This window comes from Homo sapiens, chromosome 20 (genome assembly GCF_000001405.40).
Source record: "Homo sapiens chromosome 20, GRCh38.p14 Primary Assembly".
NCBI lineage: Eukaryota > Metazoa > Chordata > Mammalia > Primates > Hominidae > Homo > Homo sapiens.
This window is the reverse complement of record NC_000020.11, coordinates 55,639,284-55,783,462: the sequence shown is the minus strand read 5'-3', so window position 1 is coordinate 55,783,462 and position 144,179 is coordinate 55,639,284. Positions and strand designations below refer to the sequence as shown.

Sequence of the window (144,179 nt, the reverse complement as noted above, 5' to 3'; positions counted from 1 at the left end):
TCATTTTTGCACCCCTAGCAAAAGAAAAAAAGAGAGCAGTTGCTGATTTCACTTTATGTACCAATATTTGCAGGTTTCACCTTCATGACGTTAAAAGAGAGTTTCCACAGGTCTACCCAGTGTAACTGCAAGTCCAGCTTGTTTTCCAAAGAGCTCTGAGAGTTTTTTGCTATCTAAATTCCAAATCTTGCCATACTGTGAGCTCCAACTTAAATCCTTATGCAAAATAATTGCCGAGTAAAAGTGGTATTTGCACCAATTCCTCCCTAAGTGCAAGCAAAGTACAGTCTATAGAAATACGAACGAAGCGCTGATTAAGAAGTGACAGCAGAGATTTTTCAATAATGAAGGGAAGAACGGCAGTTGTTTGGAGACCTGCCAGGTTCTTGCAATTAATTTTGCTGGAAAGTCAGCAGGATGTCGTGCTGTGGCTTTGCAGACTGAGTGGGCATTTTGCTTCGCAGACTGGCTGGGACTTGGTTTGATTTTTGAATATGAGAGCTTTTCCCCACCTGTTTTGTTCATCCTTTCTAAAAAGCAGCCATCGTTTTCATAGGGAAAGGTCTTCATATCCACGGGGTGAAATGGGAAAAGAGGTAATGTTGCAAAATAGTAGTGGCCTCCTCCTATGTCACCATGACTCAGTAGTAAAGGGTGAGGGTGGGTTGTTCTCTAAACCCTCACATTAAAATATCAAGTAAGTTTCAAAATGAGTGGAAAGGTTCATTGTGTGCAATAAACTGAGAGGAGTTACCAGATCAGGGCTGGCACAGGCTGCAGTTAAACTCCAGAACTATGGAGATAAACAATTTGCCCATCAATACAAATAAAAATTAAGGAGTTTGTGTTAAAACCACTGGATGAATTTGTTGGGGGAACAGAACATTTATATAGTTCAATGAATCTTCCCACAGATCATTTTTATACAGAGAAAAGAAGATCCCTTTAAAGCAGAGAAGCCTCCCAGAAACTACCTCACTCATGTGATCAGCATTAACATCAACAATAGAACAAATTAATATTGTGTGTCTCCTGGGACACTGAGACAGACACAATATCACTCGAATAGCCTTCATGTGTAACTCCGATCTGATCGTAAGGAAACTACCAGACAGACCTAAATTTAAGACTATTCTACAAAACAACTCTCTTGTGCCTTTCAGAAAATGTTAATGTCATGAGAGCCTGTTCCAGATTGAGGGCACGAAAGAGACAAGACAATTAAATGCAGAGCAGAACCCTGAATTGGACCCTGGGTCAAAGAAAAAATGGTACAAAGTATGTTATTGGGACAATTAGTGAAACTTAAATATGGAATATGTATTAGATAACAGTATTATGTCCATATTAATGTCTTGAATTTAATCAATGAATTGGGATTATGTAAAAAAATTATTTTCCGGAAATATGTACTGATGTATTTAGGATGAAAGACCAAATTGTTCAGCAAAATAATTGCATGTATACATGTATGTATGTATACATGTATTATGTATGTGTACACGCATAATGCACGGAGAAAGCACATGTGACAAAATTAGTGATTCAGATGAGCAGTATATTGAACTAATGAATCCATCTTAGTCAATAGGTTACTAGTTTTGCAAGTTTTCTTTAAGTTTGAATGTTTTCAAGATGAAAAGTTGAAAAAGAAGCAAGGGAGAAGTGGGTGGGAGGAAAAAAGGATGGGATGGGGAGGAGAGGCTTGGAGACACCTGAGGCTCATTTGTAAACTACAGGGGGTGCTGCAGGCACAAACTGTCCTAGAGCCCTTACCCTGGCCTGCAGGACCCCGATGGCCATTTGTAAGTTAATGTCACCTGTCCTTTCCTTCATATCTGGACTAGTGGGCAGAGCAAAGGGCATGCTCCCCTCTACTTGGGATTTTGGGAGCCTGAGAAGAATACACCAAGCTGCTTCTCCATTTGGACAGTTCCCCTCTCAGTTTGGACTCCATTCACTATGGCTTTGCAGGCCCTTCTGAGGAATTTAGATTCTTTTGGAAGTATCCCATTCATTCTCCTGAGACATTTCTCTGTTTAATGTTGCTGGGATCCAGCTGGCTAGCTAACTAACCAATCAATACAGGGGTCTTTTCTTTTTATCATGGCCATAGCCCACCTTTTCATCCCCCCAACTAGCCTTTGATTGGTGATTTGGTTGATTCTCCCCACCCCTGACCCCTCAATTAAAAAAAAAAAAGAAAAAAGAAAATAAAGAAGCACAAAATACCTGTCTTTAAAAATCTTGAAATAAAATAAACTTTATTTATCTAATGGTAGTTCTGCAGGAAAGTTAGGGGTGGTTGCAGAAGAGGAAGCAGGTGCATGAATCGTAATGGAGAGAGAAACCTCCAAGCCTTTTCCAGCCATAGGGATTTTTGAAAGTCTGTGAAGGAAGAAAAGGAAGTTAATAAGCAAATGTTATAAATGTAGACTCTGTTTAGCCATTTTTAAATTTATGTTTATGTTGCTTTGAAGATTTTCATCCCTAAGGCTGTTTTTAAAATGTTTCAGCTTTATCATCACGCTCAGAGGACCCGCTCAGCCTTCTCTATTTAGTGGTCCTTCATTTGTATATCTATGTATAGTAGGCACCAGACTGTTTCCTACTGCTGAAGTTCTAATAGCTGGAATTTGATTTTTTAGGAGTTGAGGGTAGAGTTTGAGTGTTGACCTCTGGAATAAGGCAAGTTGATTTTCTGGGAGTGAAGAACAGCTCAGATAACTTGGGGTTGTGCTTCTCAAAGTATGGTCCTCAAACCTGTGTCAATTCCCTAACTAATCTCCACCTATTCCATCACTAATTTCTACCCATTCACAAGAGAAGGGGAGATATTAAAGGTGTTTAGAGACTTTTATAGCTATTTTCTAGAATAATTTTATTCTAATAATTAAAATGGAATCCTTGTGTTTTCAGCTATTTTAAAATTTTGTTTATTAGTATTTTATTTTTATCATATTTTGCAAAAAAGTATTGGTTTGAGCTGAATTGGAGTTGGGAGTAATCTGTCTCTTCATTATAGACAGTTTGAGTGGCACAGTCTTTGGGAAACCAAGGTTTGACCCCTCGTTAAATGAAGACTCACATCTTCATCTCTCAACTCTGCTTCTTTTCTAGAGTATCTACTTCATTCTCCCCTCCCTGAAGACTTCCCATCTCAGCTTCCCAAAGCAGAAAATGGCTTTGGACTGACCCTAACATTGAATCATAACCTTTGCTAGCTGGATGAACTTGGGGGAGATACTTAATATCTCTAACTTTTTTCTATTTCTTTACAGCATGGAGATAACACTAATACCTACTGCAGTGAGTTGTTTTAAGCATTAAGTGAGATGCCGTGCATCCAATATTTAGCACACAATGTGCACTCAAAAATCAATTTTTTTCCATTCAGAATTGAGTTTACTTATTTTTTAAAGGGTCTACACTTTAGAATAAGACAAGTTTCCATGGCTGTAATCAACCACTTATTTCCATCCACTGCCATGTACAGTCTTACAGGTTGTACACTGCCTAAATTCTAAGACTGTTTACGTACTTGATGAAATAAATAGTCAAGGTAGAGGTAATGCACAAGACCTAGGTCCTCATTTTTTGCTAATTTATTTATAATAAAAACCCTTTAAATAAAAGGTTTTAAATAAAAGGATTTTATTTAAAGGTTATTATCAGAAATAAATTGAGTTAGAAATAAATCATTTAATTATTAAATTTAATTATTACATTTAAAATATAGTATGATTAAGGAAAATAATGTAATGATTTTTAGACTCATCTTCTTTATTAAAATGCAATGGCAGTCAATGGCTTAAACATTTTTATATTATTTGAAATATTAGGTAGGTGACATTATGATTACTTTATTAGAACAGTTATTCAATTTAAGTGGCTTAATAGATTTCAGAATCAAATTTTAAGGTATGTTGCAAGTATAAGGTCCTTACTGTACAATTTGGATGGTCAAATGCTGGACAAATGAATAAATGGTTTCTTGATCCAAACTTCTGTCTCATTATTCTCTCTCAGACTTCTAGGGTAATCTATAAGAACTATCGAAGAGGAAAATTTATCCTGACAAAGCTAGATGGGAAAGAGGTAAAATGATAACATGTCAGAGAAAGTGAGTATCTACTTATTTATCAGAAAACAGGGAGTACCATTTAATCTCCTGTGCATGATCATGGATAGATCAAAGTGTGGTTGCAAGTGAAATGGGATAAATGACAAAATGACAGTTTTATAAAGTTAAGCCTGAATCACATTAATTCTGTATCTTCTAGACATGCACTAAATGTTTTGCAACCAAATTACTGTTTTAGTCCCACTTCAGGGGTGATGATTAGCATATTTATTGGGTAATGATGAGCTATCAAATTATCATCCACTGGTCAGAAACGTGTTACTTGCCAGGTCCATGGTGAATAGCCTACAGCCAAACAGATGGCTCTCGGCTCTGTAATGCCAAAAAGCTTGTTGGAAGGCTTTGCCTTTACCCCTGGCCCAGAACAGCTGGAAAGGAGGATTTCAGGAGGAAAAACAACCTCAGAACGGAAAAATCAATTTGCGTAAACAAGATGGACTTTTTGTTGTAGAGGATTGGGGGAAGAAAGCAAAATCATGAAAAATGCAGTATCCGTCTATCTGCCATAGAAACTCTCATAATTCTAAGGTACAGGATTCTGTTTCAATATTTGACATGACAAAAAATAGCAATTCAGTGCATAGTATCTGGAGTCATATAATCTTGGGTTTCAATTTCATAACAAACCTTCCCCAAATTTATTGTCTTAAGGAACATTTATTATTGCTTACAAGTCTACGGAATGGCTGGATGGTAATTCTGGCCTGGGTCGGGGCTTGGCAGGGCTCAGCTGATCTCTGCTAGGCTCTTTTATGCTTCTGTAGTTAGTTGGCCTATCACTTAGTATTGTCTAGTCTAAGATGACCTCACCTGGTAAGCTCTTCCCCATGTGGTCTCTCATTCTCTAGTAGGCTGGCTGGGCTGGGTTCATATGGCAATCTCAGGAGTCTAAGAGACAGAACAGAAGCAAGTTCTGATTCCTTGAGGTTCTTGGGACTGAGGCTTGAACTGGGACACTGTCACTTACGCTGCATTCGTTTGGCCAAGGTAAGCCACAAGGCCAACAAGATTCAGAGAGTGAAGAAATAGATTTCACCTCTTGATTGGAGAAGCCGCAAGGTTACATTGCAAAGAGCATGGCTTTAGGGAGAATTGTGACCATATTTGCAAATAATTTACCATGTACTTTCATCAGCTGTGGGGTTTTGGATAACTACTCTTTAGCCTCTTCACATGTAAAATAGAAATAATAATTACTCTCAAAGTGTTGTTGTGATGATTAAGTGATATAAGGATTGTAAAGAGCTTAGCTCATTGTCCGGACACAATAAACCCTCAGGAAGGGTTGTTATTAATATTGTCTGTGATTACTACTACCAGAACACCAAATTATTTAGGAAAGCAAATAGCTCCTTCTGCTAGGTTTGCTCTTTTCCCTGTACTGGCTGAAGCTACACAACCACTTAGTTCCAGAATCATCTCGAATGATTTGAAATTCAGCTTTCTACTGCTCACTCTGTTCCTGCCACACTGGTGTTCTATTTCTCGGAACAGTGTGGTTGCTCAGGAGGTGCTCAGTGAATGTTTGTTGAATTAACAAGCATTCTTGTTGAAAGGGACATGAATGTTTAATTTGTACTGGCCTCTGACATCTGTTTTATGATGTCTGTTGCTTGTATATCTCATGCCCACAAAGGTGGCACATATATTAATTGCTCAATTTATATTTGCCAAATTAAATATTTTTTTCCAATGGAATTTGACTTTTCCTGCCCCACCTTCCCAAAACAATGCCCCCCCCTCCTACCCCTAGGACTGATTTTCAGCATTTATATCCAGTTTTCCCTCAAGGGAGATTATTGATCTTTAGGATTTCTTAAGAAGATTAGTGAGGACACTTAACATTTTGCCAAAACTTTTGTTTTTAAACTGGGTGCACCTTCCGGGAAAAATGGAGAGGACCATTGTCTCTCTCTCTCTGTATATATGCACACTTGTATACACAAATACTCTTCACACACACGCATATGTGTAATTTGGCCTATTTATATATTATTATGTGTTACATTATCTGTATCTTACTACATCTAACTGACTAGATTTGTCAGGCATTTATCTTTAAATCCTAAATTAAATTTCATTTGTAAAAAACTTGTGTCCTGTATTTTCTATCAAGCTGCTCTTTAAGCATTAGGTTTTATATTTGGGGATCCTCATTAAGAAAACTCTGAAGCAATGTTAAGAGAACTTCAGCCTTGCCATTTACAATTATGTGAATTTGAAAAAAGAAATAAAGCAAGTTGCGCTATTCACAATAGCAAAGACAGGGAATCAACCCAAATGCCCATCAGGATAGACTGGATAAAGAAAATGTGGTATATATACACCATGGAATACTATGCAGCCATAAAAAAGAACAAGCTCATGTCCTTTGCAGGAACATGGATGGAGTTGGAAGCCATTATCCTCAGAAAACGAATGCAGGGACAGAAAACCGAATACCACATGTTCTCACTTATAAGTGGTAGCTGAACAATGGGAACACATGAACACAGGGAGGGGAACAACACACACTGGGGCCTGTCAGGGGAGTAGGGCTGGGGGAGGGAGAGCATCAGGAAAAATAGCTACTGCATGCTGGGCTCAATACCTAGGTGATGGGTTGATGAGTGCAACAAACCACCATGGCACATGTTTACCTATGCAACAAACCTGCACATCCTGCACATGTACTCCAGCACTTAAAAACTTAAAAAGAGGAACCGGGGATGTTTATCTTGGTTTAGCAGATAAACTTGGAGGATGCACACAGAGGAGCTCTCTCATCTGAAGTGTTGTCCTCATGAAGTCAGAAAAGAATCCTGGGGCCATTCGGAAAGAACTGTAGAAAGGCCAATTTGAACTCCAGCTGAGGAATTCTCCCTCTCTGTTTCCTTCAGAGTGATGTGAAATGCAGTTCGATTGCTTTGGAGAAGTAAGGGATGCTCATGAATAGAGACATTTAAGCAAAGACTGGAAAGTCCATAAATAATGCATTGTTTAGAGTTAGAGTTCACGGCTCCTGAAATTTTGGGATCCTAAGATACATCAGATGCTGCTTTTGGATTCTCTTGTCATTGTAAAATAATTTATTGTTGAATAACCTTTGATGTTTTTTTCAGTTTTATTTCAAACCCTTGGTAGTATTCAAATCATTTTAACAATTTCCCAACAATGCTTTATAATTTTTGTAAACAATTAGAATTAAAAGCTGTATTGCTTGTCTTCATACGTAGTTTTCATATACTCAATTCCTGCCAATTTTTCAGTTATCATGAAGTATATACTGTTAACTCCCAGTGCCAGACAAGAGCAACACTTAGCCCTTGTTAATCTGCTATGTGTTTATTTACGGCTGCAATGTATTATTGCTATTTTGTTTTTGGTCCAAATAGACTTTGCGGCAGATATATTTCTTAATATGAACTAATTTACTGTGAAGTGAGTTTGATCGGAGTCCTAGCACCACTGGCCCAGAAGGTAACATGTAAGATAAAGTTAACTAGATAATGTGATAATCTGCCAAATTAATGCATCGTATATCCGACTTCAAATATTTTTAATGATACGGTAGCAGGGCACAGATATATAAATACAGATCAAACAAATTATATTTTAATGAAGAAAGTTTATCTTTTTAAAAAGATTTTTGTTGATGTCTGTCTGTAATTGTCATAGCTAAATTTTGTATTTACTTGTTTTCTCAGTGCCCAGGAATCTTTGAAGAATCCTTGGCTCTTCTGTTCTTTTTATAGGGAAAATATTGTTCTCATTCGGCCACTGGTTATAACTTCCCAACTGAAAGCAGGTCACCCTGTAATTTAAAGGAAACAAAAAAAAAAGTTAATACAATACAGTGCCAGAGGAAAATGTCTCGGACCTGTAATTGCTGTCAGCTGAGGGTCCTGGTGGCTGTCTCCTGAACTGGTACTCAGTGCCGAGCTGGGCCTGCTTGACCCATTTCAGAATTTTTATCTAAGATAAGCATCAGGAGGATGGGTGGTAGGGCAGAGGGGAAACTGGGAGTGTGTAGTGGGTAGGTGCTAGGATTTGAAGTTCTTGTATGTTCTCCCTTTTAATTAGAATGCCTCGCTTATGGTCAATGACCCCTCTTCCCTCCACCACCCTCCTCTTTGCTTCTTTTCTTTTCTCTTTTCCCTCTACACTCTTATCCATGCCCATGGCTTTAGTTGTCAGTTACATGCTGAAGACAACCAGAATCCAATAAAAGAAAGTATTTCAATGACAGGGTGGTTAACCCTGGCTTAAAAGTGACGAAGAAGAGAGGCAGTGCCATCTTCCCAGATGTCCAGCACTGTGCCCATCACGGAGTACGTGAGCAATAAAATAGTCAGAAATAAATGAATTTGAGATAGCTAAAGGTAGAATGCTTTGGGGTATTCTGAGAATGACTAGAAATTTAAAGTTGAGTGGATCTGAACCATGGCAACAACCAAAACGCAGTTGCCACTTTACTGCAGCTCTTAAATGAATGACTTCTATTTGGCTTCACTCTCCAGCGCACTTAAAACTTGAGTGTGCAGCTTTGGCGGGTTGGTTTATTCCTTCTCTTGGCTGAGAGAAATATTCAGGCAATGATGAGAAAGCGTGTAATGGAGTTAGCTTATGAGAGACTGATTTTTAAGCTCTACAAATAAGAATTATTTTTATTTTGTCATTGTTTTCCTATTATTTCCCTGTTGGACAACTTTTCTTATCAAACTAGCAAAGAAAAGGGACGATAGGACAAACACAATGTGGATCCATGCTCTGCAAGTTAACTTAAATGAGAGTCAGATATCTGCTATTCTGCCAGCCCTCTATGGGCTCCTTTGAGGGATAGCAAAGGATGTTATTGATTTTCTATGGGAAATCATGAAAGGAAGACTTAAGCTTCCCTCCTGGGTTTAGATTGTAGTAGACATTTGTATGTTTATGTGTTTGTTTTGGTTTTATTTTCTTTAATTAATTGACTTATTTATTATTTTATTTGCTGCCTAACTTCCATCTATTCTTCTTCTAGTTACAGACCAAATTTTATCTGAGAGAACCAGTCTTTTAAGTCAAAGCAGTTGAAATGGGACTTGTTCTACTCCCAGCTCTAGGGATGCTCACATGACCTGGGGCTAGTATTTCTTCCTCCTTGTATATTTGGGTTTGGTTTGGGTTTGGGCACAAAAAGTTCAGGACATCTCTTCAAGTGTGGAGTGAGAGGAACTTCATTTTCTTGCAGTCTTGAACCTAGGAGTCCATTAATCTGGCTCTGTTGACAGCCATCTTCTACCAGAAGGGGTCTAAAATTGAGGCCAACATAGAGGACAACAGAGAAGACAGACAGTCTAGGTCTTGGTGACATCATTTGACCCAGTAGATCGAGCCATGTGGACAGCCAATTCTAATTCTGCACTTTTTAGCTATGTAAATAAAGAAATCCCCCTTTAGCTTAAGTAAATTTGAGATGTGCTTCTGTCCTGTGCAACCAAAAAAAGTTTAACTAGATCTGCTGCATCCAGCATAGAATTATAAAATAAGAAATGTGTTCTAGCTTTATTCTCTAGAATCTAAATAATCTAGTATCAAGAAAAAATCTAAAACCAAGACTCTAGATGTTTGCAAGGTAAGAATCACAAAAGACTAGCAGAGGGTTTGGAATTGGCCTATAAATCCAACTAGAGCATACAGCAATACTACAGTTGAAAAATAAGGCCCAGGCTTACCTTCTTTAGTATTAGCTAGACAATTTAGAGAAAAGGTTTTCCATAATATTTGCCTACTTTTTATATAGTCCTCCTTCACCTGGCAATTAGAAACCCTCCTCTCCTGTTGAGCTGGTTATATAAGTTATCAAAAAAAGACCTTCAATAAGCCTAAACACCTACCTCAATTAGATAAAGTTCTTGAGAATTGAAACTCATGATAAATAAGAGTACTATTAATCAATAAGATTCACAGTGATGGAATGACCATAAAAATGTAAGCTATTTAGGGAAAGATGTACTGTTAGTAGAATGAGATTTGAAAAGCATTAAACACTGGATCATTTTCTTTACAAAAACATCCTGTCTCTTTCTCTGTCTGCTTGGAACATTAAACACAAATGAGTCCAGGCAAAATATTAAGTCTTTTGATGATTTATGGTTAATAGTAAATTCAGAGAAAAACACACCAATTTGAGGCATTATTGTTATTAAGGGACAGTCAGTGCTTTTATCTTTTGCAATCAGCATGTTAACTCATATTCTTTCTTTTGCATATTCATAGTCATGGTCATTTTAGAGGCAATATACATAACTTGATTTTTTTTTTTTATTTCTTCACCATGGTGACTTCTGGTTGGAAAGATTCCATAATTTAATATGTTCCCCAGCAGAAAAGTTTTAAGACTTTATTTTACTTTCAGAGAAAAGACATGAAATGATGTACATGCAAATGAGAAATAAGTCCATGATGCTGTGTTACTGAGATCCGGCCCCTGGAGGAGTTTTCTTTTACAATTTCCCCTATGCCATTTCACACAGACATTTGTATTCCGCAGCTATTTTGTCGTGGGTTCCTTTGTTCGTCACTTCTCTCATCAGATTGGAGACCATTTCTTTTCTTTTCCCATTCTGTTCCAGCAAAAATGCACTATTTGTTCCAAGTCAACAAAACCTTATTTATAAACTATGATAGGACTGAAAATAAATAAAACTGAAAAAATGGTTGGTGGTATTTTTTTGACAAATTGAACCATTTGAAGAAGACAGAAAACTTATCAGATCCCCATTACAGATGCATGAGCTGAAATCATCCTGTAGTCCATCCAGACTCTTCCACTGTGCTTCAGGCCATGGCTAAGAATGGAAAACAGTGACCCTGAACAATCTTTTCTTTTTCCAAATGTCCAAAGCAGAGTAGAATATTTTAAAATTATCTGAATGGGCAGTCCCAAGACAGTCACTATGAGTAACATAAGGAAAAGTTAACACTGACCTGTATGAGGTGCAGTTTGCTTGCCAAAGGGTAATTAATCTAATTCAAATAATTCTAATTCTCAATAAGCCTGTTAGAACAGTCAGAGTGTTTACGTGGTAAGCATACACCCTGAGATTTGGAATAGTTTGAAGAATTCACAATCATATGAAGTCTTACTTAACATTAAAATATAAATGGAATAAGCTCAGAGAAGCAGAAAACTTTCTTTCTCCTCAGAATTATTTATTCCCACTTTGCCTCCCCCAAAAGAATATCTTATTTCATATTCCTATACCACAGTCTACCTTCATCTGAAGCACTTTCAAGGTTGAAATTTTAAATGCTTTGGTATAAGTTCTCAAGGGCAAAGACCGCATAATTATTTGCTCACCATTGAATTCCTAGAACCTAATGCTAGGGTGGACACATAATAGACACATAGATATTTGTGGGTGAATAAAAAGTTTATATGAAAGAATGTCCATTGAATATTGTTTATTGTTGTGGTTGGAAGAGGAACCTGAGTATCAAACAATAGGGAAATTTAAAAAAATACATTATAGTATATCTGTAATGATGAGATGGCATGAGGGTTTTCCAAAGTTAATGTTTTAAAAAAACTTTTAATAGCAAAGGCAGCTTGAGCAACATAGTGAGACCCTGTCTGTACAAACAGCAACAACACAACAAACCCTGGCACGGTGGTGCATGCCTGTAGTCCCAGCTACTCAAGAGACTGAGGTAAGAGGATTCCTTGAGCCTGGGAGGTTGAGGCTGCAGTGAGCTGAGATTGCACCACTGCACTCCAGCCTGGGTGACAGAGCAAGACCTTATCTCAAAAAAGGAAATGGTATTTAGTGAAGAAAGGCAGAACAAAATCTTGGACGATCTTGAGTAATTATTCTAAAAAAAATTGCAGAATTATTTTTCTTTTATCTCTTTTTTTTTCTATTGCTTCAAGTAATTGCTGTAAAATAATGTTATGTCCACACTCCTCAAGTAGGAAGTCAGTCCCATGAACATGTAAAAGTGGGGCTTACAAAACTTTGTGAGATCTTTTCCCTTCTATATCAGGGTTGACCCTGAGCCTTATTTGACTCCCAAAGTGTGATATACATCATGTAGGCAAAGAATTCCCCTGAGATTTTTCCTGGCAGTTAATTTCCACGTAAGACATCTCAGAAACCCAACTTGCTAAAAAGGGGGTTCTATTCTGTGTGAACAAAACAGAGTGAAGAATACATATGTTTTACTGATAGGCAAATTCAACATACCTATAGACCACATAACTGGAACTAAATGCAGGAATAGCTTTTAAAGTTATATTGTAGGCTGGTGTTTCTCAAACCATGTAGTAGAAAAGCAAATTCCTTGGGAACGTTATCTGGTGGTCCAAGGAGAATCAACCAAACTTGAAAAATTCCATAAACTAAGACTGTCTCCTTTACATTCACAAATTATATTTGCGTATTAAAGGCTCAGAGAAATCTCCCAGCCAATAAAAAAAGATCAGTATCATTTATAATGAAAGAAGTAAACTTATTTGCACCAGATGATATTGTTTTCTAGGTATAGCTATTAAGTTAATAAGTAGCCACTCCCAAACATTTTTATCAATAGCAAGTTAATAACATCATTACACCTCTGTTTTAATGGAGTATAAAGCCCCAAGAACTTCCTGAAGATTTCATAGTTTTGATTGTTGCAATAACTTATTATTTTGTTCATAAAAATCTAGTACGATATAATTTTGCAAGTATTATTACATACACATTGCACAGAGAATATCAAAGCCTTGTTGACCTAGAACTGACTCGTATAAGTCTGGCTTACTCATTTTCTTTTTTTCTTTTTTTTTTTTGAGACGGAGTCTCGCTCTGTCGCCCAGGCTGGAGTGCAGTGGCGCCATCTCGGCTCACTGCAAGCTCCGCCTCCCGGGTTCACGCCATTCTCCTGCCTCAGCCTCCAGAGTAGCTGGGACTACAGGCGCCCACCACCACGCCCGGCTAATTTTTTTGTATTTTCAGTAGAGACGGGGTTTCACCATGTTGGCCAAGATGGTCTCAAACTCCTGACCTCATGATCCGCCCACCTCGGCCGCCCAAAGTGCTAGGATTACAGGCTTGAGCCACCGCGCCCGGCTGGGCTTATTCATTTTCTAAGGAACTTTTCTTCTCCATATAGTAGTGCAGAGATAACATAATTCAAATTAATGACTGAACAAAATGATAACTTACTATATATGGTGAATATTTGGTACATATTTTTGATCACTATTGAAGGAGTGGTGTAATACTGTGAATTCTGTAGTATCTATATACAAGGTAGGTTTAGGTAATATATTGCTTAATTTTTCTAAATTGTTTTTATCACCTGAAACCAACTTGTGTACTGGTATCACACTCATGTTAACACTGCATATTTTAATAAGTATCAGGAAAAAAAAATGCAACCAGCACACCACATTTGTGATTTTTCCAGTTACTACTGTTTAGAATGAAGCTAAAATCAGCCTAAGGTTTTAGAAAATGAGCTGATTTAAATAAAAATGTTATAAACATTAGTAATGTAAGTGATACAGGGCAAAAATCTCTAAATAGTTACGTGAATGATTGATGTTAGGGAAGCTCCAAGTTTACTGTTTGATGAGACTAGTAGCAATTACCAGTCTCTCATACCAAATGCAGTGGTTAAGCTAGTGGTTCCCAAAGCTGACCCTGCACTGGAATAACTTGGGAAGCTTTTACAACTACCATCAATCTTCACCCTAGAGCAATTAAATCCAAATCTCCAGGCATGGAATCTGGGCATTAGTAATACTTTAAAGCTCTCTGGTGACTTCACTGTGCAGCCAGGGTTCAGAAATGTGGGGCTAAGGTGTCATCCTAGTCCAGCGATTGTGTCTGATTTATTTCTTTCTTCCACCTACTTCTGGATCTTTCTCTAATCTGACTTGTCTAAATTCACATTCCATGCCAATCCACTAAGCCCACACTGGTCAACGATTTTCTTGAATGAAAACTGAAATATTACAGGCAGGGAGTTCTTGATCTTTCTATTGTCATGGTTTGAGTTCCAGCATTTACACTAGTTTCCTGTCTCCATTACACAGATTTTATAATTGAATTTTTGTCATTCTAGCTATTTGTGACCTACATAACACTGTGAAAATTCCATGCGAAAGTTGGAAATAATAACTTTTCTACAGTGCAAATGAACCTGCAACAAAATTTTGTAAAATAATTGAGACTGCTTTCTACAAGATGTTGTCTCTCCACATTTCCTGTAACTGCAGTGGTTAATTTGTTGATAGATCTCCTTAGTTTTCAGGGTATAAAAACACTCTTCTGGCCTGAGTTGGAGGGTGATTTCTGCATTATTTAAAATACTAAATTCTGCTCCCTTTTCTCTCCTCCATGCATCTGACTCCCACTCTGGATTGTGCCCGGACTCCCACTCTCAAATGTCTCTCAACCAGAGCGGGTGAGGTTAAAGATTATCTGCACTCATAATAATTGATTTTTGTTTTATTTTGATTCTATAAGTAATTACCAGATAACTATTGAATGCATACACATTTGGAGGTTAAACATGCAAAAAATATATTTTGTCCAGTATATTCAGACTGGGTGCTCAAATACTTTATGATTTGAGGACTGAAATATAAAATATCAACCATTCAACATCCAGAAAACCAGAGGTAGGAAGTAATTTCCCTGCCTCAACATTGGCCTGTTTATTTTATTTTATTTATATATATATATATTTATTTATTTTTTGATGGAGTTTCGCTGTTATTGCCCAGGCTGGAGTGCAGTGGTGCAATCTCGGCTCACCGCAACGTCCGCCTCCCAGGTTCAAGTGATTCTCCTGCCTCAGCCTCCCAAGTAGCTGGGATTACAGGCATGCTCAACCATGCCAGGCTAATTATGTATTTTTAGTACAGACAGGGTTTCTCCATATTGGTCAGGCTGGCCTCAAACTCCCGGCCTTAGGTCATCTGCCCGCCTCGACCTCCCAAAGTGCTGGGATTACAGGTGTGAACCACTGTGTCCGGCCGACCTGTTTATTCTTTTACAACTGCAACTAATGTGTTCTTTTCTAAAAGCAGACAATTGTAAAAAGTGATTTGGGTTGTCTTTTTTGGTTCATGCAAATGTTTAACCAGCATTAAAGCTGCAGTTCTCTCCCTATGAATCTTTCTTTGTCTACCTTCTATTCTCCCATCCCACCTCTTTCTCTTGTGAACCTCCAAGTTAACAATCAATTCTTGGTTTTCATAAGGGATTCAATATGAGATTTTGTGAACTTCTAAATTTGAGAGCATCTTTATAGCAGGTGTTGAGAACCCTTTTCTGTGAAGAACCAAATAGTAAATAGTTTGTTTTTGGACTATACCGTGTCTGTTGCAACTACTCAACTCTGCCATTATAGCATTCAATTGGCCATGGACAATACGTAAATGAATGAGCATGGCTGTGTTCCGATACAACTTTAGTTACTGGTGGTGGGCCAGATTTAGTTTATTCACTGTTGCTCTGAAGCATACAGTTTTCCCCACAAAGCTGAGTAAAGAAAAACTAAGAAGTCTTAGTGACTTCCTCACACCCTTACCACTCTATAAATATAAAACTAAAGTTGCCTATAAAACCATTAAAGTTAATTCTGCCCTTAAAATGAACTCTGTACAATGGTACATTATATCAGTATTATTTTACTATTGACCATGAACTTAACCTGAATCTGCAATATCTTATCCCTTTGCTACAATTATTGCACATAGAAAGACAGGCAGAGGATGATGAAGCTGTGCTGATGTGTAGAGGCCAGATGACAGGTCAGGCACTAGCTCAAGGGATTCACTCCCACAGTCCAACCCTTTAAATGGACCACACAGTGACCTTCAGCATCCCGGATGAAGAATGGAAACTGAAAAATTTTAAATTTGTGCATGCTAAGACTCCTGCATATCAGGCAATTTATCACTCAGTTATTTATATATAGACCACCTTAAATCTTTCATTCTCCTGTTCTGTGTGTGCTGGCTATGTCCACCCAACCATGCTACTAACTCGTGGTTGTCCACATCAGCCACAACATTTAGCAGAAGGCCAGACACTCAGTTAACAAATGAATATATTTTTGCTACGAAATGACTGGGTTACGGGATTGTCCTAGTTCAGATATTGCTCCTTCTTCTCAATACATTTATTAAAAAATACATTTTGGTTACATGAGAGAGCCATATAGGCTAGTTCTGCACAAAGTAAACTCAAGTGATGAGCTCATTATAAGGCCTAGGTCCTCCCATTTACTTGACAGAAATGGACATTGCTAATCTCATCCTGTTTTTTTTTTTTTTTTTTTTTTTTAATTCTTCACATAGCTGTTACCCTCTGGGGCAGAGGAGCAGAGGGATGAATTTGTATTTATTTCAATTAACAAATTGTATATATTGTGTACAACCTGTTGTTTTGAAATACGCATATACTGTGGAATGGCTAACTTGAGCTAATGAACATATACATTACCTCCTATATTCTTATATGTTTTTTTATAGTGAGAGCACTTCAAATCTATTATCTTAGTAGTTTTCAAGTATACAATACACTGTAATTAACTAAAGTCACCATGTTGTAAAACAGTTCTCTTGAACTTATTCCTTCTATCTAACTGAAATTTTGTATCATTTGACCAACATCTCCCTAACCCTCCCCACCACCACCCCCACTCCCTGGCAACCATCACTCTACTCTCTGCTTTTATGAGTTCATTGTTTTTAGATTCTACATGTAAGTGATATCATGCAGTATTTGACTTTCTGGGCCTGGCTTATTTCACTTAGCATAATATCCTCCAGGTTCATCCATGTTGTCACAAATGACGGGATTTCCTTCCTTTTTAATGCTGAATAGTATTCTGTTATATAGATATACTACATTTTCTCTGTCAATTCATCTATTGGTGGACATTACCCTGATCCTTAAATAGCATCACCAATCTTTGGATGATTGGGAAGTTTTGATCATTCTCTTATTTATTTGTATATATAGCAATTCTTTACTAACTTACTGGCATCTGGTATACACTGTGCTGGTTACCAAGTGTTGGAAAAAAAAAAAAGGGAAAAAGTGTAGTCTCTGTCCTGGAGGAGCTCTAGGCCAGTGGGAAAGATGGACACTCTCACAGGCAATGGTAACTCAGTTCCTCTGTAAGGAAAAACAGAAGGTATCAGGAGAGAGAGAGAAGGGTCCTAAACACGATAGCAAGGTCCAGGACAGCTTTCTGCAGGGAGTGACATACAAGCTGGGACCAAAGAATGGGTATTTATGGGTTAACCAGGTGAAGGGTGATATCGTTTGGCTCTGTGTCCCCACCCAAATCTCATCTTGAATTGTAATCCCCATGTGTCAAAGGAGGGATTTGGTGGGAGGGGATTGGATCATGGAGGTGGTTTCCCCCATGTTGTTCTTGTGATAGTGAGGGAGTTCTCACGAGATCTGGTTGTTGATAAGTGTCTGGTGTTTCCTCCTTCATGCTCTCTCTCCTGCTGCCATGTAAGACGTGCCTTGCTTCCCCTTCACCTTCTGCCATAACTTTAAGTTTCTGGAGGCCTCCCCAGCCATGTAGAACTGTGAGTCAATTAAACCTCCTTTTTTTTTTTTAATAAATTACCCAGTCTCAGGTAGTATCCTTATAGCAGTATGAGAATGGAATAATATAAAGAATTGGTACCGAGGTTGTGGGGCACTGCTATAAAGATAACCTGAAAATGTGTAAACAATGTTGGAACTAGGTAATGGGCAGAAGTTGAAAGAGTTTGAAGGGCTCAGAAAAAGACAGGAGGATGTTGAAAAGTTTGGAACTTCCTAGAGACTTGTTGAATTGTTTTGACCAAAATGCTGATAGTGATATGGACAATGAAGTCCAAGCTGAGGTGGTCTCAGATGGAGTTAAGGAACTTATTGGGAACTAGAGTGAAGGTCACTCATGCTATGCTTTAGCAAAGAGACTGGTGGCATTTTGCCCCACCCTAGAGATCTGTGGAACTTTGAACTTGAGAGAGATGATTTAGGGTATCTGGCGGAAGAAATTTCTAAGCAGCAAAGCATTCAAGAGGTGACCTGAATTATTCTGAAAGTGTTCAGTTAACAACATTCACAAAGAGATGCTTTGAAATCAGAACCTCTGTTTAAATGGGAAGCAGAGAATAAAGGTTTGGAAAATTTGCAGCCTGGACATGTGGTAGAAAAGAAAAATTGATTTTCTGTGGAGGAATTCAAGCTGGCTGCAGAAATTTGCATTAGTAACAAGGAGCTTATGAGCCAAGACAATGAGGAAAATGTCTCCAGGGCTTGTTAGAGACCTTCACAGCAGCCCCTCCCATCACAAACCCAGAGGCCTAAGAGGGAAAAATAACTTCACTGCTCTTTGCAGTTTTGGGACTTGGTGTCCTGCATCTCAGCTGCTCCAGCTCCAGCTATGGCTAAAAGTGACCAAGGTACAGCTCAGGCTATTGCTTCAGAGGGTGTAAGCCCCAAGCCTTGATGGCTTTCATGTGGTGTTAGGCCTGCAGGTATGCACAAGACAAGAGTTGAGCTTTGGGAACCTCCACCTGGATTTCAGAGGATATATGGAAATGCCTGGATGTCCAGACAGAAGTCTGCTGCAAGGGTGCAGGCCTCATGGAAGACCTGTGCTAGGACAGTGTGGAAGGGAAATGTGGGGTCGGAGCCTACACACACAGTCCCCACTGGGGCACCACTGCCTAGTGGAGCTATGAGTAGAGGGCTACCATCCTCCAGCTCCCAGAATGGTCGATCCACTGACAGCTTGCACCACGCACTTAGAAAAGCCACAGGCACTCAACGCCAGCTTGTGAAGGCAGCCACAGGGGCTATACCCTCCAGAGCCACAGGGGTGAGCTGCCCAAGGCCGTGAGAACCCACCCCTTGCATCAGCAAGCACTGGATGTGAGACATGGAGTCAAAGGAGATCATTTCAGAGCTTTAAGGTTTAATGACTGCCCTGACAAGATTCGGACTTGCTAGGGTCCTATGGCCCCATTGTTTTGGCCAATTTCCCCTATTTGGAATGGGAACATTTACCCAATACATGTACCCCCATTGTATCTTGAAAGTAACTAACTTGCTTTTTATTTTACAGGCTCATAGGTGGAAGGCACTTGCCTTGTGTCAGATGAGACTTTGGACTTGGACTTTCGAGTTAGTGCTGGAATGAGTTAAAGACTTTTTGGGGGACTACTGGGAAGGCATGATTGGTTTTGAAATGTGAAAAGAACATGAGATTTGGGAGAGTCTAGGGGTGGAATGATATGGTTTGGCTCTGTGTCCCTATCCAAGTCTCTTCTTGAATTTTAATCCCCATATGTTGAAGGAGGGACCTGGTGGGAGGTGACTGGATCATGGGGGTGGTTTCCTCCCTGTTGCTCTCATGATAGTGAGGGAGTTCTCATGAGATCTGGTTGTTGATAGATGTCTGATGCTTCCCACTTCACTCACTCTCTCTCCTGCTGCCATGTAAGATGTGCCTTGCTTCCCTTTTGCCTTCTGTCATGACTGTAGGTTTTTTGAGGCCTCCCCAGGCATGCAGAACTGTGAGTCAATTAAACCTCTTTTCTTTATAAATTACCTGGTCTCAGCTAGCATCTTTATAGCAGTGTGAAAATAGACTAATACAAAGGGCATAGCTGAAAGTGAAAGGCAAGATGCTCCAAGAAGGAAAAATGGCCCTACAAAGGCCTAGAGCAGAGTCACATAATCCAAATAGCTGTAGAACTGTGCTGGCCCCAGGATAGGTGACTTTCGTGTGATGTATCCTGAACATGGAGCAGCCTGAGAAAGGTGAGGATTCTGGGTCACTGTGCTGATTGATTTAACAAATGCCAGTAGACACTGGGAGAATTGTAGTAAAGGTATTAGGAATAATCTTCCCAGTGAAGTTAAAACTGGGAGTTGATTGCAAGGGGAATTTGTGGCGTCTCCTTCCTTTGATGCCTGTTAGAACATGATGGATTGTAATGGACCTTGGAGTGTTTGTAACTACATTATTCTCACTTTGTCAACAATGAGTGACCTCATTGAATCACTGAAATAAGGTGACTGTCAAAAGGCAGTCTGCTTGTGCCTTGTACTTCACCTCCAGCACATATCAAAGATTTGCTGATTAGCCCACCGTCTTCTCCAGCCCACACCTCGACCCACGCTCTGACACGCCCCTTCTATGCACATCGATTATGGTGAAACCCCACTGTAGCAAAGCTGCCTGTTATAAAGGGCCCTCCCTATTGACTTTCTAAATTTTCACAGTGAAATGCTTGTTCTTTTTGCTTTGGTAGCATATGTAGTACTGAGTACAAACATAACACACATATGCACACACACTCCACACATGTATTCATGTTCATATGTTTTAGTTAAAAAGCAGATTGCTCAGATGAGTATAAAGGAAATGGTAGTTTAGGTGGTACACAGATACTTTGATAACTTAGAATGACATTTGGGGAATATTATTTTCATAAACAATATGCATTTCTGGAGATATGAATCCTGCTTTGAATCTCAGGTTTACTACATCCCATCTTGGGAAAGTTACTCAATTTCTCTGAACTCTAGTTTTTAAATCTGTGAAATGGGTTAATGAAATCTACAGCATTGATTTTTGGTTTTTGGAGAACTAATGTAGACACTTATTAGGAAACGCTGAGCGGAGAGTTTAGCACATGGCAGCAGTGTAAACGTTAGTTCCTGCCTTACTGCCTCCAATCTCTCTTACTATATTTTGATGATGTTCTCCTTCTGGCAGATCTGTATTTACTCTTTGCCTTGTATCCACCATTACTCAGCACATTGCTTTTTGCTTGAATTTATATAAGGCTTTAAAAAAATCAGGTTCCTAGTTCTGTGATAATTTTTCACAATTATCAAGCAAAAGGCAAATTCTTTTTAGGCCTGTTTCTGACATGCAGTCAGCATTCCAACAAAGGAGAAAACCATTCTGTGTTTTTATTTTCCAATTGACATGTTCACTCTGATGGTGTGAAGATCTTTTTATTGTAGGCTCAGTGTAAAAATAAAGTGTGCACGGTAAGACTTGGGAGTGGAGTGTGTCTCATGCCTCACATCTCTCAGAAGTTAAAAAGGTTTTATTTAATAGAAAAGGTATAATTTCCTATTTATAAGTCCATCTTAAACAAAATTCTAAATTCCAGGCTTCAGTTAGATTTCACTTAAAAAAAAATTAACATCCTATTTCTGTTCCAGGATTCAATCCAGGCTATCACATTGCATTTAGATGTCATATTCTCCTCTGTCCTTTCTGTTCTGTGAATTTCTCAGAATTTATTTTTCATGACCTCAAGGGCCTTGAGGAGTACTGGCCTCATAACCAGCAGAATGTTCCCAATCTGGGCCTGTGTGATCTTTTGCTTATGATTGGGCTGGGGTTATAGATTTTGGGGAAGAAAGCCACAGGGGTGAAGTGCCCTTCTCATCCCATCACATCAGGTGGCACATTATATCCAGATGACATCTCTGGTGAGGTTGATCTTCATCACTTGGTAAAACTGGTGCCTGCTAGGCTTCTCCACTGTTATGTTATTCTTTCTACCTTTCCATACTCTATTCTTTGGAAGCGAGTCTGTAAGTATGGCCCCCTTTCAAGATAGGAGGGGTGAAGAGTAAACCTCGGGAGCTTTCCTGGAGGTAGAAGTACCTACAGATAATAAATAGACTATTTTTGTAAGAAAGATTTGTCTCTATAAGCCCATTTATAAAAATCAAATTTGTGTTGGGGGGTGCATTTTCCCCATAAATCAAGCCCCACACAATATAATAAAACCTACATGTAGAGTGATATCGATAGTCCCTCTGGTCTTTGTGATTTGAAGTATTTATATAACAAAGTGTCCCTGAAACGTATTCTTGATTTTCATCTGTAAAACAGAAGGGCTAGCTCAAATACTAATCTTTGTTTTCTTTTGAAAATAAAAACGAAAATTCCTTTATTACAATGCTGGAAGATACATGGTCCCACAGGGATTTAGCAAAAAGAACAAAAGATGAATTGCTGGCAAGTCTAGAAGGTATTTCTGCCAACTTTCATGGAGCATTTTTCTAATGCAAATTTCACTTATCTAGAGTAGGATAATTCATTCAGTGAAGATAAACTATGGCAGCTTGCATCTCAGACTAAGAGTTCAAGAGGGTTGGCGGGTATTCCAGAGACAACTTCTACATTGACAAAACACTTCTACCTTCCAATTGGTTTGAAAACATTGGTATCAGAAAATGCAAAAAACAAAAAAATTTGCTGAATACTTACAACGTGATAGGCCTAAGGATACACCGAGAAAGTTACCTACCCTTATGAACAGATGCCAGAAGTTGATTTCTCTGAAAATACTTCTTTGGAAATAACAAGCTGAAAAGTCTTTATATATGACTTTTCAATGTAGTTACTGGCTCTTCCACCTTTCTTTAGGGAAATGCAGTGGCAAAAACGCTGTGGCTGAGTTTCACTTGGTGCTTCATTTTAACAAGTCAGAGGACCTGACGTTGCTCTGGGAGCTTCTGTGGAAACTGCAGCCTAAAGATAGTTAGCTCACACTGGCCAGGGACTGAGAACTATGTAACTCTGTGGCCTCAGGGCCTGATGCAGTTTCTGCTGCATGTAAGGAGAGCTGCAGTTAGCTAAGGACGTTAGCCTTCATAGAAAAAGGGGAAAAATGCCAATACATTCCCATTATACTGAAAGCAGAGACACACATATTAAAAACAAAAAACAAACTCATAAAACATGAACAGTGCAAAATAATAAAAACTGATACACTGTGGCCAGGCACCGTGGCTCATGCCTGTAATCCTAGCACTTTGGGAGGCCGAGGCGGGTGGATCACAAGGTCAGGAGTTCGAGACCACCCTGGCCAACATGGTGAAACCCTGTCTCTACTAAAAATACATAATTAGTGGGGCGTGGTGGCACACGCCTGTAGTCCCAGCTACTTGGGAGGCTGAGGCAGGAGAATCACTTGAACCCCAGAGGCAGAGATTGCGGTGAGCCGAGATCGTGCCATTGCACTCCAGCCTGGGCAACAAGAGCCAAACTCTGTCTTAAAAACAAACAAACAAAAAACAAACAAAAAACTGAAACATTGTATTTCATCAAAATTAAAACTTTTTGAAAGATACCCAGAAGAAAGTCAAAGGCAGGCTTTGGACTGGGAGGAAACCTTTGCAAATCATATATTCAACAAATGACTTATATCTACAACATGGAAGTATTTCAACACAATAGCTCAAAAAATTGGGCACAAAATTTGAACAGACACCTGACAAAAGGATGTGTATGAATGGTCAATGCTGCTAATCAATAGTCAGTAGGGAAATGTTAACTAAAACCACAGCGAGATACCCCACATTATATTAGATTGGAAGCAAACAAACATACAAAAAAACATTAATTTCAAGTGGAGAAAATCTGGAGCTACTGGGAGTCTTGTACACTGCCAATGAGAATATAAAATGGTACATTCACTTTGGGAGTCAGTTTGGAAATGTTTTAAGAAGTTAAACATATTTACCATAAAACTCAGCAATCCCATTTCTAGGTATTTACCCCCCCCCCACCAAAAAAAATGAAAATGTATGTTCACATCAAAACTTGCATGCTAATATTCATAGCTGTATTTATAATAGCCAAAAACTGGAACCAAACCCAAATGTCTGTCAACAGGAGAATGAAAAACAGTCACAGTATATCCATGCAATGGATACTATTAAGTAATAAAAAGAAATGTGCTATAGATATCTTCTACAACATGACTGGACCTCAAAATAATTATACTGAATTGAAAGAATCTCAGACCCAAAAAGAAGGTACATTGTAGTATTCTATTTATATAAAGTTCTAAAACATATAAACTAATCCATAGAGAAGAAAGCAGGTCTGTCGTTACTGGATATGGGGTGGAGGAAAGGATTTCTGATCATAGAGTGTGAAGAAATTTGGGGGAGTGTATTGGTCCATTTTCACACTGCTATAAAGAACTTCCCTGAGACTGGATAGTTTATAAAGGAAAGAGGGTTTACCTGACTCACAATTCCACATGGCTGGGGAGGCCTCAGGAAACTTACAATCATGATGGAAGGGAAAGCAAACACATCCTTCTTCACAAGGTGGCAGGAAGGACGAGAGCAGGCGAAACTGCCACTTACAAAACCATCAAATCTTGTGAGAACTCACTCATTATAAGAACAGCACGGGGAAACCACCCCCATGATCTAATCACCTTCCATCAAGTCCCTCCCTTGACATGTGAAGATTACAATTAAGATGAGATTTGTGTGGGGATGCAGAGCCAAACAATATTAGGGAGTGATAAAAAGATTTGTTGTTTTGACTATTGTAATGGCTTTATACATACATGCATATGTCAAAACTGATCACATTTTACAACTTAAATTTATGCAATTTATTTACTTCAATTATACTTGATAAAGTTGTTTTAAAAAAACTTAACATTGCATGATGTTTTGTTCAAATGATCTGATTATTTGTCCTCTAATTCAGTGGATATTACTAAAATGTAAACTCTTTCTAGAGGAGAGAAATGACATCCTAAATAACATTAGAGATTTCAAATGAGAATGATATGGAAACCCAGTTATACCAGAGTAATAATTATTTGTCTCATAAACTAACCTAGATAATTGCACAATCATTCTGCCTGTCATAGATCTCGTGGTTTAAAATATTCTGAAATTACAGTTGATCCTTGGCATTCATAGCTTTGACATTCACAGTTTCAACAGCTCGCAGACACCTCAAAGACCCAGGATGGGGAGCAGTTGGTATTTTGTTGAGGCAGAAACATGAGGAGCACACACTGCTGGCCAGGCATGAGAAGCTAGTCATGTGAATCACGAGTAACATCAGCCCACAGCCCATATGCACTTCGACCACAGTTTTGCTCGTTAATCCTTGCTGGGTTTGCAGTGGCTCTAATGAAGTGATCATGTGTGTGCAAGCATGCATACATGTCTGTCTACAGCAGGTAACTCATCAGAGAAAGAAAAAAAGGTGGTTAACTTGTGGTGGGAGGACATACCTTACGTGCCAATCTTAACAGAAGTGTGCCTTAGTCATTGTATTGATTCGAGAAATAGTCATTGAGCTCAGATCAAGTGCCTTGCAATGCAGATGTGCCAACCTTTTTCCTTTTGGGTTCAGAGCCCACCAGGGGAGACAGACACTGATCACCAAAGTCAGCAATTATAAGCATTATCAGTGTCAGTGAGGGCATCAAGGGGGCTGTGGAAGTATCTGATGTCTAGGGTGGGAGAGGATGTCAAGGCAGGCTTGCCTGAGAGAGGGAGGGCTGAACTGAGATTAGAAAAGTGAAACAGAGGCTGGGCATGGTGGCTCACACCTGTAATCCCAGCACTTTGGGAGGCTGAGGTGGGTGGATCACGAGGTCAGGAGTTCAAGACCAGCCTGGCCAAGATGATGAAACTCCATCTCTACTAAAAATGCAAAAAAAAAGAAAAAAAAAATAGCCCAGTGGGTGCCTGTAATCTCAGCCACTCGGGAGGCTGAGGCAGAGAATTGCTTGAACCCGGGAGGCGGAGGTTGCTGTGAGCCGAGATCGCGCCACTGCACTCCTGCCTGGGCGACAAGAGCGAGACTTGTCTCAAAAAAGAATAAGTGAAACAGAGCCTAAAGGAAGGAACAGGAGGCTGAATGGCATGGACTGTTGAGGAGGAACATTCTAGGCAGGGGAAACAGCATGTCCTAAGCTAAGGGGTGCTTGGAAAAAGGAAATTAGCCAAGGTAGTCTTTTAAGTTATGGATACTTCAAAAACTATCACTCATAAATGCCCAGTCTGCTGTTTATATGAAAAAAAGATCGATCATCTTGTCTCTGGAATCCATGTTACTTATATGTTTTAACTTTTATGGACTAATTTGCTATAGATTTTGTGTTCTGCTTTTGGGGCATTTTGTTTCTGGGAACATACAGTTTGAAGCATGAACAATACATAGTATTTTTCTGGATTTTTTTCATTGTGATTGGTTTTATAAGGTAATTGTATTAGCTGGGTTCAAATTCCCTGAAGGGAAGGTCAAATCATTTTGCACAAAGATAACAAATAATAAAACCATTCACAAATTTGATCACCAATTATGAATGTAGAAGTCACTGCTGAGGTTTAGTCTCTCCAAAAGATACAATAAAATGATCCAACACAGTTGATAAAAGACATCATTGAAGAAAAACAGACTTTAAATATTTTTTAACTCCCAACTTGTCATTATAAAACAAATACCAAATTTTCTTGATTTTAATAAATCATTAATTGTAAAATACACTTTAAATTTAAAGAGCTGTTTATTTTACAAGAGAAAGAAGAACACCACCACCACGTTAAATATAGCACATTGATTGTCACATGTAATTTAATTTGGAAATGCTTTAAAACTTAAATATTGGGAAAAAAAGTTTTAAAAAGAAAATAGCCACTCTGAAAATAAAATCTTTTGAAAAGCCTGACTGTGTGCTAAGTCCTTTACTCGGCTCTTGTCATTTTATCCTCAGGAAAACCCTAGGTGGCTAAGTCCTTTTTTTTTTTTTTTTTCTGGGGACAGAGTCTTACTCTGTCACCCAGGCTGGAGTGCAGTGGCACAATCTCGGCTCACTGCAACCTCCGCCTCCTAGGTTCAAGCGATTCCCCTGCCTCAGCCTCCTGAATAACTGGGATTACAGGCATGCACCACCACCCCCAGCTAATTTTTGTATTTTTAGTAGAGATGGGGTTTCACCATGTTGGTCAGGCTGGTCTGGAACTCCTGACCTCGTGATCTGCCTGCCTTAGCCTCCCAAAGTGCTGGGATTACAAGCGTGAGCCGCCGTGCCTGGCCTTAAGTCCTATTTCTATCTTTGCTGTACAAATGTGCAAGCCAAGGTTTGATGCAGCTGAGCAGCTGAATCAAGGCTAGAAAAGCTTACATAAATGAAATTTCCTTTACCAGGTCACAGAGGAAGTTAGCAGGAGAGAGGAGAATCATTGCAGTTCCCCTAGTCTCCTGGCAGAATTTTGCAACAGGATTACCTCCTAACAGGTCACAATGCCATGCCGTCTCCCAAAGAGATGAACGTAAAAAGAAGGAAGAAAATTATGAACTAGCCATCCATTGTTCCCCAACAAACTTCAGTTCAAACTGAAGTTCCCAATGTTCTGTTTTTGGTCTGCCAAATTGAGTGTCTTGGTGATATGTTAATCAGGACCACTAATCTCTCTAAAGCCGACTGCAAAGTTTCTAGATCACTTAATAAGAACCCTCTGATGGGAATGGGAAGTAAATGAAGATGATTGCTTTCAGTGTTTTAAAACACTGGTAGCTTTATTCAATTTAGGTGGAGGGAAAAAGAGTGGCTATTCAATGTGAAAAAAAAATTATGGTAGAATTCTGTATAGGCAGAGAGAGGGGCAGTAAACAAAAATAAGATGAACAGGAAATGTTTTTGTTTATTGTTTGGTTTGGTTTTATGTATGCTTATTTCGAATATGAAAAAGATAAAATTCAAATAATAATTGCATTTAAATAGATTCAGATCATACAGAATGGGCATCGTGAGGCTTGCTTTGCCTATGGTGAAGTTCAAATGAAACACTGGGAGAAAGCATTTTTTCAACTGTGAAGAGCCATCTAAAAGTAATAGGTTGCTATCACAATGGTTATCTGCCAGACAAGTTTGGCATGCAATTTAATGAAGTGTTATGTATCATGAGTTCATGTATATTCTTGCAGCACACAAAACAGCCGATGGTGTGACTTTTTGTTCTCGATCATTCAACTCTTGTTTTATGCGTCTAAATCTTCTTGCTAGAGAAGTTCTTATTAAGAAGTTCTTATTAAGTGATCTAGAAGCTTCTGCTAGATATTGCCTCCCAGGTCCCTCATTGTGATTCTGATTGTCAGAGAAGAATCCAATGAATATGTGGGTTACTAGGAGATGTTCTTTGGATGTTTTAAGCACTTTGCCCTTTTTGATATACAAAGGCAATGTAGGAGACAACCAAATAAACATTCCAAAGCCAGGTCCTGGAGACTCTTACACTGTGAGCACCAGGCTTACCTGTGTAGCCTGGGATGTACTAGAAATTCAGTAAATATTCATGCAGCAAATGAATAAATATGTATCTGAAGAAACATAATATAAATCCTTCATTAAAGGCAACATTTAAAAGAAAGCAGCTTGGCTCTTCATTAAGAAAATGCTTAATGGGTTAATGTGTTCAAATTCTGACAGAGAGCTGGTCTCAAATTCCAGCAGTCACTGACCAGTTGAATACCTAGGAAAAGTGTGGTGTGTCTTTCTCTCTCATCTCTTTTCTTTCATCTCTCTCCTCCTCCTCCTTCTCCTCTTTTTCTTCTTCTCTTTTACTTTCTCTCTCCTCATATTTAAAAACTTGGATTTAGTCATATTTCTTAGTTGATGTCACATTACTTTATCATTTGTCCTGTGGTGTTATGATATATGTAGGTTTTCATCCAGGGCTCCTGGCTCCTAACTCCTTTAGCCCTGTTACAGTCTTCTGTTGCAATGTTGGGGTGTTGTAGGCTTCAGGGGCAGCCTCTGACCTTCCCCCACTCTTCTTTCACCTGTCTCAAGGCAGGACTTGACTCTCCCCCCACCTTTCTGATTGTGGGTCTTAACATCCTCCCCAGAGAGGGTCCCACCCTATACTATGAGGGGAAGGAATGCTAATGTCATCAAACTTCCATAAAAACCCAAGAGGACTGGGTTTGGAGAGTTCCCAATGGTTGATCAGGTGGGGTTTTCTGGAGGGTGGCGCCCGGTAAGGGGGACATGGAAGCTCTCTGCTCCCTGTTCCCCACACCTCACCCTAGGCATCTCTTCATCTGTATCCTTTGTAATATCCTTTGTAAGGAACTTGTAAATCTAAGTATTGTGTTTCCCTGAGCTCTGTGAACCACTGTAGCATATTAAACTCCAAGAGGTAGTTGTGCAAACCCCAACTTGAAGGAGGTTGGTCAGAAGTTCTGGAGGCCTAGACTTGCTACTTGTGGCTGTGGAGTGGGGCAGTCTCAGGGACTGAGCCTTCAACCTGTGGAATCTTGACACTATCTCTGGGTAGGGTCATAATTGAATTGGAGGTCACCCAGCTGGCGTCTGCTGCTTGATGGTGGGGAGAAAACCCACACAGTTGATCACAGAAGTCTTCTTCTGTGTTGATGATTGTTGTTGCAGTGTGAGAGCAGAGGAAAAACATAGTTTGGGAGTTTTAGAGAGTTTTTTCCCTACACAGTTTCTTACAGGGCTCCTCTTTCATTTTAATTTGTCATTCATTTGTCATTTTGACCCCATAATTCCCTCCAGCTCACCTACTCAATCCATAGGCACCCGTTCAAATGTATTTAATTTCAATTTCTTTGTTTGCATTTGTTCTTGCAAAACTAATGCAAGTATTGTTTATCATGTGCACATTTGTATATGATGTAAATACACTGTGAAGTGTGTGTGCGTGTGCACACGTGCATGTATGTGTGTGTAATTTTAACATAGGTGGATAAATATGGTTCTTTCTTCTGAATGAGCCTTTGTCCTTTTCAGCACTAAGGATTTAAGATCCTTCTATGTTTCTTTCTTACCTCACATTTTGTTTTTCATCTCTCTCAGTGATGGACACACAGATTGATTCCTAACCTCCTGCAGTGAAAATTATTACACAGATTTCCTGTGGACCTGTGTGATAATTTCTTTGGATTATACACCCAGGAGCCAAACTCTTGGTACATGGGTGTATACTTTATTTGGCTAAGTGCTGGCAGATTATATTTCAGGTTCTCTAATTCTTTGTGATTTTATGTATCAAAAGAGGATAATAGCATATGCTATGGTTTGAATGTGTCCTCCAGAATTCGTGTATTGGAAACTTCATTCCCAGTGTGACAGTGTTGGGAGACTGCATCTAATGGAAGGTGTTTAGATAATGAGGGCTCCTCCCTAATAAATAGATCAATGCCATTATGAAAAGGGTTTATGGGAGTAGGTTCTCTCTTCTGCACTCTTTCCCTTCCATATTTTGCCATGTGATGATGCAGGAAGAAGGCTTTGGCCAGATTCTAGCACTTTGATATTGGACTTTCCAACGTCCAGAACTGAGTCATTAAATTTCTGCTCATTATAAGTTACCCAGTCTCAGGTATTCTGTTACAGCAGCACAAAATGGACTAAGATAGCTTCTAATACACAAGTTTATGGTGTGCTTTAGGTGAGAGGCAGCCTGTGAATCACTAAGTCCATGGCACATGATCTGGCAGCCACGTGTCAGCATATGACATGTCTCCTCCACCTTGTGCTTCTGGAATCCAGGTAGCAACCTATGGATGACGGTGCCCTGTGGCCACTCTCAGCCTGACAGAGTTTCCTGAATCTGGGTGATTTAGGGGAGTGATTCTCAAACTTTTCTGAGCATCAAGATCACCTGGGGCAGGAGGGGGAGATGGCACTTGTTAAAAGAAACTATAGGACTCTATCCATTTCTGTATCAGTAAGTGCAAGATGGAGACTAAAAATGTGCATTTCTGACACGTTCTCAGGTGCTGCTGCTGCTGGTGCTGGTGGTGGTCCTGGGTTTACAGTTTGAGAATCTTTGTTCAGGGCAAGGATCGGGGTGGAGAGGTAAGCTTTAGGCACCAGGGTGACTCAGTGGAAGAAGCAATACATCTTTATAATATCAGCAAAATAATCATTCCAAACTGGTGAGCATTTCAGAATTGGATACTGGAATTTACAGAAACTGCATCTAACTGGTAATCCAGGAAAAATCAATATTTTGTTTTCTTTGCTTACTTTTCTCTTACTAGTCTTCCTTCCCCCACTTCCTCCTTTCTCTTGCTCTCTCTCTCTTCTCCCACCTCCTTTCTAGCTTCCTTTTATTTGCTTATTTATTTTATTTTAAGGCACCCTATTCTTTCTTTGTGCAAATAATTTAAGAAAACAAAATGATCCTCTCCACAATCTATGACCTAATTTGACTGGAATCATATTTTAGCTTGAGCCTTTATAGATCAAACCTGTACTTTTTTTCTGTCATGAATTGTTATTTTATTTTATATATTTAATATATAATATATTATAAAATAATATGAAATAATATAGAAATATATAACATCTATATCATCTGATATAATTAACGTATATTAATATATAGTTATATATGATATATTAATATATAACATATACTATTATAATACATTATTATAATACATATATTATGTCATTATATAATATATAATATGACATATATTATATATTGTAAAATAATATAAAATATGACATATATTATATATTGTAAAATAATATAAAATATGACATATATTATATATTGTAAAATAATATATAACATATAATATATCATCTGATATAATTAATGTTATATTAATTTGTAGTATAATATATAGATATTACATATTAATATATGTAATATATAAATATATAACATATATCTGATATATACTTAATATCTGATATATACAGTTATATATTTTATATATTTGTATTCTATATTATATAATATATATTATATATTACCAATTATATATGAATATAACCTTATATATTAGTATATTATCTGATATGATATATTACATATTAATCATATATAATATAATCATATATATCATATCTTACATATATAATACCATAATACATGCAATTATATAAGTATATATTATGAATATGTAGCATTCATATAATGACTCTATCATGTGATGATATAATGACTATATCATACGGTGTTATGAATGATATATATTATATATCATTTTTTAATATAATAAAAAAGAATGAGGATAAGTACCTGGAAGAATAATATATATATAAAAATTACATATAATAATTATAGGCATTTTTATATTACATAATTATATAATAATATAATTCTATTGTATAATTATGATAGTATACATTATATTAATGTATCATATATTAATAAAATTGAATATATAGTAATATACATTACATATTTATACATTATATTAGTATAGAATAGTATACTATATAATTATAGGCGATAATTACTATATGTAGTAGGTTATATATATTAAACTTTGTATATAATATATATATAGTTAACTTTTTGTTCACTTGCTCTAGTGCTTACTAATCAACCAGGGCATGAATTTTCATATCAATCCCAGTTCTTAGTTGTAAATGCGACATTCGGCCATGTCTATTGGGTATTATTTCTGATGACTTATTTTAATAACGGGGAGGTGATAATTTGATCTGTTTTAAATCAGGGCTTCCTGGTAATATGACAGTGCATTCCACTTGACTGAGAGTTTCTTCATTATTGTTCCTCATTCAACTTCTGAAAAATATTCCATGTATTTTTTTTCTTCAGGAATTCTATAGCTGTGTCCCAACTACCTGCTTTACTTAATACATTTATTATCTCATAAAACAACTGGTAGCAGGTGAGGACAGGTACATTTTCTTCATCTTCTGTGTACCTCGTAAGATCTTGCCCAGTAGTATTAGCACACAGTTCCTTGGGATCTGGGTCATGGTGTTCCCAAGGTACACTGCCTGCACATGGAGACTCCACAAATGTTTGTTGAATGAATGAGGATAAGTGCATGGAAGAACACTGATTAATTATTTTTGAATAGTTGACAAGTTTTGAATTAGGTTAATACTCTTTTTTATTATTTGTTAATAGAAATGGTGACCTGTTGATTTCTAGTATAGGAATCTAGGTACTGATAGATATGCTGTAGGCAACTTGTGTGCCTAAGAGTATTTTCACTTAAGAGTTTAGTTAAAATTAAGGGACAGTGCCTAGAAATAAAGCCCAACTTCAGTGGATTCCCAATTAAATGCCTGAAATCTCTATGGTAAGTAGGTGGCATATAAACAAATGCACATAAAAAGAATTCCAATGATGTACAATGGTTAAAAATGACATATTGTATTTTAAGTCAGTTTTCTCATTATTACAATATTATTAAGTTAGTTTTCTCATTAATAGAGAGTTATATATTGCATATAGTATTTTCCAGTGTTCCTTTGATAATTTTTATTTTGTGCTCTCTGATTATAGAAAATGTTGAAAAAAAAGAACCATCCAAAAAATAATCTATACCATTCAGATAATACTACTACTTCCTTGATAAACTTTCTATAGTTATTTATAAGAAGTACATTTTTAGTTCTTTCTGTATGTATATATTATTGCGATTACATGGTATTTTCAGGCCTGCTTTTATTTTATTCAGCATTATATTAGAATTATTTCCCCATGTCACTAAATATTCTTTGAAAATATTTTTCTCCCAATGGTTGTATAATATGACATTACACGGATACATCAACATTATTTAAGCAGTATTCTGTTCTCTGGCATTTAGGTTGAATATCCTTGTATATATGTGTGCTTTTACTTTTTCCTCCCACAGTTTAATAAGAATTGACTCCTACATATGAAGTAATTGGTTAAAGGTTTAAGACCATCTTAAGGCATTTGATGCACATCAACACATTTTTCAGAAAGTGCTGCCAACTTCACTAACACTCACAGTGAAAGGGAATTCGTATGGTATTATGCCATTGCCTTTGCTAAATATTGCTATTTTATTTAAGAAGATGACCAGTTTGATGGATTCATATTACAAGCTCCCAGTGATTTAAAATAGAGTGCTCTCTAAAATAATATGGACCACAAGGCACGTTCAATTTTCAGAAGCCTGAAAGTTGTAGATTGTATTGTATAGGATAGTAGGTAGAGATGTTATGAGAGCCTAGAACGAATAGCTGCTTATTGAGTGATAACATTTTGACTTTTTTTTTTTATCAGAGCAAACATCCCTGTTGCTGTATTATTAATTTCTCAGAAAAGCATGGCGTTGAATACTTTTCTATTTATATGGTCCTCCCACCACCCGCATCCAATCCCTAATTAGCTACCCTCTATGGGAATACGTATAGAAATGTGTTGGAGATATTTTTTTCCTTCAACTTTTAAGTTCAGGGGTACACGTGCAAATATGCAGGTTTGTTACATAGGTTAAGCACGTGCCATTGTGGTTTGCTGCACCTATCAATCCATCACCTAGGTATTGGGCCCAGCATCCATCAGCTATTCTTCTTGATGCTCTCCCTCCCCCCTGCCCCACCCCTGACAGGCCCCAGTGTGTGTTGTTCCCCCCAGTGTTTCCATGTATGTCATCATTCCACTCCCAGTTATAAGAGAGAACATGTGGTGTTTGGTTTTCTTTCTTTTTTTCTTTGCTTTTCTTTTTGAGATGGAGTCTCGCTCTGTCACCCAGGCTGGAGTGCAGTGGCACGATCTCGGCTCACTGTAATCTCTGCCTCCTGGGTTCAAGCAATTCTCTGCTTCAGCCTCTCGAGTAGCTAGGATTACAGGCACCCACCACCACGTCCTGTTATTTTTGTATTTTTAGTAGAGACAGGGTTTTACCACCTTGTCCAGACTGCTCTCGAGTGCCTGACCTTGTGATCCATCCGCCTTGGCCTCCCAAAGTGTTGGGATTACAGGCTTGAGCCACCGCGCCTGGCCAGTGTTTGGTTTTCTGTTCCGGTGTTAGTTTGCTGACGATAATGGCTTCCAACTCACATGATCTCTTTCCTTTTTATGGCTGCATAGTATTCCATGGTGTATATGTACCACATTTTTTTATCCAGTCTATCAATTATGGGCATTTAGATTGAATCCATGTCTTTGCTATTGTGAATAGTGCTGCAATGAAGCTACGCATGCATGTGTCTTGATAATAGAATGATTTATATTCCTTTGGATGGAAATATTCTTTTCCTCTTATAATTTGCATAGCAAATTTGCCTGCTTTAAAACATAGAAATTTGTTTTAAATATATAATTTTCCTGCTTTAAAACATAGAAACCAGGTCATTTGGAATGTATTACAGCTTTGTGGCATCTAGCAAAAATTGAATACATGTATTTCAGAGTTATCTTTACCTTATTCATCAAAGAATAAGGGGCTTATTTCCCAAATTAATTTATATGTGATTCCCTCAAGGTGAAGATCCAGAGTCATTTTGTTCACCATTATAAAACCTTACTCATAGAGGGTGATCAAAATATACCTGATGCACAGAGAGAAACCCATATTCTTTAGTTATAAATGACAGAATACTGTAAGAGGTTTAGGCTCATAGGAAAATTATCTGAATTTAGAGGACATATTGCACACAAGAGGTAATAAAAAAAGAAATGGCAGAGGTTAGAATTTCAGTTTTGATTAAAGGAAATACTTTCCAATAAGAGAATTAATATGTTTTCTCTTTTCTTACTCCTGAGCCCACTTTAGTTTCCTTCCAAGCTAGAAAAACAAGAAAAATAAGTGAAATCCAGCTCTCCATTGATGACTATCTAACCATTGGTGGTTTGCAGGCTTGCGTTCTGTTCTGTCTGATGAGGACATCATATTCAGACATGGGCTGTTGAGAATCCCATTGGCTATCACAGACTCCCTGCTGCATAAATTGTGTCACAACAAAGGCTTTGACTTTGGTTCTTTCTTCTCCTCTCTGAGGAGCCCAGTGTGAGGGATCCAGTGTGGCACAGCTCTTTGTAGTCTCTCCATTCATCTTTGAACTTTCTCAAACACCCATGAAAAAGATACTTTATGAGCACTATCATTTTCTCAATTTTTTTATTTGTGTATATCTTTAACATCCCTTTACACATAAATTACTTAGCAAAAATTGGTTGGATGTTCTTGAGTAATTTTATTTATTCCATTCCTTGGCATGTAAGTATTTTGTTCACCTTTTAGGAGCAAAGCACTGGAGCCAAATCATACCAGGTCTCTGCTGGGAATCATATATTAATAAAATCCTCAACCAAATCTATATGTAATTGCTACCAATAAAAATACCTTAATGGTAATGAACATAGTGCTATGAGATTGTTTAATAGGATTGTTTCACTCAGTAAGAAAAAGTAGGTGGAGAGGAGGATTTCTGGCAAGAGAAAGGGCCTACAAAGACGCTGAACCTTGGGAAGAATGAGAGACCTTTGCAGATGAAACTCAGAGAGAAGGAAGATGAGATCTATTGAGGCTGGGGTAGGAAGCGAAGGCTGGATTATTCAGAACCTTGCAGGATTTTGGTCTTTGATCCCAAGAGCAATAAAAAGTCACTGAAATATTTTAAGTAGAGGGTGACATGATTGTTTTTGCTTTTTGTATATAAACTTTCTACTATAGAGAATTTTAAGTATATTTTTAAAATGGAAAAATATTAAACCTCCATGCACCAGTCTACTAGCTAACATTGTTCAACTCATGGCCAATTATGTTTCACCTGTGACCCAACCCACATACCCCTGCATCTTGTCACATTTATTTGAAGTAAATCTCACATACCTTATCATTACGTCACTAAGCATATCTTTAAAAGTCAAGAACTCTCATTCCAAAAAATAAGCAGGAATATCTTTTAAAAGCTCCAGTGATTTTTAATATGTAATATCATCAAATATCCAGTGTTCAAATTTTCCCAGTTGTAGTGTGTGTGTGTGTGTGTGTATATATACTTTCTTTGAATCAGGGTTCAAATAAGATTCATAAGTTGCAGTTATTGATATATCTCTTAGGTGTGTTTTAATGTGTACATTCTTCTACCATCTCTATTTTTATTCCTTGCAATTCATCTGTAAAGAACCATGTTGTTTATGCTAGGCATATCCCACTGTCTGAGTTTTGATTGGTGCATTTCCGTGGTGGTTTTAACGTATTTCTCTGCCTTTGGTATTTCCTGCAAATTAGACCTTGAGAGGCTTTTTACATTGCGGATTCCATTTTTTTGGCACGTTGATCTCATAGGTGGTGGTTTGACCATGAGGAGGCACATAGTTGTCTGTTTTTTTCCCTCTTTAAGTGATATTAGCAGCCATTGATAATCATTGCCTAACTTCCATTAATTTACTGGAGTTTTAAATAGTGATGTTTGAATTCTATAATTTCTTCTTCATTCATTCCAAGAAGTGGAACGTTTTATAAAGAGAAGTTTCTTCATCAGCTGTTTAGTTACCCTGAGTTTGAATCCACATAGGAAAGGGAGATACATGCTTGTCTTTCCCTTTATTTAACATTTTTAAAATAAAGAAATTTCCTACATTTCTCCAATGAGGGATTTTTTTCATTTGATTTTATTTTTAGAATCAGTATAGATGTATGGATTTAAACTTATTTCGTTGTTTTAATGAATTGTACTAATTGTCTTCATAGGCCAAAATAGCAAAGTCAGCACTAAGTCTTAGGACTATCAGAATTCCCACCTAAATCTTTAGCTGAGGCCTGGAAGTTGAGCCTAAGCTATCTGGGCATTATAAAATGGGAGATTGGATAGGGGGAATGAAGGGCATGTGAAAATCCTTTGCTTGCCCCCTATTAATTTGTGTCTTGAAATGTCTATATCATCTCAAAGGATCTAAGAATGGTCTGGCCCACAGATGGGAGGGAGGCAGTTATAAATGTGGAAAATCACAGAACAAGGTTATTGTATTAATTTTCTGTGTTATATGATTTAACCACAAATTTAGTGACTTAAAACAACACTCACTTATTATCTCGGTCTCCATAGATCAGGAGTCTGAGTACGCAGCTGATTCTCATGCTTGGAATCTCAGCAGATTGAAATCAGGTGCTGGCCATGGCTGCACGCCCATCTGAGGCTTGGGGTCCTCTTCCAAGCTCACTGGTGGAACAATTTAGCCCCTTGCTATTATAAGACTGAATCCCACAGCTCCTAGAGGCCACCCACTGTTTCCTGTTATGTGGAATTGCTCAAAACAGGGCAGTTTTTCTCTTCAAGGCCAACAAGAGGGTATCTCTACTCTTTTGAGTCTCTGACCGCTGCACCCTCTTTGAATGGGCTTTCCTGATTCGGGCAGTCTCACCCAGGATAGTCTCCCTTTTAATTAACTTAAAGTTAACCAATTAAGATTTTTAATTATGTCTACAAATATATCCTTTGACATTTTCATATAATGTAGTCTAATCAAGGGAATATTACTTGGAGGAGGACAGATTCCTGGATGACCTTGGCTGACCTAGCTTTCCCACCTCCTGTTGGTAATTCTCAGAATAACTCCGGAATGTACTGAGAATGTAGCACCCTGAGATAAGGAGGAAGGGTGCGGAACAACCCAGGCTATGTCTGCATTCTTCCTAGAACAGAGTGTTCTGCAGCACGTGGGCTCAGTGAGCCAGGTGCTGCCCAGGGTATATAAACCCAGAGCCGTGCTGGGGTTTCTCAGCTGTGATGCGATGCGGGGCATGCGTAGATGAGACTCCATCTGCCCGGAGCAGCTTTCCTGAGCCTTGGAGGATAGCTTCGTCATGGCTCCTAGACTTCCGTTTATCCTTGCTGCCTATCTGTGAGTGACAGGTCTGCTTTGCCTGACTTGTGTGAGCGTTCTATCTCACTGGACTAGACCTAAGAACTTTTACATTATTCTACCGTGTTCACAGGGGAAGGGATTAAACAAGGGCCTCACTGAGGGCCATGGTAGAATTTTTCTGTCTCAGATGTTTGTAGTTTACCGTGAACTCACCATATTGCTGGGTGCAAGGCATAGCCCATCTCTGGGCCTGGATTTCCCTGCTTATACCCTGAATATACTAAACTGAATTATTCCTAAGGCCCTCTCAACACTAACATTCTATGAGTTTACTAATCTGCTTTTCTTACAGTGTTTTTGATAGTTGTTTTTTAGGTTTATATTTTACAGCAGTTTTAGGTTTACAACAAAACCGAGTAAAAAGTACAAAAGGGACCGGGCATGGTGACTCACGTCTGTATTCTCAGCACTTTGGGAGTCCGGGGTGGGTGGATAACCTGAGGTCAGGAGTTTGAGACCAGCCTGGCCAACATGGCAAACCCCGTCTCTACTAAAAATACAAAAAATTAGCCAGGTGTGGTGGCATGTGCCTGTAATCTCAGCTACATGGGAGGCTGAGGCAGGAGACTTGCATGAACCTGGGAGGCGGAGGTTGCAGTGAGTTGAGATCCCGCCATTGTACTCCAGCCTGGGCAACAGAGTAAGACTCTGTCTCAAAAAAAAAAAAAGAAAAAAAGAAAAGAAAAACTACTAAAGGTTCCCATACACCCCCTGTCCCCATTTCCCCGCAGATGCACAGCCTTCCCCACTATCAACACCCGCACCAGAGTGGCACACGTGTCACAATGGGTGAATCTACACTGACACCTCATTGTTAGCCAGGGTCCATAGTTTACATTAGGCTTTTATTCATTTGACTTTATTTTGTTTTATTTTTCTTTCCCAGCTTTATTGAGCTATAATTGACAAAGAAAGATTGTATCCATTTAAAGCTGTATTCACAATTTAATGAATATTGGCCCCAGTGCTTAACACTGACACTTTCCACAAAATAAAAAAGGATAAAGAAGTCCCCAGATCAGTTAACTGCAAAAAGACACACTTGTAAATAATTAAATGAGCTCTACCCCTTTGATGGGTGGTTTTTTACACAGACTGTAAGTCAGTCATTGAGTTTAAAAGGCTTGATGTACTTAAATCTAGCTATACAGAACCCATACATTTGCCTTTCCAAGATAAATACTTATTTTAACAGGGTATGTTGTACATATGTTTTTTTTTTCTTTTTCATTGCACATTTCATTCTAAAAATAAAAACGTGAAAAAAACTTTTTCTTTGTTTTACAGAAATTGAAACATGCTAGAGTGAGTAATTTTTAATAAGAGGAACAGCATAATTAGTAGGAACCCCAGTTGATAAAATACCTGTTTAATTTAAGCAATTGGCAAACTACTTTTAAAATCAGACTAAAGTTAAATACAGTACTTGGAATTATTTTTATGTGCAATTTAGGGCTCTATGTAACAATATAATATATTTAAGCATTTACTATAGAATCCTGGGGAGAAAATTCAAATCTAGTAGCTACTTAACAGGGTGTCACTTCAACTCCCGACGTTTATCCCCTTAAGCTTTTGTCTACTTGAAGCACAAACTACGTGAAAGACACCATGGCATAGTCCAGGAGGGCCAGGGATGATTTGCAGTAGGTTATGCAAATTGGTGTAAGACAATGTGGTCACTTTTTAAAAAAAGGTATTTGTTCATAGCCTTCAATAGTTACAGGTAGAAAACAGCTGTACATCTTTCCCACAGGTTTGTTCCAGGGTGGCATATTAAAATGAATGCAATTTCAGTCTGAATGATGGAGACATCAATGTATATAATAAGTATTTAGAAAAGCAGACACAAAAGCAGACCTACGTTCTGTCCTGTAAACTCATCACAATCCAGTCTCTCCTTCTAGACCAGAGTTTCTCATTTTTGGCACTCGTGACATCAATTGAATAATTCTTTGTTGTGGGGCTGTCCTGTGTATGCAAGAGGTTTAGCACCTCCCCTGACCTCTGCTTGCTAGATGCCAAACTCCCCCACCCCCACACTGTGGCAATCAAAAATATCTCTGGATATTGCCAAACGTCACCTGGGAAAAGTACCTCATGGAGAACCACTGTTGTAGCTGAAGTTCCCAGCCGTCTCTCCATGACTTGGTGCTCATGTTTTCTATGTGCCTTATGGGTTACTCCTATAGCAACTAAACCACAAAGATATGTCTTGTCTTCTTGCTTTTCCCACAAATGTCTTACGTAGACTGGGGGAAGAACCAGTACATAAAGAGTGTTGACTGATTGTTTTAGGTGCTCTTCCTGTGTACTTCTGTTTTGTCTTTCCATGACATAACCCTTCATTCACTTTATCTTTATGTTTTAAATGCTTTGTTCTCCATACTAGACCACGAGCCCCTCTAGAAGTAAGGCAGAGTCGGTCTTGCTCACTGCTATATCCTCAGTATCAGTCCCCGACCATACTAACAACAATAACAGCAATAGTTATCGGGTGTTATGCTATGTGCTAGCCAAAACTGAGTGCTTTGCGTCTGTTAACTCATTTTATGCTCACATCATTCCATGTGCTGAGAATTACTATCAGACCCATTTTATAGAAGAGGAAACAGGTACAGAGGGGTTAAGGGAATTGACCAAGGTCAGAAAGCCAGGAAATGGTACAGGATCAAATTTAGGGAGTCTGATTCTGGAGTCTGTGCTTTTAACTTCTAAGCTATGCTGTAGATAGTGGGAGGTCAATGAATACTTGCAGAATGATTGTGCCAACTATGGAAGAAATGGCAGCAGACGAAGGAAGGCTGGGTGTGGAAATCAACAATTACGCTTTAAAGTAAAGGATCTACATGCATGACTTGGAAACCCAATGACTGTGAAGCAGATGGTGCTGAACGATGATCAGCCCAGGCAGGAGTGTGTGTCTGCCTGTTATAGGAGTGCACACACAGCAATTCAGGGTGCTTAAGCAGATGCCCATTCTGAGCTCTTGTATTGGGATTCAGGGAGCATATACCCTAAGCTAACCCAAAGGCTGTTGATTTCTCAAGCCTTCATATCTTGGCAGTTTCCATCTGTGTAAAATAGAATTTCCAAAAGGGCCCCAGTCCTTATCTCACTCCCTAAGAAAAATACAGCTTAAAATAATGTGATTGTACCTAAGTTGTTTGTTTTTAGTATTTTAGGAGTTCTTTTACAGATCAGTGCATAGCATTCATGTGTACAGTATCCACAACACCTGACGCTAAATCAGGATGAATTTTGAGAGCGCTAAGAACCAATGGGTCCTCAGCATTCTGTTCCCTGAAAGTCTTCACTGACGGAACTTGCCATTTGGACAACATCGATAGTGGATCACGTCTGTCATACGATCCAACATTAATGGATAGCCACTTGGCAAAAGAACCCAGGCAATGACATTGGCTCCAGCCACTACTTGTTGACACTTCCTTTTTTAAATTAATTTTTTAAAAATATGCAAAGTGCACAACATTGTTCCTCCCTTCATTCATGGGATAATTGAATTGCTACTTGCTTGAAATTTGAGGACTTAACAGATTAAGTAGATTAATACAGTCAAGCCAATAAATTAATATGAACTAGCAGATATTTATTCCAAATATAGATCCCAAATGACCTATAATATAGATTTTGATTGAATTCAGCAGTATCATGTTACTTCTAATACTTCTCCACTGAATTTACCTTGAAATCAGTGGAGAATAGAGAAGATAGTTCTGGGGATAACAGAAAGCCACTAGGGGAATGTCTGAAACCACTTTGAACTCTCTTGTTTTATCTTCAGCATACCTAGGAATTTCACTCTATTCCACAAATATATCATGCATTTATAATATCTAAGGTGTTTTAACTCCCACCTCTACCATATATTAAGTTATGTTGTCATTTTTATATGGTTGGAAAACCTCCATATCTACTATTCACACCCCTGGTACATACAGCCCAGTGATTGAGAAGCACAGATCACAGAAATGTGTGGTGAGACTAACAAAAAGACTAAGAAAGCACAGCCTTACCTTTTAAGGTGCTTAAATCTGGTATTGACACTTGCAGCTAATAGATGAATACTTAGTCCTTGAGACATAAGATTTTATATGTGTTATCTCTTTTGTTTAATCTTTACAATAATTCTGTGAGGTTTTTATGATGATGATGATAATTGTTCTTTGGATAAAATTGCCTTAAACTTAAGAATGCTTGGGCAACTTCAAAGTCATAAAGCCAGAAACTGGTAGAACTGGGGTTTGGACCCAGAAATTCTGACTTCAGAGAACACGCCTATGCAGCTCCTCACCTCAAAGTCCAATGAAAATGAGAGAATTCATTTACATATGGGGAAAAACAGCATAAGAACTTGTATTGACTTTCCAAATCTCATTTTAAATATAGAAGAATAATGTCCTCATTGTGAAATACACAAATTTGAAGTATACAGTTTGATGAGTTGGGAAATGTGCATACCTATGAAATTCATGTCATATCAAGATGTAAATCATTGACATCACCACGGATCGTTTTCGCGTCTGACGGGATTCTGCCTGGACAAGCCCTGCATCCCCAATGAGGCAACTGCTGTTCTGATTTCTATCACAATAGATTAGTTTTGCCTGTTCAAAGTCTTTTTATACATAGATCTATACAGTAGGTACTCGATTGTATCTGGCTTCTTTCACTCAGCATAATGTTTCTGAGATTCGTCAATGATGTTTTGTGTGTCCGTGGTTCATTCCTCTTTATTGCTGAATCCATACTCTCCTCCACTTTCATTTCTTAACAAATGAATCTGTCTGTGGGATTTAGGGTACTAAAAGGGGACTTGACAGAAAGGAGTCCACAAGTCTTCAATGTTTGCCATGCTATAGGTGTCTTTTGCTGGCTTGATCTGGCCTATGCCTGCACACATTCCTGTTGGACTCTGCTCTCTCAGCCCAATCATTTGGCCACAGCAGTGGATTGGATGAAAGACTGATTGATGCACAGGCTAAAGATTTGTGATGGTCTGGACCCAAGGAAAGCTAACGACCTCTGAGGTTCCTTCACACTAACTTGCGTCCTATAAGATAATTCTATATTTTATGGTGAACAACTGGATCCATTAAACCTTCACTTTTGGAAAATGTGCATGCAAGGCAAATATAAAATGCCATCAAAAAGCAAGCCAGTGGCGTTGCACTTAGGTCCAGTAAGCTGGGCTATGACTGTGTCCTGCTCTTGACTTCCTTACCCTGCCATTGTTCCCTGCAAGACTAAGGAAGAACAATGGCGAGCAGGATGATCAAGAGGATACCAAAGGGAATTGGGACAGCATGAAAAGGGGTGGGTAGTAACAGAGGTGGGAAGTTGCTTGAGTGTTGAGGGCACAATACTTAAGCTACCTTAATTAAGCTAAAGATCATGCAGTGAAGTAGAGGGCAATGAGCTTGTGCAGGTAAATTGGGTTCAAATTAGAGAATTCTGGAAAGCCAGAGTAAGCTGTTTATATTTAATTTCATAGGCACTGGAGAACCATTTTGAACATAGAACTGTGAGCTGAATAGCCCTTGAGGACAAATAATTTGGCAGAAAGCTCTACCAAGAGGTGGGAAAAAAGCAAGTGCTATATTATAACCTGAGCTATGGCGGCACACAGACCTGAGAAGGAAGGCGTGATTTCATTTCTTGCTGGAAGAATTTCTTTGACTCATTTTCCTGTTGGGGGGTGTGTGTGTGTGTGTGTGTGTGTGTGTGTGTGTGTGTGTGTGTAATGGACCTAAAACTTGCTGCTTTGCAGGTTTTAAGCATAATTAACCTCACTGTGTTCAGACCTTTAAGTTTATTATATTCTAGACCTTAAGCCAAGGCACAAGTAAACCCAATTAGGCTAGTATTAGCTTTGGATTAAATTATATTAACTATTAAAACAACATAACTTATACAGAGTCAGCATGTTTAATTCTCATTGTAGAAAACACTTACATGCTAACTTGATATTAAAACCTGAGAGAAAGCAAATCTGCATAATGCGATAAAATCACTTTTACTTTGAGAGTGAGATTTTTTCAGATAGTGAAATTGTTATAGAAACAAACTGCCAAAGTAATGTCCAGTCAGCAGATGAGAATCAGGAGAAAAAAAGTTTCTCAGTTTGGAGCCAACAGGTGTTGTTAGTATTAAACTGTAATTAAAATAAGAAACTAATTCATGTATACTTTGGTCTCTCTAAGAGTTAGGAGAATGGTATGGGAGAAACTAAAGCTATTAAATAAATACTTCCTATTTAGGATAGTATGTTATAGGAAGAGTGAGTGAAAAGAAAAAAAACCTAGGTATTTTCCACAGGTACTTACTCTTTCTGTTCTACATTTAACTTTTTTTTTCTACATCAACTACTTTATTGATTTTATTTCAATAGTCTTTGTGATACAAGTGGTTTTTGGTTACATGGATGAATTATATAGTGGAGAATTCTAAGTTTTAGTGCACCATTACCTGAGTGGTATACATTGTATCCAATGTGTAATTTTAGTCCTTCACTTCCCCTCCATCTTCCCCCTTCCGAGTCTCCAAAGTCCATTATACCACTCTGTATGCTTTTGCGTATCCATAGCTTAGCTCCCATTTATGTGAAAATGTACATTGCTTGATTTTCCATTTCTGAGTTACTTCACTTACAATAATGGCCTCCTGTTCCATCCAAGTTGCTCCAAAAGACATTTTACTTTGTTTTGAATCTGTCAAATGGTGGGAACATGAGATGTTAGATATTAGACATTATTATCATCAGTATTGTATATGTTTGAGTGTTATCATCATTATTATCAGTATTGTATATGTTTGAGTGTTTCTTTGATGTTCTTTGATGTATGGGTTATAATGAAATATATGATTCATGGTCCAAATATCAATATATATGGAACATCACTAATAATGTAGGATATAGTATAAATATTAACTATCTTCCATAGATAGAAAATACATCTCAAGAAAAAAAAAATGAATTAGATTTCCCTAGCAGAAATGCATAAAAGTGATGAACAAAGACTTTTAGGAAAACAATATCATCGCTCGTGCCCCTAGAATCCATCTCTGATGTATGAGAGTTATTCAAGATCTTTAGGAAGTTTAATTAGTACCTTTTATAGTAGACTATTTTGTTGTTGTTATTAAGAGACAGTGGAGAGTATTCTTTTAATGCTAGGCTGATGTTAGCATGAGTCCCGGCTGCGAGACCTTCAGCACATTGGTTAATCTTTCTGAAAACTGGCTTCCTCATCTGCAAACTAGAAATAATAGTGGTATCATAGAGGTCCTACCTCCTGAGATTTTTGTAATATGTAAATGAGACAGTGAAAAATAAGCAGAGTGTCTAGTATGTAGTAAACATTCAATAAATATCTCCATGAGATTTTGTTAGGTATTAAACTTTGTAGGTGTTAAAGAAGGTTTAGAAAGAGATTTCATCTGCATAGGGTAATGTCCAGTTAGACGGGGCCTCGTATATTTGGGCAGCATTTTGAACTGCAGATTGGGGAATAGTTCTTTACTTTGAAGTTTTAGAAATTTTTTTTCAGGAGAGATCAACTAGAAACTGGAACAAATAATTTGTACTCAAAAAAGACTTGGGAGTATATAGAAAATTGATTTATTCTTCTTTAATGATAAATAGAAGCTCCAGGTGAAATCCTTCCAAGCTTTTATTGGTTAAGCTTACTCATCTACACAATCAGAGTAGTGATGGTGTCTTTCTTCTTGATATGTTTCAGGTAATACATGGTTAATCCTAAGTACCTATTATAGAGTGAGAGCTCAATAAGGAGTAGCATATATCATTAGCTATTGTTGATGTGTACATTCTTTTATATGTAAAAGCGAAATGAGGATTTATTAAGATTTATGAAGAAGACTGCTTATTTTATTTGGAATCTGGGGAAAGAGTATATATTTCTCCATTTATCGAGATAGTTTGTGATACCTATGAAGCTTTTGCACATACAAAAAAACAGCTATATATTATATGCCACCTGTTTGTATACTATATCTATTGTTCTACAACTTGATATTTTCAAAAAATATATAGGGCCACACATTACGCTACTCAACTCATTCTTTTTAACAGTTGTATATTAGAATGGACATGCCTTGATTTTTTCAATGTATTATGACAATTTCAGGCAAAGCACTTACCTAAAATTTTCTTTTTTTAACTTTTAAGTTCAGGGTTACAACTGCAGGTTTGTTATATGGGTAAACTTGGGTCATGGGGGTTTTTTGTACATATTTCATCACCCAGGTATTAAGCCTAGTACCCATTAATTATTTTTTCTGATCTTCTCCCTCCTGCCTCCCTCCACCCTCCTAAAGGGCCCAGTATGTGTTGTTCCCTTCTATTTGTCCATGTGAAATGGGGGAAGACTTCCTGATTCAATAAATGGCTAATATGCAGAAGATTGAAACTGGACCCCTTCTTTACACCATATACAAGATTTAACTCAATATGGATTAAAGATTTAAATGTAAAACCCAAAACTATAAAAGTCCTGGAAGACAACCTAGGCAATACCATTCAGGATATAGGCCTGAGCAAACGTTTTGTAACAAAGATGTCAAAAGCAATTGCAAAAAAAAAATCGACAAATGGGATCTAATTAAACTAAAGAGCTTCTGCATGGCAAAAGAAACTATCAACAGAGTAAATAGACAACCTACAGAATTGGAGAAAATTTTTAAAAACTATGCATTCAAAATTTTCTAATATAGCAAAGTTAAGAGAATTTTATTATGGCCACATATATACCCACCACCTAGATTCTAACATTAAGATTTTGCTATACTTGCTTCTTTATCTATGTAACCTTCATACACTTTCCCCTAAGTAATTTGACCTGCATATTATAATCAAAGTTCAGTAATTATGTACAGCTGGTTTCTTTTGATGTAAAATTTACGTGCAATGAAATGCACAAATCTTAGTTGTGTGTTTGCTGAATTTGGACAAATCCATGTACCTCTTGTGGTAAGCTGAATAGTGGCCCCCAAAGATAGGAGGTCCTAATCCCTGGAAACTGTGAATGTTAAGATGCCAAAGACTTTGCAGACATAATTGATTAGGAATCCTGAGATGGGGATGTTTTCTTGAATTATCTGGGTGGGTCCTAAATGCTATGACAAATGTCCTTATAAGAGAGGGGCAAAGGGAGGTTTGATACACAGCGAAGAGAGAAAGCAATGTGATGATCTCAGGAGAAAGAGGAAGGATGGAGGTAAGAAGGCAGAGGGAAAGAGGGAGAGAAAAAGAGAAAGAGGGAGAAAAACAGGGATAGAGAAAATTTGAATATGCTACCTTACAGGTCTTAAAGATGGAGGAAGGAGCTTGAGCCTAGGTATACAGGCTTGAAGCTGAAAAAGCAAAAAATGCAGCTCAAGATGCTGAAAGAAGCAAGGAAATGGGCTGCTCTCCCCTAGAGCCTCTCAAGGAGGCATTGTTCTAGGACACGTGGTTTCAGCCCATTGGAATTGATTTCAGACTTCTGTTTGAACTTCTTCCACAACTGTTAGAGAATAAATTTATATTATTTTAAGCCAGCAAGTTTGTGGTAATTTTTTACAACAGCCACAGAAAACCAACAAAACTGTATAACCCAAATCCTTATCAAGACATCTTTTTATTAGTCTAGAAAGTTCCTGCCTGCCCCTTCCCAATGTTAACCCCACCCAGAGGTAACCACTCTTCTAAATTTTTGAAAAATCATAGATTAATTTTGCCTCTTCTAGAATTTATATAAATGGAATCACAGAGTTTATACTCTTGTATAAGGCTTCTGTTAATCAGAATGGTGTTTTTGAGATGCATTCACATTATGTGAGTTAATATGTTCCTTGTTATTGCTGAATAATATTTCACTGTATGAATATACTATTCCTTTGTTTGTGAATATCTGAGCTTCTATAAAGCCACTATGAACAAACATTCTTGTTCAAGTCTTCGTGTGGACATATGTTTTAGTTTCTCTAGAGGGAATACTTACGAGTAAAATTTCCTAGTTTGCTGGGTAATAGGGTAATTGCACATTCAGAAATTTTCTTAAAAAGGTTGTATGACCATACATTCCAACAAACGATGTATGAGAGCTCTAGTTGCATCACAATCTTGCTAATATTTGGTGTTGTCAGTCTTTTTCATTTGAGCCATTCTAGTGGGTATGTAGTAGTAGCTCATTGTAGTGAGTGAGTTCTCACAAGATCTGATGGTTTTATATGTCCGACAGTTTCTCCTTCAAACACTTCTCTCTCCTGCTGTCTTGTGAAGAAGGTGCCTGCTTCCCCTTCCACCATGATTGTAAGTCTCCTGAGGCCTCCCCAGCCATGTGGAACTGTGACTCAATTAAATCTCTTCTTTATAAATTACCAGTATCAGGCATTTCTTTATAGCAGTGTGAAAACAGACTAATACACTAGTACTTTCAGGCTTCCCCTACCCCAGCTCTTATGTTATCTGAGAGAAGGTGAGACGTAGCAGGCAATTTCTCAGCTATACTAAAAAAGCTCAGATACACGTTATCTGAAGGTATTTGGGTTGTGTCTATTTTTTTTTTTACAATTAAAAATAATGTCATAATGATATAATGCTTAGTGTACCTTCTGGCATTTTTCTATATAGGAAATATATCAAATATTTATATAAGACAATTTCATGACATGAAAACTTGGGGCCAAATATTGATCAACACTGTAGTAGTCTGTTTGTTTTGTTTTAGGAGCAAATGAGATACTCTTTTAAAACTAGCTTAAATTAAAATACACACACATGCGCGCGCGCGCACACACACACACACACACACACACACACACACATGTATATATACACAAACACCTGCATCCATATACCTGCATCCATTTCACATTGTTAAAATCTTGTGGCTTTTACATCATATATACTGATTCTGGTAATGCAAATTCTTTATCAAGATAATTTTGCTGCTTTTTCTACGTTTACTTTTTCAGATGGACTTAGAATCAACTTCTCAAATTATAAAAAAAAAAATACCATGAGGATTTTATGAGAATTCTATTCAATGTGATGTTGGTGAGATTATTAATCTTAAAAGAATGGATAGATTTATAATACTGAATTTATCTTAGTCTTTCTTTAGTAAAGCTTTATAGTTTTTTCTTATGGTCTTAAACTTTTTTAAAAAAAGTTTATTCTTAGGTAATTTGTAGTTTTTATTGCTATGCAAATGGAATCTTCTCCATAATAAAATTTAACTGGTTTAAATGACTATATAGGAAAGAAACTGACTTTTAATGTTATTAATCCTAGTCAAAAAATATAAAACAACAAAAATACCAAACCACAGAATGACATTAAGTAGCATCTAAGTATATTATAGTGAATGTTATTTAATCCATATAAAATAAAATTTGTTCAACATAATTATTTCTCCTTCCACGCATTATCAATAAGAGAAGCAAGGCTTAGCAAGATTATCAAATGCCCACAGTCACACTGTGTGTAGACCATGTTTTAATTACTAGTTTATTTTTCTCTTATTTAGGACACAAAGATCATTTCTAAGAAACTCTTCCATATCCAACAATTAGCGTCTGTTAACATATGTTCTGACAAACTGGTAGTTTATTCTTAGTAGATGGTTAATCCCATCAATTTTATAGGATTTCATTTTTTTCACTTCTGAGGAGAAGTCATTACTATTGTCTTGGGGTGTAGGCAGGAGCCAGCACCTTCCCCGAACCCTGATCTCTTCATCACCTCTCTTCATTACAGGCAAAGTTTGGACCACTAGACACTAATTTTGCTACAATTTTGAAATTCTCTTACTTAAAAAATATCTCTTTCCTAAACCCATAATCCCTACAGGAAGTGTTGGTTTTATTCAAAGTAAAAAAAAAAAATGTTTCTGTGCAGAAATACATCAACAACTTGTCGAAGTTTATGGAAGAGAAAATGTTAAGTCAGTGAAGTGTATGTAATACTGTGTAGAATTTTAAAGAAAGCAAAGCAGAGTACCCAGAAAACATTTCATCTGTAGAAAGGATGGATTTTCAGAGGTGCTCTGTCTGAGCCCAAATATTGTATTTCAAATAGAGTCACTGGACCTATTTGAACCATTTGATATTTTCTTGAATTCAGCTGAGGATTAAAAGAGGCTTTTATGCTGTAGAGTATTTCCTATGTGTGTTTCTAGGACTACCTGAGTCAGAATCTTCCAGAGTGATCGTTCAAAGTGAAGACTCCTAGGCTCCATCCCAGATCCTGGATTTAGGACTGCTGGGAAATGATTTCCATGATAAAGTTTAAAACACACTACTTTAGAATTGTTACCTCATCATATACCAGCAAGCGATGGTGGCATTCAGTTGCCACTTCTCTGAATGATATTTAATTCAATACCTTTTTTTTTTTTTTCTGAAAAACATCCCACCTCTTGGCCAACTTTATACAAAACTGTAAAGCATAGGTTAAGGTACACAATTCCAGGATTAGAACAATTCTACAACCTGATAAACAGACTGCATGGCTTTAACCTGCCTTATAGCAATAGTGAAAAAACTCATATCTTCCTTTTGCTAGGATAAGTGCAAATACCATTTTAGTGGAGGATTCTACAGTCTCTCTGAATTGCCTGGAGCAAGAGGACTTTGTTCACATGGCCTCAATGACAATTCTGAGATGAATAATTATGGACAAAAAATACCTTTTCTGGTCTTAAAGAAAGACTTTGATAATTTGGAAGAAAGGGTTTGAGAATGAGCGATTTAGTAATAACTGCCTAAAGGTGAGAAAGCGTTCTTATTTATCAACACAGCCACTCTAACAAACTACCAAAATGGCCGGCCATTCCCGTCACCCATGCAGTTTTCCAGAAGGGGCTCTAATTGGCTTTGATTTAGTTATTTAATGGGTGCTAATTTAAATCTTGTTGTTATTCAGAGTGGTTCATTTCTCTCCCTATTCATGGCCACCTTCCTATTCAAGCTATCAGAACCTCTCACCTGACTAGCTGGTCGCTAACACCCAACTAGTCTCCTTGATGTTCAGTCTTCCACCTGCTCTGAAACCATTTTCCAAACTGCAGCCAAAGTGATCTTTGCAAAAGGCAGTCTTCGGAAACCCTCATGACTTTCTATTGCTTTTGAGAGGAAGACCAAAATCGTTAATTTGACCTATAAATCATTGCTTCGTCTGGCAACTGCCAGTGGTCCGGCTTTAGTTTTCAGTATGCACACGTGGTCGCCCACCGTGGCCCCTTCTTTTGCTCCTCCACCTAGTCAACTTGTAGTCATCCCTAAGGTTCTTGACTAAAAATCACTTTCTCAGGGAAGCCTGAAGCAGAGGTCAAACTCTTATTGTGTGCTGTCAAAGTGACAAATTGTTTCTTTGCAGAGCCTTAGATCAGCTTGTATTTAAATATTTATCCATGTGATAATTTCTGGCTAGGCAAGGTGGCTCATGCCTGTAATCCCAGCACTTTGGGAGGCCAAGGTAGGTGGTGGATCACCTGAGGTTGTGAGTTTGAGGCCAGCCTGCCCAACAAGGTGAAATCCCATCTCTACTAAAAATATAAAAATTAGCATGGCATGGTGGTGTGTACCTGTAATCCCAGCTACTCGGGAGACCGAGGCAAGAGAATCACTTGAACCCAGGAAATGGAGGCTGCAGTGAGTAAAGATCACACCATTGCTCTCCAGCCTGGGTGACAAGAGCGAGATTGTGTCTCAAAATAAATAAATACATAAGTAAATATTTATCCATGTGATAATTTTTATTGATAGCTGTCTTTTGCACTATATTATAAATCAGCATCATTTTAAAAAATACTATATCCTAGCACCTAGCTAATTTCCTCAATGCATGTTGGTTAAATGAATAAATGAATCTGCTACCCATATAAAAATATCTTATTTTTCTCCCAAAGATCTCATTCTTAGGAAAAAAAAAAGTTTGTCAGTTGAATTTTAATTTATCTGCAATTTTTAGATTACTTTTCATCAAAGAAAATATTTATCATATCTTCTTGCAAAGATAAAAAGTGAATGCAGAAAATGTCACCTCCACAGTGCTGACCTCATCCCTTGTTTTCTTCCTTTAGTGACTGAAAAAGTAATGGCATTTCTAATTTTGAGGGTTTGGTATATATCTTTTGTGATCTAAAAATTCAGAAAACTTAGTTGACTCCTAATGCTTTCATGCTCACACTTGTTCTTTTCTTTTGAGCCAAAGCTCTCCAGTTCCATTACCTAATGGGAGTACACATTGCAAGCTAATATTGAATAAATATTTTACAGAGCTACTTGCAATCACCAGCACGTTTCTGATATGCAGTTAAGTTCCACACGTGGCCAGAATACAAATCCTGAGAAGGGCTTTCTGGTAACGCAGATCTCTGACCGTCAGGGACAATCCAAGATGTTTCATCCTCTGCCTGCCTCTGGACCTACAGAACACAGAGGCAAAGAAAAGCTGTTGTATGGCCCTTGGCATATCTGTTAGCCAAGGCCACAAACAGCCTGGCCTGGGGGGTTTTGGTGGAATAAAGCATACTCAAAAATTGAGAGCCGCTCTTACAAGTAGATATTTCTGCTCTGTCTGTCAATGGAACACAGGATTAAACAAGAGAGAGAGTGCCAAAAGCACAGGTCTCATACGGACTGAAGATCTGGGTGCAGATCCTGAATTTGCAAATTAATTAAACGCACTGAAATGCATTATTTTCATCTTCCACATAGAATTGGGATTTTATTGCTTAAGTTTTTTTTTTTTTCCTTTTCAATTTCCTTCTTTCCTTTCTTATCTAAGAAAAATTGCACTGGATAGAGTTAAGCAGGTAAGGAAGACCATTCAAGACCATTGCAATAGAGGTCAAGACTATTGCAGTAGGAAAGAGATTGAACTCAATTCCACTGAAACAAAAGGTGGGCAAGTTGTTAAGTGCTGGAGTGTGAGGGATGGGGGCTGGTCAATGTGATTAGGCCACTTGCATTTGCTAATGAGCACTTTTCTAGATTAAGGCCCCTTGTCTCCTCCTCACCCACAACCCTGCAAAGACTGGGAGGTAGGGACCCTATCATTTTTGAGAATGACATTTCAAAGCGATGCCTCCCAAGTCCTTGAGAAAGTTTTCTAAAGTAAATGCTCTAAGATAAAGGAGGTGTGAGGGCTATAGTCAGAAAGAAACCTCTCTAAAATTTGGTCCAGCTGAGTGGAACATTGAAAGAACATCCTAGTCTCCCTCCCTCCATGCGACCCCATTTTTAAAAATCTTAATTGTGTTTCTTATATTAGAATTAGACTTTGTGAAAAAGCAATTTTTAAAAATGTAAAATAATTTTTGTGCAGCTATAGAAAGAAATACATGTTTAAAATTTTTCTGAGCTCATTAATTAAATGAGAAAGCCAGAAAGATTTTATAGCTGGCTCAAATGAAAATGGAAATAAGAGACATTTATACATCAGAAATATTGGAATGAGGATGCAAATGGAGGCAACACTAGCTTTTTCCATATCAAGGGAGGGACATTCATATAGTTTGGATGGTTGTGTTATAGGAAAGGGGTCCTGATCCAGACCCCAAAAGAGGGTCCTAAGAGAGGGTTATTGGATCTCACTCAAGAAAGAATTCAGGGCGATTCGTAAAGTGAAAGCAAGTTTATTAGCAAAGTCAAGGAATATGAGAATGTCTACTCCATAGACATAAAAGTGGGACTCTATGCCCACTTTTATGGTTATTTCTTGATGGTATGGTAAACAAGGGTGGGTTATTCATGCCTCCCCTTTTTAGACCATATAGGGTAACTTCCTGACGTTGCCATGGCATTTGTAAACTGTCATGGTGCTTGTGGGAGTGTAGCAGTGAGGACGACCAGAGGTCACTCTTACTGCCATCTTGGTTTTGGCAGGCTTCTTTACTGCAATCTGTTTTATCAGCAAGGTCTTTATGACTTGTATCTTGTGCCAACCCCCTGCCTCATCCTGTTACTTAGAATGCCCTAACCATCTGGGAATGCAGCCCAATAGGTCTCAGCCTTATTTTGCCCAGCTCCTATTCAAGATAGAGTTGCTCTGGTTCACATGCCTTTGACAATTGTCCTCTCCAAATCCCACATTGAAATGTGTCCCCGTATGTTATAGGTGGGGCCTAGTGGGAAGGGTTTAGGTCATGGGGGCAAATTCCACAAGAATGGCTTGGTGCCTTCCTCACGGTAATGAATGAATTCTCACTGTTAGTTACGTGAGAGCCGGTTGTAAAAAGGGTGTCACACCCCTCCCATTCTCTTTTGCTCCCTCTCTCACCATGTAACATGTTCCCGTTCACCTTCTGCCATGATTGTAAGGTTCCTGAGGCCTCACTAGAATCAGATGCCAGCACTATGCTTTTTGTGCATTCTGCACAACCATGAACCAAATGATTATCTTTTCTTTATAAATTACCCAGTTTCAAATATTCCTTTATACCAATGCAAAATAGACTAATACAGAGATCAGTTGGGTCTGTACTGGACGGGATTTGCATGCCATACATAAGAATTATTTTGGACTGCTAGAAGTTATCTCCAATTTACAGAGTTGTAAATAGCTCCCCTAGAATCAGAGTTAGGTAGCCCTGACTGGTTTGTTGTAGGCAGAGCATCATTTTCCACTGAAGCACAAATTTTTTTTATAGGACTTCACTACAATCAAATATTATTTCTCTAGTTCCTTGTTAACCTTTCTTTCATACATGTATATTGATTACCCTTTGTGGGTCAGACATACTGGAAGTTAAAGGAAATAAAAAATATTTTACCCCAAAATATATTTCTTTGACATATTTTGAAATGGCTGTTGCAGAGGCAGCAGAGAGGGGAGAGAAATTTGCATTTGTAGAGATCTCCATTAATGCAGCCAGGCCTTCTCTTTCTAGGCCTTTCCAGGGTCTAGGAGACAGAAACTGAGAGTCTGACATCTGTAAAAGTCTGAAAAGAAGCATTTACTGTCTATTCTTTCTGAGGGCTGCTACCTATGAGGCTTTATCTACATAACAAGACCACCTTTGCTGGCCAAGCCCCCTCCTTTCTCCCTCCCATATCCTGGTTTGCCACTAAAACCTGATTTACCAAAATAATCTGGTTTTGGCCATGTGCTCAGCCTGCATTTTTTTCTGTAACCTCATGATGATATATACTTTTCTGTTCCTTGTTGTGGGGGTTGAGTCTTCATTCTATAGGTTCTGTGTACACACATTAAATACATTTGTGTGCCTTTTCTCTTATTTGTCTGCCTCATGTCAGTGACGTTTCAGCAGCTCTTGAAGGAGGTAAAGGCCTTGGTTCCCACGGAAGGTATAGACTCAGAGGAGACAGGTCTTCTGCCCGTGGGGTGCTCAGCTCTGTTCAGCTGTGCTCACTAATAACTCTGCTCCACGGAAGCCTGTGATGCTTGCTATGGGGACCTGATGGAACCTAATGAAGAGCTCTGGGTCTGCCTGAAGTGATTTCTTACCCTTGGAATTAACCAGGAGGGCTTCCCAAAGGAGGAGGTGGCACCTTGTTAACATCTGGCTCCTCACATATCACCAGGACAACTTATTGATAGGACAAAGCTGAGTTTCTCGCTTGCCCTGGTAAGGAAGACCATCATCTCCCAAACTTTGGAACTGTCTCAGAGAGGAAAAAGTAAGGTCAGAATTTGTTGAGAACTGGAAATTTTAAGAAAGTTTTTTTTTTGTTTTGTTTTGTTTGTTTTTTTAAGAAAGAGGGTCTTGATTAGAATTGGATAAGGATTACCAGAATTAGTGGAAATAGCAATTTTGGGGTGATGGCTTCAAAGAATCTTAGGGTTAAACTGTGTATGGATGTTTTCCATTAAAGAGTTGATAGATCTTTTGGGAGGTTCTTGTAATGAACATTCAAACAGTTTGCCTGGGAAGGGGACCTGTTTTCAGCTCTTAGCGTCCAGGCTGAGTGTGGGGATAGGTGAATCAATTTCTCAACCTTGACTGAGACTTGAAGGATGACCAAGCTCTCTCATGCTGGAATAGAAGAAGCTCATTCCTTGCAGAAGGCTAAGAAAGAGAAAGCATGAGCATATTAAGAAAGTGGTAAATAGGTCCCCTGTTAGGACTTAGAATGCCCAGTGAATTCTAATTCTGTCTATGTGTGGCCTAGGAATAGAGTTTTTATGCTGAATGGCCTATAATGGCTCTCTCTAGGCTAGTGTTGCCAGATAAAATTGCATGGCACATACTTAAACTAAAAAATTAATTGTTCATCTGAAATTCGAGCTTAGCTTGGCATCTTGTGTTTTCATTTGCTAAATCTTGCAGCTCTGTTTCAGCCCTATAGGCTGTCTTGCAATGAGTTATCCAGGACTGGGGGCCCTCTCCCTCAACCTCCTGGTTTCCAGATTCTATTAGTGCCATGCAGTTCCTCTGAACAGCTAGTGTCCAGGCTCAGATGACAAGGCTGCCCCACTGTGTCCCCTCAGTGTCCTCTCCCTGTCAACTTCTCTCGCCATTTCTGACTCAACACTCTGCGACTTTGCCTCTGGTTCCTCTCCCACCTCCCCATTGCTCACCCTCCTTCTTACAATATTACAAGGCTGATTGCCCAAGATTCCAACTACAGGGAGAGTAGTGAAAAGAGTCTACCCCTCCAAACCCAGGCCAATCATGCCTCTCTATGTGTTGCTTAGGACTTCCTGCTGATCCAGCACTTGGCCCTTCCAGCCTGCACTGTGTTGCATCTGTGTTGTGTGCCTGAGCCCTGCACTTGATACCCTGCCTTGGAGACTGTGGTGACAGAAAAATAACCTCCCCCATCCCCAACAAATTCATGTCCTAATCCTCAGAACCTATAACTATCACCTTATATAGCACAAAATTGCTTTGCAGATGTGATTAAGTTAATGATTTTGAGATGGGGAGATCATGCTGGATTATCCAAGCGGGCTTGATGTAACCATAGGAGTCTATAAGAGGAAGACAAGAGAAGTCAGAATCAGAGAGAAAGTGATGTAACAAAGCAAGAAAATATTGGAGTCATGTGCTTTCAAGATGAAGGAAGGGGCCACCTGTCAAGGAATGCTGGCAGCTTCTAGAAGCTGGGAAAGGCAGGGACATGTATTCTTCCCTGGAGCCTCCAGAAGAAACCAACCTTATTGACACCTTGATCTTAGTCCAGTTACAGGGAATTAGGATTGCTGGCCATCAGAATGTATGAGAATAAATTTGTGTTGTTTTAAGCCACCAAGTTTTTGGTAATTTGTTACACCAGCAAGAGAAAACTCACAGTGACCAAGAGGTTCAGAATGAGAAAACTGAAGATTTGCAATGGGGGCAGGGCTATCAACTGGTGAACCACAATGTTTATACATTTGGAAAGGAGAGCTTTATTTTTTTAATATATTTTAGATTTTATTAGATAATGTCCATTATTTTTCAAAAATATTGTAACAATTTCCCCTCCAAAGCCTGCTGTTACAGGAAAGGGGTCCTGATCCAGACCCCAAGAAAGGGTTCTTGGATCTCACGCAAGAAATAATTCAGGGCGAGTTCTCAGTGCAAAGTGAAAGCAATTTTATTAAGAAAGTAAAATGGTGAAAGGACAGCTACTCCATAGACAGAGTAGGATGTTCCTGAAAGTAAGAGAAGGAACGCATCCACCCTAGGTACAATGCTTGATTATATGGGCAGGTGTGTTCTGGTACAATGGTTTGTGGTATTAATTTTTGTGGTAAGGATTAATTTTCTTATTATATTTTGCAAGAATCGATATTATTATCTTTAAAGCAAAATTAGGAATGCCTTTGTTCTCCAGATAGTGGGATATCTGGACACTCCCAAGTCTGGGTCTGTTTAGTAAACATTATTAATTTGTTCCTTAACCATAAACATCTAGGGGCTCTGAATGTCTGACTTTCTGGGAAAGCAGCCCAGCAGGTTTCAGCCTCATTTTCCAGCCCTCACTCAAGATGGAGTCGCTCTGGTTCCAATGCCTCTGACACTGCCTTTTTTAAATTGAATTTTTAAATTTTATTTTAAGCTCTCGGATACATGAGCAGGACACGCAGGTTTGTTACATAGGAAAACATGTGCCATGGTGGTTTGCTGCACCCATCAACACATCACTGAGGTGTTAAGCCCCACATGCATTAGCTATTTATCCTGATGCTATTCGTCTCCTTTTCATTTTTTATAAAGGGTTGCAGCCTGCAGCCTGGCCATCCTGCAGGCTGGGAAGCACAGCCCCTGGCAAAAACCAGACGCGAGCACTTCAGAGAAGGAAGGATGAGACAGGAATTGAAGCTGAACAGGTAGGCTAAGTATACGTTATCAACAGGTAACAGGAGGAACTATAAACAGTCACAAAGGAGGGTGCACACGTGTGTAATAAGCAAATGTGTGTTGCATATGTCCCGTGTTCACTTTGGGGTGGAGGCTTAACATTTAAATGCATTCCAGTTTGGCTTGATACATGAAAAGGTGATATGAAGGACACAGAGGCATCTCATGCACAGTCTCTGTAGACTAGCCAGAGCCAGTCCCTTTCTCTTATCAAGAAGAAATGCCGGTCAGTTGTTTTGTCAAAACCACAAGAAGGGAGGGGAGTATGGCACATCTTTCAAAAGGGCTGGTTTCTGTTTAGCCCTTAGGAAAGCAAGTCGAATGGCAGTTAGTGAGGGAGGAGCTATAATGAGGCTTGCCTGACTTTCTGACCAGTCATAGCCAGGAACTCAGTTGTGAAGACTTCTCTTGGGGCCGGGCGCGGTGGCTTATGCCTGTAATCCCAGCACTTTGAGAGGCCGAGGCAGGAGGATCACGAGGTCAGGAGATGGAGACCATCCTGGCTAACACGGTGAAACTCTGTCTCTACTAAAGATACAAAAAAATTAGCTGGGCGTGGTGGCGGGCGCCTGTAGTCCCAGCTACTCAGGAGGCTGAGGCAGGAGAATGGCGTGAACCCGGGAGGCGGAGCTTGCAGTGAGCTGAGATTGCACCACTGCACTCCAGCCTGGGCGACAGAGCAAGATACTGTCTCAAAAAAAAAAAAAAAAAAAAATGACTTCTCTTGGTTCCCCTTGACCAAGAGGGGGTCCATTCAGTCCACTTGGGGAGCTTAGGATTTGATTTTTAATTCTCAGGCGGTGAAAAGCCACGGGGCTCAGGCTGACATGTGAGCAAATACTTATGAGAACTGTGAACAGACTTCAAGGGAGTGTGACCTGTGCAGTCCCACAGACCCTATACTCAGAAGGACCTTGCACTTGGTTTAATGCTTCTATTGACATCTTAATAAATTTGAATGAGGGACCCCACAATTTTTCTTTTTGCCCTGAGCCCTGCGAATGTTGTAGCTGATCTTAACTATGATCAGGTGTTTTATTTGTGATATGGTTGAAGTGTTATAAGATTACAGATATGAGGTCCATGGAATTTTACTGGGGAGGAAAGGGTAACAGAGAGGGTCAGGTTAATCTAAGCTCAGATTTGCAGAGTAAAAGTTCAGAAGGCAGAGAAAGGAGTCGCATGGTGGAGGGCACAGCATGAATCGAGAATAGAAGACACAAAAATCACCTGTTATGCTTGGAAATGATAGGTCTTTTGTATAACTTCTGTGTTCTGTGGGGAGTGCTATGTCACAGGATAGAGTGAGCCAGATGCCAAAGGACTTTGAAAGCATCGAAGTAACTGGTTTGGAACCTACTCTTCAGGCAACGGGGTACCGTGGATGTCATTTGAGAAGAGAGGTGACAGGCTTGGCCACAAATTTTGGGCAGTCACTCAAAATTGGTTGAATTGGGATTTTGAAGGGTAATATTTTAGCTCAAGCATGGCAGATGGATGCCTATGCAAATTCTGTTCGGTTCTGTCATTTTTATGCAAAATGAACACAAATGGTCTTCGCAATTACTCTCCGGGGAAATTGTTAATGTAGACCACCAAGGGAGGAATCCATAGATTTGTTGAGAGCTGGTGTTCAGAGTGTAAAGTCTAAGAATTAGCCTCAAGGACTGGAAAGGAGAATCCAGAACTAAATAGAATCTGCATCTCAAGTTAAAAGCTGTATTGTACAGTGCCACAGTCACGCATAGACTGTATGTGATGGGAAAAAGGAAAGAATAAATGGAGGTGACGAGATATTTTATTGAACTATTAGCTTGTGTTGTTCCTTTATTTTCCTCTCTCTGCTGTTTCAAGCAGCTAACCAGGTGTTAGAGGATAATTTTCAAGAAAAAAAAAAAAAAGGATCATGGCTTTCATACAGATACAAATGAACAACTGCCAAAGATTTTACTTATTAATAAGTGAACTGTAACAACTGCTTCAAAGGAGAATTCAAGTACAATGCTTCTATAGATTAAAGATGCTGGCATAAATTGACAAATAGGTACAAACTGAATTTTTCTACACCGGGGAGAGAAATAATTTTGCCTTCTCTGGAGAGACTTTGCATGTGTATAGACATGAAATATTTTTGCTATAACCAGTTTTCTACAAGTTAACTTGTGTCTCTACAGAGTTGTAAAATGGCCTAAACAAATGTGCATACCCCTATAGGATAATTAAATCCGTGAAGAGGCTCCCACATCCATGAAAGGGTGTCTGCTAATCTCCTTTGTGTCTCTTTGCGCCTAGGGACGTTTGTTTCACAGGCTCAAAGCCATAGCCAGCTGCCATGTTATTATTTTCTTCCATGTATGAAGAAATTAACCCTTGGAAGGAGTTCTAATTGGAGTCAGGGAGAAGTAGGGAAGGGTAAGGAGGAATTCTGTGAGGCAGCCAGGAAAGCATGGACCCTTTAAACTCTGGTAGCAGAATCCTGTGCAAGTGTCAAGGCCTCTGAGGAGATGGCCTTCCCCAGGAATGGCTCAGGAGTAGCCTAGTCCCTGTACCTGGAAGGCTCAGGCATACAAAGAAGTAGATGTGGCAGCCATAGCCTGCATGGACTAATGGCCAGAATGACCATGAAATTTATCATCTAGACTAAGACACATTTAAGATGAAAGGAGGCACTAGGCCAGGGCAACAGCACAAACTGGGACAATGCCAGGCAAACTGGGACATAGTGTTTATGTTACCAGTAGAGGGTGTCCAGGTCCTTGGGGTCTTGAAAAAAGAATTAGACAAAAAGCACAAAGAAAGAAAGGAATGAAGAGATTTATTGAAAATGAAAGTACACTCCACAGTTTGCGAGCGGGCTGGAGCATAGGAGCTCAAGGGCCCTGTTAGAGAGTTTTGGGGAGTTTAAATACCCTTTAGAGGATTCCATTGGTTACTTGGTATACGCCCTATGTAAATGAAGAGGATGAAGTAAAGTTAGAGTCATTTACTCGGCATATGCCCTACGGAGAAAATATTTCCTGTCATAGCCGAAGTGTGAATTGGCCTTAGGTTCCCTGACACCAGACCCAATTTTCCTGCCTCACCTGAGCACAGTGAAAGATCCCAGGGTAGTTCCATGACCCGGAAGCAGGAAGGTCATGTCTAAGTTGATTTTGGGGGGAATCACTGAAAAATCTTCAGTCCCTGAAAGAGAATTTTATTATGCCTCTGATAGGTGCTGGTTTTAGAAAGCCATTACTTTGCTTTCTAAAGCAAAGAAAGCAAGTTCGATACTTATAAAAATTGTTTCAAAAGAATGTTTTGGATTTTGTAATGACAGAGTTTGAATATTGAAGAGCAGTGAGCTAAATTGATTTTGAGAGGTTTTCTTCTTTTTTTTTTTTTTTTTAAGCAGCAATGTAGTAAGAGAGGAAGACTTTGTTCTTTGAAGTGCACATGACAAATTTTAAATGGTTGAAGCATTATTGTGGTCTCAGTTGAAAGAGTGTGTATTTAAAAGTGGCTCTCTGTGACCCTCAGCAGCAACTGCTATCACTGATGAAAAGTCTTGGGTAACACTCAGAGCCACTAAAAGGGGCCATCACTAGACAGGTCAGTTGCCTCTAGCAAAACCACAAAGGCTGGTTTATTGGTGCCAGTCATCTAAGAGACATTTCCTTTTGAAGTCAGTTGGGGGCCAATCCATATTCTCTGGATCTCAAAATATGAGGGACCCAAAGAATAACATCATTCACCTTTTACCTATCCTGCTACTACCACCCTCCACACCCTGGGCACATTGGAAATTGAGGTCTGTCCAAAATGATTTGTGCATGAGTAGAACTATATTATCAGCTATTGCACATTTCTCTACTGCAACTCCATGATATTATGGAAACCTCTAGGAGGTAAGAGTTTGGCAGGACTGCTTTCACAAGATACAGGTCATGCAGACTCCTGATAAAACAGGATGCGGTAAAGAAGCTAGACAAAACCCACCCAAACCAAGATGGCTATGAAAGTGACCAGTGGCCTTTCTCACTCCTCATTATATGCTAATTATAATACATTAGCATACTAAAGAAAACTCCTACCAGTGTCATGACAGTTTACAAATGTCATGGCAACATCTGGAAGTTACTCTATATGACCTGAAAGGGTGGGGGTAGGGGAGTCAGTTCTAGGAATTTCCCATACTTTCCCTGAAAAACTCACGAATTATCTACATTTTGTTTAGCATATGATCAAGAAATAGTAAAATGGCCAACCAGCAGCCCTCAGGGCTGCTCTGCCTAAGGAGTAGCCACTTTTTTATTTCTTTACTTTTTTGATAAACTTGCTTTCACTTTACTCTGTTGGCTTGCTCTTGAATTCTTTCCTGTGTGAAGCCAAGAGCCCATGTACCCTCTCAGGTTGTACTCCAATTTTAGGGTTCACACTGTGACATCTAGAAGGCGAGGAATACAGAACTCCCCAGATTTAGACTGCAGCTAAACTCAACATTTGATTCAAAGAAAGCAAACAAATGCAATAAATCTTATCTACCTGTATTGTGGACTGAGGATTGTACCTGCTGTGAAGTGAAGATGTAGTGGCATATCCCTAAATACAGGAATCTGGGGTAGGGCATTTGCCAATTTGTGTCCCACGGACATTTTACGTAGTCTGGTAAAATCAACAGAAACCCTTAAGTACACACCATAAATATATAGGCTTAGAAACAGAAAGAAATCAATAGTATTAAAACAATTATCAAAATACTTAACCATATTTATGGTATAGTATTTACGGTTTATACACTTCTTTATTAACACACTAAAAAATGAGATCTAATGATACGTCTCATGACTCTTATAATTAAAAAGTGATGAAAGTGAAAGAGATTTTGAGGAACTTGCAAGAACCCTATTATGATATGAGCATGTCAGTGATTTCCATTTGTGATAAAGTCACAGGCGTTTCTAGCCTATTAGGGTTTATTGCTCACATTCATAAGTAAAAGGATTGCTAAATTTAAATTAGAGGTTAGTGAAAGTAAAGGTGTGACATCCTTTACATCCAACTTTACAGACTCCCTGAGTTCTACCTGTGAACCCCTTTAGGGGTCTGTGGGTCCTTGATTAAGAATCCCCACTACAGGGACAGTGTTCTCCATCTCCATTGGCACAGGCTGTTTACAACCATCTGTGAATTGACTCATCTATGCTAACAGTCAGCATCTGGAAGGGTTTGATATCATTTTCAAATCCGCGTTAGCCTGTAAGTAAACTCTTGCCTGTTGTGTTTATTCTGAGCCTTGGTGGAATGGCTCTTCTTGAGCCCACCAGCGCTGTAATCTTTCTCTCCCACTCCTTCACCCCTTGCTCTCAGTCTCCTCCTGGGAACACAAAGCCTTTATTCACTTTCCTCTCATGACACAGAGCCTCAAAATATGTAATTTTAACATCTTTGCTGATATTGAACTGTTTCCATTTCATCTTTAAATCAGTTTAGTGGTTGCAAAATTACCGCGGTATTGATATTCAATATGAGAGGCATCAAGGCAGTAGGAGGCTGACGAGGCAGTGATGCCTATGAGAGCCCTGAAACAAAAGCAGCCAAAATAAGGTAGAGGCGGCAGCAGCAACACCCCAGTTCTGGGGTATTTTCTTTTTCAGAGACCTGCAACTAGATCTTCTGAGAAAGTAGAGTTGACGCTGTCCAGCATGTTTTGAGGCCAGTAATGCAAATACATTCTAAGTAACCTGGCCTTCCAGAACACTTAAAATTAAATCTACACTGTGTACTGCAGTCTATGAATGAGTAAATTATATCATGTATCAGTTTAGCTGGGACATTCTTTATATATGTTTGCTTCCTCAGCTGATTATTAATAAGAACCCCTTTTACTTTCAGAAGTATCCCAGTCTGAATGATTCATTGTGTGGTCATTGTGACGGATGCTATAGTCTGTCACCCAGATCCCTGTTCCATGACAGAGATGCTCATTTCCCAGCTGCTGGGAGTGATGGTGGCTGATGGTTCTCAGTTGATGTCTTATCCAGAAATTGCTTTCAGGTGAAGAGAACCACTTGCATAGAGTCACATCCCCTTCCTAGGGTTAGCTGGCCAATGTGTGGGTGGAAGAAGACAGACATGAAAATCTGATCTCATGAACCAAAGGCAGGCCAATTCTGCTGGGACATCCTAACTCAGAGCAGCTCGTGGGGTTGGCTGAGCCCTTTGTTGCAAACAAAGTCTGTTCTCGCATTGTTATAAAGAACTACCTGAGACTGGGTAATTTATAAAGAAAAGAGGTTTTAACTGACCCACAGTTCCACAGGCTGTACCGGAAGCATGGCTGGGGAGGCCTCAGGAAACTTAAAATCATGGTGCAAGAGGAAGAGTAAGCAGGCACGTCTAATGTGGCCGGAGCAAGAAGAAGAGAGCAAAGGGGGAGGTGCTACACACTTGTAAACAACCAGATCTCGTGAGAACTCACTATCATGAGAACAGAAAGGGGGAAATCCACCCCTGTGATCCAATCACCTCCCATCAGGCCCCTCCTCCAACACTGGGGATTACAACTTGGCATGAGATTTGGGTAGGGACACAGAGCCAAATGATATCAAACACATTACAGCTCAACTTCTCTCTCTGCTCAATCCTGTCTCCTACATTTCTTAGATGGGTGTTGCTCTCAAGGACTTGATGTGAGCAAATCTCCATCTCAGTCTGTTTCTCCACAAACCTGTTGAAAGGCAGGCATGCTACCCACACAGTTCCACAAGGCCTGATCCCTGATAGCCATTTTGACTTTATCACTCATTGGCCTGCTTGCCTTTTGTCAAATATGATAGGCTTTTTATCTCTCCTGCACACTCCACTTGGGGTTCCCTGTTCTACTCCATGGGTTCTGTCCCCAGACTGTTGCATGTCAGACTCAGGTCTCAGCTCAAATCTCATCTCCTCAATGAGGTCTTTCCTTGCCTGATTCTGTCCAGATAGTCACTGTTCCCTTTCTCTATTGCACTCTTCGTTGATTTTCCCTATATCCTCGTCACTAACTGCAACTATATTATTCATTTATTTCCTTTCCTTTTTTTTTTTTTTTTTTTTTTTTGAGATGGAGTCTCATCCTCTCACCCAGGCTGGAGTGCAGTGGCACAATCTCAGCTCATTGCAACCTCTGCCTCTTGAGTTCAAGTGACTCTCCTTCCTCAGCCTCCCGAGTAGCTGGCACTATAGGCATGGACCATCATCGTGCCTGGCTAATTTTTGTATTTTTAGTAGAAACAGGGTTTTGCCATGTTGGCCAGGCTGGTCTTGAACTCCTGAGCTCAATGATCCAGCAACCTCAGCCTCCCAAAGTGCTGGGATTATAGGCATGAGCCACCACACACAGCTTACTTACTTACTTTCTGATTGACTTTCTCTTTCTCTGGAAGGTTAAGTTCTTTCTGGAGTAAAATCTTATTTGTCTTCTTCACTCCTGAATCTCCAATACCTAGAATAGTATCTGTCACATAGTAAGCACTCATAATACTGGTTGAAGGAGTAAATTTTTAAAAAGGCAAAGAAAACAATAAATTACACTACCTATTTACTTAGCTTACAATTTTGCCTTATTTCTTAGGGAATATCCTTTCCAATTCCTTCTTATCTCTCACTGTTTTCTGCCTCCATAACTTCCATTTTCTGAGAGTTTAATAGAACATACTGTCTACAAGTATTGTTAAAATTAACTTTAATAATAAACAATAGCATTATTGTCTGTATTTCCTAGACACTTCATTAGCTGCTTTATTAACATGTAATCCTCACCCTTTGAGATAACTATTACTATTATTATTCTGCTTTTGTAGATGAGGAAACTGAAATTGAAAGAAGTTTCACAACTTGACCAAGATTATACAGCTTTTAAGTGGCAGCAGAGCTGAGACATAAACCCAGCTTTTCTTTTAAGGAGCTCATTATATGATTTCTAAGTTGATGCAATAAAAAAGCACATTCCATATTTAGATCCAAAGACCTGAAATATACCACTCTTGGGGCATGTAGTTTTGAACTTAGCCCCCTCGGACTCAGCTTTCTCAATACTAATTGGGGCTTAGATTAAACCTTGTTGCTGATATAAATTAAGTGATAATGTATATAGATACCTGGCCTGTGGAAGAAAATAAAAAAGTTCACTCCTCTTTGATATATGACACTATAATCACAGTACTACTTAGAATACCTAGACTACTTAGAATCTAGGGACATTTTCCGTTCTGCTTGTCAAAACTCTACATATTGTAGGAATGTCAATAACATGTGTATTCAACCATGTATATTGAACTACTCATATATATTTGAGGGAGTAGCATTAGAGGTAAGATCACAGGCTCTAGGGTGAGACAGAAGTAGAAGAGAATCTCATCCTTGTTGCTTTAAACCTATCTCCTCCTTCTGCCTCATGCCCTCCCACTTGCCTTGGCAGAGGGGTGTAAACCATGTATTTAATCTCTTGAATTCTACATTTCCTCATCTGTAAAATGGATTAAAATAAAAATTAAAATATTATCTGCCTAGCACTTAAGATTGGACCTTTGACAAGCTATTATTATTAATAGAAATAATAGTTGTGAATATTATTTGGTTATATTTCACAATAGAATATGTTTTTAAGTGGCCTTCTCATTATTATGGACACAAAACTATGACATCTCTAGAGTGAAAGAGATAGACAATGTGAACACCTTGAAAACAGGTCCACGGGCCTAAACTCAAACCCCAGCCCTATACCCCACTTTGTAGCCAAGGCTTAGAGCAATGCCAGGTCCACTGAGTGGCTTAAGAAACACATGTTAGATGCTGAATCTGGCATAGGACCTGCCCACATCAGACTCCCTGGGAAGCTTTTAAAACGATGGATGTTTAGGGTTACTCTTGGTGATTATGATTTGAGATCCCAGGACACCGCATATAGAAAGAAAACAAACAAGAACACCACAATTGATTCTGAGGCTCAGCTAGACTTGGAAACCACCTGTGATTCAACCACACTTGTGACACATGAATACCTTACCCTCTACCACTGCTGAGTGAACTCCCACAGTGACCGTGCACCCCACAGTGATGCCAATCTTATGCCCTTCACAGGGGCCTCTCCGCATGCTTATCCACTTTTTCTGGCTATTTCAGGTGGCCATATAGGTTGCATCCAATTTAGTGAGATCTTGGTGAACTAATCTATTTTAATAGTAAATAAAAGCTATACTTATTGTCTTAGAATTCTAGAATAATAGCATTGAAGGTGACCTTCATGATCTTTTTAGCTTCCAGATGAAGCCTACTTTCAAAAGATAGGATTCATCCACTTCCCCCCACACACCTACCCCTCCAGCTCTTGCCCATGAACTCACAGAGAAAATAAACCTGTTTTTTTTTTTTTTTTGAGAAATTGGAGCAATTCAGATTCTTATTCTAGTTACTGTCGCAGTAAGCAGAGTGTCTCCTGATTCATAAATTTCTCAGAATGCATTCCCAAACAGGAATTTGGATGTGAAATTATGAGAAAAAGTTCCCTGGCTTTTCTTTAATCTGGAAGAAAAATGACCGAGATTTAAGAGTAATTTTTTGCCGTATTTGCCTTTGATATAAAATACTCTTCTGCCTTCTTTTTATCTGAGAAATGGCCTTGGATGGAATTCTTCTCTTATTTTGGAGAAGTTCTTGCTGACACATTCGGGAAGGCCAGGCAAACAACTCGCTAGCACAGTTGGCAAGGATAGTACATCTCCTTCCACTTAACGTAATCACACCTCATTATATACAATTACTTCTTTCTACAGGAAAATTTCCTTGAAAGGTTAAAAAGTTGATCGCCGAAACTGGAGATTTCAGATTTTTCTTGTGTGGACAATGTGTAAATATAATAATTTGGTGAACCATATTTAGTTCAACATGTTTTATCCAAATAGACATTCCCTTCTGGCCTTCAAAAATATTTGATTTCTCACCAAATAACCATAATCAAGATTAACCTAAGTGAATGAATCCAAAAATGGAACCACATTTTCATATTTTAAAAAACCTACATTCTTTCTCTGTTATTTTGATCAGCCTGTGGTCTTGGTGCCTAGGTTCATTTGATTGTGATAAAGAAATAAAAGGAATTGATGAAACTCACTTGAAAAACTTTGGTATCAAATTGCACTGGGTAAAAGTAAGATAAGGGAGGAAAATTGCAAAGCAACAATTAAGCTGTCAAGACAACATTTTCCTGATTTTTGTTCATCCTATTCCCTGTCCTTTCCTTCTGTCAATCTCTCACTCAGAGATGTCTTTGCTTTTGTGATTGTGAAGTAGATGGAATAGTCTGTGAGGTCTTAGCAACAACTTCCTGTTGCAGAGAAAAAGTCAGAAGCCTTACAATGGCTGACAGCTCTTCCCCACCCATTTCCTGGCATCCCCTCTGTCTGGCTTATTTTTGCCAACTGCCTTTCTACTCCTTTATTCTATTCCAGCCATGCTGGTCTTCTTACTGTCCCTATAACATACCCGTCAGTTTCCTTTTAAAAAGCCATTGCTTTATTTTCTCTGGAATGCTGTATCCATGAGTCTCATTTCTTTCCTGTGTTGTCTTCACTAGTACTTCTTTCCTTAGCCTATTTTTCTGTCTTCCACAAAGGGAAAGAAAGCAGATCGGTCATTGCTTATTCTGTTGTCATCTACTACTGATAGCTCCTAGATTTCTTGTACTTCCAAATGATGTTCAGAAAAAGCTGTGTAAATAGAAACAACTTTGTGTTTAGATTTATTGGTGATTACTTCCTGTCACCATCACCACCAAATTAATTTTTAATTTTACAATATGCCAGAAAATAGGCAAAATAAATAATTGGGAGGAACACTGGGTTACAAAACAGGAGACTTTTGTAGGACATCCCAGGTTCTAACTATGTATTCTAAAATAATAGGGTTGCAGGTGACCTTTTTGACAATTTTAGGTTCAGATGAAGCTTTCTGCATGATGCATTCTAGAAGTTAATGTGTGGCATTTACCAAAGATTCCCATATATGGAAGAGACTTTAAAAGTCATATTATCCAATGCTTCCTTTACTACATACTCATCCAATTCCTCACTGCATAAACGAGTTCTATAAAGTCATTGCCAATTGTTTCTTCTCTTCTCAATTCTTCCAGGATTGGGGAGTCCATTATCACTTATTCAATTAATTTATCACATGTCTATTGAGTGCCTACTGCGTCCCTGGTTTTGTGTTATGTGCTGGGTACACAAAGAGAAATAGGACACAGTGAATGAATTTTACCTATAAGGATGGCACAGCAGACCGGATTATAGGAGAGTTTTAATTTAGTCTAAACCAAACACCAGATGGGCACTGTCAGGCTTTCTGTCAAAGTGAAACAAGAAATTGAGATTTTTAGATTATGTATGGCTGGGTATAAGCAACTTCATATGATTCAACCTGCTAGAGTAGCTCAAATACTTACTCCAAGCCTTAAAGACATCAAAATTCCTGCCTAGATATCTTTGAACTTTATCATAAATGGAGATCAGGATTGGCTGGAGGGCAGACTCACAAACGCTTCTAGCTCTGAGCTCTTACTTCCATGCAAGGTGCCTCTCTTGCACCATGTCAACACAAATGTTAAATGAAGCCATGCCTCCAAGTTTCACTGAAAAACCCAACTCATTTAAGTATTTGTGACACAGAAAAGTTTTATTGAAGATTTGAGGGCTTTGTTGTGATGAGGGGTTTAAGTTGCAGTGATACAAACAAGTTCATACTGGTTGAAGATTAGGCCTATTCTTAAGATGCCTTTTGGCCAACCCATGACCCAGGGAAGCTGCATGGTCCATACACCCAACCTCGGCTCCTGGACCCATCTCCCTCTTCCTGTTCCCTGCTCCATTTCTGTCTTCTCTTCCATTTCGTATTTTATTGGCTTATTTTTTTTTTAGCCATAAAACAAATACTTCTCATCCTACATCAGATGGTATAGCTTTCTGCATCAAGTAAATTTTTTTGAATCTCCCTCTTTACCTGGACTAGTTTTTTTCTTACTCTTTACCTGAACTAGTTTTCTTTTGAATCTCACTCTTTACCTGAACTAGTTTTTAAAGAAAAAAAAAAAAAAAAAAACTAGTTTTTTCTTTACCTGAACTAGTTTACATGAACATCACTTACAGATGTACAGAAAAATTATCTTTCTTCTGTGTGGGCAGTTCTTTTCATAATTGAAGACAGCTCTCCTGTTCATAACTACTGTCCCCACCCCAGGTCTTCTTGGCTGCGTATCTCTCTGGGTCCCATTGTTCCATCTGTTAGAAGGACATTGTGCACAATTATTTCCCAGGTTCTTTTCTTTTTGGGTCCAATATTTTATAATTCTTGTCTGTGTCTGAACAATCAACATATAGTACATAGTTGGAGTGTCTTTCTAAAAGAGTGCTTGGCTCTTCTACTAGAACAAACGACCCTGATTTATGACAGATATTTTGTAATATACCCTTACCATCAAAAAGTGACATTTAGATAATATAACCTACTTACAGATATAATTTCAAAGAAAATGCCATATCTCTAATAGAAAATAAATGCATGACACATGACTTATAATATATGCATTATATTAGTCTGTTTTCATGCTGCTGATAAAGACATACTTGATACTGGGAAGAAAAAGAGCTTTAACTGGACTTACAGTTCCACGTGGCTCAGGAGGCCTCAGAATCATACCAGGAGGAGGAGGCAAAAGGCATTTCTTACATGGCGGCAGCAAGAGAAAAATGAGGAAGAAGCAAAAATGGAACCCCCCGATAAACCCATCAAATCTCATGAGACTTATTCACTACCACGAGAATGGCATGAGAAAGACTGGCGCCCATGATTCAATTACCTCCCCCTGGGTCCATCCTACAACATGTGGGAATTCTGGGAGATACAATTCAAGTTGAGACTTGGATGGGGACACACCTAAAATATATCATTTTGCCCCTGGCCCCTCCAAATCTCATGTCCTCACATTTCAAAAGCAATCATGCCTTCCCAACAGTCCCCCAAAGTCTTAACTCATTTCAACATTAACCCAAAAGTCCACAGTCCAAAGTCTCATCTGAGACAAGGCAAGTGCCTTCTGCCTATGAGTCTGTAAAATCAAAGGCAAGCTAGTTACTTCCAAGATACAATGGGGGTACAAGTATTGGGTAAATATAGCCATTCCAAATGGGAGAAATTGGCCAAAACAAAGGGGGTTACAGGGTTCATGCAAGTCCAAAATCCAGTGGGGAAGTCAAATTTTAAAGCTCCAAAATGATCTCCTTTGACTCCAGGTCTCACCTCCAGGTCACGCTGATGCCAGAGGTGTGGGTTCCTGTGGTCTTGGGCAGCTCCACCCCTGTGACTTTGCAGGGTACACCCTCCATCCTGGCTGCCTTCATGGGCTGGCATTGAATGTCTGCGGCCTTTCCAGGTACATGGTGCAAGCTGTCGGTGGATCTACTATTCTGGGGTCTGGAGGACAGCATGGTGGCCCTTGTCTTACAGCTCCACTAGGTGGTGTCCCAGTAGGGACTCTGTGTGGGGGCTCTGACCCCATATTTCCCTTCTGCACTGCCCTAGCAGAGGTTCTACATGAGGGCCCCACCCCTGCAGCAAACTTGCCTGGGCATCCAGGTATTTCCGTACATCCTCTGAAATCTAGGCAGAGGTTTCCAAACCTCAATTCTTGACTTCTGTGTACCCACAGGCTCAACACCACATGGAAGCTGCCAAGGCTTGGGGCTTCCACCCTCTGAAGCCACAGCCTAAACTGTACGTTAGCCCCTTTCAGCCATGGATGGACCAGCTGGGACACAGGGCACCAACTCCCTAGGCTGCACACAGCACAGGGACCCTAGGCCTGGCCTACGAAACCATTTTTGCCTCTGGGTCTGTGGTGGGAGGGGCTGCTGTGAAGGTCTCTGACATGGCCTGAAGACACTTTCCCCATGGTCTTGGGGATTGACATTAGGATCCTTGCTACTTATTCAAATTTCAGTAGCCAGCTTGAATTTCTGCCCAGAAAATGGGTTTTTCTTTTCTATCGCTTAGTCAGGCTGCAAATTTTCCAAACTTTTATGCTGTTTCCCTTTTAAAACTGTATGCTTTTAACAGCACCCAAGTCACCTTTTGAATGCTTTTCTGCTTAGAAATTCCTTCTGCCTGATACCCTAAATCATCTCTCTCAAGTTCAAAGTCCCACAAATCTCTAGGGTAGGGGCAAAATGCCACCAGTCTCTTTGCTAAAACATAACAACAGTCACCTTTGCTCCAGTTCCCAACAAGTTCCTCATCACCACCTGAGACCACCTCAGCCTGGACCTTATTTTTCATATCACTATCGGTATTTTTGCCAAAGCCATTCAACAAATCTCTAGGAGGTTCCAAACATTCCCACATTTTCCTGTCTTCTTCTGAGCCCTCCGAAGTGTTCCAATGTCTGCCTGTTACCCAGTTCCAAAGTCAATTCCACATTTTCGGGTATCTTTTCAGCAACATCCCACTCTACTGGTACCAATTTACTGTATTAGTCCGTTTTCACGATGCTGATAAAGACATACCTGAGACTGGGAAGAAAAAGAGGTTTAATTGGACTTACAGTTCCACATGGCTTGGGAGGCCTCAGAATCATGGTGGGAGGCAAAAGGTGCTTCTTACATGGCGGCAGCAAGCGAAAAATGAGGAAGAAGCAAAAGCAGAAACCCCTGATAAACCCCTCAGATCTTGTGAGACCTATTCACTATCACGAGACTGGCACAAGAAAGACTGGCCCCCAGGATTCAATTACCTCCCCCTGGGTCCCTCTGATAATACGTGGAAATTCTGGGAGGTGAAATTCGAGCTGAGATTTGGGTGGGGACACAGCCAAACCATATCTTGCATGTGCGCATCCGTATGTCAATTTTAGGGCATGTCTGTGTTTGTATCTGGGCATCTACACTGAATTATAGTGTTTGTGGCAGCTACAGATGCAGACAGTGTCAGTTGGGTTGTATGGACCTGACACAGTTTGGCTCTATGTCCTCACCCAATTCTCATCTTGAATTGTAATCTCCACATGTTGGGGTAGTAGTCTAGTGGGTGGTGATTGAATCATGGGAGTGGCCTTCCACTTTGCTGTTCTCATCAAATCTGGTTGTTTGGTAAGTGTATGGCTCCTCCCCTTTGTGTGAGCGCTCTCTCTCTTCTGCCACCATGCAAGAAGTTACTTGCTTCTCTTTTGCCTTCTTCCTTGACTGTAAGTTTTTTGAGACTTCCCCATCCATGTAGAACTGGGACTTAATTAAACCTCTTTTGTTTATAAATTACCCAGTCTCAGGTAGTATCTTTACAGCAGTGTGAAAATGGACTAATACAGGGCCACTGCAATATCCCAAGTAATACTGTCATTTTAAAATATTTTCCAAAATGATGAAAAACAAACTTTTGGTAAAATTCCTAACAAAATGAATGGATCCTTAACAAAACTAAGAAAAAAAATCCCTTGATTTGCATGCTAATCTTATTCCTGGAAAATTTACTGTTATTAAAATTATCAAAAAATACATTGTTTCTGTATACTAAATGAAGTCAATCAAAAGTCATGTGGGCTGTGGAAAAACCTTTTGTTACCTCAGGACTGTCTAACATTTCTGATGTCTAGCAGCCTTGACCCATCCTCTAAATACTATTAGTGCCCCTAAATATGCTCCCACGGATTTCCAACCTGCTCCCTAGAAGATGACAGTGTCGCCATTGACATCCCTTCCTCTGAAGCTACATGGATGAAGAATTTTTCCTCTGATTTTGGGACCAAGGTTCATTCTGAGCAAAAAGCATGGAAGTTATCATTCATGTGCCTTCTTCCAAAGACTTAAGTTGTAACGAAGCCAAGTTCTTGCCCTTAGTTGCTAACGTAGGTTGAGATGAATGTGCACTTCTGTGTGGACCCATTAACCGAATCACCTATGCTTTTTCCAGTGCCCACTCATACTTTACGAGTGTGATTTTATTCACATGGAATTTACTGAAGAAAAGAAATATTAAGGGAGAAAAGGCAAAAGCAATCTTCTTTTGCTACAAATGTCATAGACCCATTATTGTAAGATGTATAAAAATACTAAATTTACAGGAAGGTCTAAGTAATAGCAAACAAGGTGAGGAAATTTACTTCTAACTGGCAAGGTATAAACTCCTTAAAAAGAACCTTAAAGTAGACTTATTCAGCTGTACATTTCAGTTGCTTTGCTGTCAAGGGAAACTAGAGGAAGATTTGAGGGCAAATGTTAACCTGAAATACATTCACAGCTGCATGCAAATATCTAGGGCGCAATTCTGCTTTAGTTAAGCAGAAGACCTTAATCATTCTTCCAAAGTTTTAGCTCCTGGTAATAAACAAGTTTCATTCTTAATGATTGAATTCTCCATCCTGTCTTTATTTTTTTATTAATATATTTTTAAAAAATTCTTAGTGAATCCTTGTTTTTCAGGCAGGTAGAAGTTTAATAATTATCTATGACTCTAACAAGCCATAATCTCTTGGTGCCTCAGATCCTTCAACTATAAAATTGGGGAGGGAGTTTGAACTAGACACACTAATGGCCCTTCCAGTTTGAAATTTTAGGTTTCTACAACTCTAATGGTGGCTGAATGACCCTGTATTTAATAGCAAAGATATTTTTCTAGTAAATGGGTAAAGTGACTCACTAGTTGTCTAGCAAGAAATTAGGAGGTTCTGTAAATTCAGTTGGCTGTTCTGCAGTGTCTTAGCGATCTCAGCATAGAGTCATATCTCTGCATCACACAGTTGGGGTTGGAATCTCAGGCACACTACTCATTAGCTATGTGACCTGTGACCTTGGGACTATTTAACATCTCTGTGCCTCAGTTTCTTCATGTGCAAAATGAAGCACACAGTAGGTGCTCAGCATTATTTGACTTAATATTTACATTTCTAGTTCCTAGCACGTGGTGGGAATTTGGTCAATATTCGCTAAATTGAATGAGGTCATTTCATTCCTGGACATTGTTCCAGACTCACCTTTTCCTACTGCTGAGGCTCGATGTAAGTAATTTTCTACTCGGCATTTTAGAGATTTGGATGTGTAATGAATTTCTGCAATTGCATTGAATCTGGCAGTGCCTGGCTTCCAACAAATACTGCAAAGCATTTTCTCTGTCATTTGTGACTCCGTAGTAGCTCAGCAGACACATTTCGGGAGTTAGTCCCTTGGGACAGTTTTGTAGCACAGTAATTTCACTCTGTGAAAGTGAACAAAGTGAAATTTGAGAGAGGGGCACGTGGGGTTCCTATTATAACGTAACAAATGAAGGCTAGAGCCTTCCCATTCACATCATATATATGGCTTTTTAACCCTGGGAGGATTTCACTTTTCCATTATAAAAATGCTAAGTATTATGGGCTTCAGTTTTCCCTAAATTGATATCGTTGTGTTATATCATTCAAATGCTAAGGGCTACTCTCTTTCCTCATTCCCCACACAAGTTTGTTAGTCCTCATGGGAACTTCAGTCATGAATCAGTCACAGCAGGACCAAGACTGGGGTACAGAGACTGAGGTTCTCAACTCAGCACAGACTGTAAGTGGGTGCCAAAAAACTCAGTAATCCAGTAATACTTTTTAGAAAATCAACATTAATGCAAAAAATCTCATACTGAACAAAATAACAAAATTTTAAAGAAAAAACAGGTCTGTAACTGCACCATGGCAAGCCATATTGGAGTGTGAGGCAAAAGAAATGTCCATAATACTGATTCAGTCTTTTAAAAATATTGTAATATTAGGTCGGGTCTTTAATCCCATCACTTTGGGAGGCTGAAGTGGGCGAATCACTTGAACCCGGGAGTTCAAGACCAGCGTGGGCAATGTTGCAAAACCCTGACTCTGGAAAAAAAAAAAATTAGCCAGGTATGGTGGCTTGTGTTTGTGGTCCCAGCTACTCAAGAAGCTGAGGTGATCACCCAGGAAGTTGAGGCTGCAGTGAGTTGTGATTGTACTACAGCACTCCAGCCTGGGCAACAGAATAAGACCCTGTCTCAAAAAAAAAAATACATATATATATATATATATATATATATATATATATATATATATATATATATAAAATCCATCATGGATATTTTTGTAGTAATTGGGGTTTTTTAAAATATTGCATTGTAATGCTGTTGATCTGTATTATTGAGCTTTGATGTTCCCTCCCCTGCCCTTATATTTTGTGCCTAAGGCCAGTTCCTCCCTTCCCTCATATTAGTCCTTGCCCTGAGAAAGAGGCATATCCATCCATTTAGACTTCAGATTATGTTTAGGAAGCCAACAAATGCTCCAGGTGGATGGAGTCCACCTGTACAATCAGGTGTGTTGAGAGCAAATGGCCAAAAGCAGGTGAAGGGACTCATCTCAGAGCCGGTAGAGAAGCTCTGTACCCTCACCATGTCTCAGGCTTGCTAAGTATGAAAACAAGAAAGGAGTAGGCAGCCACAGAATAATATCTTTCTGGGACCACTAAAGGAAGGACTATAAATAGACAATGTGCCGAGGAGTCTGCTGATTGATGTTTGTTTGCAACATGCAACTAAGAGTATTAGGATGGCCTGTGCTTTTGTGTTTTACTACCTTTTCAAAAGTTAATGGATTTTCTAAGCCAGGGATTGGCAGAATTTGTCAGTAAAGGGCCAGACAGTAAATAATTTAGGCCTGGAGACCCTTCATCATAGCTTCTGTTATGACTACTTACTTCTGCCATTGCAGTACAAAAGCGTAGACATTAAATGAATGGGTATGATGTGTTCTGATAGAACTCTAAGTAGGGGCACCAAAATGTGCATTTCATGTAATTTTCATGTTTGAAAAATTGTTTTTCAACCATTAAAAAAAAAAAACCTACACAATTGTAGAAACCATTCTTAGCTACTGACCCATGTAAAAACAGGTGGCAGCAGGATTTGGCCTGTGGGCCAAAGTAGTTGGCTGTGCTCTGCCCTAGGCCAAAGTAGAAATTCCTAGTTGCTCTTACCTCTGAGGCAATCCATGAATATCTTTCACTAAGATATTTGCCATAATATTCTAGAAAGTAATCTGAAAATGCCTCAAGTTTCTAAGATGAGTGTCACAATTTTTATATGGCTATTGAGAGGGAGAAAGTTTAAGGGAATCACAGATTTGTTGCCCTAAATAACTAAGCTGCATTTAGGTACCCCCAATATTCATCTCTACCACCTTGTACTTCTCTATGTTCAATATTTAAATTGCCTAGTTGTGTCCATTTTCCAACCCAATCTTAGAGCCCCATGAGGGCAGAGGCTCTGTCAATCCTGTGTCCTTGGATCCCAAGACAAGCTGGGTACAAAGTAGGATCTTAAATATGTGATTGTTTGAGTGCTACATAAACACATGTCTTTATCCCAGGGAAAACAACAGAATTTTTCCATTTTTCAGGCTCACCAACAAACACTATATTTGTAAACACAGGCATACTTCTGCGGAGACTTTGGAAGACATTAATCCATTAGAAAAAATAAAATTGTATTCCTTAGAGGAAAGACATTCTCTAACACCAGTAGGCAGTAATAAACTACTGATTTGTTTGATGTAAGTTATTAACTACCTAACATAAAATCAAAAATAGAACAAACTTCAACAGTTATCTTAGTTTTAAGTGAATTTTTAAAAAACCTACTTTCTTATTTCAAGATAAACCAGGAATCCCAGAGTATCTGATGTAACAGTGAGCTTGTTGCTTGATAAGAATCAGTCACTCTTTGTTAACATAAAGGAAATGCCTTGGGTCTGGTAATTCAATTTGAAGATCAATGTTGTTCAATTATTTAGTAATAAATCTCTTACAACAGCATTATGTGAGCACCGTGCTATTTTTTAATAGGGGTTGGGGGAGATGAGATGGCAATTTATTGATCAGATGAGACCGTAGGTCGGGGGGTACTGATAAATTTCTGGAAGTGTCAGAGTATGCCCAGCAACACTGAATGCTGTTTAGAAATTATTTTAGTATTTTATCTAAAATATAAAGTACTAACTATCTAGTATTTTATCTATTTTATCTAGTATTTTATCTATTTTATTATGCCTTTGAAAAGCACTGGCGTATTTTCAATGCAAAAACCTTTTCAATGGATTTTCATCCTATCCGAGGTAAAGTTCTAAGGTCAGTACACAAGGCAAAAATAATCTGCAGAGAAAAACACCTTTGAAAATCTCTTGCCGGGCGCAGTGGTTCACGCCTGTGATCCCAGAACTTTGGGAGGCTGAGGCGGGCGGATCACGAGGTCAGGAGATCGAGACCATCCTGGCTAATATGGTGAAACCCCATCTCTACTAAAAATACAAAAAATTAGCCGGGCGTGGTGGCGGGTGCCTGTAGTCCCAGCTACTCAGGAGGCTGAGGCAGGATAATGGCGTGAACCCGGGAGTTGGAGCTTGCAGTGAGCCGAGATGGCCCCACTGCACTCCAGCCTGGGCGAGATTGCAAGACTCCGTCTCATTAAAAACAAACAAACAAACAAACAAAACTCTCTTGGGAGGCGTTATATTGGAAAGTGGTATAGCATAGGTCAATGATTTCAACCTGGTCACTTTCCTCCTGGGTTGGAAGATATCTCTGTCTTTTTAGGCGAGTACCCAATGAAGTGGATGGTTTGTGTTTTAGACAATGCTGTTAGAAAAGTGAGTTATGTACCTTTAAGCTCCAGTGGGTCTGATGCTTATACTGTGAGAGGCAATTGGAAAGAGAGACGGACAGAAGAAATAGCAAATCTGTGTTTCCCATATCATGATTGCTCTAAAATAATTCGCTCAGTGGTTAAAGGAAATGATTGGTTTAAAGGTTGAGGGGAGGAATTACTTATATTGTTGAAGACACAGTTGCAGCTCTGTTCATTGACTTATACTCAACCAACTTGCTGGATTAATTGACTCTTCTCGTTCTCTCTGTAAAGGATACTGACTCCTTCTACCTCCATGCTAAATACACTTGGCTGGTAAACTAATCGCTATTTCTCCTGCACACTTCTGTTAACCTCTATGCTCAGCAAGTGTTAGCTTTGTTGTGCTTTAGTACGTTAATGGGTGTTTTGCTTGCTATTATAACTATACAATTTAATTAAGTATTATGTAAACAAATTATGAGTGTGGAAAGAGAATCATCTCTATGAAAATAAAATTTAATATTTTGGGAAAAATGATAATGACAATTAGCTAACAATGCTGTCAAATTAGGTTTAAGGGAGACAAATGTTAAGACAATGAAAATATAAAAATCTAGGAGTCTGAATCTAAATTATACTAAAAGTTTTTAAGAACTTACAGCATTTTCAGGGAACTAAAACTAGAAATTAGGGTTATATTATATTTTATGTAAGGAAGAAAATGTGGAACTCCAACCAGCAGATCTACACCCAAGGACTAATCTATGTCAAAAAATGGAGAAGTTCTGGATGTATATGTCAAATTATTTTTTTAAAAGTTGAACTACTTGGCTGGGCACGGTGGCTCATACCTGTATATCCCAGCATTTTGGGAGGCCAAGACAGGTGGATCACTTGAGTTTAGGAGTTCAAGACCAGTCTGGCCATCATGGTGAAACCCCATTTCTGAAAAAATACAAAAAATTAGCTGGGCTTGGTAGTGTGTACCTGTAATCCCAGCTACTTGGGAGGCTGAGGCAGGAGAATCAATTGAACCAGAAAGTGGAGGTTGCAGTGAGCCAAGATCTCTCCACCACACTCCAGCCTGGGTGACAGAGTGAGACTCCATCTCAAAAAAAAAAAAAAAAAAAAGTTAAACTGCTTAAGGCAGATACATGGTGAGTTGTCCACTTGTATCTATTTTCCACTTCCTTTAATAACAGAAGCGTTAAGTTCTTGGATGCCATAGCATCCAAGCTAGAGACTAAATTTCTAAGCTGCCCCTGCAGCTCAGTATGACCATGTGACTAAGCTCCGGCCACTGGAATGTGAGCAGAAGGATGTGCCTCATTTGTGTTGAGCCATTAAGAAGACTGGGTACATGCTTGTCTTTATCTTCCCTTACTCATAGGCTGAGTAACAGACATAGTAGTGGGTGCTAGAGCAACTCGCTTGGCCCCAGAGATGACGGCAGCACTGTGCTGAGATGGAACTGCCTTGTTAGCCTGTAGCACCTCTGCCTCCCTGCCCATACTGTTTTGGGGGTGAGAAATCAACTTCTGTCTTCACTAATCCACTGCATTTTTGTGGTCTCCTTGTTAAAGCAACATAGAATGTACCCTAGCTGAATCATTGTTTATATCTTAACACACATGTACACAGTTTTTACACAAATAGCAAACATACATATACAAAGGAACCCTTGTGTAGGAATCATTACCATAATTTCTTCCCCCCTTTTTTCTGTGGTGTGTCAACTCATAAGGATATTAATCCCAGGAAAAATGTATTACCGTGACAATTGCCATGAGTTAGTTGGAACCATTTAAAATGCTGTGTTTAGAAATAAAAAATATTTTAATACTGGCAATTTCATGTGGTTCAAGATAGCATCTGTAGCGTATTATTAAATCTGAATTAAATTGCTCATTCTCTCCAGACTCTCACCTTTTAATTTTTTTCCATTTGTATAAATTTATGGGGTACATGTGAAATTTTGTTACATATATACTGATATGGTTTGGATTTGTGTCCTTGCTCAAATCTCATGTTGAATTGTAATCCCCAGTGTTGGAGAAGCGGCCCTGTGGGAAGTGATTGGTTCATGGGTGTGGATTTTTTCCCCCTTGCTCTTCTCATGATAGTGAGTGAGTTCTCATGAGGCCTGGTGTTCAGAAGTGTGTAGGACTTCCCGCTTTGTTCTCTTCCTCTTTCTCTGGCCATGTAAGATGTGTCTGCTTCCTCATTACCTTCTGCCATGATTGTACGTTTCCTGAGGCCTCCCCAGCTATGCTTCCTGTACAGCCTGCAGAACTGTGAGTCAATTAAACCACTTTTCTTTGTAAATCACCCAGTCTCAGGTAGTTCTTTATAGCAATGTGAGAATGAACTAATACCAAATGCACAGGCAGGGATGAAGTCAGAATATTTGAGGCCCACGACCTGAGTGCAATACGTTTTTGTCAACTATAGTCATCCTATTCTACTATCAAACATTGCATTTATTTTTTCTATCTGTGTATTTGTACCCTTTAACTCTCTTCTCTTTATCTTCCTCCTTTGTCTCTCCACCAACCCTTCTCAGTTTGTTATTTTTCTTTGTGATACCTCCACCTCCATGTGTTCATTATTTTTTAATTTATTTACTGCAGAGGGACCTTTTTCCTGGGAGACTTCAGGAAAGAAAGTAGTAAAATGCTTTGTCTTTTTGAGATGGGGACTTCTACAATACCACAGGGCCCCATACTTAGAAGGACCCCAAGCTTGGTATAATACTGTCCTATTGCTGTGGCAAAATTCTTAATGATTTTTGAACAATGGACTTAAGAGTTTCATTTGCAGTAGGCCCACAAATTGTGTAGCTGGTCCTGCTTGGGAATGTTGTTGAAACGAATGGCCTATGATTTCAAGTGTACATTTTAAGATGGTATTTTTGGAAACCCTAAGGGAACAGTCAAACAAAATTGCCCTCATTTTCTAAGCCATAAACCTAGGCACAACAACACCAGCCTCTGTGTCACTGGAAACATCTCAGAGGATGCAGTAGGTGGCCATGTGTAGGAGGTAATGGAAGGCATCACTAGGTTCTTCTAACCAGAAATAAAAAAGAAGGATGAAGTTATATAACTCCCTAGGGTCCAAATGGGCATGCAGAGTTCTCATTACTGCATTCATAAGCTTTCCATATGCCTGTCAAAAAGAAAAGACATTCTACTTGCTTACGTTTGGAATGAAACTGGCAAGAAATAAAAACAGCTCTGACTTGTGCATCTTCCCTAAATACAGCAAATATGATGTTTCTTAGGTTGGATTCTTGACTTATTAAAACTGTGCTCTCAACAGAAGGTACTCACCTCTACCCCTTCTCCCTGCCAGAATGATACCTTACTGGAGAGGAGAGGGAGATGTGGAGGATATCACATTTGCCAATTACACTCCTCCAAACACCTAGGCAACCTGCCATTGCATTTAACCTATCATACTTTTGAAGGGTTATAGTACAGTCTCTTTGTCACCAAATAATACAATATCCCAAAGTAGTAGTCTTGAGATGTGCACACTGCAATCCTTGCTTATATGGCATTATTTCCATATATTTTATATTGCCCACTCAAATCAAGTGATATGCTGTTGTCTAATATATCCCTAGTATGAGATTTGTCTTAAAAATTTCAGTTGTTTGGTATAGTATTTACATGCCTAAGGACATATTAAAAGTAAATAATTAGTGCTATTAACAGATATTTAATTACAGCACTTTCATTTCAAGGTTGTGGAAAATCCTTTTTAAAAATGATGCCCCCAAATAGGGAAAGGATTAAATAATTTATGGCTGTTCCATGTAATAGAAAATCGTGCAGCCATTAGAAATCTTATAAAAAATTCTTAGTAACATGTAGTAGGGTTATATCTCAAAGTGCTTATGTGCTTGTTGCCTGCGTGTTTAGCTACCCAATACCACACTAAAGTGAAAATAATAGACAAAGATCTCAGGCGTCTAACAATGAGATAAGGATTTGGATCTATGCTTGGAGAAGCAGTTTTTCCTCTCTCAGATGAAGGAGAGATGCAAGATAGGCTGGACATTCAAATTCTACAGAAGTTGGATGGAATGGAGATACTATATATTCTTAAAATGTAAGGGAGAAAGAAAGAATATTCCATTGTGAGAAGGAGGGTGGGGACAGTGAAAGTTTTTCAGTGATGGATGGTTTCTGATTTGGTTTCTTTCAAAAATTAGGAAGGATCTTTAATTTCTCTCGCGAAGTCTCTAAGTGAGCAGTTCTTAGTCTTGATGTTACTGATATCTTTATATTACTGATATGCTGATAGCCCATATCCTGGAGTCAGTTTTGAAATGTGTTAATAGTTAGTAACTTGTATAGAGTACCAACTTTTTTAAAAACACTTTTAAAAAACGCAGTCATAGAAGTACAAGTCAAAATCACAATGAGATACCTCACACTAGTCAGAATGTCTATAATTACAAAGTCAAAAATCAACAGATGCTGGCAAGGCTGCAGAGAAAAGGGAACACTTATATACTGTTGGTGGGAATGTAAATTAGTTCAACTCCTATGCAAATCAGTTTGGAGATTTCTCAAATAACTAAAAATAGAATTACCATTCAACCCAGCAATCCCATTATTGGGTATACACCCAAAGGAAAATAAATCATTCTACCAAAAAGACACCTGCACTCATACATTCATTGCAGCACTATTCAAATAACAAAGATATGGAATCAACTCAGGTGCCCATTAACAGTGGATTGAATAGAGAAAATGTGGTACAAATACACCATGGAATACAATGCAGCTATAAAAAAGAACAAAATCACGTCCTTTGCAGCAACATGGATACAGCTGGAGGCCATTACTCTAAGTGAATGAATGCCAAAACAAAGTCAAATACTGCATGTTCTCACTTATAAGTGAGAGCTAAACATTGGGTACACAAGTTCATAAAGATGGCACCAGTAAGAGGCGGGTGGATCACTTAAGGTTTAGGAGTTTGAGACCAGCCTGACCAACATGGTGAAACCCCATCTCTACTAAAAATACAAAAATAACCTGGGTATGGTGGTGGTTGCCTGTAATCCAGCTACATGGAAGGCTAAGGCAGGAGAATCGCTTGAACCCGGGAGGCAGAGGTTGCAGTGAGCCAAGATCATGCCACTGCACTCCAGCCTGGGTGACAGAGCAAAACTCTATCTCAAAAAAAAAAAAGCCTACAATAAACACTGGGGACTACCAGAAGAGCGAGAGAAAAACTACCTATTGGGTAGTATTGGGATCAGTTGTATCCTAAATCTCAGCAGCACGCAATATACTCATGTAATGAACCTGACCATGTACCCTCTGAATCTAAGATAAAAGTTGAAATTATTTTTAAAAAATGTAGTCACAATCATATTTCCGGTAACCTAATGACTTGTCTTATGACACCTAGGAGAGAAAAGACTGGACTTCTAACCAGAGTATTGAATATTGTCATGAGACTTATATACAGTTTATCTCTCTCTTAACTCACTGTAGATTACAGATATGGTGCTTTAATGTCTGATTTTCAAAAATTGGGTACATCTATGAGAGTTAGTAAATTTGATTATTTTGTGACTGGTAAAGCTTTGTGTCAAAACCATTGTTTTTGCTTTTGTTTTTGTTTATAAACAATTATCAATATAAAAGATCACATTAAGCATTCACTTTCATCTTTACTGATAGGGAAGATAAAGTTTAAAATCAGGGCTATCAAAAAAACCATACATTGTTACCTGTCTGGCCCCAGTTGAAAGGTCCATGTGTAGGATAATTAGGATGGGTGGGGACTGTGGTGAATTTGAGAATGTATAACACATTGAAAACCATTTATTACAAAAACCACCAGCTCTCTTTGCTCAAATACTACCATCATTTAACTTGCTGTCAGTGCCTTTCCTTCTGATGACAGGATTCTCATAGTTTGATTTCTTTTAAAGTTTTCCTCTTTCCCAATATATTTATATGCATAAACAGGAATATATAATAATCCATAATCTGTAAAGGAACATATGGTCTTATTATGGTAAAACACCTGGAGGACACAGCTAGAATTTTCCAGGAGGGAGGCGAGTCTTGGATCACAGAAGTTTCGAAGACTCCTCAATCATTTTTAACCTGGTAGTCTCAAAAAGTTTGCCTGCTGTCTGCACTGGTTAAAACTCTTCTGATTGCCAGAATTCTGATTGAATCCCCCATTCAAATTGAACTAAGAAGAAAAAAAAGTCTGGTTATTCATTTATATAGTGAAAACATCCCAAATTAGAGTTGGTTTTTAGTGTGGTTTGATCCAGGGACTTGGATAATACCAGGGGGCAGGTCTCTCTCCATTCTTGTCTCTCTCCTCTTCTGTGTTGATTACATGCTCAGGTTCTATGTAATGGCAAGATGGACACACACAAATGCTTAATCTATGTTATTCTGGTTTTAAGTCCAGTGGAGAAAAATGTGTATTTCTCTTTTAGTATTTTTCTCAATCAATCAACTGTTCTCTGCATCCCTGACTGAGGCTCTGTTTCTAGGAAACCCAACCTAAAACTGCAAGAAAAAAAAATGTATCTGGGAGAGTAGTTCTTCTTTTGCACGATCTCAGGTAATAGAGGACAGTGGCTTCTACTTTGTGGATGCGTGCACAGGCTGGTGTATAGGAGATTTCAGAAACAATTTTTTGAGACTCTTTCAGAGCAAAGAAAATGTATACAATGCCCTCTCTCTCTCTCTCTCTCTCTCTGGATGCAGACCTAAATCAAGTGCACATGCTTTTGTGAGACATTTATAATGTCAAGTCATCCAAGCCTCCACTTGGGTGACCGTAGTATCCAGTGTTGCAAGAAGAGTGGATTTTAGGAACTATAACTGCTTTTAGTTCATTTTGAAAGGGCCCAGAGGTATTTTGGTTTAGTTCTTAACATTTAGTTAATGCTGTGTCAATTAAAGTGACTCTACTGAAAAAGACCAGAGTGACCAGACATTTTACAACTAAAAATAACTTTAAATTCCTTATACTTGGGCTGTAACCTCTTTGAAGCTTTCTGGCTCTCTGATTTCACATTCCGAAGACCAGGAGTGAAAAAGGAAGGGCCATAATTTAAGGCCACAGTGTAAGCACTGTTGATTGCAAAGAACAATGAATTGCCATCAGAAATCAATACATTATTTTCCAAAGCTTGTCTGGGGAGAATCATTCCATCTTCACAGACACAGTGAACATTTACCAGATTTATAGTTGTTTGCTGGGGGTTTATACAGCATCATATTTTCAAAGGAATCCACAAGGAAGGGAAGCTTGGATATGCAGCTTCCCCTCACAATGTGCAAGTTGCACAGAAATCTCACAGAGGATGCATCTAGGGTTACCAGGCAGCAATCTTGAATTGTGCAATTAATTGGTCAATCACAGAAAAGATTTGGTGGGTAATTCATTTAACTGTTCACTTGTTATTGCTCTATTTTTCAAATAAGAGCCCAATTTAGATAAGTTTATTCTATTAATGCACATGTAATAAACATTGAAACAGTCGGTATATAATGCTTAGATTCATGTATTTAAAGGGAAATATATTAGAAGAATATATACATAGGAATATATATATGTCCTAACATATAGCAGGACAGTGAAAATATTATAAATATGTTGATATTAGCCACAAAATGTACTAAACCCCAAATTGTAATTTAAGCGCAGCAGGGAAGTATAATTTGAGGATTTTGTACTCAGGCAGATGAAGTTTGAAAGAGAAGTATACTAAACATTGTTTTATTTTATTTTTTCCTCCTAAGAACCTTACTTAAAGATAATGGGAACTTTAAATACATTGTAAAAACAGATTTAGTCATAATTCATGAATTTGAGGTTCATAATAATCTGACCTTGGCTAGACTAACATTTATGTTTGTTTCTCTTCAAAGAGAGTTAGCTTTGCTACATAAAGGAATTTGGCCAGGGAGGATCTTATCTGTTTATTAAGGTACTTGAGAGCACTGAAATTGCATTTCATTGAAATTGTTTTATAATTTACCTGGAGTCCAATTAGTTAAAAAATGTGATGTTTGATTATAATTTGATTCATATCACATGAGCACCTAGCTCAAATTTTAAAATAGAACATTACTTTCTAATAAAATATTTTAATAAAATTAGATATTTTTCCTCCTGTAAAGATCCTTCTTTTAATTTTTATACCATAAACAATAATAGAATGTTATGGTTTTATAATAAAACATTTTCCCTTTCTGGGTAAATTGTTCTGCTCTGATAATTTGTGTTTCAAAATAGAGTCATTTTATTAACTAAAATCATAAACTCTCTTAACTCTCCAAGTACAAATGAAGCAGAGCCAATGACATTCTGGCTGACCATTTTTTACCAATGCTTTGAAGAAGCTTACGTGTTTTTAAAGTCTTATATTAGACAAACTAATCAATGTGCAAGGGTCTTGTGTAAGGTGAAGATACAGCAAGTTTATTTCTAAGACAGACTAATAAAAACAAAAGCATCTAAAGGGTCGCTGTCCTACCTGAGACCATTTCACCGTTGGAATGCAAAAAGAGATTGGAACACCTGCATTTATAACTGTCTCCACCCAAAGCATAAGATCCCACTTTTAGGACAAGTATTAGTGAAGGTGGGGATTTTCTAATTATTCCACGGACTCTGTCTGTCCTCCTATGCCTTCTCCTAATGAATAATCATGACGTTTCTGAAGCAGCCTGGCATGAAAGATCAGTCGAAGACCCTCTGTGTCTCAGGGTAATTCACCTCTGAGAATTGCTGTTCCTAGAATCAAAGAGTTGATAGGGGAAGTTGAAGAAAACACTATGCTTTATCAACAGAATGTTTCTGTTAAAAAAGATGATGGATGCAAGGAACACCCATTTTGATCAGCCTCCCACAGGTTATAAGGACACTGGAGATTCTAGTGTGATTCAAAATCCAGAAGTTTTCTTTTTTTTTTTTTTTTTTGAGACAGAGTCTCACTCTGTCTCCCAGGCTGGAGTGCAGTGGCGCGATCTCGGCTCACTGCAAGCTCCGCCTCCCGGGATCACGCCATTCTCCTGCCTCAGCCTCCCGAGTAGCTGGGACTACAGGCACCCGCCACCATGCCCGGCTAATTTTTTGTATTTTTAGTAGAGACGGGGTTTCACCCTGTTAGTCCGGATGTTCTCGATCTCCTGACCTCGTGATCCGCCCACTTCGGCCTCCCAAAATGCTGGGATTACAGGCGTGAGCCACTGCGCCCGGCCCAGAAGTTTTCTATTGGGCACTGTATAACTTACACACACCATCTCAGATAATATGCTCAAATATTTAACAGTTCCATAAATTCTTTTATTTATCTGCTTTATTTTATAATTGCCTTTCAGCTTAAACCTGCTGATCTTTAAGATAAAGGAGTATTTGGTCATTTATTCAACAAATACTTACTGTTCTATATCAGGCATTGTGGGTAGGCACTGAGGACATAGAAATTAACACGCAGACAAAAATCTTTGTTGTCAGAGACCTTATCTTCCTGGACAGGAACGCAGGGAGACAATGAACAAGTCTTTAATATAAAAATTGAGAGTTATAAGTACTATCACACACAAAGAAGGGTGAAGTGTTACAGCAATGATGTCGAAGCAGCAGCTATTTTAGTTAGGAGGTCAGAAAGCATCTTTCTGTGTTTTTAAAATATTCAACCTTTTGAGGTGCTTTGTCAAAAGGCAGATATATTTGTGCAAGATAGAGCTAATCTTTATTTCAGCTTGTTAATCATATCAGTGTCTCCCTATACGTGGATAAAGGTTAGATATTTATGGTAATATGACTTTGAAAGGCCCATGGGTCTAAAGCTTGAATTTGTAGTTACGCCGTTTCCCTTAAAAAAGAATATGTCTCATCAGTCACATGTTAGAAGCAGAAGAATAAACCTATTCACTTGGCCTGGATGCCTGACTTTGTAGTCAGCCTGTGTGTCCTGGAGTCCTTCTGTGAGAGGTAGGGTACCTGCAGCAGACACATTACTATTGGAGGCATAGTCCTATCTCCTTAAATCAGCAGAATTTCTGTTGATTTCAAAGGGTGTTCTATTGAAGATAAGGTTGCATAGCAACCGGTAGGTCAGCGCCTAAGAGATTCCACATCAGCAGACGTTCTCCTTAAATATGCACTTTGAGTTTGCAAGTGTTTCAAACAATATAGGTGTCAGTAATTTACTAAATAATCTCCAAATTCTTAAAACTTTTATGGCACTTTGGGCTTGCAATCTGGTAATATTTTATGTCCTGCAGGCTACTACAAATCAAAAATATTTATTATATGACTAAGTACTTGCACAAAAAGAACGCTCCTAGAGAAAGGAAAAAAAATCCAGGAAGAGTATTCGAAAAAAACAATGTTCTAACAAGACTTTGCATAAAAATGTTTCAATAAGATAAGATAAAATATGAATTTAGATAAAATACAATTAAAATGTTTCATTTAAAAATACTTTGTAGTGACGTGGTTGCAATGAGAATGGACTCCATGCCAACTGGAAATGTTAAATTGAGTAACCATCATCTCTTTAACCTGGTTTGCAATGAGTTCTTCAAAGGACTAGTTCGACCACAATTAGGTGAAATCCGATGGTGAGGAGATAGGTTCAGTTTGTTGCTCAGAAAGATGTCTTGCACTTAGTACATGCTTAATGAACTTGTATTAAATTGATGCCTTCCTGATTTATAGGGCCACATGATGTAGTCATGAAAAAATGTTTTCCCTCTCCAGTTAGCAAGAGCTCACAAACAAACCTCTTGCTCTAACTACAGCACAGAGTATGGAGGATTATTGGAAAAGTACATGGAAAGGCATGGAATATTGGCATTCATTGATATTTACTATTATTTCTTTACTACACCTGTATATCCAATCCAATGCCAATGTTTATAACAAATATTTCATGATATATCTTTTCCTCTCATGAAGTAAAATTCATGGGTGTTATAACCTATTTACCATGTAATGTAAAACTAGAATGTCCTAATCATAATATGAAAGAGAAATAAGAGAAAACTATTGTGATTTATGACAAAATGTGCATTTTGATACATGAACATTTAGGCTTGACCATGTTAGAAGATGTAATAATCAAATATTTGCACTTACATATAGAATTTCCTATTTATACACATCTATACAACTCCAAACGCAAACTAATACAGGTGTGTTGTGTTGGTTGTTGTATTTGGAAAATCCCAGGATTTTCCAAAATGATGAGTGAAAGACTCAGAGAAGCTCAGAATCAAACAGAATAAAATCATCTATCAATTTACTCAGAGATTAGCCCCCTGGAAATTTGAGTGTTTAAAACTGTGCAACAGATACTTTATGTTCATTATGTGACATTCAGTTAGGTTCCAGGCTCAAGATTATAAACAAATTTGTCTCCTACATGACGTCCATGGAGACATTTCAAAGCCATTAAGAATACAAGTGCATCTTTTGCTCTTTGCAACAAAGAAATTTACTATCCTGGGACCCCACCATGCAAATGATAGTCATGGCCTATGCCATCTTCCAGCCACTGTGACAATCAAAAGAAATGTCCCTTCATTTCCAAAATGTTCTCTTGACATGCCTGTTGAGACCAAATGAATTATGTCAGGAAAGCAAGACAGCAATTGTGAATCCCTCTTCTGCCTTATTTGCTGATGTCTTTGTGTTATTATTTCCCAAGTTCCTGAAAATCTGGGGGACTGGGATGCCACATGGCAATCTCATCATTGCACTCGGACAGTTAGTTGATGACATAGTGTTCCTGTTCCCCAGTCCTTTAAAATGGAAATGAATGGAAATAAAATAAACCCTGCATGTTTATAAGCAGCTTTGGTTTATATAACTACAGAACTAGAAAGCAAAATTATTGTTATGTGGAGGGAGAAATCGATCACACAGAATAAAAAGATGAATAAAAAGGAGGACTTTTTCATCTTTAAATATGAAGAAGACAGTGTAACAGCAATGAAATTACGTAGAGAAAGAAAAAAAGTCTCAAATGATTGTTGAATTCAGTACGTTTTGAATGTCTCTGAAGCACTGAGAAATAGGTAAGTAAATGTGGTTTTGCTGACAATTGCAATAGTTTAGATATTGAGCAAAACTTGGAAAAAGTGTTTGGTAAGTTAAATCACTTCTATCTTTGGGTGGCTTTGCTTGTACTGCTAAGGGTTGTAAAAAATCGAGTCATAGAGCCCATTCATTAAACTCCAAATGACCAAAGAATTAAAGCCATTTGGGGAGGGGGTAAATTATAATTAACAAAGTGACTCACTTAAGTTTAACAAATGCTTGGTGAAGATCCAGCACATGTTAGACACTGGAAGGGTGCTACTGAACTAGGTTGTATTGAGCGATTATAAGAAGCTGCACAGATCATCTTCTACAATTTTCTCAGTACCTGTCTATGTAGGTATTATACCCCCACTTTAAAGAGAAGAGTACTGAGTCTCAGAAAAGCTCAGAGATCTAGGATTTGAATGTCTGGCTATTTTATTGGGACAAAGAAAGTATATCCATGGACTAGATCTTGTACTAGAAAACATGCATAATGTATTTTCTTTATTCTTTTTTTTTTTTTTTTTTTGAGACGGAATCTTGCTCTGTTGCCCAGGCTGGAGTGCAGTGGCGTGATCTCAGCTCACTGCAAGCTCCGCCTCCTGGGTGCATGCCATTCTCCTGCCTCAGCCTCCCGAGTAGCTGGACCTACAGGTGCCCGCCACCACACCCGACTAATTTTTTGTATTTTTAGTAGAGACAGCATTTCACCATGTTAGCCAGGATGGTCTTGATCTCCTGACCTCGTGATCCACTGGCCTCGACCTCCCAAAGTGCTGGGATTACAGGCGTGAGCCACCGCACCCGACCCTCTTTATTCTTTAAGGAGCAAAAATGTATGGGTGGCAGTTCTCTAATTTTAAAGCTGAAAGAATAAAGGCTCAGAAAGTGAAGTGACTTGGTTAAGGTCACACCACCAATAATTGATGATACCAAGGTGTAAACTTGAGTTGAAACAATTTCAAATGACTTGGTCTTTGCATTATGAGCATCTTGACTTTGTAGCATCATCTCATTTTTTTCATTGGCCCAGGCATCACACTGGGGTGTAATGTAAGGTGTCACAGAGGGGTAATGTAAAGAATAATGATGAATTATCCTAACATTACACCTCCGTGTGATGCCTGATTAACTAAAAAGGTGGAAAAGTATTTTTTAAATGTAAGAACACACTTGTATTAGCTTCACTATCTAATTCGCCAGAGTAACCTTGCAAAATATGTATCATGCATGAAGAAATAGCGCTATGGGGAAAGTGAAGAGCAGCATCCCTCCACCCCTTGAAGCATCACAATGCTCGTGATTAACCGATGAAGGCCTCTGAGAAATTTAGCAGTAAACACGTGGCTTAGCGATGTTAAGTCAGGTTTTTCTCCAGCTTATTTGACCAAGGAATCCTATTTCCAACCAACAAACATTGAAATCCTCAGGATCTAACGTTTCATCTAATGCATCTTGGAACAAAAAAAAGATTGTCTAATTAATTTTTTTTTTTGAGAAACAAGGTACATTGTCTCATAGTTGACCTGCCTTTTGTAAAAGGTAGTCCAAACGTCCTGCCCTTCCTTTGAGAGCTTCTGTTCTCTTGTTTTCCAAGGCTTTTCCCTAGATTTCATTTGCCATAATTTCTTAAAGATTCCCCCAAAGATCTTTAGTGATGGTGGTTTATGGTGACTTTGAGGCACTGGGACCTTGTAGGATGTCAGGGTTGGGGGTGAAGACAGATGGCCAGAGACATGTCTGGAGTGCTTTAAATTATAGCAAAGGGAAATCACCATTTCAAGGTCTTCAGACCTCCCCATTAAGGCAGGCATTTATAAGCTATCTTTAAGTCTCTGTTTTCTGTTTTTCCAAAACGGAACTTTTTTGTTTGTTTGTTTGAGATGGAGTTTCACTCTTGTTGCCCAGGCTGGAGTGCAATGGCTCCACCACGGCTCACTGCAAACTCTGCCTCCCGGGTTCAAGCGATTCTCCTGCCTCAGCCTCCTGAGTAGCTGGGATTACAGGCATGTGCCACCATGCCTGGCTAATTTTTTGTATTTTTAGTAGAAATGGGGTTTCTCCATGTTGGTCAGGTTGGTCTCGAACTCCCAACCTCAGGTGGTCTGCCTGCCTTGGCCTTCCAAAGTGCTGGGATTACAGGGAACTAATTTTTATTATAATAAAAGATATGAAAGTAATACAAGTTCGCTGTGAAAACAATCTCACATTACTTAAGCTCATATTACCTACAGACAATACTTCTTCTTTCTTGGGAGGAGCCTTTGTATCACTGAGGGCAGCAGTTTTGCAGGCCTAAAAACTGCATTTCCCAGCCTCTTTTGCAGATAAAATTGGACAATGAGATATAAATTGAAAATTTGGGTGGACCTTTCAGGAAAGCTTAGCTGACATAGCTGGAAAATATGTCTTTTCCCCATGCCCTAATTTTTCTATCTGTAAAAAGAATGTCGAGTTAAAGTTACAGTGGCTGTCTTGCTGCAGGTGATGAATAAAGGGTTAGAAGTCACTAAATTGCCAAGAAGAAAGGCAGAAGGAGCCTGGAATACTGGTACAATGGGGTACTTCCATAGAGATTCTGATTTCTTAATTGTTGTGTATGTGAGAGAGATAAGAAAAATGTATCTGGCTTTAATCACTATTATTTTAGATCTCTGCCATTAGCAGATGAATATAATTATACATAAATATAATGAGCTTGTAAATTATTAAGTAGAACTAAATTGTAATAGCTTGAGGATATGTCTATCTCAATGATTAAATGTATCTCTGATTTTTTTCTACAAATACAGTCGTGTGGCTTAATGACATGTTCTGAGAAATGCATCATAGGTGATTTCATCATTGTTTGAACATCATAGGTGAACTTAACACAAATCTAGATGGTACAGCCTACTACACACCTAGGCTATATGGTATGGCTGTTGCTCCTAGGCTACAAACCTCTGCAGCAAGTTACTGTACTGAATACTGCAGGAAATTATATCACAGTGGCAAATATTTGTGTATCTGGACATATCTAAACATAGAAAAGGTATAGCAAAAATATGATATAAAAGATGAACATGGTATGCCTTTATAGATCACTTGCAGGACTGGAAGTTGCTCTGGGTGAGTCAGTGAGTGAGTGATGAGTGAATGTGAAGGGCTAGGACATGACTATACACTACCGTAGACTTTATGAACACTGTACACCTAGGCTAAACTAAATTTATTTGTTATCAACTTTCGAGACGGAGTCTTTGCTCTGTCACCCAGGCTGGAGTGCAGTGGTGTGATCTCGGCTTACTGCAACCTCCACCTCCTGGGTTCAAGCGATTCTTGTGTCTCAGCCTCCCTAGTGGGTGGGATTACAGGTGCCTGCCACAACGCCCAGTAATTTCTTTTAATGGAGACATGGTTTTACCATGTTGGCCACACTGGCTTGGAATTCCTGACCTCAAGTGATCCACCTGCGTCGGCCTCCCAAAGTGCTGGGATTACAGGCGTGAGCCACTGTGCCCGCCCTAAATTATTTAAAGAAGTAATTGTGCCACAACATTGTAACAGCTATGACATCATTAAGTGATAGGAATTTTTCCACTTCATTATAATCTTATGGGACCGCTGTCGTATATGCTGTCCATCGTTGATTCAAACATCCTTTTGTAGTGCATGGTGGTAATATAGAACAGTGTCCTATCGTATGCAATTTCACCTGTGATAATAATATATTGTGGATGTCCTTCCAAGTCAGTACATAGAGATCAACACTACTCCTTCCATTGCTGCTTGGTATTCTATTGTATGGATTAATCATAATTTATTTAGGAATCACCTTATTGACTTAGGTTGTTTCCAAATTTTTACTACAACAAACATATCAATTGGGTTTTTTATATACTTTTTTAAACCAATCAACTCCTGATTTTATTAGTAAGACTAATTATCAGGTTCAGGAATAGCAGAGCCAAGTGAAGCACTTGGGCACAAAATTAAACGAGGCCCTCAGCATGCCCATCCCCTCCTTGTGTGACCCTAGAGTGTGAGCCTTTTTGAATTCCGTGTCCTAGCTGCTTCACTCCCCTCTTCCTGCTCCAATAAATAAACACTTGTTTTGATTTTCTAACTGTCTTGTAAACTGGCATACATATTGGCATGACTATGCAGGACAATAATGACTGATAAGTACTTTTTTTTTTTTTTTGAGATGGAGTTTCGTTCTTGTCGCCCAGACTGGAGTGCAATGGCACGATCTCGGCTCACTGCCTCTGCCTCCTGGGTCAACGATTTTCTGCCTCAGCCTCCTGAGTAGCTGGAATTATGGGTGCCCATCACCACGCCCAGCTAATTTTTTTATTTTTAGTAGAGATGGGGTTTCACCATGTTGGTCAGGCTGGTCTTGAACTCCTGACCTCAGGTGATCCACCTGCTTCGGCCTCCCAAAATGCTGGGATTACAGGTGTGAACCACCACGCCTGGCCTACTCTTCTTATGAAGGAAGGTATGGATATTCTTGGGTGGAAGCCCAAGTGGTTTTTGCATGTGCATAAGCAGGGACCTTGTTAAGTCAGTAGTCCCATAACAGAGCAGGGACATGTCAAAATGTAGCCCACGTGTGACCCCCCTGACACTTTTCCCAAATCAGAAGACACTTGGGCTTATTAGGAGGCCCCAAGACATAAACACATTAACTTGTGATTAGGGTTTAAGCCAAGATTGAGACCAGAATGCCAGGTTCACTGAGCCTTTGGTTTTCTTGTGGGTTCATTGGGACTGTCATAATAATTTTGTTGGAGTACCTCCTTGAATAACCTTTCTTTACAAAAAAAAAAAAGCATATTGTGGATAATATACTCTTTCATTTATTTATTTATTTATTTATCTGAGATGGAGTCTCACTCTGTTGCCAGGCTGGAGTGCAGTAGTGCGATCTTGGCTCACTGCAGCCTCCGTCTCCCAGGTTCAAGTGATTTTCCTGCCTCAGCCTCCTGAGTAGCTAGGACTACAGGCGTGCTACCATGCCCAGGTAATTTTTGTATTTTTAGAAGAGACAGGGTTTCACCATGTTGGCCAGGATGGTCTTGATCTGTTGACCTCGTGATCTGCCAGCCTTGGCTTCCGAAAGTGCTGGGATTATAGGCATAAGCCACTGCACCCAGCCTAATCTTTTATTTTGCCTGCCACAAATCGCTGTCATTATTTTGCCATTCTGTTTCTGTACAAAATTCTTGGATGATAATAGTTTCCCCTATTAGTTCAAGCAATGCTTTATTGTCTTCTAGCATTTAGTGTCAGGTGAATAGTTAGTATTAGTCCTCCATTGCAAAAAGTTTTTCAGCATTCTTTCCTTAGTCCTCAGGATTAAAAATAATTAAAATGCTGTCACAGATGAACAGATTTATAAATATTTCTGCCCAGAATTCTGTGAGCTCTTTCAATTTAAAAATTCAAGTCTTCCTTCAGTTCTGATCATTGTTTTTTATTTATTTATGTTTTATTACTGCCTTTTCTGCGTCTGCATTGTTTTTCTCCACTAAAATCCCTTTCTGTGGCAGACTAATAAAACAGGCCAGAATCACTTTTTCTTTCTTTTGCCCACATTTGGAGCTAAATGTGGCAAATCCCTCCCTGTAGTTGATGAACAGTAATCGCCAAAGGAAGTCTGTTGACGACTGCCTTGGAGCTCCCTGAGAGCCTCGGCCATGACACCCACAAACCTCAATGCATAACCCGGAGACAGATCCAACATTGCTCCCTTGTTCCTGGGCTCACTGCCCATGCTTGGTTTTTTTTCGCCTCTGATACAGAATCCTGTTTACTTAAATTTTGGAGGATCCTTCCTCTGTCACACTAGATATCTTGTTTATATCGAACCGGGAGTACTAAGCATAAACTATGTGTAGGAATACTTTGTCACTTAAAGATGATGAGCTCGTTTCTTCTGACCTGAAGAGAAACATCCCTGTCCTAGTCTTTCCAAATAGGTGCAAAGCAGATTCTCTGCTTCCTTAATAACAGACCCATAACCTACTACCTGACATTAAAAAACATGCTTTCTGGATGCAATGTGGTTTTCTGGATTGGATCCTGGAATAGAAGGACATTCGTGAGAGAACTGTTGAAACAGGAATAAAGTCTGGAGTTTAGTTAATGGTAATGTATCAGTGTTGGTTTCGTAAGTTTTGACAAATGTACCATGGTTATGAAATGTGTTAATAATAGAAGACTCTGGATACAAGGTGTGCACGGCTCACTGTACAACCTTTGCAACACTTCTGAAAACTAAAATTAATTTAAAGTGAGTTTAAACTTAGTTTAAAAAAGTGAGAAGTTTATTTAGAAAACGGTCACCCACAAAAAATTTTAATAAATGTCCACATTCCTGTTTGAATATTTCCCTTCCCAATGTTCTTTTTAAACACACACACACACACACACACACACACACACACACACACACACTTCTGCTGATTATCTATATCATATGAACATAAGAGGTCATTTTTATTTTTCTTTATTTTAGATCCAGGGTCTCCCTATTTTGCCCAGACTGGACACAAACTCCTAGGCCCAAATGATCCTCTTGCTTCCACCTCCAGAGTCACTGAGACTACAGGTGTGAGCCACTGTGCCTGGCTGAGATTTTTTTTCATGGTTATATTTTCTTCAGCTCTCCTCAACCAAGATAAGATTTTCTATGATGTGATTTGGCAATAAAGTCATTTTATTTCTCCCTTTGTTATCGTTCTAAAATTTATACCCATGGGATTTTAATTTATGGAGGTGACTAAGTGGTGATACAGAGAGACCAATGCTATTGAAAGAAGGTGTGTATTTAATTTCCTGAGAGAGGGAGACACACCACATCACGCAGAAGCAGGAGTGAGAAGGCCTAGGCCACAGCCTTTATTGGGGTTTCTGCCAGAAAGGAAGGGCAGGGCAGAGTAAGCAATTTAGGATTAGCCAGTTTGAATAATGTTGCAGGCTCTGGGCTCCAGCAGTGGTCTCTAGCTGTCTGGTTCCTGACCCTGAGTGACGTAGGGCAGGGGAAACATTGGCTTGGTGTGGGAGAGTTAGAAAAGGAAGCGGTTGGGGCTGTAGACTCGGGGTTGGCTGATTTGTATGCAGAGGGTCACTTTCAGGCCAGTTGTTATTGCCTTTGAGAATTAGCTACAATAAATAAAAAAATCAAGAAAAGAATTAGCTAACCCTGAGGGGGCCAGTCTCACCCTCGGACTATAAGGTCCCCAAATGCCAGAGCACCAAGAAGACAGAAAATAAGAAAACATAGTTAAGATAATTGGCCCTGTGATGATAGGTTGCCCAATGCAAAATCTAAGAAAACACAATTAGAACAATTATTCGATTTGAAAGAAAATTGGGCTACTTTTTGGGAGCTACTTTTCAGTGAGTACTTTCATTTTTAAAACAACCCTGGCTGCTTTTTGCACAAGTTAAGTTTCTTCCGTCTGGACCATGTTAGAGCTGTGATTCTTTGCTGATTGACTAATGCCAGACCTTAGGTGAGCCACTGAGCTCAGTGGCCTTCAATTCTTCATTTATAGGGAATAATAATCTTTACTTCATAGCTGTGTTGTAACAATCATGGAAAATAATTATGTTGAGGTGTCTTGTGTGTATGGCACGTGATAGCTGCTCAGTGCATTTGATGTATTAATAATAATATTATAATAATGCATTTAGTTGGATCTCAGAGAAATCAAAACTCCTGAGGACCTGGAATCTATTTGAATCCCTGTTTGTTTGGAAGACTATATAGGTGCAACAGGGATTTGCCATACTCCTAAATTTTCCATAACTCAGAATCCTTAAATCCACAGGGAAGGAAATCTATTTTTCTTTAGAGTCTTTTATATGCCAGATGAAAAATACAATTCTTTGTTAAAAGATGTTGTATCTGATTAAAAGATCTATGCACTTAGCTATGAGTTAGGTATTCTTGCTCTTTTGTGTCCAATCATCACCCAGTTTCCCCATTTATTCTACCGTGGTGAATACATAACATCAAGGAATCTGCTCACCCCAGACAATTCAGGACAATGAAATGAACTGATGCAGCTTAACTTCAAACTAGGGGTGGCATTGATTTTCTTAATATTGCTTGACTCAATTCTCCATTTTGAAACTGGTTAAAATAAAGCAATATCCCCCTAAGCTCGCTGCTAAAGTCATGACTCTTTTCTCAAAATTCCTGTTGTACTTAATTTCAGAACCCTTCAATAGCCCTTGGCATTTTTGCCACAGGTCATCATTGTTAGAGGACTCTGTTACTTTACTTCCTAGGTGAAAACAGTCCTCCACAGCCCAGGTCCCGCCTTATTTCTTATAAGGCATTGACTACAGCATGTTGCAAAGAGTAGGTACCCGGGAGATTGCTGGCATCGACAACTGCCTGGTGGTTGTGTTATCAAGAGCCCCAGCAAAGAACCTCAAGCATAGGTTCACTTCCAAACTGAATTTCTGAGTTTACTGGTTTACAGAGGCCATGGAGAATGATGAAAGACCATAAACCTTAGAGCCATATTACCTGAGCCTCTGCCATTTAACAGGATGATGTTGGTTAATTGCCTAGTTCTTTGTGTGTCTGTTTCCTCACATGTAAAACATAGATAATAGTAGTATCTTCTTTATGCAGTTGCTGTGAGGATTAAATAAGCTTATTACCTGGGGAGTGTTTAGAGCAGTGTTTATTTAGCAGATAGAAAAGCTACAATTATCATAAAGGAGATTAACATAAGGAAATCATAGACCTTAAAGCATAACCATAAGTATACATTTTATTTGTAACAAGGAGGAGAGAAATTTAGTATGAAGGCATATATATGACACACACACATATTCACGCACACGTACTCAAAACTAAAACACACAATGAACATTTTTAACCAGAGGTGGTGGGATGTTTTGAAGAGAGCGATGAGATGCAAATCAAAAGATCTGAGCTTGAGATTCTTCTTCTGAGAAATAAGATGATTTTTGTGTATAAATCATCATCATCATTATAATGTTTCTTGAACTCCACGTGTGAGGTACGATACTAAAAGCTTGACATTCATGTTACCTTCTTCTCACAATAGCACTGTAGGAACTGCTACCATTTTATATTTACAGCTTATATATTTACAGATTTAATTGAGACTCCTACCACCCTCCTTAGTCATGGAGCTTTGACATTCAAGTTCATCTGTAGTTCCTAAATTGTGGTCACTGCCTCTCAGATCTGACTTCAAGTCACAGGTTTTGTTAGATTCTCTTACCCTGGCCACATCCAGCCAAACCTTGTAATGAGGGATTTTACCCAAAGCAAGTTTGAAACAAATATGTCAATAGTTAATGCAAAAAGGCGCTTAGGGCCATAACATCAGTTTAAATGCCTTCAGTTTATACCTGAAGACTGTTAAGCTGCATCATTTCATTTCAGAGATCTGTTTTGAATTTATTCTTTAGTACATAAGCAGAAAAAATGAGGCCAATAGGTAACATTGCAAAACTCTGCCTAATTATTGTGAATTGAAAGCAGCATAATGAAGCTATTTAGTAGAAATTTGAAAAGATTTGTAGAAAGCATCTGAGGTGTGTTCAGATAATTGTTTGATTGTGATGGTAATGTACGAGATTAAGCCTTGGATAAGGTGCTGGTATTGCAAACCTTTTGGAAAGAGTTTTCATCATCTAGTCAACATTAATTTGTGGGTATTCAGAAGTAGGGTAGAGATAGGGAAAGCACAAGGATATATGTTGCGGGGAATGAAGGGGGGAAGACACCCAGTGAGATTAATGCTCAATTTGAGTGAGAAATGCAGTAACCTTTATTGTCAGATAAAAGCTCACAATTATCATTCATTTTGTTAAGCAAAAATACAACATGAGAAAAGACTATTATCTTTTACTATTTTATTATGTTCCAAGGATTAATTCAAGGAATGCTTATCTAACAACTGTGTTCACTTGGGTGACATCAACATCTTTTAGTTTATACTTCCTATGAAAATTATAAATGCACAGTGTGATTCCAGGCATTCTAAGCTGTCACTGACATGCTTTCTCCCATTCTCTCTGTGGCCTGGACCTCAATGCAACCCCCCTGTGCTAGACCTTAGGTAGAATTTTCTTCTTAGATTTGATAGTTGTGGTTGATTGGGTTTCTATTCAAACGGAAGAAGTTAGTATATGAAATAGATTTTAGAAATTTCTAAGCACCTAGTGAAACTGAAATCCTTGAAAAGTTGTGGATGAGAAGTTTGCAGTTGTTTAGATATTTGAAGATAAACTATTTATTTATATTTAATTTTACTTAAAAATTTTTTGAAATTAGATAAAATTTATCCTGGTCAACATGATGTTTTGCAGTTTAAATACATTGTGGAATGACTAAATCTAGCTAATTAACATATGCAGTATTTTACATAGTTACCATTGTTGTGGTGAGAACACAGCTTACCACTAAGGTTGTGGTATCTTAATATTTTTCAAGGATACAACATGTTGTTAGTAACTGTAGCCACCATGTTGTACAATAGATCTCTTGAACTTATTTATCCTAGCTAATTAAAATTTTGTATTCTTTGACCAACATCTCCCCAACTGCTCCCCTTTCAGTCGCCCCAGTCCCTGGTAAACACCATTCTACTCTACTTCTAGGATATCAAATGTTTAAAATTCTGCATAGGAGTGAGAGCATGTGGTGTTGGAGAAGATAGAATTTTAACTGGCCCATATATACTTCTTTATTTGAAAGTGTAAAGAGAAAATGCTAATGCAGCCAGAATCCTAAGGAGTTTAACCTGGTACAAAGTACTGGGGATAATGTGAAAGAACTTGAAAATGAATTTGCATTCATAAGTGCTCTTCAATGTATTGAACCATTACTATCATTATTATTATCTCTTACGAGAAGCCTACATTTTCAATCTGGAATTTATTTGCTTTTAACAATAATCTCCTTTTTTTCCTCCCAAATCTACACAGTGTGTACATACACATCCCTTCCCTCTGCTGGGATGTTCGTTATAATATATACATACATTATAATGAGGCAGCATTTACAAAATCCTCATGGAATGATATTATGTTTATAGAACATCGCAAGCTTTCAATTAGAATAAAACTATTTACTCACAAACACACACATGCAATTTTTGACTTTCTTCTCTTGAATATCTTGAGTTTGTTCAGTAGACATTTAATGAATGCATATCCTATGTGCTGGAAATACACAGATGGATATGCTTCTGCACATCCTTTGAAACAATTAGTATTAAGTAGATCTATTACATAAGCAACACAGACTCATCTAAGAAAATTTGAACAACTGAAAAATCATGAGGGAATGAATCTTCCATAATCCCACTCCTTGGAGATGGGTACTGGCAAGATGTTGGTGATGTCCCTCTGACCCAGCCTCGTCTGTCTCTTCTTTTCATGTTTTATATGAAATGGGATCATGTTATGCATATTGTTTTATAGCCTGTCTCCTTTTTAGTATTGTTAACACTTCTGCAATGAATATTCACCTACAGCATGATTTTGAATAAGTGCATGCTAACTCATCCTATGACTATATCGTATTTCATTTAACCTAATATTGAGCATGCAGGATATTCACTGCGTCTTTGCTATGGCAAGTAGCACTGCAACAATTGCCCTTGTAAATACATATTTGAGCACATCTTAATTTCTTTAGAATACATTTTTAGCAGTGCCATTTGTATATGAAAAGAAATGAACATTTGTGAGGATTTGATACAAATCAGCAAATGGCCCCTGAGAAAATGTCTACTGATATATGATCCCATACCTATTGTGGCCCAGAGTTTATCATTTATTTTTCATCTTTTCTAAAACACTTGCCGACAAATGCTGTCTTGTTCCTGTATTAACATTCTTTGCCCTAATTACTAGTGAGGTTGAATATTTTTCATATGCATTTTGACCATATTTGTTATTTTGCAGAATAACCCTTCTTTACCTGTCTTGCTTATATATTTGCTGTAGGAGAACAAAGACCCTCTTTCAAAGGTCCCTAGATGCCATTTGCTTCAATCTGACTCTGTTGCTATCAATGCCTCCCAAGGAGGACAAGCTCTATGGTGGGTGGGGCAGGTGCAGTGATTGAACTTCTGCCATTAGTAGTGGGGGATACACTTTTGAAGTTATTGTGAACAAAAACGAAAGTATAATAAAAGGGCATATTTTGACATCCAGTAATCTGCTGTCTTGAAAGACCTGTGTCTTGTTTACTAAGGATATGGAGCAATCAACAGTGACTTTCAGTCCCCATTACATCGAGCTGTACTCTTGGCTGAACAGGGTTTCAGAGTCAGCAATTTCTCCGGTCCAGCCCAGGGAATTTATTAAAGAAATAGTCATTGTCATGGGTCCTGAAGAGGAAAAATGACACTGTCTCACCATTGCTGTCATCTCTTGTAGTAGGTGCACAGAATTCTACAGGTGGCAGTGCCTTCTTATATGTTATCTGGTGGTTATGAATTAGTGGCTCCTTTTCTACAAAGCAATTAAAGGGACTTTTCCAGAACTGTTAGGTGGCTCTTCTTTGCTCTTAGGTTAAAATCCACAATCATTAACCTTAGTGACTGGCTTTGAGCCTACCCGTCTGGTCTCACCTCCTGCCATTTGCTACACAGATACATTAAAGTTGTTCCAGTTTCTCAGAAGGATCAAGACCTGTTGCATCTCAGGGCTTCACAGGTTCCCTTCCTTCTGCCTGGATGTTCTTCCTGCTTGATCTTTCTTTGCCGAGTTGAGACCTACATCCCCTAAGGAGCACACCCAACTCCCATAATGGATCAGGCCCCTTTTTAATAGGTTTTCATGTTATCTTGTCCTCCTAAGTGGCATTTATCGCAGTCCTAAACAAATACTAAATTTGTTGTTTTATGCCCATCTCTTCCACCAGAATGTAAGTCCTGTGAGATGGGAGACCCCCTGCCTTATACCTTACTGTGTCTTCAGCATTTGGAACTGTTCCTGGCAAAAAGGAGACACCCAGTAGATATTTCTAGAATGAAAAGAAGGATAAAAGGGAAAAGGAAAGGATGAGCAAATGGGAAGGAGAAAATAAAGAAAAAAAGAAAGAATGGATCAATCTGGATCCATTTTTTTTTAAGTTTGTAAGTTGGGGGATGTGTTGGTTAATAGATAATTCTTGAGTTATTTTCAATCTTAGTTTTGAGAAGTGAAAATCATAAATAGTGTCTATCCAGGTCAGTAAAAGTGGCTTTCAGAAATGAGAAGGATTTCACATAAGAGAGCAAGTAGAAGCACAAATTTGTGGCTTAGTGCTTGACTATACATGTGCAGATGTGGCACAAGTTACCTCCTGGCTGGAAAACCAAGTGTATCTAGTGTTGAAGCAACACTTAGTGACAAAACCCCAGAAGTTGTGGGCTTTCCTAAGGCACAAGGGACACAAATGAGGGGGAGGGGAGGGTGCCACTGGACTGGGAAGATAAGAGGAAAAATCGTAGATAAATATTTGCACTTATGCTGCAAACAAGGATTGGCAAACCATTAACGAAATTAAATGTCTTTACTCTGAGGACTGCTGGAGAGGATATGGAGAAGTCAAGTCGTAATGTAAGCAGATGAAGAAATATTGGTACAGATAAGAAAGACCTGTTGATTAAAAAATGAGAACTCTGAATTTTAAAGTATATTTTGGCTAAAAAATAAATCAACTTACAAATAGGAAATTATAGCCTTTTCCATCTCCCCTCTTGGCTTTCTTAAAAAACCTTTGCCAGAGAAAAAGGGATTTGCCCCTTGGAGTAGAGTTTGGAGCTAATGCTAGGCTTTGCGCCAAGTATGATAAATAAATTGATGTGGAAGAAAGGCAGATCACAATATCATTAGATTGGAAATACCCATGAGAGTACAGCGCGTAACAGTGGAAGTTGATGCAGCATTGTATATTTGGCTGGTGCACACTAAATATTAAATATTAATAAAACAAATGCTATTGTTTTCAACTTTGGGGAGGAGATGGGCTCTGCCTAGGGATTTTTGTATTGAATCCCATAACTAAACTAAGTGCTTGAAAAAAAATATGGTTTCTCAATGAAACCATGGAAATTTGAATTCAATCTATTTAGGTATATGCTGGATTTAAGAAATGCAAAGGTGGGTGGTACTTCAGGAGAGGAGGTTAAGATAAGATTAGCAGGAAAAAAATCAAACAGAGGGTATTTAAATACTGTATTATAAATGAGTAATATATTCAGTCTTGTAAGAAGGCTTGGGAGATCTAAAGGAATCAGCAGAACTGTGGATAAAAAGGAATTTGAAGTTGGAGAGTTGCTTTGGAGACTTCAGTGATTAAAAGGTACGCAAAATTCATAGTCATAATAACACAAGGCAAATAGCTTATACTCAGTGTGTGGGCTGTTAGATAAATTCACTCAATATTTCCCATTTCTTTAAGAGGATGTAAGGAAGTCATTTGCTATGTATTGAACAGGAGACAACCGTGTTCCGAAATGAGCCTCTTAGCACTGCATGCAATTCTACAAAGGGAGGGCTCTTTGTTGACGTAGTGCTTTATTTAACTTTGTCTTCTGATCCTCCATCTAAATTCCAGCTTTCTCCAGGGGAATCTTTCAGGTTCTGTCTAGGGTCTGTAAACATCTTTGGGAGCCGTAATTCTTCCCAGCGTGACTCCCATCTATTAGATGGAAATAATAGCTAACATAGTGGGAGTTGTTTTATATTAAAACATGTAATTGTTCATTCATTTGCTAATCTTTTTGTAAGGCGAGAGCTTTTTCTTTGAGTGTGCGTTCGCTTATTGGAGTTCTGCACCTTTCTTATGTAAGCTATACCCATGACACATGTTGGCAATTTCCCAGTTTCTTTTTTAAGAGGAAATTTAAAAACATATTGTGAAGCAATGTCTATGGATGATTTTTAGATGTGTTCATGACTGTTCTATTTTTATATGATTTTCTATTTAAACCTAGTTCAACTGCCTTATAAAATAAGCAGTCTCTTTTCTATCTTTCCAAATATTTTAACTTAATTTTTATAGAAAAATTATTTTGCACTAATATTCAATAATTTATGTAAAGTTTAACAAAATGATATACTTTCAATAATAGGTACAAGTGAAATAAGCAACCATAAATGATCTTGGTTTATATAGAATTTACCTGGGGGAAGCACAGGTGTGCAAAAAGATGAGAGATCCAGGGATGAGTAAGAATAAGTCACTATGTTTTCCTGAAGGAATGGCGATTGTCATGTCAGTTAAGTGGAGGTTGATTAAAAGAGCTTCTACAATAATAAAACTGAACACTGTTCCATACTTATGTACTAGGAACCATGTGATATGTTTGCTTGCATTATGCCTTTTAATTATTGTTATATTCCTTGAGCAAAATGGAATTTGATGAAAGAAATTATTTCCCAAAAGCCAAGTAGCGTGTAGGAAGTAGAGTTAGAATTTGAATTGACACGGTCTGACTCAGCATTTAATCACACAATCTCGTTCCCACTCTGCTATCCACTTGGCCACACGTACCTCATAGGGCTGCATAAAGGATTAAAGGTGATAATTTGTGTGAAAATATCTGGTGGACCCAAGGCTCGATCATGGTTAGTGTTTAATCCTACTTGGCTGTTCCACATCTGCATATTAAGCTTAATAATTATTACCCCCAAACAGTTGATTGATTCTAGAGCACGGAAGGGATTTGAAGTCCTGTGCTAGGAAGTGTCAAAATGAAAAAACAATAAAATAGACACATGGTGTATAATAGCTACCATTTATTGAGTGCTCACCATGTGCTAGACCCTGGCCCCAGCTCTTAGCCTACATTATCTCATTAAATCCAGTGCTCGTGACAACTCTATGAGGTCATTGCTGTTATTATCCCATTTTACAGTTGAGCAAATTAAGCAAAGAGAAGTTAAATTGTTTGCTCTAGGTCACAGAGCTGACAGTTGGTAGAGCTCTGAGGAGCTTTGAATCCAGACTTATTTAGTTTTAAAATCTAGTTCTTAGAAATCTTTCTCTGAGGATAGGGGGAGGTGGAGTAATACTATGCCGAACAAATCGACAAAATTTTTCCAGAATTAGAATAAAAAATTGGTTGATTTCTTACACATTACCTTTTTGTTTCCATTTTGTTCCTATCTCTTCCCAAAGACCATTAAACCTGTAGATACTGAAATTATCTAAAAGCCGTCTGCATGACTTATCAAAAGCCTCTTGAGAGTAAACCAAATTTATAATAGGCATGCATGTTTTGTAGGTCTATCATTTATGTTAAAATTTTTAGAATGAGTCATCATTTAAATGTAATACCAAGCATGAAAGCCATGTTGAGATGAAAATATATTTGGGTGAATATTGAATTCTTTCTTCACCAGTTGCCTACAGTTTTCCCATGTTGGAAGGAGAGGAAGATGTAAAAAAGAGATGCTCTGTGGAAGATACATGACCCATATCCTTAAAGAGAAATTCTGACTGGCTGAGCTGCCTAGAGTCTTTTGGCTTCACTGAACAAAGGCCTCCTTTAAAAATAGGTTGACCAGGCATTTTTGCTCTTTTCCATGGGCTAGGTCTAAAATCTAACCAAGGTTGTCAATGGTTTATAACTTGGCTCTCCAGTGCCTTCACAGCTCCATGTACCTCTAAACCACACCACTGCCAAAGACCCCTTGCAAAACGAAAACAGAGAGAACAAGCAGATTAACTCAAATTCCTCCACCCTCTAGTCGATTCGAGTAGCTCTGCCTTTATCTGGTTTAGTTATTTAAACTTGGGATTAATTTTGTTTGATTAAAGATTTCTGAGGTGTTTTTTCCTTTTCTTTTTATAATATTGACTGCTTTAGGTCTTGCTTCTCTAAAGATAGAGAACAAAAAAAGATGAATCAAAGGAAGAAAGTGACAAGGAGGAGGTCCATCCACCTTCCTAGGCTTCTGTATTCCTCTTGTAAAAGCACCAGCCTCTGATCAGAGAACCCCTTGGACTTTGTCCAAGGATCTTGGGTCCTTCCAGGCTCATTGACTTTGTACTTACCTCTTTCTTGACAGTAGAATATGAACTCTAGAAAGCAGGGCCACTATCGTTAGCACTTTAATTTATTTATTTATTTATGAGACAGAGTCTCTTTCACCCAGGCTAGAGTGAAGTAGTGTGATCTTGGCTCACTGCAACCTCCACCTCCCAAGTTGAAGCGATTCTCCTACCTCAGCCTCCTGAGTAGCTGGGGCTACAGGGGCGTGCTACCATGCCGGGCTAATTTCATATTTTTAGTAGAGAGGGGGTTTTGCCATGCTGGCCAGTCTGGTCTCAAACTCCTGATCTCAGGCAATCTGCCTGCCTGGGCCTTCCAAAGTGCTGGGATTACAGGCATGAGCCACCATGCCTGGCCCTACCTTTAGCACTTTAGCTCCACTTCCCAGAAGAGCATTGAGATTTGATGAGCACTCTTATATTTGTTTGCCTGAATGGAATAAAAAAAGTGTTGTATACATTAATGAATGAAGATCCATTGTGAAGGAGCAGAATTGACAAAGGGGGGATAATTAGGGCAAAGAATGGCTGCATTTCAATTTGATAAAAATGAAATGACTGATGCAGGAGGGGGTGGGCTTTCCACACTTGGATCCTATCCAAACTTCAAGTGCAGTTTCAAGATCATGTCAGCTTAAAAAAGTGGACGTTTATCTTTCTCTTTCAACAGATCACTGATTAGATCAAATTAAATGGGACTATTTATTTCCCTGTATGGCATGGCTCCGGATGTGGAGTTGAAGAGGCAGAGTTCTTATCCCCTCGTGGTAATTTTCCAGCTATGAGATTTTGGGAAAATTACTTAAGCCTATCTGTGTAATGAGGTTCATAACACCTTGGCCTCCTATTGTGGAATCAGAAAGTTGTCTTCTTTTTGAGAAGAGAAAATGAAATCTCCATTTCTATCTTCTCCTGTCTCCATTCTTATATCTTTTTTTGACTCAGCCTCGATGAAAGGAATCATAAGTTAGGCAAGGGATTTTGCAAAGAGGAAGCAATCCTGAAGACCTACAAATTATTTTTTATTCAGATACAGTGATGTGCAGCATCTTTCTCTATAAACAAGATAGAGAAGGATACAGAGTATTTAAAACCTGTGAATGAAATATGGGGCAAAGGTTTCAGGTAAAATGAAATTGCATTACGCTCAATTCTTTTTCATAAGTTAGATCATCTCCTGTTTTCTCATAGTCCATGTAAAGAAGATAAACCTTTTCAGAGCCACCAAACTCTTAGACTACACAGACTTCCTTAATCTCAATTTAGGACTCCAACCATTATCCCCAAGACATGTGTTAACTCCAGAATTACAAAATGTGTCTTAGAGAATATGTATCATAAAACTCTGTCATAGGAAAATGTTCATAAAATTGATCTTATTACTCATATTTATGATAAATAGACTCACAACTTCCTCCTCCCCATCACCCTATTTCCTTGAAACCTATAGTGAGGGAGGAGGGCAATTCAGCTTGTATTAAAAAAATGACTCTAACACGCCATGAGCAATCCAGTCATTGCCAGAGCCTCTTAGTGTGGGTTCCCTTGCAGGCTTGTTGTAAAAATCTCATAGGATGATGGTTCCCCCAAACTGTTTTAAAACTATAAAATGAAAAATACATGTAAGTTTTGAATAATGTTATATTAATGGGTGGAATGAGCTTAGAGAAAAGGCAGGGAAAGGACAAATGCTAACATTTATCAACCATAGTCTTTGGAAGAAATCAAGACACTTTACTGACATTATCCCACTGACTATGACGGTCCTCAGATTAAGCCCCTTAGAAGCCCTTAGTATTACTATAAGGATTATGACCTAACTTCCTACTTCATGCGAAGTTCAGAATAATCAATAGTACAAGCATGAGTGGATGTCCAACAAATTTCTTTCCCCCCATAATTATTACTTAGACTTTTGAACATGGCAATGTATTTCTTACCAAAAAAAAAAAAAAATGCCCCTGGCTTTGTTGGTGCCCCAACTGTGTATTTCATCTTCCTGCTGGGGACTCCAGCACTGGATTTATATAATCTTCTAGATGGTGTAAATTAAATAGTAAAATCTATCCAAACTCATTTCTCTCTAGATTCCTTAATTCAAAATTATTTTCAAAAAGTTTGGGCATCTTCTAAGATTGATTTTTTTTTCCCAGCCCCAGTTTGGCTAAGTGAACCATTAAAAAGAGAAACAAATAGAACCAACATAACAAATTAAGACATGCTTCAGGCAACTAGCGCTTCTTTTTAACTCCCATCTGCCAAGCTCAGGTTTCTGAGGTGCAATGCAGTAACAGAATGTGGGTGTGATCTTTTAAATTTTTTCCTTTTTTCACCCTGAAGATCCACGTGCTTTCCTAATGAATGCATGACATAAGATTAGGACCCAATGCCCTAATGCAGTCAGAACTGGCATGTGAACTTGCACTCTGATGTCTGGGTCCTTCATGCACAGACTTAATTTGGGGAGCATAGACCTGATGCATTTTTCTTTTCTTCTTTTTCACCTTTGTTCAGGTGGGTCCCTGCACACAGCTGGCATATGCAAGACCCTGCTTGACACCAAGTATTGATGGTAGGGGCTGGAGACATATTCTTAGGAAGACTTAGGAAGAAGCAGCCCATTTGTTTCCATAGGGTAATAAAGAACCTAGCAAGGTTCCTCCTGTTTCTGGAACACAGGTGCAGCTTATGCTTTCAGGCCTCATCTTGAATTAATTCAACACCTGCACTTGCAAAGCAATCAACATTTCTCTCAAGTCTGAGCCTGATGTATTGGAAGATAGGCTGTTTCCTTCTCTATAAGATGAAGGTGTTGGACTTCACCTTCCAGAGGCCTCCTCTAGCTCTGACACCTGTGAGATTTACGTTCTCAATAAATCCCTCAAACATTCTCCCTTCTGTGTCTGGAAAAGATGTGTTTACCTCTGGCGACCTAGGTAAATGGCTGAAACAACCAGAGTTGTCTTTTAAGATGTAGGTTGAAGAGTGTTGTTTCCAAGTCTGTAAGTGTCTCGTGGCCTCCCAGCATACTTGGCATAGAAGCCAACTTCTCGCCAGTCCTCATGTCTGGACCTTGTCCCCGTTCTCCTCTGACACTTCATCTCTCACCCTTCTACCCCAGTCCAGTGGGCTTCTTTGCTCCACAATACAATACAAGCTAATATATTTTGGAGCAAGATTCTCGCCTTTGCTGTTCTCTGTGTGGAACACTTCTTTCTAAATGTTCTCCTGGCCAAGACTTTCTCCACCATTCAGGTCTCACCTCAAATGTCACCCCCACAGAGAGGCTTCTGTAGCTCCCCTGTTGTCCAGGGAGGCATCCTTTCTCATAAGCCTTTTTAAATTTTATGAATAGCCATTAACCAAAGCTGAAATTGTCTTGTTTATCTATTGCTTGTTTTCCCTATAAGAGTATATGGCAACAAGTAAAGACCTTGTCTTTGTTGCTCTCATTAGCAGATAAAAGAGAGTAGAGTAGGTGTCCAATAAATATATGTAAAGTGGGCTAGGCGTGATGACTCATGCCTGTATTCTCAGCACTTTGGGAGGCCAAGGCAGGCGATCACCTGTGGTCATGTTCGAGACCAGCCTGGTCAACGTGATGAAACCTCATCTCTACTAAAAACACAAAAACTAGCCAGGTGTGGTGGTGCACGCCTGTAATCCCAGGTACTCAGGTGCCTGAGGCAGGAAAACCTCTTGAACCCGGGAGGAGGAGGAGGTTGCCATGAGCAGAGATCATGCCGTTGCACTCCAGCCTGGGTGAGAGAGACTGTCTCAGAAAAAAAAAAAAAATTACATGACAACAACATAGCAACTTATGTGTGTGTACAACTTTGTGCTGAGTACTGTTCTAGGGATTTTTGTATATTGACTAATTGAACTATCAGCCTTATGAGATGGATACAGTTTACATTAAGTTGTTTTTGCATAGCTATAAAGAAATACTGGATCTAGAGGCCATTATCCTTAGCAAACTAACACAGGAACAGAAAACCAGATACTGCAGGTTCTGACTTATGAGTGGGAGCTAAATGATGAGAATACATGGACACATAGAGTGAAACAACACACGCTGGGGCCTATCCGAGGCGGGAGGATGGGAGGAAGGACAGGAATAGGAAAAATAACTAATGGATACTAGGCTTAATACCTGGGTGGTGAAATAATCTGTACAACAAACCCCATGACACATGTTTACCTTTGTAATAAACCTGCCCATCCTGTACATGTACCCCTGAACTTAAAAGTTAAAAAAAGTATTACATTTTATTAATTTTTTTGAGACAGAATCTCACTCTGTCACCCAGGCTGGAGTGCAGTGGCACAGTCATGGCTCACTGCAACCTCTGCCTCCTTGGTTCAAGTGATTGTCTTGCCTCAGCCTCTTGAGTTGCTGGAATTACAGGTGCCCACCACCATGGCCAGCTAATTTTTAAAATATATTTTTAGTAGAGCCGGGGTTTTACCATGTTGGCCTGGCTGGTTTTGAACTCCTGACCTCAAGTGATCTGCCCTCCTCGGCCTCCCAAAGTGCTGGGATTACAGGCATGAGCCAAAGTGCCCAGTCTGAATTTTATTTTAGATTTTACAAAAAGAAATACCTGAGACTGGTTAATTTATAAAGAAAGGAGGTTTAATTTATAAAGAAAGTAGTTTGGCAGGCTTTACAGGAAGCATGGTGCAGGCATCTACTCGGCGTCTTGTGAAGCCTCGGGGAGCTCGCGGTCACGGGGGAAGGCGAAGAGGGAGCAGGCGTGTCACATGGTGAAAGCACAGGGGCCAATGAGAGAGAGAAAGAGTGGGAAGGGAGGCACCACATACTTTTAAACAACCAGATCCCATGGAAACCCAGAGTGAGAGCTCACTTGTCACCCATGGGATGGCCCAAGCCACCCATGATCCAAACACTTCCTACCAGGCTCCACCTCCAACACTGGAGATTACAATTCAACATGAGATTTGGGCAGAGACAAATATCCAGACGAGATCACAGTTATTGTTCCCATTAACAGTTCGGGAAATGGAGGAAGAGAGAGGCTGATTGACTTCCCAAATGTTTTTAATGACATGGCTAAATGAACTCCTCTATGGCTTTATATTTTCTGGGTGGGACTTAAACAGCCATTCGAAAACACCTTTGGAGAATGCGATCTGGAAACTTGGAGCTTTTACTGTGTTATGATTGTCCCCACTAATGTGAAAAAGCTCACAATTCCTTCTTCAGGTAATTAACAAAGCCTACTGAGAAAGTCAGTTTTGCTTTTTGTTTTTAATTCTCTACATCTCCTCACCTCTCGAGAATTAGAGCAGGAGTTATACACGTACATAGCATCATGTCACTTGGTGAGCACCTGAGACTATCAGGGACAGGATTTTTCTTTTTATTTTTTCAAAATCATACCCTTAAACCCTGTACAATTAATAAAGTACCCTCAATATGTTAAGATTAATAAAGTAAATATTTTACAAGCTGATTTTCTTTTATTAGAATGAGGGATTCAGAGTAACATGAACCCTACTGGCTTTATTGAAATATTAAAACATATAAATAATATATATGGAGACAGACTCACAGAAGATACGAAATCTTCAGAACATTACATATATAAATTATATACACTATTTGATTCTAGAAGTTTAATGTGTTAGAAAATATTCATCTCACTCTTCCATGTTTAGCCCATCCTTATAGGATTTGGGGAAGGGAGGTTAACATGAATATGGAGAAAGGAAATTAGGATTTCGGACTGCCAGTTTTAGCAAAGAACAAAACCAACTATTGTCCTCAAATCAGCCAGACTTGTTATTCAGGAAAACAGATGCATTTTTATGAGAGGCCATAATACAAGTTTTATTGCTATAATAAAAAAAAAAGTCAAGCTAGATTGGGTCTTATTACCCTCCCCTGCCCCAATTCCATGCATTTCCTTTGTTAACAGTTGAAACACTTGAAATTCCTTGTTTCATGCTTGATTCCCCTCTAGGCCTGAAGCTTAAAGAGGACAATGTCATTGCCTGGCTTACTATTGTACCCAGCAGACATACATAGCTGTGTGACCTTAGCCTCATTCCTGAACCTGTGCCTCAGCATTCTCAATTGTACATCAGAGGTAATAAAGGTAGTTAACACATAGGATTATAATGAAAAATACGTATGTCAATGCACACACACTTAGAACAGTCCAGACCCCCAGCATAAAACTCAAAGTTTTAGCTGTTATTTTCACTAGAATGTAAGTTACTTGAGAAAACTTTGTTTGCTGCTGATTCCTCGGCGCCTATAACCGTGCTTTGGATGTAATTGGCACCTAGCTAATAATTCTTGAATACATCATTTACTAAATTATTATTTCAGATCCTTCATAATTAGATTTTAGTGCTGTGTTGCAGTATGGTAGAGTACACACACACACACTCTCTCTCTCTCACACACACACACAAACACACACACACAAACACACACACACGCACCCTCCTTTATTTTCATGATTCTCAGTATAGAAACTTTTGATTAATTACATTGGCCGGCAATTGCGAGGACAACCAAATAGCACAAGGTGTCCTCCCAGCACTGGACATCTGGGAAGGTGGACCATTTGCCTTTAGCTTTCAGCTGCCTTTGAACTCTGCCTCTGGCCAGTTCCCTAGATGTTTATGCTCTGGATCAAAGCCATAGTTTGTTTTCATTTTGCAAGGGGGGCATTGCAACTTATCACAAGGATTGCAGCAGGGAAGTCAATAGCCCCTCACCTTAAATGCCAATTTATTGTTCCCACTCTGTCACACTTGATTAAAATACAGAGTTTGCCTCCAAGGCTGAAATTAGCTTTTCATTTTGACTGACTGCCATCCAGGTCTGAAAAATAGCAGCTCGTTTGTTTCAATATTTACCACATCCATTCAGAAGAGGTTTACATTATTGCCAATTAGGGCTTAATTGTTATCCATAACTCAAACATTTGTGGCTGTTTACGGAGAAAAGCCATCATTCTCTTTTTACCACCATGACTTCCACTACCCTTAGACCCCTGCAACATGAGTGGAGAAATTTCTTTTCCTTAAGATGGAGCTGGCTGAGAATGTCATACTCTCTTCCGCTATTAGTTTCCAGATGTGGCTGAAGGCAAACAGTAATTGCCCGGTTTAATGGAAGATGGTTAAGCCTGTGTTGGACATCTGCTGTCTTTGCCGCCCTAGTCTGCATTTCCCAGTATTCTGCCAGCAGAAACGTGAGTTGACTTTGGAGGCATTCTGCGTTGCATGGATTATTGCATATCCTCTGGGCTGGGCTCCCAGCTTTTCCTATAGTCCCCTATAGCATGTTCTCAGGACAGCAGTTCTCAATGCAGAGTGATCCTTTTGAAGTATGTCAGATCATGTGACTCCTCTGTTTCAAAGCCCCCAACACCTACCTGTCTCCCTTAAAGGCCAGTATCTGTGCAACGGTTCAGAGTCTTGCACATCTCTGTCCCTCCTCACTGTTCTGAATTGACGCCCTATCACTCTTCCCTCATACATTCTGCCCCTGCCATGCTGACTTCACTGCTGTTTCTCAATCTTCCCAGGCTCATTCCCACCTCTGGGTCTTTGCTCTTCCTCTTTCCTTTGCCAGGAACCATCTTATTCCAGGAATATCACTGGCTTGCTGCCTCATGTCCTTCACGTTTTGTAAGAAATAGATCTTCCGGAACCACCTTGTTTAAGAAAGTACTCTCCGGTGTCTATTCCCTTGCTCTATCTACTTTTTCTTCAGTATCACTTATCACTTGGCATATATTTATTTGCATACTGTCTGCCTCTTCTTCAAAGACATAAATTCCAGCAAGGCGGGGATGCATTAGGTTTATTCTTATAGCCAGTGTCATTGTTATTTCTCCCTTTCTTTCTGTTAATCTCATCTCTGCCTGTCTTTCAGGTATTCGGTGCTCACACATCAATCCCTGGCTTCCCAGCGTCCCTCAGCAAACATCCCCTTCTCCTGATGCAAAATAACCTCTCTCCTATTGTTATTATCCCACATGGTTCTATTACTCAATGCAGAGTGGCATTGAGCAAATTCACTCCAAGGTATGAGAGTACTTGCAGGTGAAACATTTTTTGTTATATCCAGATTCATATCTCATTGGTGGAATTTTAGGCAACCTGTCAAAATTGTATGTTTGTAGCGGATGCTTAGGAAATCAAGAGATTTCATAGAAAACTCCAATTCTCAGTTCTCCTAAACATTGGACAACCTGCCAAAGTTCCTCCTGGCATCACTGCCTGGAGCTGACACTCATCTGGCCCTTTGGATAAGAAGTGGATTCTCCCCACAGTCCCCAGCAGGCCCCTTCAACTCATGTATATGTTCCTGTGTCCATGTATATGGAATGTGTCCCAGACTTGGTGCAGGTGAGCTGAAATATCTTATCCTCTATCTTTGTAAATGCACCCAAACACAGTGCCAGCATGAGTAGACATCCCTCCCGTCCATGTGCACAGCTGGCTCATCACAAAGTGAGCCTGGTGAGTCTAGTTTTTTCTCCTATTCTGATAATCTTGAAAAGGTACTTGTTCTGTGCCACTTAAAAAGAAAATACTGATGTCCAGTCCAGTCCCAGACCAATTAAATAGAAGCTTCTGGGATCTGGGGTGCCCAGCATTGGTAATTCTCTGATGGTCTTAGACATTTCTAAATATGCAGTGAAGTTTGAAGACTGCCATGAAAATGTTCATTCCTGATTACTATTGCAGGAGAGAGTGTCATTCAGTTAGGGTGGCCTGGGGTGGGCTTGGCCTAAGGTTAAGCCTAAGACAATTCTGGTGACCAGAGAGGGAACATCTCCAATCTTTACATTGTCCCAGCTAGTGTGACCCTGGGATTCTCACCATCTGGGTGAGAACAGCAGCTTGAGTTGGCTGACCTTTCTCTTGGGGTGTGTTTGTCCTTATTGGAAAAATAAAAGGATATGAAACACAATGGTGGAGAAGAAAATTAAACAGCACAGCTAGTTTCTGAACAGGAGACCCTCTCCTTTGTCTAATGGGGTCCTAAGAGAACGTAACTTTTAGACATTATTATTTTTGCATTTGACTTAGTACTAGATTTTAAAGCCTTTATTCAGAACAAGTTTTCTCTCAATCTAGAGAATCAAGCCTGAGAAATTTACTTGATAATATGTGCCAAACTTTACCAGTAACTGAACACCATGATTTCCGTTTCTTTCTCTGAGTTAAAATTTATAGCACCCTCCTAAAATGATTCCTGGCTGCCAGATATGTTTGAGAAAATGTAGTTAATGGCAAATGCCTACTGCCCCAGAACTAGAAGAGAGATCGCTTATCTTCAGAGACCTGAGAGGTGGTGGGAGCATCCCCGGGTCATGCCCTACTGGCTTTCCATCTTTAACAGGCAGTTTATTGCAGGTGAATTTCAGAAAACTATCCTTCCAAGATTGTTGCCATTGCTGTGAAGTGTTTCCACCTGCTCTGGGGCCATGGAAGAGAAAACTTCCAAGTATCTTTATGTTAACTGATTTTTCCAGTGGACCACAATTCACAGAAAAACCTGCTTATGGGCCAAGCCTGGAGAACAATCAATGGGACAAGGAGGAGAAAACTTACCTCTATTTAATCAGCTCCACGTTTCTGACAAATGTGAAGAGCAACTGTGAATACAGCTCGGCTGCTTAATTCCAGACTGTTTTATGTTGGAGCATCACTCTTCTCTCCAAAACTTTGTCAAGATCGTTTTACCAAGAGCACTTGCTGGAAAGCCTTTTTGGAGAAAAAGGCAAATAACGTATTCTGTGAGGCAGTAAAGCAGCCACTTAGAGACACAGTACTTTGATTATACTCTTTGAAAGACAGAGAGAATTAGATTTTAACAACTATTCCAAATCTCTCACCTAAGGGGTAGAATTATAAAAGAGCTCCGCATCACCCTTGTTATTACTACATATTTGGACAAGGGAAAAATTCAAAATAAAGTTATTTATAAAAAATGCTCATTTTTTCATAAGGCTGTGCAATATGTGATTTGTTAGCACAAATTGGAGTGTGGAGGGCATGTGTGTTGAATTTGGCCTGAGGGATCCTCCTAATGGTTTAGGCAACAGATGAGTGTCCCTACATTCACTAGTTTCCTTAAATAAACCACGGAAGCTTTAGAGGAAAGGTTTCTTTTATTTTTTCTTTCCAATTTGTATTTTAGGGTCAGGGGTTCTTGTGCAGGTTTGTTATATAGGTAAATAGGGGGTTTGGTGTACAGATGATTTCATCACCCAGGTAATAAGCATAGTACCGCATAGGTAGTTTTTCAATACTCAGCTGCTTCTTCCACTCCCCACACAACCAGGCCCTGGTGTCTATTGTTCCCTTCTTTGTGTCCATGTGTAGTCAATGTTTAGCTCCCACTTATAAGTGAGAACATGCAGTATTTGGTTTTCCGTTCTCGCGTTACTTCACTTAGGATAATAGCCTCTAGCTTCATCCATGTGGTTGCAAAGGACATGATCTCATTCTTTTCTTATGGCTGTGTAGTATTCCATTGTGTATATATGGTACATTTTCTTTATCCAGTCCACCATTGATGGGCATTTAGGTGGATTCCATGTCTTCGCTATTGTAACTAGTGCTGCAATGAACATACAAGTACATGTGTCTTTTTGGTAGAATTATTGATTTTCTTTTGTATATATACCCAGTAATGGAATTGCTAGGTCAAATGGTAGTTCTGTTTTGAGTTCTTTGAGAAACATCCACACTGCTTCCCACAGTGGCTAAACTAATTTATGTTTTCACCAGTACTACATAAGCATTCACTTTTCTCCACAACCTCACAAGTTTCTATTACTTTTTGGCTTTTTAGTAATAGCCATTCTGACTGATATGGGATGTGGATTTTTTTTTTTTTTTTAGATGGAGTTTCGCTCTTGTCACCCAGGCTAGAGTGCAATGGCACATTCTCAGCTTACTGCAACCTCCACCTCCTGGGTTCAAGTAATTCTCCTGCCTCAGCCTCCTGAGTAGCTGGGATTACAGGTGCCTGCCACCACACCCAGCTAATTTTATTTATTTTTTTTTGTATTTTTAGTGGAGACAGGGTTTCACCATGTTGGCCAGGCTGGTCTTGAACTTCTGACCTCAGGTGATCCACCCACCTCGGCCTCCCAAAGTGCTGGGATTACAGGAGTGAGCCACCATGCCTGGCCTCTTTGCCCATTTTTAATGAGATTGTTAGGTTTTTGCTTGCTAATTTCTTAAGTTCCTTATAGAATCTGGATATTAGACCATTGTCAGATGCATAGTTTGCAAATATTTAGAAAAAAGGTTTCAAATGGAGTCTCCTTCTATTCTCAGATAATTATTATTAAAGAGCTTGCTGGCCAGTGGGGAGTGTCTTAGAATAATTTTCTGAATTTATTTTTGTGTCCATGGCATACTAGTATAAGACTTTATAATGGTAATATATAATTGCATTCTAACCTAAATAAATAATATTCTTAGAGCGTGCTGGTGAGTAGGTGGACCACAAAGTAGAATACAAAATCATCTCAGCCTCAAGAAGAGCCTCATTCAGTGGAAGAAATAAGTGCAGCAATCATTTTTTTTTTTCCTTTTCTTTACCCAGTCCTTTTTCTAGAAATGGTACCGCTGCCTCCATCACCACAGCTAGCTAAGTGTAGCCCAGCATTGAGTTATAACATGATTCTGGTACCTTTTTAAATAGTTAATTGTTCAAGCATAAGCACCTCATTCTTGTTGAGCAAATGAGTAATTTTCCTTTGAATTTTGTTTTTGAGACAAAAAAGGAGTTGTCTAAAGTAATAATAGTCATGCATGCGCTCATCCAACAACTTACTAACTGCAACCTGGTGCTAACAGTGCAAGAGGGAAAAAGGAAAGAAGATCTCTGCTTTCATGGGGCCAGTGGTGTACTAGTGGGCCAACTCACTGGGAAATTTGTTTAAAAAAAGTCCTTACTTGTAGCATTTGCCAATTTCCGTGTTGCAAGTATATCTGCCATGACCAATTTCAAGCTTCAAGTGTAAAACTAGCTCACGAAAATTCCTCATATTTGACAATCAGCTCTCATGAGCCTGTATGAGCTAGCAGTAGCCCACCACTGCATGGGGCCCACACTCTAGTGGGAGAAGACAGGAGTTACAAGGGTAAACTAATAGATAAACAAGATACTTTCAGGTTTGGATAAATTCTATAAAGTAAATAAGCCGTGGAATAGAATATAAATAATCAAATGGAAACCGATTGTTAATTATTCAGGGATTTTGTGAGCCACCCATTGCACAGAGTAAATAGCCAGTAGTACATACCTAGGGAAGTCCTCTCTTAAGAGTAACTATTTGAACTGAATTATAATGATGGAGAAAGCAGCTGCTATGCAAAGTGCATGCCAGGCAGAGGGCATAGTGAATGCAGATGATTTGTGGCAAGAAAGAGTTCAATGAGTTTGAAAAATAGAGAGGTCAGTGTGTGTTTGTAGGGAATGGGGGTGAATAAGTGAAATTAACAGGAAATCAGTGGAGCTGCCTCACATTGTAGAGGGGGGAAGAAAGGGGAAAGGGGGCAGGAAAGAGAGGAGAAGAATGAAGCATATACCAGTAGAAAGACCTAGATGAATAATGGAGGCAGCGTTCTCACAACATTTGAGTTCCTCATTCTGGGTGTTACTGAAGCCCTGTTGATTTCCAGCCTGGTCTATAGGTATCAGTAATCTTTAAAATAAATTCCTGCTCCAGTTAGTATTTGGTGACTTGTTATCAAAAGAGTTGTAACACAGCGTGTGTGTTTTGGTATACACTTGCACACATGTACATACTTTTTTTCCTAAGATTTAAAAAAGTTATAGTAATCCTGTTGGCAGATGATGCATTTACAATCTAAACCCAGAAAAGTGTATTAGTAGTGCCTAAAGGTTCTTTTCTGTATCTGGGTTTGTCACAGTACTTAACATACTTCATCTCACAACAAGGGCTCAGAAAAGAGTTAATAAAAGAATGAATTAGGACTCAATTATGCCTAGAGCAGTGGTCATCAAGCTTGAATATGCATCAGAATTAGCCTTGTTAAAAATGCAGGTGGAAGGACTTTGCCTTCTGGGATTCTGCACCTTCAACAAACACACCAGAGATCCTGATGCAGGAAAACTGAGGGCCACATAGTAGGCTTGGGTTTAGCCTAACTGGCTGGAAAGGCAGAGACAGAAGACTGAGAATTCCTCAGCATGTTATCGTTCATGAGGCATCATGGTCTCACAGAAATAAAATCTGGGGCCCCAGTTTTGCAACTTAATTCCTGGATTTGGAGAAGCCATTTTCTGTTTGTTGGGCATCACTTCTCTTATGCATCAAGTTAGAGAGTTTGGTGATCTCAGCTGCTCCTTCCCGTTCTGTCCTTCCTTGACTTGTGGTGATCTTAAAAAATGCATCTATCTGCCCTGTGCTGTAGTTTCTGACACTAGCACTGACACTGTAGCCATGCCACTCAGAACTTGTCTTCCTTAGGTGACGGTTGGTAGAATATTGAAGAGAAGGCATCCCCTCAGAAACGGTTATTTTGTCTTAGAGCTTGGTCAGGTTGTCATTACCTCTGAAGCCACCGTGCCCAGCCCTCAATACTGTTTTTCTTATGACATCAACCACTACATCATTAGTGGATGAGTAGATGATGGTCATATCAAAGTCAATCTCATTGATAAGAAATTTAGAATTTCTTCTAACAACAGTGTTATGACAAATTCACAACATCAGTTCAATAGAAAAGGATCTTAAGATTGTGAAATTGAATTTATAGGCTCTCAAAAATATTTGCTGAACTACATTAACATTGGAGGAGTTCTAGACTATTGAGTATGTCTTCCCAGCATTACATTCTTCTGTCACACATTAACCAGGGACTTGCATTGTATCAGTGGACTCTTTGGGACACTTATCTACCTAAACCTTTTTGTGCGCTACAGCATACTGCCTTGCTCTTCTCTATTTATTGACAGGCAAAATCAGGGGCCATCCAAGAAGTGAAAGTCAAAAAAGTTTCACAAGAATTTTCTATAAATTATTATAATTAAAAATATGTCAACTCAGTCTTTTAATGTGGTTGCGTTAATTGTGTGTATTTTGCTTGTATTACATGAGAGAAGTTTAGAATTTTAATGTAAGTAGTTAAACATAATCTTCCAAAGAGAACAATGTAATTCAGGGAAAATTAATTCAGCTTTTACATGAATGAAAGGTTAACAAAGCAAGCTAAACACCACTCGCCACAAGATGTAATTTGTAAATTCTGGACTCCAATAATTACACAAGTCTTCATGTCATAAGAGCATTTTCATTCATTTTTACATTTTTTCCATACATTAAACTATCTTCTAGGGATTTGGGAATGAGGACATTGCAAGTGTTGAAAATAAATAAATCATTGTTAAATACCCAGTTATTTGATTTACCATTTCTTTCATGGCAGAATATACATAGTTTACTTTGCCCATGCATGGAATTCATTTAATTTAACAGCACAATAAACATTTATAAAAACATTAATATTTGATTACAAAGTTATATTGTTATTGTAATGTCATTTCTTTTCAAAATATATTGGCTTTATCATCTCCTGGAATTACCATTTTGAGAAAAAAAAGTAAATTTCCTGCATATGTTCTAATACAGAAGGCAGGTATCAGTCATACTTAAAGTTTTAGTGATAAAGTTAAAAAAAAAAGAAAAACCTATCATTACTTAGAGCTTCAGAACAGTTAATGTACTTTTATATCAACAGAATGTGCATCAATTCAGTTAAACGTTGATTTCAGTCATTGAATTCAAGTCAGTCAAGCCAGTTGCTTGTATAGCCTGAAGTGATTTTAAGTGACTTGACTAATAAACTCTACCAACTTCTATATTGTAGCTTTAATGAATTTTGAAAATGATGTTTAAAATAAAATGCTTTACATTATATTTTATCCATTTATAATATATTTGCTTTCCACATATGTTAAAAGATGTGCCATAATTAATCAGAATTATTGGGAAAGTAGTCTTTCCCAAGGAAATATCTACTTAGTTCAAGACTCACCAGCAAAGATTTTTTTTGTTTCAAATTATATTGTGAAAAGATTCTTCCAATTCATTCATTTACTCAAAAAAATTCCTGTTAAGCATACGTTATGTTCCAGGCACTGGTTCGGGCACTTAGGATACACTGGGAAGTAAAAGAGGCAACAGTCCCTGTCCTGGGGAAGCTGCCACTTTCCAGAGAAAGACAATAAACATAAGAAATCAGTAAATTATATATATTTTTAGAAGGTGATATGTACTAGGTCAAAAAAACCATTAGGCATGGTTAATGGGAATCAGCCATGCTGAGGGTGTATAAATGATGATTGCCACATGGAATATCGTCACCAGGGTAAGCCTCATTGAGATGGTGCCATTTGAGTGAAGTTCTTTAGGAGGTGAAGAGGCAAGCTCTGTGGGTGGATATCTAGGGGAAGAAGGTTGTAGCAAAGGGAAAGGCAAGGCCAAGACCATCAAGTAGATATGTGCAAGGATTCAGTGTGAATAGGCATGTTTTCTTGCATATAATAGACAACATGAAGCTGCGGTTTAATGACCAAGAGTTCTAGAAGGCTTCAAGACAATTTTAAAAAGAATGTCCAGGCTACATATTTGAAAGATCAAAGAGGTGGGTTTGAATTTACACTGACTCTGACAGATATCCTGTTGGCCCATCTTATAAATAAATAACCTAATACTATTTTGTCATATATTATATATATATACAGTCTAAGGATAAAATTATGTGGTAAATTTATTCTAGATAGTCAGATTCTGGTTCTGTTTTAAACTGCTGAGTATGATTAGTTGGATTCTTGTAAACTGAGATTTTACTGCATTATAATGTTTAGAATGTGCTTTTCAAGACCTATTTTCCTAAAAATGATTCTATAGGATTATTGGTGAAACTAAAAATAAATTGCAATCACATTTTGCCTTGACCATTCTGTAGAATCTAAGCCAGTTAATCCAACAAAATTTAGTTTTTAGCTAACACTTATGTTTTAATCATTTAAAGTATAATTATTATGAGTACCTACTATATACTTAGCACATACTGAAAATTTTAAGGAATCCTTAAAATAATTTGACACAACTTTTGCCCTCAAGGTGACTAGACTGGCATTTGTGAAATAAAAATGGAGCAAAATGACATCTTTAAAAGAGTAGAGCGTGAACAAATGCTGTCAACATTTATAGGAGGGAGATGATTGAAAAATATATCTTGGCAGAGAAGCTTCTTGGAAGAGAGACAAGTTGAACTGGATATGAAATTAATTGGGAGGTTGCATTATATTCATTACACTCATCTACTTTCGTATAAATTAGTGGGCCAGAGACTGTGGTAGCCAGCCTTCAAGATGGTCCCCAGCAATCTCTGCTTCCTGGTAGTCACACCCTTCTGTAGTACCTTTCCACATTGTACCAGGGTTGGTGTGTGTGACCAATAGAATACAATGGAAATGATGGTGTGTCACTTGTGAGATGAGGTTATAAAGGCCACTATAGCTTTTCTCTCCTCCACCTCTCAATGTCTCTCTCTGATTGCTGGTTCAAGCTAACAGTCACATGTGTGAACCACCTTGAAAGCTGAACCTCCAGCCTCAGTCAAGCCTTCAGATGATTCCAGCTCTGGTCATCAAATGGACTGCGATCTCAGGCAGGATCTCATGCCAGAGCTACCCAGCTAGGCTTCTCCTGAATAACTGATCCCCTCAAACTGCATGATTTAAATGGCTTTTTGTTTTGTTTTGTACTAAGTTTGGGATAGTTTTTTTACATAGCCATAGATAACTAATATTGGAGCAAGTAGCGCTTTGACTGTAACAGTTGTATCTGGCTATAAAACAAAACTGTTCAGAAACATTGGATTCTCCTCCTCCTATACCTCTTAAGGCACAAGAAGAATTTAAGTAGTAACAAGAGAGACACTCTTTTGGCTGCTAAGATGTGTAGTGAAGCAAACACAATTGCAGTCCACCTAAGCCAGGATGATAGTTAACATCTGTGGGAAACTCTTTTAAAACAATGCAGATAATTGAGCAAAACTGAAGCCCATTCAAGGCTCTTGAAGTTCCCATATACATTTCCAGATCAACACCACCAATAAAGCAGTAACACCTCAATAATAACTACCATTTATTTAAAAGGTAGTATGTGCTAGGCACTTCATGCAATACTATACAAATAATACACTATCTTATTTCATCTTCCAATACTTCTATGAAGTAAGTGCTAGTGCTGTCACTATATATGTGAATGAGGCAAATAAGATTTAGTGCAGTGTCTCTCAAACTGAAATGAGATTAAGAATCATCTAGGGGGCTTATTTACAATGCAGAACAAAATGTAGCAGATCTGAGATTTTGGGATTTTTAACAAGCTTCTGAATCCTGCCGATGCTGCTGGTCGAAGAACCAGATTTTTGAGAAGTGAGTGGTTCGAGGTTATACAATTTGCCCGGAGTTCAAAATAGTAACCATTTATTGAGGGTCAGCCTTGTTCCAGTACCTTATATATATTTCTCTTCTAAATCTCTGTGAAAATGGAGATGTTATTGTCTCCACTTTGTGAATTATAAAACTGAGGGTCACAGAGAATAAAAATATTTTAAAATAAATTTAAAATAATTTTCCCAAAGGTAACAGTCATTTAATAAGTAAGTAAACTTGAATCCAAGTCTTTATAACTGCAAATCTCACATTTTTCTACCATGTCACATATAGGAAAAACAATTGAGTACCAAGAAAGATGTTTGTTGAGAAAAATAGACATAATGTAAAAATAATAGTAATAACGATAAAGTCAGGATGATACTTAGGCTCAAACATACTTCTACACAGCAATGATGCCTCAAAGACTTACTTTGATCAAATATTTTGGCGATTGCCTTTCCCTGTTCTTATTTCTAGGTATTATGGGATTTAGAGTGGGATGGGGGATGGGCATCAAGAATTTTCCTCAAAATTACAAACAAAAACAAAAAAAACCCCAAACTGATCATTTGCATGGGGAATGCCAGCTGGGGAGAAGGGAACATATGCTTATATTCAGGAAAAGTTTCACAGGATGTAAAAAGAAACCATCTGCTTTTTCTTTTTGTTCTTGTTTAAGAACAGCTTGTGTTTGCAACTCACAACTTAAAACATGGTAATAACCTACAGGACTTTGTGAAGCATGAACTGTACCAGTTTTTTTTTTTTTTTTTCTCATTTTTCCTGCTTATTTTTTTCACTTGATGTTTGCAGAAAGCAGACTGCAAAGAAGATATTTGCATGTTGCAACTTGGATAATAAAATTCTTCTGATCGCAGCCTGAGTCTGCTTCTTTTGGGTTTTCTGGGCACTCCAGGATCCTGCAATGAAATCCAGCCAATGTGAATCAAACGTAATTCTCAGCTTAGCTATAAGAAACACCTCAGGCTAAGACTGTGCCTCGGTGCACCTCCTGCTCAACCTGTGCAGAAAAGCACTTCTGTGACCCTGCTTTATCTGCACAGCACCTGGTAGGGACTTGGAAATTGTTTTTGAAGGAAGAAAAAAGCAGTTTCATATGTTTACTCTTCTCATTAGCATTCATCTCTGTGGCTTTGATGTGTGCCTTCTTTCACTGCTGAAGTTTTCTTAATGTTTCAGACATCACCACTTCTTAAGTGCCAACTAGTACATACATCTACCATTCCTAAGAGATGGAAGGCAACACTTCCCAGTGGAAAGTGCCTTAATGACCTTATTGGGTAAGCAATTAAACACTGCAAACAATGAGTAAGATGAACTAGACTGGGTGAGAATCTTGGCTCCTCCACTTACCAGTTCTATGGCCTCAGGGAAGTTACTAAACGCTTCTCGATCTCAGTATTCTCATCTGCACTGAGGGAATAATAATAATACCCACCTGGGATCTTTATGAAGGTTCAGCAAGTTTATGAGAAAGTGCTCAGTCAAGGTAGTATCTTTGAGCACAGCAAGCTCTTGTGGGATAAACCAAGACATGTGGGAGGAAATTTCCTAAATTTAATAACAACATGTTTTCCTGCAAAGTAAAACACCCTGCATATACATACACAGTGATGTTATGTACATAAATGTATAAATATATGCATATCTTCTCTGGATATATGTACACATATGTATATATGTATATATGTACACATGTATATATGTATATATGTGTATATATGTATATGTGTGTGTATATATATATATTAGACATACAATTTATTAAACGCTTCTCAAATGGGAATTGTAAAGTCTGCCCCTGAGTTTCTCAGCATTTGCCCTACTGACGTTTAGGTCTAGATTAATCTTTATCCAGGGGGCGTCCTGTGCATTGGAGGATGTTTTGCAACAACTCTGGCCTCTTACCCATTCAATGCCAACTGTATATTCTTTCCATTTTGATAACCAAAAGTGTCTCCAGATAGTGTCAAATGTCCCTTGGAAGTTAAATTAGCCTTGGTTACTGCCAATCTAATTGATACTGCCCATCTTTAAAATCTCCAGGATTTTTTTTTTTTTGAGATGGAGTTTTGCCCTTGTCACCCGGGTTGGCATGCAGTGGCGCGATCTCAGCTCGCTGCAACCTCCGCCTTCCAGGTTCAAGTGATTCTCCTGCCTCAGCCTCCTCAGTAGCTGGGATTACATGTGCCCACCACTATGTCCAGATACTTCTTGTGTATTTAGTAGACACAGGGTTTCACCATGTTGGCCAGGTTGGTTTCGAACTCCTGACCTCAGGTGATCCACCTGCTTCAGCCTCCCGAAGTGCTGGGATTATAGGCATGAGCCACACCTGGCCAGGATCTGTTATTCTGAGTTTTGATGAGAAGAACCCAAAGAATACACAGGTATGTTCAGATATGACACTGGAAAAAATGTCTGCTTTTCTGATTTCTACATAAGCTTCAAGGAACAAATTCAAACTTCACTCTTCATATATATGACCAGTAATGCAGATGTGCTAAGTTTATTAGAAAGGAATCATTGCAAACTCATTAAGCAGTCAATTTTCTGTCTCTTTGTATGAACCTCCTTTGAATTAAGATATTATCTTCTTAATAGGTGGTGGACAGAATAGCTCAAAAGTGTACACCAGACTAGTGGATTGTCTTTAGAATTGGAAAATTACAGAAAAAAACAAGGATTAACATTATTTTTGGAGCGATTTTAAAATATTTAATGTTTTAATATTGCATGTTGGAGGTGGCAGCAAAGTTTTTATCAGTTTGTAGATATCAGTGCAATATTCATTAGCTTTTCTAAAGGTTATTTTAAAATTAATTATCTTACGTATTTCTTGTCTTCTGCTAGCTTTTCCATTTGTTTGCTCTTGCTTCTCTAGTTCTTTTAATTGTGATGTTAGGGTGTCGATTTTAGATCTTTTCTGCTTTCTCTTGTGGGCAGTTAGTGCTATAAACTTCCCTTTAGACACTGCTTTAAATGTGTCTCCGAGATTCTGGTATGTGGTGTCTTTGTTCTCATTGGTTTCAAAGAACTTATTTATTTCTGCCTTCATTTCGTTGTTTACCCAGTAGTCATTCAGGAGCAGGTTGTTCAGTTTCCATGTAGTTACGCGGTTTTGAGGGAGTTTCTTAATCCTGAGTTCTAATTTGATTGCACTGTTGTCATAGTGGCACGTGAAAAAAAAAAAATATCAAGCTCCCATTAAGTTTTTTTTTTTTAGTCACTTCTATTTATGTCTTTCTAAGTAGTGTAACTAGTGGACTTTTCTGTCAATGCAAAGTTTTATTTTATTTTGTTAATATGCAAATGAGTCATGTTATACAATGTGAATAATAAACACAGTTGTGGTCAAAATATTATGGTATTATCATACTTTGACTTAATCTCTCAGTTTCAGAAACAGTCATGATAGACGAAATGTCAAGCAAGAAATACCAACAGAGACATAGCTAGGCTTGGAAACAGAATGAACATCTCATGCTGAGCTCCTGGTCTGGATGCAGGCAGCCCTGGCTGGGAGGACAGTGCCTGCAGGTAATCAGGTTAAAAATATGAAGGTAGGAAAACAGAGGCATGCTTATGGCTTAGAGGACAGAGTTGGGATGGGACTGCTCTGTAAACCCACTAGAAGAAACTCTGCAGATTGTTGCCAGGCTTATGATTTCAGAAAGCTGAAGACCTAGGGAAATATGAGACTGCAGTCTTAGCCTTGAAACCAAGTCTCAAATGAAATCACCCGATTCAGTGGCTGGATATGGGGTGTCCTCTTTGTCTCTACAAAATTGGAATCTCAAATTGCCATTAAAAGGCCAATGCCAGATAGGAGACTCAGAGGGCTGGTGGAGGCATAAACAAAAGTAGTGTGTGTATGTGTGTGTACATGTGTGTGATCACCAAGGGAAAGTGAAAAATAAGTAATTCATTCCACTCAAAGTTTTCGTATGTATGTGCAGTAAGTGCAGATGTGCTATGTTAGAATGGTTTGTGAATAAAGCACAGGAAATTAATGCCAAGGAGGCTGCAAAATAAGCAATTAGAACCATTAGACCAACCCATCTGGAAAAACTTAACCTAAGACAACAACTATTCTTTGAATGTGGACACGTGTCAGGCACTGTTCAGGATGCCTTGCGCAGATGAAGCTTTTTGTCTTAGGTATGTTTAAGAAACTCAAAGACTTATCTGCGGAAACTGTGTCCATGAGGAAGAATAAGAGAGTATAAAATAAGATGCAATGAAACAGGAAATGCGGAAATGTTGACATTAGAAGCATAACCCTTCAAATGAGGCATGCGGTGAATGGCCAAATTCTAGAATGGACATTGTCAAAAAGAGAATTAGTATTGCCGATATTACTGAGAATTCACCATCATATATGACAAAGAGGTTTAAGACTATGAAAAACCAGTTAGGTGTTATGAAGACTGAGAGATTCCGACACACGTATGTTGAAGGGTAATATTAATAAAAAAGATACAAATCGTAATTCTCATACAGATGAAAAATGAACACATTAAAGATTTTATTTATTTATTTATTTATTTATTTATTTATTTGAAATGGAGTCTCACTCTGTTGCCCAGGCTGGAGTGCAGTGGTACAATCTCGGCTCACTGCAACCTCTGCTTCCTGGGTTCAAGCCTCTCTTTCGCATGCTACCATGACCACATTGCGATCAAATTACAACTTCCCGGGTTCAAGATTCTCCTGTCTCGGCCTGCTGAGTAGCTGGGAATACAGGCATGCGTCATGATGCCCGACTAATTTTTTGTTGTATTTTTAGTAGAGATGGGGTTTCACCATGTTGGCCAGGCTGGTCTTGAACTCCTGACCTCATGTGATCCTCCTGCCTCAACCTCCCAAAGTGCTGGTATTACAGTCTTGAACCACCATGCCTGGCCTGATTTAGCCTGTTATTAATTAGGGAATCTGTAAAATGTTACAACTGGTTTGAATAAGTTAAAGACAAATTTGTATAGAACAAAGATATTAAAATGAACTTACAAATACGTGACATGAAACAGGCTTTTTCTTTGTGAGATTGAGGGCCAAGTGAACTAAGTCTCCATGGGTCAGAATTGTCATGTCCAAGGACAAGAATTTGTTTGCATTGCTTTCAGTTATCCACGACTGAGAGAGTTGTAAAGCAGGGCAATGGCAATGGAAGGCCAGACTCAGGTGACCCAGAATGTGCCAAGCGAACGGCTGGCAAAGTATAGAAATGGGCCAAGTTGAGTCTGCTGCCTGTTTTTGTAAGTAAAGTGTCATGTGTTGTTGGAACACAGCCACATGTTTGCATGCCGTCACTGTCCACTTTCACACTACAATGTAGAGTTGAATACCTGCAACATGAAGCCTAACCCATGAAGCCTAAAACAGGATTTACTAGCTGGTCTTTATGGGACATGGATGCTCACATGGTTGTCTAAATAATGCCCTTTTTTCCATTGAGCCTCAACATTTTCTCCATGTGAATAATACAGTTCTAGAAAATTGAGAGAATGGTAAGGAAGTAATATTTAAAGAGAATAATTGACTTTTTTTTCTAGGATTGAAGCAAGATGTGAGCCTTTAAACCAATATTTTACTGTGAGTACAAGCAGATCCATAAAATTAGATTTTTCACAGATACATCATAGAAAAAACGCAGAACATTAAGAGACGCAGGGAAAAGAATTAAGAGAAGGACAAGTGATATATGAAAAAATAGTAAAAAGATGGATAGAGAATGAATTCTAAATTAGAAATGGGAAATGTTTTGCATGTATGATCTCATATAACTTTATAATTATTCTAGGAGCAGGTACTAATTTTGCTACCCATCTTTACCAATGAAGAAGTTGAGATCAAAGTCACAGAGCTAGTAAGTGGTACAGCTATAATTTGAACCCAGGTCTTCTGGCTCTGGAAACACTGAGATTTGACCAATCTGTTTTACTATCTTGTTATAATAAAGGAACAGATTTTCTTAACGGTAACATATGATCCTCAATTGGAATATACAGGGTGAGAAGTTGTTCACTGGCTGATCAGATTATGAGACCTTGGCAGTCAAGAAACAGCACGTGCAAAGACTTCTGGCAGTGGGGAGGCTGCCACAGATTCCAGAATTGGAAGAATCAGTATAGCTGGAAAGTAGAAGGGGCGGGAGCTCTGAGAGATGGGGTTGAAGAGCAGGTGAGGTTGTGCAAGTTGTGTGGCATTTCATGTTGTTCTAAGAGCAACGAGACAATATTGAAGTTTTGAAACAAAGAGAGGGCAGGTGGCTTGTTCTGATTTGCAATTTCAAAAGACACTTTGGGCTGCAGTGGAAAGAATGGATTGGAGCTTGGCCAAAATGGAAGTAGGAAGACCAATTAAAAAGCTGCCGATACATAACAGCCAAGATTATTACACGCCCAGAGGGAACTGCTAACCAAATCATAAAAAGAATTTGTGGTATTGAAACTGAAAGTGGAGGGGTACAGGACATGGGTGAGATTATTTCCACATGGAATCTTGGTTCTTTTCCCTGGCTTGTCCTTTCATTTATTTTCTTTGATATTTGGCCTTATTAGCAGATGGAATAAACTTCTATTGTTCTGAGTGCCTGAATTCCCAAGGCAGTTGAACATGATGCTGTGATTGGTTCTCTTTTTGTTTTTTATGCTTGTGTGCTTTGTGCTTCTTATGTCTAGTAGAGCACTTTTCACATTGAATTCTAATTTTCAGATTACCTCTGCCTTCCCAACTAAAGGCAAATGCTAAGAGAATGAAGACCTTGTCTAACTTACCTTTGCATCCTTACTGCCTAAAAGTGCCAACCAAAAATAGTCATTCAATACAAGTTGTTGAATAAATGAATGAGATTCAATTATGCAAAACAGATTTTCTTCTGCCAGTTTTAGCTGCTCTCTTCATTTACATATTTCCAGATTCATGCTAATTCCCAGGTGCCTTAGGGATTAAAAACCATCTGTAATAACTCTATCGTTCATTTAAACCTATGAATGTTTTTTTACACAGAGTATATAGGCCATTATGAATGTTTTGAATAACACTTACAAATGCACTTGAATTCTGCTTCAGATATCACTATTTCAATGACCAGTTAATAACTGTAACCCACAGTATCTCATACTGTGAACTCTTGAAACATGAGTTATTCCTTTCCATTTTCCCCCATGATTTGCTATTTGTGTGACTTGGTCAATACCTCTCTGAGCCTCAATTCTCTCATGTGTACAACAGAGATAATATTTATCCATTTTGACCCATTTTAAATGAATTAATGAGATAATATGAAGTATACTCACCACATAGTAGGTACAAAAGTATTAAATTCTGTCCACTTTTTTTCATGCTTTTACCTTTTGGTGGTTTCTCTTTCATCCTCTGTGTCCCTATATTTCTGTGGATAACCTAACTGGCTAGGCCTTTTTTTAAAATTCTCTTACTTAAATTACTGAATCTCTTCCAATATTCACTCATATTTTCCTTTTCCTCCATCTAGATAAAGTGAAATGAGAAAGCCTTCACTCCATACATCATAGAAATTTTGATTTCAAAATACCCAAAAATGTTCCCTTGAGGTGGAGCAATTCACGTTTCCCTAATTTTTCTAATTCATCCATCGTTACCTCTTTTCTCTATTGCATGAAAATCTGCAGATGGTATGAAACTCCCTCCTTCCCCATCCTAGTCTATCAGCTGTACTGTTATCCATGGAAACTGGGCAGTACCAGCTTTGTGGAGAGCCGGAAACAATAAAGGCTTTCATTCCAGGCATTGCTTTGTAGGGTTGGCATTTCCGAATTTAGGATCAGCAGATGTATTCATTATTCCCTCATCATTCCTCCCTCGTTCCACTGGCTCTGGACTTTGTTTAATCGTCCAGCTTGCCTGAGCCTCCACTCTCCCATTGTGATTTTAATAGGCTATTATTTTGAGACCTAGGTGAGAATTTCTTACATTCAAATTCTCAGCAGCAATTTCGCCCAACTTTGTTGCTTTCAGTTGTCAGATTAAGCCCCTTTTGAGATAAACACTTTAATACACAAATTTCTTTTGCCTGGGTAGTAAGTGGAAATGAATGCATTAGCAGCCCTTGCCTTTGTTCACAAGTTTCAAACATCTGGTTTGGTGCATTATCTAGCTTTGTTCTCACAGTGTCCTATTAAGGAGTTGGAAGGGCTCTCGCCCCCTAAGTTAGAATTTGCGTGTCTTTTTGTTCTGAATTCTTCTGGAATTTGTGTTTTTACGAACATTATCTCATAGACTTAGACAAGACAGAGGAGAAGGAACACTTTGTACTTCTGATCAACACAAACACAGGATCAAGAAGACACTCTGCCAAATTTGCTAATTGAAATTGAAGGGCTTCTCAAACATTAATGTATCTATGAATCACTTAGAGATCCTGTTAAAATGCAGTTTCTGATTCAGTAGGTCTGGGGCCTCAGATTCTCTCTGTCTAACTCATTTCTAAGAAGCTCCTGATGATGTCAATGCTGCTGGCTATTTTTCTTTCTCAGCTGTAAAGAATTCTCCCTAGCTCCACTCTCTGCCTTCTGCAATTTTCACCACTCATATACCACCCAGGTGATTCTGATAGGCAACCAGCTTTGAGAACTATATTAATTTCCTGTGGCTGCCATAAGAAATCACCATAAACCAGTTGCCTTATAAGAACAGAAATTTATTGTCTAACAGTTCTGAAGGCCAGAAATTTGAAAGTAAGGTTTTAGCAGGACTGTGCTCTCTCCAAAAGATCTAAGAACAATTCTGTTTCTTGCCTCTTCCAGCTTCTTGTGGTTGTCAGCATTCCTTGGCTTGTGGTTGCATTACTTTAATCTCTGTCTCTGTCTTGACATGGCCTACTTCTCCCCTCCATGTCTCTCCTCTGTATGCCTCTTTTAATGACACGTGTCATTGGATTTAGGGCCAACCCAGATTTTTCAGGATGATCTCATCACTATATTCTTAATTACATCAGCAATAACCCTTTTTCCAATAAAGGTCATATTAACGCATTCTAAAGGTTAGGACATAGATATATCTTGGGGAGTAGGGGAACCATTCAGCCCACTGCAGGAACCATGTGGCTATAAGACCTTCACAATGCCACATTTGAACCAGAGATCCTATAATTCTAATGAAAACTTGCTTAGTTTTAATAGCACTATTAATGTAGAATGAGGATGTTTTTGCTCCCTTAGGTATCAGTATCCTGTGAATGTCTGTAGAGGACAAGTGGAGACTGGAGAGGACTAGAATATATCAATAGTAGCATTAAATTCAAAGAGCAAAGTATGTAGAGGAGGAAGGTGGAAGTGAGACTAAAAGGCAGTAGAAGCCAAGACAACCCCCCAAAAAACTGAGTATATGCCTTCCATCCTGTGTGAACCTGAATCTCTGTCAGTACTTCTTGAACTTTCAAGGGCACATGAAATGCCTGGGTATCTTGTCTGAGATGGAGTCTGGGATTCTGCAGGTCTAATAATCTCCCAGGCAATGTTGACACAGCTCATTCATGGACCACACTGTGTGTTGCAAGGGCTTAGGCTAGGTATAGGTAACAAGCAAGTATAAAAGTCATTAATTGCATTAAGTATGCATTGCTAAGGAGCAAAACCATTGTGTCCGTAAGAAACTAGAGAGGGTGTGTGTCTCCTCTTTAGCCGTGTTACAGGATTCAAGTCTAGTGTTGCCAGTCTTCTTACTCTTCAAAAGAATTTGTATTTTTATATAAAATCTTCATATTTGTTAGTGTTGGCAACCAAGTCACAAAATTATAAAACACTAGTGAGTCAGATAAATAATATATATGTGTGTGAGTGTATATATATAGATACGATTTTCATTGTTTAACCTCCTATGTGACCCATCTGTAAATTATCAGATCTGTGACTCCCTTTGTATGAAATAATTATGAGAACATTGACAGTGATAAAATGAAGAAAAAAAGACCAACAATTTAATGTTAGGTGTTAAACTAGCTTGTATTCTATTTTACACAGCACTCCAAATGGGTAGCTGTTCATAATATACCACGTCAAGAAGGAAATGAGACATTCCAAGGGCTATTAACTACTCCACCAGAGATCTTGGAAGATCACTGCAGTTTTATTTAGTGTCGATGTTTATTTAATTCTGGTGCAGAAGGGCAAATTCACCATGCTCAATGGCCCTCAAAGTCACACTGGTTTAATGAGTGTGGATTAATGAACCATCGACAGTAGGCTATGGCATTACCTTATAAAACAAATGGTGACAGGAGAGAGGACAGCCTGGAGTCGTTGATTTTTAATATATTATGCATATAAAGAATTTGTTAGTAGGACTTGGAGTTACCATGGTTTTATCAGCTTATTAGTTTGATAGGACAAGGTTAAGCTAGTCATGGTAATTAACATCTCCCATCTCTCTGTGGTCACGATCTGTGAGTTTAGGTTAATGCATCCTACTCTGTTGAATCCTCTGAACAATGCTAGATAATCCGTACATCACTAAATGGTATAGTTTAGGCATCTTGAAAGAACATTGCTATCCTTTCGCAAATGTAATCTTGATCTTGAGAGCAGAAAAGCTACAAACACTCATGTAAATGCAATGTCCAGAGGGATGTATAATGAACAGTTGCTCAAAGTGCAAGAAATAGATCAACCATGTTTGTAACTCTCCATGCTAAAGTTAGAGAGCCATAGCACCACATTTTACTGGTATGGAGTAAAGAGAATATGATTTAATAGGCAAAAGAGTCAGCGCCATAATACAGCCAGATATTTCATCATAAAGCTTATTATATAAAGTTTGGAGCCATTTAAAATGTTCCTTAAAAATCTTGAAAAACTACCCCACCCAAAACAAAGAGAATGTTTGTTCTCTGTAGAGCTCAGAGGTGATCCAGCTTCTGAATCTATGGCTGAATTGAGGCTTTTGTGAACTTTACAAGGATATTAGAGTGAGAGGTTGAAATAAGTAAAATGATTTCGACTTTAAGAAAAAATTCCCATTTGGTTGTTTTCAGAATTTTTTTTTCTTTAAGCAGGTTATAAGTTAAATCTTACAAACAAATCTTGTATATAATCTGCAAAATTTAATATTAAAAATAATACAAGTAGGAAAAGGCTGCCAATTTACATAATTCTGTTTACCTGGGCAGCTTTCTCTGAGTTGCCGGTGTTAAAGTCTTGCTAGCTCCACTTGATTGGTAGTGACTTACTGGAACTCTGATTTCAGAGAGATTCTGTAGCTGATCATCCACTGGAAAAGAGTGCCATGATTGACTAACAATGTCTTCCTTGGGTATGGGAGGGAGTGGAGGTAACATGTGTGCCATATATTTGCTGCAGATGCTTTGTATTAATACTTAAAGAGATTATTTTACTTGACACTTTATAAAGAAAATTAGAAGGATTGATTGAGAATCCTAAAACCCTCTCTACTTAAGGAGAATTAAATGTAATTTATTAGACAAATGACAATATGTATGATGTATACATAAACCAAGTGAAAAATAATAATACTGATTCTTCACATTGGTAATGGGTAAATCTCAGATCCTTGCAAATCTCTAAGGGGAAAATCCCATAGGAACAGTTCATGAGAGTTACCACATAGCAATAGCAGTAAGTAAGTGGAATGGGCTTGGATGTGAGGATGCTGAGTAGTTGACCTGGACCATCATAGCTAAGTGCTCTTGCATAGCAGTGATCATTATATAAATATGGGCCTCTGAAAACCAGTGATCATGACATAAATATGGGCCTCTGAAAACCTGACAGCTTACTGCAGGTTATGAAACTTTGGCATCACTCCTTGTGGTAGGCAGAATGACCCCCAATATGTCCACACCCTAAGCACTGAGCGCCTGTGAATATGTTATGTTACATGTCAAAAATTACTGCAGATTTTGAGGTTCTGAACCTTAAAAGGGGAGATGGTCCTGGATTATCTGGGTGGGCTCCATCTAATCACATGAGCCCTTAAAAGCAGAGAACTTTTTCCAGTTAGATGGCAGAAGAAGTCAGAAAGACTTGAAAAGTGAGAGAAACTCCACCTGCCACAGCATGAGAGGAAGTGTGCACCCTCAGGTGTAACTGTGGGACTTTAGCTGACAGGAAAGGAGTATGGACCTCCGTCCCACAAGCACAAGGAACTGAATGCAGCCAACAGCCAGAATAAGTCTGAAAGTGGAATCTTCTTCAGTGCCTGGCCCAGAATGGCCAACACCTTGCCCTTGTGAAACCTAAGCAGTGGGCCTGGCTGAGCCATTCTGTGCTCAGACTTCTGACCCACGAAACTAGAAATAATAAATACATGTTGTTTTAAGCTGCCTAGTTTGTAGTAATTTGTTAATATACTTTCAAACAGTTGAAACTAATATGTTAAGACTTTGAATGACAAAGGTCTTATATTAGAGCCAATGATGTCTATAAAAGATAAGCTCTAGCCAGGCGTGGTGGCTCACACCTGTAATCCCAGCACTTTGGGAGGCCAAGACAGGCGGATCACCTGAGGTTGAGAGTTGAGACCAGCCTGACCAACATGGAGAAACCCCCATCTCTACTAAAAATACAAAATCAGCTGGGTGTGATGGCACATGCCTGTAATCCCAGCTACTCAAGAGGTTGAGGCAGGAGAATCACTTGAACCCGGGAGGTGGAGGTTGCAGTGAGCTAAGATGGCACCATTGCACTCCAGCCTGGGCAACAAGAGTGAAACTGTGTCTCTCTCTCTGTATACATATACATATATATATATGTATATATATGTGTATATATATATGTATATATGTATATGTGTGTGTGTGTGTGTGTATATATATATATATATATATATATATATATATGCTCTAAATCTTAGTGGCTTAACATAATGTATTTCATCACTTAATGTATTTCATCACTAATGCTATAGACAAGTGCAGGTCATTAGGCTTTCCTGGATGTTTTTCCCTCAAAGGGTAAAAACATCTCTACCTCTTGGAATTCCTAGTTGCTACAGAGGAGAAAAAGAGTGTGACCAGACATAAGGGGACATTTAAGACTAGGCCTGTAATGGTGAATATCACTTCCATTAATATCTCATTGTCTAGAATCAAGTCACATGACTCCAGCTTAACTGCATGGGAGAATTGGAAATTTAGCTTTTGTGTGTGTACAGGAAGAAGATATGCAACTGGGGAGTATTGGGCCAACTGCTGTCACAGATATATTCTTTATAGAGTTTGATTCTTCATGAACTAGTAATCTTCCATTACTTAGGAAGGATTGCTGTATTTGAACAAGGGATTTGTTTTTCTTATGGTTTGTGGGAAGTCATATATTTTCTGGCACTCTGATCACTTGTTATTTGCTAATTCTTGAAAATGTTGCAGGATATCCCATATCCTCTGCTGTCCTATCCATGTTAGGATTGCAGCATTGGTTACTGTGAGCTCTATTCTGACTGAAGAGCATTCTTGGTTTGACTGCCATTGCTTCATATAGCATTTATTTCATTATTTTAAAATGTCAGCCTTCATGGGGTTTAGACTTCTCTTTTCGCTTTTTGTCTCTGACTTTGTGCTATGATAGTGATGGGGAGGGCTTGTGAAGCTAGCACTCCCTTTAACCCTGCACTTACCTCTCCCCTGATTTTGATGTGCTAAGAACAGATTGATGGGACACGAAGTGGCACCTGACACTGCGGAGAAGTTATTGCTTCTGTGGCGATTCCCCTGCCACGGGTTTTCTTCTCTCTACCTTCCTGGTCCTGACGTAATTGCCTGGGCTGTTTGTATTTAACCCTTTATGCTTTTAAAGGATAGTCTACAATAATACCAGAGGACCTGGTTGTCTTATCTCATCTGTCCCTGAGTTTTTAGTAATTTAGTAGACTTAGCATATGTATTGGCTTGTATCGGGTTTCTCAACCTCAGCACGAATGCTATTTGGGGCTGAATAAGTATTTGTTGTGTATTTATGTATGTGTGAATGTGTGAGTTGGGGGGATGACATCGTAGGATAGATAGCAGCATCCCTGGAGTCTGCCTACTAAATGTCTGTATCATTTTTGAGTCTTGACTCTTGGAAATCTCCAGGCATTTCCAAGTGTCCCCTGGGGAACCAATCACCCCAAGTTGAGAACCACTGGTCCATGATGAAGCTACCAGCCCTGATGGGTTTATTTCACTCATCTGTGGACCATGGTTTTGAGTAGAGCACCAATTCCCTCTTCAAGTGAGTCCACAGACAGCAAACAAAAAATTCCAGTGTAGGTCAATTTCATGATGAGGGAAAAATATCCGTGCTCTTCTAGAGGAAGTCTTACATGTAGCCAGCAGACTGGGACCCAGTGAAGTCTTCAAGTTTGAAAGCCTAATTAGATAAGTAAATTCAGCTGGAGGATTTGTAGTTGTTAGTGACCGCTTCCAAATCTGTTGTACTCAAAGCCCAAAATGAACTTGAGCACACAAAGCCTTATCCTGCCCAAAGGACTGAGTTCTGAGAGGCTGGATGTGGCATTTCTCCTTCTGTGCTGCATCCTAAAGTAAGATCCTCACACTTCTTATACACAACATGATGTTAGGGGCACATTTTTAAATCTTTAAATTTCATTGGCTGTTTGCTTTCAGAATATATGGTGGAGGGATGGATACAATCAGCACTCCAAACTCATAGTATCAAAGCCTCTTTACAATAGATGTATATAAAAAGTGAGCTGATTTAATGAAAATAATAGGACAGAATATATTCATATGTACTAGTTTCCTATCTCTGCTGTAACAAATTACCGCACATTTAAGTAGCTTAAAACAACACAAATTTGTTGTCTTGAAATTCCAAGGTCAGAAGTCCAAAATGGGTCTTAGGGGCTAAAATTAGGGTGGCTCTGGGGAGAATCGACGTCCTTGCCTTTCCAGCTTCTAAAGGCAGATGGCGTTCCTTAGCTCCTGGCATCTCTATTTCCATCTTCAAAGTGCATGGCTCCAACTTCTGCTTCCATATCACATTTTCTTTGTCTGACATCAACCCCCTTACCTCTCTAATGGCCTTTGTAATGACATTGGGTCCACCCACGTCATCCAGGAAAACTTTCCCCTCGCAGGATCCTTAATCACATCTTCAAAGCCCCTTTCTAATCACAGGTTCTGGGGATTAGGAAGTCGACATCTTCGGGGAAGAGATGAGTGCTTACTTGTTAGCCTATCAAAACATGCAGAGGAAAAGTGAAGGTGAGGTATGGACAAGCAATGGCATACGGGAAAGCTTGTTTTAGTTACTGATTACTGTGCGGCAATTTACCTGCCCAAATTAACTTCTTGTCTCACAGTTTTGTGCATCAGGAATCTGGTAGCAGTTTAGCTGGGTCCTCTGTCTCAGTCTCTCCCAAGGCTGCCATCAAGGTGTCAGTGGGGGCCACAATCATCTTGTGGTTCAACAGGGGCAGGATCCCCTTCCAAGTTCACTCAGTGCATGTGGGCAGAATTCAATTCCTTGTGATCTGTTGAACTGAGGTCTTAGTTCCTTCTTTGTTGTGGGCTGGAGGCCTCTTTCAGTTCCCTGCCACATGGGCCTCTCCATCGAGCAGTTTATAAGCTGTGGCTTTGCCAAAGTGTTTAACTGGCAGAGAGCAGGAGAGTATCACCAAGATACAAGCCACAATCTTTTTATAATCTAACCCCAGGAGTGACAGTCCTTCATGTGCACTGCCTTTTCTTCATTAGAAGTGAGTCCCTGGGTCCAGTTTATACTCAGGGAAGATGATTACACAAGCGCACGAATGCCAGATACTAGGACCATTGGGAATCATTTCAAACTGCCTCCTACCCTTGTCTTAGGTCCTAAGTAAGTTTTTTGTTAGCCTATCTGATGTAAGATGCGGCTCTACAGCAGAAAAGTGACTGTGCTATAGATTTGCTTCTCTCCAGGAACCTGGGAGCTCCCACATCTCTGCTTCCATTGTCCTCACTGTGAGGAGCTATGTTGTCACAGTTGCCTCAGTTTCTCTCTGGGTCATGGGCCCTTCCCTTTGCTTCATTCCTCATTTCCTAATGTCCTCCTTTGCATCTTCACTACATCCTTAAATCATTGATTATCATTGTTTAAATGTATGCAATGCTCTACATTTTCAAGAAGGTTCAGTTACAAGCAAAAAATATGCCAATATATTTGTCTAAATTAAATTAAACTCAAACTTGAGCTCCTGCTCATCAGGGTGTTGGGAGATTCAATCTTGAAATGGTTTTGGGCAGGCATGGAGCTCTCAACCTTCAATTAATGAACCACATTTTAAAGTATCTGCATCATTGACTTTTACTCCATCTTTCTCTCCTTTAATCTCCCCACCCCATTTTTTTAAAACACTTTTATGGGTTTGATTCTGATAATCAAAGAGTTTTGAAAAATAATCTGTGTTCTGATTTGTGTGGAGGCTAAAATAGTCAAAGGAGTCAGACTCATTTATGAAAGCAGATGGTAAAAGGATTGGAGGATGCTTCCAATAAAGTGTGAGGGTGAGTTCATTTCTCTCTGTGAATATTATGATACGCCGGAGATGACCCATATGAATTTAATGTGGTGGCCTATTGCCGCTGTCAGGTCTCAGTAATTTGTACCTGTTTTGATGTCCCCTCAAACTGCTGAGGGCATTGGAGCACGCAGAGCTGGCGAATATGCATAAGTCTATGGCGTCTTGAGCAGCAATTTGTGTGAGTAGGGGGCTATGTAAGGCAGGTCCAGTCCTATTCCCCTTAGAGTGATTAGAGTCTTGGGAGTTTGGAAATAAAGTGTTTTGTCCCTTTGCTTTCATTCATATTTAATCATCATAACCGATTATCCTAAAAAATTCAACAGCTTTAAAGAAGAACATAATTTTTTTTTTTCTGTTTATCAAAGGGAAGCATGGGTTTAAAAACTAGCTGGAAATCTCTGTTCTTGCTAGTGATCTTTGATTCTGATACCAGGCATGTATCAAGCCCTTTTTAAATTTCAGGGGTCCATACAAAATGGCTCAACCACCCTAAAACTCTCCTCAGGGTTTACTAGCATCTCCTACCTACCTTTGTGAGGGAGTTCCTGTTTCAAGATGTATTGAATATTCTTTGATATAAAAAATGTAGAAATTAGCATGAGAGAGACAACAAAAACATTGCATTTTTATTGCACTCTAAATATTTTACAATTTTTAAAATATTCTTGTAGAATGGTTCCATAGATCATCTCATAAAATGACTTTCCTGGCAAATTTCAACTCAAGATGGGAGAGTATCTTATTTTCAAAGTGATCATTTGTATCTAGACTACTTTAAACAGCCCTAATAAAAAATGATATCACTCTTTTATAATAATAAATGTTGTTTTTACCTGAGTAAGACATTTAAAAAATGAGGGGGGAAAAAAAAGCTTCCCCTGGGGTGGGAATATCATTTCCCTTGAAATAATGGCATCTTGTTTCATGTTTAACAGATTATTTATCATGGAAATTGGCCACTGATTTATGTGTAATATATAATCTTGAATTTTTTCAACATTCAGAACTAAACAAAATCACCCCTCCTCCCATCAAAATGTAAATTATTTTAGAAAATAGAAAGTCAAGATCTGTTACCTTACTGGAATCTGTGTTCAACATGGAAATTGAGATACTGAGTTCTCCAACGTTCAAATTGTTTTGAAGGAATTTCATACTCCAACTGCAGTTGGAGATTGTCTGTAAGCTTCTTGGGGTAGACGCTGTCTTATTGAATAAGGACAACAGTTTAGTCTGTCCATTTATTCAGGAACATCTAACTGAAGCCAATGGGGATGGACAAAAACACATCCTGGAGGGTCTCCGGCATCTCCCTGACTTTATTCTCACCCTGTGAAAGGTTGGACTTTGACTGACATATCCAAAGGTTGGAAAACACAGTTCTCTGAAATTGCTGTTCTGATGTTTTCTGGGATTGTCCGTCAAAGAGACACAA

The 144,179-nt window shown here is 38.7% G+C and overlaps 1 long non-coding RNA gene across 2 annotated transcripts, besides 1 other annotated feature; it reads left to right on the top strand.

The window, feature by feature from the left end:
• The first annotated feature begins 38,431 nt into the window (after nucleotides 1-38,431).
• On the top strand, nucleotides 38,432-118,686 carry LOC107984001 (uncharacterized). Of its 2 annotated transcripts, XR_007067757.1 has the most exons (5): nucleotides 38,432-38,553; nucleotides 58,776-58,888; nucleotides 115,837-115,961; nucleotides 116,648-117,123; nucleotides 118,138-118,686. It is a non-coding gene; the product is annotated as an uncharacterized LOC107984001 (long non-coding RNA). The 2 variants fall into 2 exon arrangements; XR_936884.3 differs by having other exon boundaries at nucleotides 116,648-118,686.
• Nucleotides 113,849-116,875: an enhancer, noted in NCBI's record as "VISTA enhancer hs1448". NCBI's record gives its function as "enhancer in: limb[4/4] | tail[4/4]" and the evidence as "EXISTENCE:transgenic organism evidence [ECO:0001131][PMID:17130149]".
• Nucleotides 118,687-144,179: the final 25,493 nt, after the last annotated feature.